General features: G+C 48.1%; 4 protein-coding genes across 6 annotated transcripts; 3 read left to right on the top strand and 1 right to left on the bottom strand.

Annotated features, from left to right (window-relative positions):
* Nucleotides 1-247: 247 nt before the first annotated feature.
* On the top strand, nucleotides 248-28,466 carry LOC139237890 (surfeit locus protein 4-like). Of its 2 annotated transcripts, none has more exons than XM_070867163.1 (6): nucleotides 248-437; nucleotides 4,665-4,851; nucleotides 17,713-17,789; nucleotides 22,888-22,931; nucleotides 23,631-23,817; nucleotides 26,556-28,466. In XM_070867163.1, the coding sequence occupies exons 1-6, from the start codon at nucleotides 387-389 to the stop codon at nucleotides 26,820-26,822; spliced, it is 813 nt and encodes a 270-aa protein (XP_070723264.1). In that variant the 5' UTR covers nucleotides 248-386; the 3' UTR covers nucleotides 26,823-28,466. The 2 variants fall into 2 exon arrangements, with proteins under 2 accessions (XP_070723264.1, XP_070723265.1); XM_070867164.1 differs by lacking the exon at nucleotides 248-437 and adding an exon at nucleotides 641-696.
* Nucleotides 28,467-34,537: 6,071 nt separating this feature from the next.
* Nucleotides 34,538-80,723, top strand: dnmt1 (DNA (cytosine-5-)-methyltransferase 1). The gene is made up of 34 exons (XM_070867161.1): nucleotides 34,538-34,766; nucleotides 41,926-41,965; nucleotides 42,483-42,590; nucleotides 43,229-43,481; nucleotides 44,029-44,104; nucleotides 45,596-45,671; nucleotides 47,140-47,180; nucleotides 48,471-48,531; nucleotides 48,955-49,038; nucleotides 50,300-50,412; nucleotides 50,765-50,883; nucleotides 51,708-51,800; nucleotides 52,885-53,036; nucleotides 53,216-53,403; nucleotides 53,987-54,164; nucleotides 55,225-55,322; nucleotides 55,925-56,078; nucleotides 56,497-56,612; nucleotides 57,559-57,760; nucleotides 59,793-59,932; nucleotides 61,358-61,534; nucleotides 62,535-62,759; nucleotides 64,055-64,247; nucleotides 66,226-66,316; nucleotides 66,833-66,964; nucleotides 67,830-68,112; nucleotides 69,575-69,716; nucleotides 71,086-71,252; nucleotides 75,026-75,203; nucleotides 75,927-76,122; nucleotides 77,533-77,696; nucleotides 78,328-78,444; nucleotides 79,078-79,168; nucleotides 80,349-80,723. Exons 1-34 carry the CDS (start codon nucleotides 34,663-34,665, stop codon nucleotides 80,384-80,386), a joined length of 4,590 nt encoding a protein of 1,529 aa, XP_070723262.1. The 5' UTR covers nucleotides 34,538-34,662; the 3' UTR covers nucleotides 80,387-80,723.
* A 2,026-nt stretch (nucleotides 80,724-82,749) lies between these two features.
* eif3g (eukaryotic translation initiation factor 3, subunit G) lies at nucleotides 82,750-102,665 on the bottom strand. Of its 2 annotated transcripts, XM_070866987.1 has the most exons (11): nucleotides 102,560-102,665; nucleotides 102,431-102,477; nucleotides 98,861-98,914; nucleotides 91,567-91,655; nucleotides 89,064-89,123; nucleotides 86,309-86,413; nucleotides 84,822-85,008; nucleotides 83,728-83,835; nucleotides 83,276-83,412; nucleotides 83,082-83,188; nucleotides 82,750-82,852 (listed from the first exon to the last, which is right to left on the bottom strand). In XM_070866987.1, the coding sequence occupies exons 1-11, from the start codon at nucleotides 102,568-102,570 to the stop codon at nucleotides 82,837-82,839; spliced, it is 921 nt and encodes a 306-aa protein (XP_070723088.1). In that variant the 5' UTR covers nucleotides 102,571-102,665; the 3' UTR covers nucleotides 82,750-82,836. The 2 variants fall into 2 exon arrangements, with proteins under 2 accessions (XP_070723088.1, XP_070723089.1); XM_070866988.1 differs by lacking the exon at nucleotides 98,861-98,914.
* Nucleotides 102,569-103,633, top strand: LOC139238009 (proline-rich protein 2-like). The gene is made up of 2 exons (XM_070867407.1): nucleotides 102,569-102,573; nucleotides 102,682-103,633. The coding sequence occupies exons 1-2, from the start codon at nucleotides 102,569-102,571 to the stop codon at nucleotides 103,631-103,633; spliced, it is 957 nt and encodes a 318-aa protein (XP_070723508.1).
* Nucleotides 103,634-121,896: the final 18,263 nt, after the last annotated feature.

Here is a 121,896-nt window from a genome sequence, read left to right as displayed (position 1 = left end):
TCTCTCCAGCCCTGCCTGGCTCTGTACCCAGCTGCAGTTCCCGCTGACGTGTTGCTCTCCCACTGGCCCCGAGGGCTGCAGCGCGCTAGCGCTACCCTGGCCCTGGCCCACCCTGTCGCGTCCGCTTGCCCCACATCTGCCGCCCTTTTGCGTCCGCTTTCCCTCTCTCATTAGTAAGTTCTCGCCCTTTCGCGTCCGCTCCGCCCCCCTCTCCTCCTCCTCCCACCTGCGCGTTCCCGCTCTGGGCCGGCCGGCGCGCGCGCTCGCCGCTAACTTAGACGTGGCAAGTCGGGCTCGCGCCTGGCTCCCGCGGCCACGCGCTCCTCCCCCCCCCCGCCCGCCCCGCCACACACACATAAGAGACACACACACACACAGAGAGAGACATGGCTGCTCGCAACGACGCGATGGGCATCGCCGAGGACCTCGCCGACCAGGTACCCGCTCTCCCTTCCGTCCCTCACACCCTCCACACCCAGTCACCCGGGCTGCGGCCTAGTCAGGGGGAGGGGGAAGGGACAGGAGCCTCGGCCCTCGCGTCCACCCTCCCCCTCCCCCCCCCACTCGCTGAGGCAAGGCCGGTGCTGAGAGGCAGCCTCACTTTGTTTCTGGGGCTTGCACCAATAAATCCTGGGCACCATTGTAACTCGGGACGAGGCTCCGTGCGCTTGCCTGTCTGGCATTCAAAGCATTTCAGTAAGTTTTGAAAGAGGCGCCTGGCGATAACGCGCTGTGGTGAAATTTTCTGGCTGCTCTTACTTCTACTTCTCAACAAATGAGGGCTGAAGGTTGTGTGGAGAAGCTGGGGGGGGGGGGGCTGTTCACCTTCCGAGCAGCGAAAGTTGGAAGTGAGACTTTCATTTCTGTAGCGCCTTTCGCAACCACCAGACGTCGCACAGCGCTTCACAGCCAGTGAAGTACTATTTGGAGCGTGGTCACTGTTGTAACGCGGGAAGCGCAGCAGCCAATTTGCGCACAGCAAGCTCCCACACACAGCAATGTGATAATGGCCAGTTTTTAATTGAGGGATGAATATTGGCCCAGGACACCTGGAAACATAGAAAATAGGTGCAGGAGCAGGCCACTCGGCCCTTCGAGCCTGCACCGCCATCCAATGGAGTTCATGGCTGATCATTCCCCCTCCTGCTTTTTCTCCATACCCCTTGATCCCTTAAAGGCCACATCTAACTCCCTCTTGAATATATGAACTGGCCTCAACAACTCTCTGCGGCAGGGAATTCCACAGGTTAACAACTCTCTGAGTGAAGAAGTTTCTCCTCATCTCGGTCCTTAATGGCCTACCCCTTATCCTAAGACTATGTCCCCTGGTTCTGGACTTCCCCAACATCGGGAACATTCTTCCTGCATCTAACCTGTCCTGTCCCGTCAGGATCTTGTATGTTTCTATGAGATCCCCTCTCATCCTTCGAAACTCCACTGTATAAAGGCCCAGTTGATCCAGTCTCTCCTCATATGTCAGTCCCGCCATCCCTGGAATCAGTCTGGTGAACCTTGGCTGCACTCCCTCAATAGCAAGAACGTCCTTCCTCAGATTAGGAGACCAAAACTGAACACAATATTCCAGGTGTGGCCTCACCAAGGCCCTGTACAACTGCAGCAAGACCTCCCTGCTCCTATACTCAAATCCCCTGCTCTTCCATTAAAGGCTGTGGGATCTTGTGCGTCCACCCGAGAGAGCAAACAATCCAAAATACATCAATTATGACAGCGCAGCACTCCCTCAGCACAGCACTGGAGTGTCAGCCTGGATTTTTTGAGATGGAGTCTGTGCAGTGAGACTTGAACCCACAACCTTCTGACTCAGGTGATGGTGCTTCCCACTGAGCCACTGGCTGACACGTAATTTGATGGAGGTGTTTAAAACCATGAAGGGTTTAGATAAAGTAAATCAAGAGAAACTGATTCCAATGGCTGAAGGGTCGATAACCAGAGGGTACAGATTTAAGGTGATTGGCAAAAGAACCAGATACGACATGAGGAAAAATCGTTTGTCCGCAGCAAGCGATTAGGATTTGGAATGCACTGCCTGAAAGGGCGGTGGATACAGATTCAGTATTGGCTTTCAAAAGGAAATTGAATAAATACTTGGAGAAAATAATTGCAGGAATATGGGGAAAGAGTAGGGTGAGTGGGACTAACTGGGTTGCTCTTCAAAAAGCCGTGCAGACTCGATGGGCTGAATGGCCTCCTGTGTTGTATTATTCTGATTCTACTGTGCAACCATTGGAAATACCTGTTGTGGAATATTAAAAACAACAGCTGTCCAATGCAGACCAGAATGAAATTCAGGAATAAAAGTCTTAATTTGTACAGTACACAATACTATACACAAACCAATTATTGCAGGAATATTTTAAAATAATGACTGGCATTGACCAGAAACTTGCAGCTTGCTTGTTAAAGATATTTTTTTTAAAAACCAAAATGCTTTGTAAGCTGACAAACTCATTTAGTGTGCATGATTATTTCAGCAATCCTTTTGCTATAAACAGTTGTGTTTTGCCTCAATAGCAAGTGACTCAATGGTTTGTGATACAATGACGTGCTTTGAAACAGATTGCATGCAATGTGGCAGTGGTTGGCAAACTTTTTTCTGTATTTGTCTGTAAAGCCACATTTGCCAAGTACAGATTAGTTTGCAATATGTTGTTATGGGTAACCTAGTTTATGGAGCATTCCTGAGACTGGGTGAATGCGATGTATGGAATGCGATGCTGAGCTGTATAAGTTGGTATGAAGATCTCGGGTAGCAACACTGAAGTTGACCTGTGCTCACAAGTTAGGGTGAGAAAAAGTTAATCTGCAGGACCACTGCTGTAAGCTGCGTATATTTACGATGATGTTGCAGGGACTGGAGAATTTTAGCAGTGAGGAAAGATTGGATAGGCTGGAGTTGTTTTCTTTGGAACAGAGGAGGCTGAGGGGAGACTTAATTGAGGTATTTAAAATTGAGAGGCCTAGATAGAGTGGATAGGAAGGACATATTTCCCTTTGAGGTCAATACCCAGGGGGCATAGATTTATAAAGTAATTTGTAGAAGGTTTAGAGGGGAGTTGAGAGAAACTTTTTTCACCCAGAGGGCGGTGGGGGTCTGGTACTCACTGCCTGAAAGGGTGATAGAGGCAGAAACCCTCACCTCCATTTAAAAACTACTCTGATCTGCACTTGAAGTGCCGTAACCTACAGGGCTATGGACCCAGAGCTGGAAAGTGGGATTAGGATAGCTCTTTTGTGACTGTCGAAGACATGATGAGCGGAATGGCCTCCTTCTGTGCTGTAAATTGCTGATTCTATATGGATTTAAGTGAGAATAGGATTGAGTCCTGATGTCCACTGGCTACATTTCCCAGAATGGAATAACCTACCAACACTTGCTGTCCAAGCTAGGTCATGAATTGAGACCCTGGGAAAGATTGCAAGCGACCGCATGCAGCTACTTTCAAAATGGAGGGGTGCAGAAAATTGGGCAACGGATTGCTTTATGCTGATGGGTGAATTTACAGTTGAATTGCTTACCTCAAGTTGCATTGCATGCTTTATGATGATAGGAACATTGTACCGCGTACTGGACAATATTCTGTTGCTAAAGTCGGTGTTTAACTGGCCTGTAAATAGCCAAGTTCCAAGGTTGATGAGGGAAGCTTTTCAATTGGCAGGTGTTTGTAAATTCCCATCCTGAAATGACTTTGTGTTTATACACCAGGTCATCAAGTGAGTGATGGGAGAGACTTGTTTTTTTTTCAGAGGAAGATTCTCTACCACAAAGTCAATCCATAATCTATCTTAAAAGAGAAGTCGGTAAATATTTGGAAAAGAAAAATTAAATGAGCTGGGTAATGTAACCAAATGGGTAGCTACTTCATGGGGCCAGTGCTGATGTAATAGACCGAATGGTAAACTATGAAAATTGGTTAAAACATTCATTTTATGGGATTCATTTATAGTCACACTGCTGCTTTTTGCATACAGACCTGCTCAGATTCCCAACTGATTAGTTGGTTTAGTAAGTGTACTTCTAGTTTAAATGCTGTGACCCTTGACAAAAGTTTTTTGGGGGGATTTTGATTAATATGTAAAAAAAATATTTAGTGCAACCTCCCAAATCTGTGCTCCAATTCGGCATCCAAATATTTACAGGACAAAGCTCTGTATGGGACATAACCTTATTGTTCAGCTGCAGTTCTTTTGTATTTGATCTTTTCTTGGTGAATAAAACCACAAAACATTGATTTTCTATATGTTTAGGACAGAGGTGACCACAGTGCAGCCTGAAGGGCATTTCTATGCCTTAAACTCTTGACAGTTTGGTTCCTAAAGCTCAAACAACTCCATTCTAATTTTGGTCATCGCTTTTTATTTTTGAATTGGTGGGTCACTTGGTTCGGAAAGGCTGTTTGTGTATCTGTTGACTCGCTTCACCTGAGACTCTTTCTTGTGCATTGTACACTCTGTCTTTTGATGCAGATTTCCAACATTCTCTCTCATTCTAGAGATAAATTGACTAACCAGCCATTTGGTGCAGCAGAAATGAAATTGTCCCGGACACGTGGGAAGCAGTCAGTCGTAGCTAAATTGATAGATGCTCTGTCTTGTCCTAAGCCTATTTTGTTTTTAGAATGATAGCGTCTCTGTTTGTTTTCCAGTTTCTGCGGGTGACCAAACGTTTCCTGCCTCACGTTGCGCACTTGTGCCTGATCAGCACGTTCCTGGAAGATGGGATTCGCATGTGGTTCCAGTGGAACGAGCAGCGTGATTACATCAACATGACCTGGCACTGTGGCACCTTCTTGGCCACCATCTTTGTCCTACTTAATATGATCGGGCAGCTAGGTGAGTCCTTGGATGTTACAACGCGTGCAGCTCCTTGGTGCAATTTGTTTTTTTATCAGGCGGTGGAAGTAAGAGGGCAAATTTGTCCATAACCTGACGCTGAAATATTCAGGCCCTTGAACATTCCACAAAGTTTGGTTTGGCATTGCAATACTTGGTAGTACTGCGTTTGAGGAATGGGAGTAGCTCGTTTGCCCCCCCCTTGAGCCTGCTCTGCCTTTATATTCGATCATGGCTGATCTGTAACTCAACTCCGTTTACCTCCTTTGTTCAACATTCCTTGCCTATCAAAAATCTATCAGTCTAAGTATTGAACATTTTCAATGACCCAGCTATTTGAAGGAGCAAGTTCAGATTTCCACTACCCTTTGTGGAAAAAGTACCTCCTGATTTAACTCTTAAATGGCCTGGCTCTAATATGAAGATTGTGCGTCCTTGTTCTGGATTCCCCCACCAGAGGAAATTGATTGTCTGTATCTGCCCAATCGAGTCCCTTTATCATGTTAAACACCTCAATTAGATCACCCCTCAATCTTCTAAACTCAAGGGAATACAAGCAAGCCTAGTTTATGCAGCCTGTCCTCATAATTTAACCCTTTTAACCCTAGTATTCTGGTGAATCTGTGATACGCCCACTCCCGAGGCCAACATAGCCTCGGGTGCAGTTCCCAGAACTGAATGCGGTGCTTCAGATGTGGTTGGCCAATTACAACTGAAGCACAAGACCCTCCTCTTTGTATTCCAACCTCCTTGAGATAAAGGCCAACATTTCATTTGTCTTTCTGGTTACCTTTTGTACCTGTGCACTAGCTTTTAGTGATTTGCACACCTGGATGCAATCCCATTGGCCCTCCACAGTTCCTAGTCTCTGAGAAACATAGAAATTTACAGCGCAGAAGGAGGCCCTTTCGGCCCATTGTGTCCGCGCCGGCCGACAAAGAGCCGCACGGCCCTCGGTCAGCAGCCCTAAAGATTACATATAAACCTATGAACAATAACAGAAAGGCAAAGAGCACCCAGCCCAACCAGTCCACCCCACACCACTGCGACATCCCGTATACTGAAACATTCTACACTCCACCCCAACTGGAGCCATGTGATCTCCTGGGAGAGGCAAAAACCAGATAAAACCCCAGGCCAATTTAGGGAGAGAAAAATCTGGGAAAATTCCTCTCCAACCCATCCAGGCGATCGGAATTAGTCCATTAAGAAGATATTCAGATATGTTTTCTTGGATCCAAAGTGGATGACCATTTTTTTAGTGATGGTTTTGGTGAGCCGTACAAATGTTCTTCCCCCACCCAGTGACAATTGTTTATAAAAAGGACTTCAGTAGCGCTTCTGTTTTCATTCCAGGCTCTGGTGAACTTTACAGGGACACTTTCTCCAGTCTCAATTCTTCTGTTGTGGTGGGGAGGTGTGGACAGAAAGTGTAACTAGCTTCATATGGATTTTTTAACTCCACTTTTAACCCGTGCTCTCCTGAAGGTGCTGACCCATGCTGGGATACAGATCCACAGGCACTTGCCGAAATGACTGTTCTTCGTGTATAAGGCTAGACATTGTCGGCAAGCAATAAAACCATTGTGAGCGTCACCGATAAGTGCAGCCCACTTGTTGCCCATCTTCAACACACTGTTATCCAATGGCTTTGCTAGAAACTATCAGAAGTAGGAGCCATAGCGTGGGATCAGCTAATTTAATACAGATCGGGGACTGAACCACGGATCGTTCTCATCTGCATGACTCAGCACAGTACAACAAGCAGTGAATTTACCTAAGAAATTACCTTCATTTGTTTAGGAAATGTTGCACTCCTGGTGTTTTTAGTTAAAGTCTGACGGTGGGGCCAAGACCGGCCTGTTTAGTCAGTGTGTGGTGTGCTGTGGGGAGAAAAAGATCGTGTAATAGGAGAGCAGAGAACGAAGCATTTACGTGAGCAGCACCGTAAGTTACTAATTTGGTCCTAACCGGAAATGTTTGGCCAAATGGTGAGAGGCGAGCACCGAACAGAAAAACTGAGGGAAACAAATTAGAAGAGGGCTATTCCAGGCAGGCGGCAAGATTAAGTCATTTTGGGGGAGAATTGCAGAAGGCAAAATGACTGAAAGAACGATGATGAGGGAATAAGAGCATAAGAATTAGGAGCAGGAGTCCGCCATTCGGCCCCTCGAGCCTGCTCCGCCATTCAATAAGATCATGTCTGATCTTCTACCTCAACTCCACTTTCCTGCACTGTCCCCATATCCCTTGATTCCCCTAGAGTCCAAAAATCTATCGATCTCGGTCTTGAATTCCAAAGATTCACCACCCCGAGTGAAGAAATTCCTCCTCATCTCAGTCCTAAATGGCCGACCCCTTATCCTGAGACTGTGACCCCCCCTGGTTCTAGACTCCCCAGCCCGGGGGAAACATCCTCCCTGCATCTACCCTGTCAATCCCCCTCAGAATCTTGAATGTTTCAATGAGATCACCTCTCATTCATCTAAACTCCAGAGAGTATCGGCCCATTGTACGCAATCTCTCATCATAAGACAGCTCTCTCATCCCAGGGATCAATCTAGTGAACCCTCGTTGCACCGCCTCCAAGGCAAGTTTTAATTCCAAGCATTGCTGGGCAAGGGTGATGTGCGTGCAGGACATGAGTGACAATATTTGTGAATTGAGAGTTTGTGTCGCAAAGAGGGAAGTTGTCGAGGGTAATGTTGAAGTCAAGTCTTAAGATAACAAAAGCACAGAAATCTTGCTGTGGTGCAGGATGTGACAAGGAAGGAGGTTGTTAATGTAAAGGTAGGCAGTCTTTATGTTGCACAGGATGTGGGTTTTGAAGCTCGGCTCATTTGAGGAAGAAAGGATGTGTGGGCTTTTGGAGAAGAGAGGGCCACAGAGATGTGAAGAAATTGCAGTTTGTGGAGGATATTGGAGCAGTCAATGCTCAAGGTGGTACAAGTTTGGAGAAAATTTCGGCAACCGTGATGGATGATGAGGTAGGGATTCAGCCGTGCAGTGTTCTGAAGATCAAATATGACAATCTTGGTAGCAGACCGGATGCAGGGTACAAAGTTCAGCGTATGATTGAACAGGGTGCTGAGGGTCCAGAGCTGTCGATTTAACCCAAAGGGTGACTGGAGGGGCTCACTGAGTGAGTCAGGGGCAGTAAGGTACTGTTGCAAGCAAAAGGATGGATTTGGTTTTATCAACATTGAGTTGAAGGAAATTCCAACTCCTCCAGGAACTTGATTTACAGCACTGATACAGGCCATTCGGCCCAACGGTTATAGTCAATGTATTCACCGAGGCATATGAAAGCATGGGCCTGACGCTTGACATCCTCCACCAACCTGTCTTCGCCGTACAGCACTTCCCCCCAGTCATTAAGATTCACGGCGCAGCCCTCGACAATGTGGACCACTTCCCATACCTCGGGAGCCTTTTATCAACAAAGGCAGACATTGATGCAGAGATTCAACATCCTCCAGTGCAGCCTTTAGCGGCCTGAGGAAAAGAGTGTTTGAAGACCAGGCCCTCAAATCTATCACCAAGCTCATGGTCTACAGGGCTGTAGTAATACCCGCCCTCCTGTATGGATCAGAGGCATGTACAATGTACAGAAGACGCATCAAATCGCTGGAGATATATCACCAACGATGTCTCCGCAAGATCCTGCAAATCCCCTTGGAGGACAGGTGCACCAACATCAGTGTCCTCGTCCAGGTCAACATCCCCAGCATTGAAGCACTAACCACACTCGATCAGCTTTGCTGGGAAGGCCACATAGTTCACATGCCAGACACGAGGCTCCCTAAGCAATTGCTCTATGCGGAGCTCCTTCATGGCAAACGAGCCAAAGGTGGGCAGCGGAAACGTTACAAGGACACCCTCAAAGCCTCCCTGGTAAAGTGCGACATCACCTGACACCTGGGAGACCCTGGTCGAAGACCGTCCTAGGTGGAGAAAGTGCATCCGGGAGGGCGTTGAGCTCTTCGAATCTCAACGGCGCGAGCGTGAAGAGATCCGGTGCAGGCAGCGGAAAGAGCGCGCGGTAAATCTGTCCCCCGCCCCCCTTCCCCCGACGAATGTTTGTCCCACCTGTGGCGGGGTCTGTGGCTCTCACATTGGACTGTTCAGCCACCAAAGGACTCACTTTCAGAGTGGAAGTAAGTGTTCCTCGATTCCGAGGGACTGCCTATGATGATGATGGTCTATGCTAATCAACACAAGCCGCGTCCCACCCTACTTCATATCATCGTATCAATATACCACCCTTGACCCTCTCTCCATTGGTACCGCCCTTGCCCATTTCCCTGGCGTCCGCCCTTACCCATTTCCCAGGTTACCATTGCCCCCAGTTGGTGAATAACATTTTTTAACTTTATACTCGGAAATCTTTTACCCCGAATTCATTAAAAATGTTTATATCCATGCGCCTTTCTTGAAGATTTTAAAATGGTTTGCCCTTTGGAAATTAGGGTCTCATTAAGTTCACAGCCAGATTGTGGGAATTTTGGCCTGGCGACTGCTTATTTAAAAGAAAAAGTTTTTAAAAATTCTGTGCCGAGGCTCCTAACTTGCACCAAGTCCCGCTCACCTATCACCCGTGTCCTAACTCGCACCAAGTCCCACTCGCCTATCACCCCCTGTGCTCGCTGCCCCGTGTCCTAACTCGCACCAAGTCCCGCTCACCCATCACCCCCTGTGCTCGCTGCCCCGTGTCCTAACTCACACCGAGTCCCGTTCACCCATCACCCCCTGTGCTCGCTGCCCCGTGTCCTAACTCGCACCAAGTCCCGCTCACCCATCACCCCCTGTGCTCGCTGCCCCGTGTCCTAACTCACACCGAGTCCCGTTCACCCATCACCCCCTGTGCTCGCTGACCTACATTGGTTCCCGGTCAAGCAATGCCTCGATTTAAAAATTCTCATCCTTAATTTCAAATCCCTCCATGGTCGTCGCTCCTCCCTATCTCTGTAATCTCCTCCAGCCCCACAACCTCCTGAGAATCTGCGCTCTTCTAATTCTGGCCGCTTGCACATTCCCGATTTTAATCGCTAACCATTGGTGGTGGCCAGAGCTCCAGCTGCTTGGGCCCCCAAGCTCTGGAATTCCCTCCTTAAACATCTGTCTCTCTCTTTTAATACCCTCCTTAAAATCTACCTCTTTGACGAAGCTTTTAGTCAACTGGCCCTAATTTCTCCTTGTCATATTTTGTTTTAGGATACTCCGGTGAAGCGCTTTGGGACGTTTTACTACATTAAAGGCGTTATATAATTGCAAGTTGTTAAATGGAATACTGGCTGCAGTTGAGCAGAGTGGCACTGAGGTGTGTAGATGCAGAGCTGTGGCACTTTTTTAATGTAGCATAAGCCAAATTCAGTAGTGACCTAAAAACAACATCCTTCATGACAGCTGTGTGTTTACTTTTATACTTTGGTTCTTGTGCTAATTATTTCTGTGGTTTTGAAAGACTCTTGCACCTCAAAAACTTGTTTATATCAGGACCTTGAAACACAGCCTCTGGTGTGAACAGTTGCAATTCATAACATTGTCTCTGCGTCCCAGTTTTCAGTCCTCACTTTATCATTGTTGTCATCATTGTCTTTTGTTCTGGACTCATTTTGCTACTGAAGGTGAGTTATTGGCACTGGTGAAAATGTATTGATGGCAGTAGTTGTGTTTGGCTATTCATTTTTCTTATTGGTGTATCCTTAATAACTAGTACATACTAGCTGTGACTCGCACCAAAGATTGTGGGTTCAAGTCCCACTCCAGAGACTTAAAGCACACAATCCAGGCTGACATTCCAGTGCAGTACTGAGGGAGCACCACACTGTCGGAGGGGCAGTACTGAGGGAGCACCACACTGTCGGAGGGGCAGTACTGAGGGAGCGTCGCACTGTCGGAGGGGCAGTACTGAGGGAGCACCACACTGTCGGAGGGGCAGTACTGAGGGAGCGCCGCACTGTCGGAGGGGCAGTACTGAGGGAGCGTCGCACTGTCGGAGGGGCAGTACTGAGGGAGCGTCGTACTGTCGGAGGGGCAGCACTGTCGGAGGGGCAGCACTGTGGGAACGCCGCACTGTTGGAGGGGCAGTACTGAGGGAGCCTCCACTGCACTGTTGGAGGGCCAGTACTGAGGGAGCGCTGCACTGTAGGAGGTCCCATCTTTCAGATGAGACGTGAAACCGAGGCCCCGTCTGCTCTCTCAGGTTGACATAAAAGATCCCATGGCACTATTCAAAGAGGAGCAGGGGAGTTATCCCCGGTGTCCTGGTCAATATTTATCCCTCAATCAACATCACTAAAGCAGATTATCTGGTCATTATCACACTGCTGTGTGTGGGAGCTTGCTGTGCGCAAATTGTCTGCCGCGTTTCCCACATTACAACAGTGACTACACTCCAAAAGTACTTCATTGGCTGTAAAGCGCTTTGGGACGTCCTGAGGTCGTGAAAGACGCTGTAGAAATGCAAGTCTTGCTTTTACACCCTATATTGAGCAAACAGAAACTGGTTTAGGGACTCAAACATGGTGATGTGTTTCCATTTTTGAATTTCCAGCCAGTTTAGCTCCAGCCAAAACAGTTCATGCTGTGTGTGACATGATAGACAGGCGTCTCTCCCCCCTGGCCTGCGAGAAAACAGGATCGACAGGTGGGGGTATTCTTAAGAAAGCTAGCCGCGGCAGCGAACGGCACGAGCTGACCCAGGAGTGCGACCACTTCGAGGAGGGCGACTGGACTGATGTCACTGGAGCCCAGGCAGCCCATTGGAGCAGCATCCGAGCCCAGCCGGGGGGGGCGGGGCTGGGCTGGGCTGAGGGCCGGGCCCATTGGAGCAGGGTCCGATCCCAGCGAAGGGCGGAGGTCGAGCCCTGCAACGGGCGGCATTTATCCCGGCGGAGGTCGATCCCAGCGACGGGCGGGGTGTTCGATCCCAGCGACGGGCGGGGTGTTTGATCCCAGCGATGGGCGGGGTGTTTGATCCCAGCGACGGGCGGGGTGTTTGATCCCAGCGACGGGCGGGGTGTTCGATCCCAGCAAAGGTCAGCGGAGGTCGAGCCCAGCAAAGGTCAGCGGAGGTCGAGCCCAGCGGGGGGGCGGTGCAGCATTTAAGATCGGTGTGGTCGTGGCCCAGGAGCGCGCAGCATTAAACAGCAGCGGGTTTGCGGCCCAGGGGAGGCACTACAGAGCTTGGTCTCCGGTCAATCCTCGCCACTGGATCAAGGCCTAGCTCTGTCAAGCCCCTATGGTGCAACGGTCACCCCATGTTAAAAATATCCATGCACCAGCATCTTGCTTTCTAAGATGTAGTTCGTTGTAACATCTGTGTTTTTGGTGCGAATAGTGTCATCCTCGTCTCGTGGGATTGCCTATACTACTCGACGGGTAGTACTGACGGAGCCCTCTGTATTGAAGGGCATTGTAAAGTGTATGCTGTATGTATGGGAGTGGATCAGTAGGTGCGTCAGCTTGGCCACGGGAGTAGAAATGTATCAATGGAGGAGAGTTTGAAAAGGGCACTGCTCAGTCCCAGGACGCTGTAAACACAGCAGCTGTGCTTTGCCTCCTGCTCTCCTGTTTGCTTCAGTCTCACACTATAATAATCGTCTGCTAGTACCTGGCAACCAGCTCCCCTGTGCTGTGACTGCTCTCCCAGTGAACAATCTGCCACTTGCTGGGAGCAGTGAGGCTCCAGCCATGCTTCAGGCCTGCAGAGTTGGGCAGAAGGACTGAGGGACCTTTGGAATTCCAATTAAACTACAAGGATGGATGTAAGTGGGAAATCAGTGACAGCCAAACGCGTGACCATGCAGGAGCAGAAAATTCCTCGGAGTGATCTGTATAAAATATGATCCGGAGTTTAAATTCTATGTCTTATAGAGAAGGAAAAGCAGAAAAACCCTCTCCAGTGTCAGGTTCATGTGAAAGCGCAGAGGCCTGAGCTGCAGCAACAGGAATTGTCAGAAGCAGGGCTTGCAATCAGTGACATCGACCAACTACGTGAAATCAAAAACACACAGAGTCTGCAATGTGTGATTTGTATTTGCACATGAAAGAAAGACTTGCATTTAAATGACGCCTTTTCCTGACCACCGGACGTCCCAAAGTGCTTTACAGCCAATGAAGTACTTTTTGGAGTGTAGTCACTGTTGTAATGTAGGAAACATGGCAGCCAATTTGCGCACAGCAAGCTCCCACAAACAGCAATGTGTGGGAGCAGGAGTTCCAGGCCCAGATACAGGGCTCGAGAGTCGGGAGGAGCGGGAGCGGGAGTTCCAGGGCCCGAGAGTCGGGAGGAGCCAGCTGGTGCAGGGACAAAAAGTTTTTAAAAAATCAAAATCAAAGTATGACATCACAGCCAAGCGGGTAAGTAATTGGCTGGTGAATTGGTGAGTATTTTTTTTTCCTTTCGGTAGGAAACCTTTGGCATTGTTGTATGTAGCATCTTCCAGTAAATATGTGATCTTTAATATCTAAGGACAGCCAGTTAATTGAATCGGCTGTTTGTTGATTAGAATTTAGTTCTACTCTATAGTTGCGAGTGTAACGAGGGATGGCAGGGCAACTCAGTCACGTGGATTGCACATCCTGTGGCATGTGGGAAGTCCCGGGTGCAGGAGGTGTCTCCAGCTGCACCAACTTGAGCTCCGTGTTTTGGAGCTTGAGCGGCGGCTGGAGTCACCTACGGTGCATCCACGAGACTGAGAGCTACGTGGATAGCACGTTTCTAGAGGTGGTCACCCCACAGCTTCAGAGTGTGCAGGCAGAGAGGGAGTGGGTGGCTCCCAGACAGAAGAGGAGGACGAGGCAGGTAGTGCAGGGATCCCCCGAGTCCATCTCGCTCTCCAACCGGTATTCTGTTCTAAGTGCCGGTGGGGGCGATGGTGGCTCTGGGGAGTGCAGCCAGAGCCAAGTCCACAGCACCACGGGTGGCTCAGCTGCACGGGGGGTGGGGGGAGGAAGGAGAATGGAAGAGCTATAGTGGTAGGAGATTCAATAGTCAGGGGAGCAGACAGGCGTTTCTGCGGCCGCAGACGTGACTCCAGGATGGTATGTTGCCGCCCTGGTGCCAGAGTCAAGGAAGTCACTGAACAGCTGCAGGGCATTCTGGGGGGAGAGGGGGAACAGCCAGAGGTTGTGGTCCACATCGGGACCAATAACGTAGGTAGGAAGAGGGATGAGGTCCTGCAGGCAGAGTTTAGGGAGCTAGGAGAGAGATTAAAAAGCAGGACCTCAAAGATAATAATCTCCGGATTACTCCCAGTGCCACGAGCTAGTGAGTACAGAAATAGGAGGATAGAGCAGATGAATACGTGGCTGGAGAGATGGTGCAGGCGGGAGGGCTTTAGTTTCCTGAGGCATTGGGACCGTTTCTGGGGGAGGTGGGACCTGTACAAGCCGGACGGGTTGCACCTTAACAGAGCCGGGACCAATATTCTCGCAGGAGGGTTTGCTAGTGCTGTTGGGGAGGGTTTAAACTAGCTTGGCAGGGGGATGGGAACCTGAAACTAGATTCAGTAGGGAGGGGAGTAAAGCTGGAATTAGAAAGCAAAATAAAGTGAGTTTGAAGGAGAGCGGAAACAAGCAGTAAAAAGATTAAAAAAACAAAGTTAAAGGCACTTTGTCTAAATGTACGTAGCATTTGTAACAAGATAGATGAGTTGACGGCACAAATTGAGACAAGTGGGTATGATCTGATAGCCATTAGAGACGTGGTTGCAAGGTGACCAGAACTGGGAATTAAATATTATGGGGTACTTGACAATCCAGAAGGACAGACAGAAAGGAAAAGGAGGTGGGGTAGTTCTATTGATAAAGGATGGAATCACTGCAATAGTAAGAAACGATATTGGCTCAAATGATCAGGGTGTTGAAACATTTTGGGTGGAGATAAGGAACAATAAGGGGAAAAAGTCACTAGTGGGCGTAGTCTATAGGCCCCCTAACAGTAGCAACTCTGTTGGTCAGAGCATAAAGCAGGAAATAGTGGGGGCTTGTAAAAAGGGAACAGCAATAATCATGGGTGATTTTAACCTCCATATTGATTGGACAAATCAAATTGGTCAGAGTAGCCTTGAGGAGGAGTTCATAGAGTGCGTAAGGGATGGGTTCCTTGAGCAGTACGTAACGCAACCAACCAGGGGGCAGGCTATCTTAGATCTGGTCCTGTGTAATGAGACAGGATTAATAAACAATCTCCTAGTAAAGGATTCACTCGGAATGAGTGATCATAGCATGATTAAATTTCAAATTCAGATGGAGGGTGAGATAGTTGGATCTCTAACCAGCGTACTAAGCTTAAATAAAGGAGACTATGAAGATATGAGGGCAGAGTTGGGTAAAGTGGACTGGGAAAATAGATTAAGGTGTAGGATGGTTGATGAACAGTGGCGTACATTTAAGGAGATATTTCACAACACTCAAGAAAAATATATTCCAGTGAGGAGAAAAGGGTGTAAAAGAAAAGATAGCCATCTGTGGCTAACTAAAGAAATAAATGACAGTATCCAATTAAAAACAAGGGCATACAAAGTGGCCAAAACTAGTGGGAGGACAGAAGATTGGGAAACTTTTAAAAGCCAGCAAAGAACGACTACAAAAATGATTAAGAAAGGGAAGATGAAAGTAAAATAACGCAAAATATAAAAACAGATAGCAAGAGTTTCTATAGGTATATAAAAAGGAAAAGAGTGGCTAAAGTAAATGTTGGTCCCTTAGAGGACGATACCGGGGAATTAGTAATGGGGAACATGGAGATGGCAGAAACTCTGAACAAATATTTTGTATCAATCTTCACGTTGGAGGACACTAACAATATTCCAACAGTCGATAGTATGGGGGCGGGGGGAGGAACTTAACAGAATCACTAAGGAGGTGATACTCAGTAAGATAATGCGACTAAAGGCAGATAAATCCCCTGGACCTGATAGCTTGCATCCTAGGGTCTTAAGAGAAGTAGCGGCAGGGATTGTGGATGCATTGGTTGTAATTTACCAAAATTCCCTGGATTCTGGGGAGATCCCAGCAGATTGGAAAACTGCAAATGTAACGCCCCTATTTAAAAAAGGATGCAGACAAAAAGCAGGAAACTATAGACCAGTTAGCCTAACATCTGTGGTTGGGAAAATGTTGGAGTCCATTATTAAAAAAGCTGTAGCAAGACATTTGGAAAAGCATAATTCAGTCAGGCAGAGTCAGCATGGATTTATGAAGGGGAAGTCATGTTTGACAAATTTGCTGGAATTCTTTGAGGATGTAACGAACAGGGTGGATAAAGGGGAACCAGTGGATGTGGTGTATTTGGACTTCCAGAAGGCATTTGACAAGGTGCCACATAAAAGGTTACTGCACAAGATAAAAGTTCACGGGGTTGGGGGTAATATATTAGCATGGATAGAGGATTGGCGAACAGAGAGCCGAGATAAATTGTTCATTCTCTGATTGGCAACCAGTAACTAGTGGGGTGCCGCAGGGATCAGTGCTGGGACTCCAACTATTTACAATCTAGATTAACAACTTGGAAGAAGGGACTGAGTGTAACGTAGCCAAGTTTGCTGATGATACAAAGATGGGAGGAAAAGCAATGTGTGAGGAGGACACAAAAAATCTGCAAAAGGACAGAGGCAGGCTAAGTGAGTGGGCAAAAATTTGGCAGATGGAGTATAATGTTGGAAAGTGTGAGGTCATGCACTTTGGCAGAAAAAAAATCAAAGAGTAAGTTATTATTTAAATGAAGAAAGATTGCAAAGTGCCACAGTACAGCGGGACCTGGGGGTACTTGTGCATGAAACACAAAAGGATAGTATGCAGGTACAGCAAGTGATCAGGAAGGCCAATGGAATCTTGGCCTTTATTGCAAAAGGGATGGAGTATAAAAGCAGGGAAGTCTTGCTACAGCTATATAAAATATTGCTGAGGCCACACCTGGAATATTGCGTGGAAATTTGGTTTCCATATTTACGAAAGGATATACTTGCTTTGGAGGCAGTTCACAGAAGGTTCACTTGGTTGATTCCGGAGATGAGGGGGTTGACTTATGAGGAAAGGTTGAGTAAGTTGGGCCTCTACTCATTGGAATTCAGAAGAATGAGAGGTGATCTTATTAGAAACGTGTAAGATTATGAGGGGGCTTGACAAGGTGGATGCAGAGAGGATGTTTCCACTGATGGGGGAGACTAGAACTAGGGGGCACGATCTTAGAATAAGGGGCCGCCCATTTAAAACTGAGATGAGGAGAAATTTCTTCTGAGGGTTGTAAATCTGTGGAATTCGCTGCCTCAGAGAGCTGTGGAAGCTGGGTCATTGAATAAATTTAAGACAGAAATAGACAGTTTCTTAAACGATAAGGGGTTATGGGGAGTGGGCGGAGAAGTGGAGTTGAGGCCAAGATCAGATCAGCCAGGATCTTATTGAATGGCGGAGCAGGCTCGAGGGGCCATATGGCCTACTCCTGCTCCTATTTCTTAATGTTCTTATTATGACCAGATGATTTTTTTTAGTGGTGTTGATTGAGGGATAAATATTTGCCCAGGACACAGGGGAGAACTCCCCTGCTCTTCTTCGCAATAGTGCTAGGTGATAAGCTATGTCCTACTTGGGTGTGCAAAAGGTGTCGCCTTTTCAGAAATATTGAATGGAGAGATGTGGTCCTTACAGCTGTATGGCCTACAATCATAAAAATACGCTGTGGTACGCCCTCAAGAATTGCAGTCCTTGTTTTTCACTGCCAGTTTCTAGCATTATAGCTAGATGAATGCTAATTGAAAATTATCCTGAAACGGTCTTTTTTTTTAGTACAGCATGCAGTTTTTCGTTATTGTTGTCGAGTATGTACTTTTTTTACGCCGCTGTTTTTATTTACAGGTGGTTGCATTCTGGTGCTGAGTCGACGCTTTGTGCCTTATGCTTGCTGCGGGATATTTGTACTTATTGCTATGCAGGTAAGATCCGAGCACAAATACACACACACCGCAAAAAGTGTTCTTTTAATCCTTAATTCAATTTTTTTTCTTGGCATTTTCAATCTTTCCTTGTCCTTCCCTGCTGGGGAAAAAATAATAATGTTTGTGCTGGACCTAGTTCATGGTGGCATAGCTAAGTGAAGGAACATGAACTGCAGAGTGCTATAGAATACGTGTTCCACCCCTACAGACAAGAGGTGTATTGTACTGAAAGACCATAATGAATCCTCTGTTGCCACCTCCACGAGATGCTATATCATGTTCACTTTGAAATAACTAATGTCGCCCAATTTAATATCCTCTCTGCTTGTACCAAATTCCTTTTCTGTATGGCGTCTTATTTATCTGTAGTAGTGCACTACTGTTCTCTGGGGAGGGTGCAATGAAATGCCAACTAGATTAGCTCTCGTCAGTTACACCTCGCAGAGCTACACGTCAAACAATGGCTTGGGCACTCTATCAGTTACTTGCCCGCAGTTAATCATTTTTACCTCCCTGTTGGGTTTCCTTTTTCTGCTCGGCACTTTTTCCCCTCCCCTCCCCTCCCCTCCCCTCCCCTCCCCTCCCCTCCCCTCCCCCAGCCTCGGCAAAGGTGGACCAATATCTAAAAGCTGGATGAAGGCTGAAACAAAACTAATTTCCATATGTAGGCACTTGCCTTAAAGTGCATGACCACATAACAGCAAAACTGAGCTCGGCTTCATAAAGCAGGGATCTACTGAGTCCCCCTCTGATGCAAATCAGGAAAATCCAATTCCGCTGGTCAATGATTCGAGACATGAATGTCAGTGCCATGTGGGAACTCGGGGACGCTTCCGGTGTCCCTGACTACTACGTGTGTGAGAAGTGTATCCGTCTCCATCTCCTGACGGACAGCGTTGCGGAATTTGAGCTGAGGGTGGATTCACTCTGGAGCATCCACGATTCTGAGAATGACATAAGTGGCACGTGTAGTGAGTTGGTCTTACCGCATGAGAAGGATGCACAGCCAGCTAGGGAATGGAAGACCAGCAGGAAGAGTAGTACAAAGAAGGTAGTGCAGGGGTCCCATATGGTCATCCCCCTACAAAACAGATACACTGCTTTGAGTGCTGTTGAGGGAGATGACTCATCAGGGGAGAACAGCAGCAGCCAAGTTCATGGCACCGTGGCTGGCTCTGTTGTACAGGAGGGCATAAAAAAGAGTGGGAGAGCGATAGTGATTGAATCCCCTATCATAAGGGGAATAGATAGGCGTTTCTGTGGCCGCAATCGAGACTCCAGGATGGTATGTTGCCTCCCTGGTGCAAGGGTCAAGGATGTCTCCGAGCGAGTGCAGGACATTCTAAAAAGGGAGGGAGAACAGCCAGTTGTCGTGGTGCACATTGGTACCAATGACATAGGTTAAAAAAAGAGATGAGATCCTATGAGACGAATTTAAGGAGCTAGGAGCTAAATTTAAAAAGTAGGACCTCAAAAGTAGTAATCTCGGGATTGCTACCAGTGCCACGTGCTAGTCAGAGTAGGAATCGTAGGATAGCACAGATGAATACGTGGCTTGAACAGTGGTGCAGCAGAGAGGGATTCAAATTCGTGGGACATTGGAACAGGTTCTGGGGGAGGTGGGACCAGTACAAACTGGACGGACTGGACGGTCTGCACTTGGGCAGGACCGGAACCAATGTCCTAGGGGGAGTGTTTGCTAGTGCTGTTGGTGAGGAGTTAAACTAATGTGGCAGGGGGATGGGAACCAATACAGGGAGACAGAGGGAAACAAAAAGGAGACAAAAACAAATGACAGAAAAGAGATGAGTAAAAGTGGAGGGCAGAGAAACCAAAGGCAAGAAACAAAAAGGGCCACTGAATATAAAAGGGCTGCAGGAAGGGTCAAAACTAAAAATCATGGTTTTATAACTAGGATGAAAACACTCTACCTAAATGCACGCAGCATTCGAAATAAAGTAAATGAGTTGATGGCACAAATCATTACAAATGGGTATGATTTGGTGGCCATTACAGAAACATGGTTGAAAGGTGGCCAAGACTGGGAATTAAACATACAGGGGTATCTGACGATTCAGAAAGATAGGCAAGAAGGGAAAGGAGGTGGGGTAGCTCTGTTAATAAAAGATATCAGGGCAGTTGTGAGGAATGATATTGGCTCCAATGAACAAAATGTTGAATCATTGTGGGTAGAGATTAGAGATAGTAAGGGGAAAAAGTCACTGGTCGGCGTAGTTTATAGGCCCCCAAATAATAACTTCACGGTGGGGCGGGCAATAATCAAGGGAATAATGGAGGCATGTGAAAAAGGAACGGCAGTCGTCATGGGGGATTTTAACCTACATATCGATTGGTCAAATCAAATCGCACGGGGTAGCCTGGAGGAGGAATTCATAGAATGCATACGGGATTGTTTCTTAGAACAGTATGTAACAGAACCTACAAGGGAGCAAGCCATCTTAGATCTGGTCCTGTGTAATGAGACAGGAAAAATAAACGATCTCCTCGTAAAAGATCCTCTCGGAATGAGTGATCACAATATGGTTGAATTTGTAATACAGATTGAAGATGAGGAAGTTGTGTCAGAAACGAGCGTACTATGCTTAAACAAAGGGGACTACAGTGGGATGAGGGCAGAGTTGGCTAAAGTAGACTGGAAACACAGACTAAACGGTGGCACAGTGGAGGACTTTTAAGGAGCTCTTTCATAGTGCGCAACAAAAATATATTCCAGTGAAAGAGAAGGGATAACCAGCTGTAGATAACCAAGGAAATAAAGGAAAGTATCAAATCAAAGACCAATGCGTATAAGGTGGCCAAGGTTAGTGGGAAACTAGAGGATTGGGAAAATTTTAAGCAACAGCAAAGAATGACTAAAAAAGCAATAAAGAAAGGGAAGATAGATTACGAAGGTAAACTTGCGCAAAACATAAAAACAGATAGTAAAAGCTTTTACAGATATATAAAACGGAAAAGAGTGACTAAAGTAAATGTTGGTCCCTTAGAAGATGAAAAGGGGGATTTAATAATGGGAAATGTGGAAATGGCTGAGACCTTAAACAATTATTTTGCTTCCGTCTTCACAGTGGAAGACACAAAAACCATGCCAAAATTTTCAGGCCACAGGAATGTGGAAAGGGAGGACCTTGAGACAATCACTATCACTAGGAGGGTAGTGCTGGACAGGCTAATGGGACTCAAGGTAGACAAGTCCCCTGGTCCTGATGAAATGCATCCCAAGGTACTAAAAGAGATGGCGGAAGTTATAGCAGATGCATTCGTTATAATCTACCAAAATTCTCTGGACTCTGGGGAGGTACCAGCGGATTGGAAAGCAGCTAATGTAACGCCTCTGTTTAAAAAAAGGGGGCAGACAAAAGGCAGGTAACTATAGGCCGGTTAGTTTAACATCTGTAGTGGGGAAAATACTTGAAACTATCATTAAGGAAGAAATAGCGGGACATCTAGATGGGAATAGTGCAATCAAGCAGACGCAGCATGGATTCATGAAAGGGAAATCATGTTTAACTAACTTACTGGAATCCTTTGAGGATATAACGAGCATGGTGGATAGAGGTGTACCGATGGATGTGGTGTATTTAGATTTCCAAAAGGCATTCGATAAGGTGCCACACAAAAGGTTAATGCAGAAGATAAAGGTACGCAGAGTCAGAGGAAATGTATTAGCATGGATAGAGAATTGGCTGGCGAACAGAAAGCAGAGAGTCGGGATAAATGGGTCCTTTTCCGGTTGGAAATCAGTGGTTAGTGGTGTGCCACAGGGATCAGTGCTGGGACCACAACTGTTTACAATATACATAGATGACCTAGAAGAGGGGACAGAGTGTAGTGCAACAAAATTTGCAGATGACACTAAGATTAGTGGGAAAGCGGGCTGTGTAGAGGACTCAGAGAGGCTACAAGGAGATTTGGATAGATTAAGCGAATGGGCTAAGGTTTGGCAGATGGAATACAATGTCGGAAAGTGTGAGGTCATCCACCTTGGGGGAAAAAAACAGTAAAGGGGAATATTATTTGAATGGGGAGAAATTACAACATGCTGTGGTGCAGAGGGACCTGGGGGTCCTTGTGCATGAATCCCAAAAGGTTAGTTTGCAGTTGCAGCAGGTAATCAGGAAGGCGAATGGAATGTTGGCCTTCATTGCGAGAGGGATGGAGTACAAAAGCAGGGAGGTCCTGCTGCAACTGTATAAGGTATTGGTAAGGCCGCACCTGGAGTACTGCGTGCAGTTTTGGTCACCTTACTTAAGGAAGGATATACTAGCTTTGGAAGGGGTACAGAGACGATTCACTAGGCTGATTCCAGAAATGAGGGGGTTACCTTATGATGATAGATTGAGTAGACTGGGTCTTTACTCCTTGGAGTTCAGAAGGATGAGAGGTGATCTTATAGAAACATTTAAAATCATGAAAGGGATAGACAGGATAGAGGCAGAGAGGTTGTTTCCATTGGTAGGGGAGACTAGAACTAGGGGGCACAGCCTCAAAATACGGAGGAGCCAATTTAAAACCGAGTTGAGAAGGAATTTCTTCTCCCAGAGGGTTGTGAATCTGTGGAATTCTCTGCCCAAGGAAGCAGTTGAGGCTAGCTCATTGAATGTATTCAAGTCACAGATAGATAGATTTTTAACCAATAAGGGAATTAAGGGTTACGGGGAGAGGGCGGGTAAGTGGAGCTGAGTCCACGACCAGATCAGCCATGATCTTATTGAATGGCGGAGCAGGCTCGAGGGGCTAGATGGCCTACTCCTGTTCCTAATTCTTATGTTCTTATTATCATCAAAAGAGCAAAGGGCGAGGTTAGGAGAGCATTGTTTTTTTTTAATGAAGGCTTATTAAAACATGGAATGCCCTGTCAAACGGTGATGGAAGCAGATTCTATAATAAACTTTAAAAGTGAAGTGAATAAATATTTGATAAAATTTTTAAGGGTATGAGGGAAGGGCAGGAGCATGGGACTATGGTGAAGGCACAGGCTTGATGGGCCAAAGCGCTGTAACATTCTATGATTCAAGGACAAGTGTACCTATCACCCACAATAATGGCAGTTTGCTCTATATTCTTTTTTTTCCAGACTGTTGCTTACAGTATTCTCTGGGACCTCAAATTCCTTATGAGGTAAGTTCATTGGTGTTGTTGCAGTCTTGTCAGTTATTGGAAATTAACATTTAGGGGTGAAATGATATCCGATAATTCCTTGGGTTTCTAGAGCTGATAATTCAGTATGAAACTTCAATCAAGCTAATCCTCTCTTCCCCAAAACTTCAGCAAAGGAAATGTTGAACCGATTTGTACGGATGGGACGAACCAACTCCTGTTTAAATGAATGGGAGTGGGGAAGGCTGTACTTGTAAATAAACAACTTTTAAGTGTCTTAAACTTGCTGAGATAATGACCAGGTGTTCTGATCTGATTGCTATCTAGTGATTTCTTTGAAAAGCATGTGTGTTGATGTTGAGCGAGAACAGTTTTGGCATTAATGCCCGTTCTGGGTGCACAGACTGCTTGCTGTCCAGGCTCCACATGAAGATTGGCCACTTGGGTGAAGTGGCAGGGGAGGTAACTGGTACCCGGGGATCTAAACCATTGTCAATCGTTGGCCTTCAGGAGGGGGGAACGATTTTGAGGCGAGAAGCTTTGATTAGAAATCTGTATGTGTCGTCCCTACTTTTTGTACATAATGGGTAATAGTGTGCTGCGTTGAATTTGATTGCAAATTGGAGCTGTTTAACATTTGGAAGCCGTACTGTATTTTGCTCTCCAGATTTGAGCCATAATGTTTAATGAGGTGAACTCCCTTCTGACCCTCCCATTTAGGAATCTGGCACTTGGAGGTGGCTTGCTGCTGCTGCTGGCCGAGTCTCGATCAGAAGGGAAGACCATGTTTGCCGGTGTCCCGACCATGGGCACTAATTCCCCACGTCAGTACATGCAGCTGGGCGGCCGAGTCTTGCTTGTCCTGATGTTTATGACTTTGTTGCACTTCTCCTTGAATGCTCTTACGGTGAGTGATCGGGAAACATTCTCTATTTTAAATGCCAACTATTGCCGCATTCATTCGGTACGAGACCTTGCACCGCGATAAATTAGATTATGAATACCAGCTCCGTATTGTAGTCGGGGGAATTCTGCCTCATTGTTCAATGATGTAGCAATGGTGGTGAGTTAGCTTGCAGCCTTCAGAGTCCTTCATACCATTAGTCGAGTAAATTGGGCCTATACTATTGAGTAGGTCGGATCTATGCTTTCTGGAGTTTAGAAGAATGAGAGGTGTTCTCATTGAAATATAAGATTCTGAGGGGGATTGAGAGGGTAGATACTGAGAGGTTGTTTCCCCCGGGCTGGAGAGACTAGAATCAGGGGGCACAGTCTCAGAATAAGGGGTCGGCCATTCAGGACTGAGATGAGGAGGAATTTCTTCGCTAAGGGTGGTAAATCTTTGGAAATCTCTGCCCCAAAAGGCTCTGACTCGTTGAGTATATTCAAGGCTGAGATAGATAGATTTTTGGACTCTAGGGGATTTAAGGGATATGGGGGATCAGGCGGGAAAGTGGAGTTGAGGTTGAAGATCAGCCATGGAGGAGCAGGCTCGAGGGGCCGTATGGCCTAATCCTGCTCCTAATTCTTACGTGAGTCTTGCCTGTATTCAAGCTCGAGTCCCAAGTGTGAAGCGGAAGGTATTCAAACTGTGCTATCCTGTCTCTGCCTATCCCCTTTCCTGTCCCTTTCCAATCTCCACCAGCAGCCTTTAAATGTACTGTGCTGCACAGTCCTTGTTGGTGCGATTTTTAAGAGTGCAAGATCAGTTTTGATACCATAGGTACCCAGCCAGTTCAGTAAATATTGTCATCTATGAAGCATCTGCCAAATTAATAATCCCAACAGTATGATCTTTAGTGTTGAAGTTAAAGTGTATTGCAGTAATTTTAAAAGTAACAAGTTTGCAAACTTTTACCCTTGCACTAATTAAGCTCAACAAAACAAGCAAATTACTTTTGGCTTCTTGTTGATACAGAACGGTTTTGGATTGTAGTCTGTGCCGTGTAACTGACCTCATTCTTCCTCACATTGGTTTCCATCTGCCAGAGCTTTGCCCACTCTTAGTCTTTTGATGTCCCATTGTAACTTCCTGTTCCCATTTACACAACTTTGTCACCTAACCTAGTATCATCTACAAACATGAATATAAAACTTCATATATATATATATATATATTATATATATATATATATTATATGTATGTAACTTCATTCAAGTCACACATATGTGAAAATCTGAGACCCTATATATCTCTGGGGAACACCACTTAACACATTTCGCTAATCAGAGAACGTTCCCTTTATCCCATCTCTGCTACCTCCCACAATGATCAACTCTTGTTCCTCGGTTTTATCTTGTAAACACTAGAAAGTGCACAGATGTTGACATCTGTTAAGGACATGCTCCAGCTCAGCTATGAGTCTTCCACAGGAATATAGGCCATTGGAGTACAAAAGGGTGGAAGTTGTGTTAGTTATATAAAGCTCTAGTGAGACCCCATTTAGAGCACTGTTCTGGGCACTGCATCTCAGGCAGGGATATATTGGTCTTGAGGGGGAGGAACGCACATTCACCAGAATGATACCTGGGCTAAAAGGGTTAAATTATAGTGGCAGGTTGCATAGAATAGGCTTGTATTCCCTTGAGTATAGAAGATTAGGGATCTTATTGAGGTGTTTAAGATGATTAAGGGAATTGACAGGGTAGATAGAGAAACTATTTCCACTGGTGGGAGAATCCAGAACAGGGGTGGGGGGGGAATAACATTTAAAAGTAGAGCCAGGCCATTCAGGGGTGATGTCAGGGAGCACTTCTTCACACACAGGCTGCTGGGAATCTGCAACTTTCCCACTACAGGCTGCTGGAGATCTGCAACTCTCCCACTTCAGGCTGCTGGGGATCTGCAACTCTCCCACTACAGGCTGCTGGGGATCTGCAACTCTCCCACTACAGGCTGCTGGGGGGATCTGCAACTCTCCCACTACAGGCTGCTGGGGGGATCTGCAACTCTCCCACTGCAGGCTGCTGGGGGGATCTGCAACTCTCCCACTACAGGCTGCTGGGGATCTGCAACTCTCCCACTACAGGCTGTTTGGGGTCTGCAACTCTCCCACCATAGGCTGCTGGGGGGATCTGCAACTCTCCCACTACAGGCTGCTGGGGGGATCTGCAACACTCCCACTACAGGCTGCTGGGGGGATCTGCAACTCTCCCACTGCAGGCTGCTGGGGGGATCTGCAACTCTCCCACTGCAGGCTGCTGGGGGGATCTGCAACTCTCCCACTACAGGCTGCTGGGGATCTGCAACTCTCCCAATGCAGGCTGCTGGGGGGATCTGCACCTCTCCTACTACAGGCTGCGGGAAATGAAAATGTCAAAACTGAGATTGAAAGATTTTGTTAGGCAAGGGTTACGAAACCAAGGAGGTCGATAGTTGAGGTACAGATCAGCTGTGATCTCATTGAATGGTGGGACAGGGTCGAGGGGCTGAATAGCATACCCCTGTTCGTTTATTCCTAACACTTTAGTGTCAGGCATTAAAAAAAATGACCATGTAAAGATTGGAAGGTGTGCTGGTGTCCATGGACCTATACCACACCACATGTGTCGGCACTTTTGTGAGAGGCGGGGGGGGCGGAGTAGAGGATTTAAAACAGATCAAATATTCCCTAAATATGTATTGCAATTTTTTTCCCCCCCTAGATTCTTCAGGACATTGTTGGCACTACTTTGATAATCCTCGTGGCCATTGGTTTCAAGACTAAGTTGGCTGCTCTCACACTGGTCATTTGGCTCTTTGCGCTGAATCTGATTCAGAATCCATTCTGGAGTGTCCCGGTGTACAGACCCATGCACGACTTCTTAAAATATGACTTTTTCCAAACCATGTCTGTGATTGGCGGCCTTCTCTTAGTAGTAGCACTGGGGCCTGGCGGAGTGTCAATGGACGAACACAAAAAGAAGTGGTGAAGAGGTTCTTCGGAAGAGAAATATATATATATTTGTGTAATTTTTTTTTAATTATTTTTACTATCGTGTCAGTTCCCTCTGAATCTGAATTGTTTTATTTCTATCAGATTCCTTTCATGTGAAGCATAAATTAAAAACTACACACAACAGTTTTACCACTTTTCTTTCCCTCCCAGTATTTTGGTATAAGTGGTGTTAAAAGTGGTGCCAAAATTTACCAGGCGGTCAGTTCTGGTGCAATATTTTCTTTACAGCATCTTTTGTTCCAACGTCAACACTGGGAACTGATTGGCTGGAGACTGTTTCCTCCGCTTTGAGCCTTGATGCTTCGGACAATCTATTTACTGAATTTTCTGTGTGCAGGATGAATTCACAGGAAGTTCGAATATTCTGAGATACGATGGTAATGTGAATGTTGAAGGTGCCATATCTCGATTCAGATGTATAACATGTGGCTCTTAAACATTCCTTGACCATGGACCCTCATTCCAGCTCATATCATGAATAAAACAAACTGATAAATTGGACCAAATTATCTTGAATATCCTATTGATTGGCAGTGTAATGAATGGAATATTCAGGTGCTGCAAATCTTTAAAGTGTGGTACAGCTGCCTTGCTACAAACTGTAAGTGCCTTGCACAGCAATGTGTTGAATTTCAAGCTTCGCTGTTGTACATTTGGACTATACCTGTGTCCCATTTCCCAGTGAACTAAAGACCAATAGTTTGGTAACGTGTTTGTTTTTGTTAAGTTTAAAAAAAAAAATATCTGTATTCTGCAAAACAGCATCTGAACGACTGACCTATACACTGTCTGCCTCAATGAGCAGTCAACTAATCACTTGCAAGTAAACGTACTACAACTCGTAATACAGAATCTTTTAACACACTGTGTACCTAAAATGCTTAAGTTGTTGACAGTATTTTGCCTGACCTTATTAGCTCCTAACAAAGCTTGATTTTCCATGTGTTTGAGCAACGTTGACTTTTTTAATTCATCAAATTTTAGAAGCAAAATGTCACAATTTTATTTTGCCAATGGTAACAGGCCACAGGGAGGTACCCTGGACTAGTGCACAGCAATCTCCCTCTGTTCCTCTTCCTTGAGCTGATGTGGAAGCATCTATGTTATGCTTGGTGTCACCCCACGATAGCACAGGTAAAATGAGGCAGTCTGTTGGACAATTTCACCCGTGACACTGTGTGTTTTTGTGAGGCTGCGTAGCATCGCCAAGCAAGTGATTTAATTTAGTTAAAACATTTTGACAGCAAGATCTTCTCTTGCGACCTGTGGGCTTGTCACTATTGCCGTTCTCGCTAGATCTGAAGTGATCCAAGATTCGGGAGGGAAAGAGGGAAGGCTACAGGTTACACTTGTATAAAATCAAAGTTGCAACCCATGCAAAAATTCAACGGTTCTACTCTTTGAAGCCTCTTTCAACCCTGCAGTAACTTTTCCACAGACACCTCAGATATACAAATTGCCAAAACCATCTGTTACAAACATAAAACCATTTTATAAATAGATTATAATGTGTTTAGTACAAAAGTGTCTTAAAAATCTGCTGATTTATGAATATCTTGACATTGTGGTTGTATTTGCAGATCTGCTGGAAGACTCATTAAATTCATTGAAAACTGTTGTTTGTTCTGAATGTAATGACAATAGCGGAAGCCACAGTTAGAATAGTGCTTTACAAACAGATAGTGGGCTACAAAGGGAGTTAACATCCTGTCAGTGTGGAAGGTTTTTAGATAATTTCTATTAATTATCATGTCGGGATCTCCTCTGGTTTGTGGCCTAATGCCTTTGGCCAAGAAAGGGAGAGTTGTGGGTAGAACCACCAGCTCTCAGGGCTCTGTTATTGTTCAAACGCTCTGATGCATTAAAAAGTCCACAGTGTTGAGGTTCCACTCCCGCTTTACTCCTCAGCAATATGGCAACGGTTTGAAATGTAGTTAGTGCTGAGGCTAATTCTGTAACTCTTGGAATTCACGAGGCAATATCCACAAGCAGGCTACGTGCGATGTGCATACCCAACTGGAGGGGTCAAAATCGCCTTGTGTATGTGCGTGTGTGCATATATTCATGCTGTGCCACCTACTGAAGTGTCAACTCAGTCGACAGCACTCTTGGCTGTGAGTCAAGGTGGTGGATTCAAGCCTGACTGGGATTTAAGCACGTAGTCCAGGCTATCACTTCTGAGCAGTGCTGACTGTGGTGTTCTCCACATGAGATATTACACTGAGATCTGTCTGTTCAGGTGGATGTAAAAGATCCCCTGACACTATTTGAAGAGCAGCGAATTCGGTTGGTGTCCTGGCTAACCTTTCTCCCTTGCCTACCAAAAACAGTCACTCTCATTTGCTGTTCCTGGGTCTTTGCTGCACTCAAATTGGCTGCCACATTTTCCTACACAAGTGACTGCAATTAAAAAGTATTTAATTTGATAAAAAGCACTTTAGGATGTCTTGAGAATGTGGTTAGACTCTATAAACATTAGATCTTGAGATTAAATGTCATCTGTGACTCAGTGGGTAGCACTCTCACCTCTGAGTCAGAAGTTTGTGGGTTCAAGTCTCGCACCAGAGACTTGAGCACAAAAATTCAGGCTGGCACTCCAGTGTAGTTCTGAAGGAGTGCTGTATTGTCGAAGGGGAAGTACTGAGAGAGTGCTGCACTATCAGAGATATCATCGTTCGGATGAGACGTTAAACTGAGGCACCATCTGTGCTCTCGGGTGGTTGTAAAGATCCCATGGCACTATTTTGAAGAGCAGGGGAGTTCTCCCCGGTGTCCTGGCCAATATCCCTCAATCAACATCACTATTAACACATTATCTGGTCATTATCACATTACTGTTTGAGAGAGCTTGCTGCGTGTAAATTAGAATCATGGAATGGTTACAGCATGGAAGAATACCATTTGGTCATCCAGTCAGTGCCGGCTCTCTGCAAGCAGTAACTAGTGGGGTGCCGCAGGGATCAGTGCTGGGACCTCAACTATTTACAATCCATATTAATGAATTGGAAGAAGGGGAAGGGATTGAGTGTAACATAGCCAAGTTTGCTGACGATACAAAGAAAAGCAATGTGTGAGGAGGACACAAAAACTCCGCAAAAGGACATAGACAGGCTAAGTGAGTGGGCAAAAATTTGGCAGATGGAGTATAATGTTGGAAAGTGTGAGGTCATGCACTTTGGCAGAAAAAAATCAAAGAGCAAATTATTATTTAAATGGAGAAAGATTGCAAAGTGCTGCAGTACAGCAGGATCTGGGGGTACTTGTGCATGAAATGCAAAAGGATAGTATGCAGGTACAGCAAGTGATCAGGAAGGCCAATGGTGTCTTGGCCTTTATTGCAAAGGGGATGGAGTATAAAAGCAGGGAAGTCTTGCTACAGCTATATAAGGTATTGATGAGGCCACACCTGGAATACTGCGTGCAGTTTTGGTTTCCATATTTACAAAAGGATATACTTGCTTTGGAGGCAGTTCAGAGAAGGTTCACTAGGTTGATTCCGGGGATGAGTGGGTTGACTTATGAAGAAAGGTTGAGTAGGTTGGGCTTCAACTCATTGGAATTTAGAAGAATGAGAGGTGATCTTATCGAAATGTATAAGATTATGAGGGGGCTTGACAAGGTGAATGCAGGGAAGATGTTTCCACTGATAGGGGAGACTAGAACTAGAGGGCATGATCTTAGAATAAGGGGCTGCCCATTTAAAACAGATGAGAAATCTCTTCTCAGAGGGTTGTAAATCTGTGGACTTCGCTGCTTCAGAGAGCTGTGGAAGCTGGGACATTAAGAAACTATTTCTGTCTTAAATTTATTCAAACGATAAGGGGTTATGGGGAGCGGGTGAGGAAGTGGAGCTGAGTCCATGATCAGATCAGCCATGATCTTATTGAATGGCGGAGCAGGTCGAGGGGCCATGTGGTCTACTGTTCCTACTTCTTATGTTCTTATGTTAAGAGCACTTCAGCTAGAGCCACTCCCCCGCCCTTTCCCCATAGCCCTGCAATTTTTTTTCCTTCAGGTACTTATCCAAATTCCTTTTGAAAGCCATGATTGAGTCTGCCTTCACTTCAGAGTGCATTCCAAATCCTAACTGTTCGCTGCGTAAAAAAGTTGTTTCTTATGTCGCCTTTGGTTCTTTTGCCAATCACCTTAAATCTGTGTCCTCTGGTTCTCGTCCCTTCTGCCAGTGGGAACACTTTCTCTCTACTCTGTCCAGACCCCTCATGATTTTGAACACCTTTACAAAATCTTCTCTGCTCTAAGGAGAACAACCCCAGCTTCTCCAGTCTATCCATGTAACTGAAGTCCCTCATCCCTGGAATAATTCTCCTAAATCTTTTATGCACCCTCTCTAATGCTTTTATAACCTTCCTAAAATGCAGTGCCCAGAATTGGACACAATACTCCAGTTGAGGCCGAACCAGTGTTTTATAAAGGTTCATCATAATTGCCACACTTTTGTACTCTACACCTCTATTCACGATGCCTAGGATCCCGTAAGCTTTTTTAACCGCCTTCTCAACCTGCCCTGCCCCCTTCAACGATTTGTGCACATATACTCCTAGGTCTCTCTGTTCATGCACCCCCTTTAGGATTGTACCCTTTAGATTATATTGCCTCTGCTCATTCTTGGTACCAAAATGTATCACTTCACACTTGTCTGCATTAAATTCCATCTGCCACGTGTCTGCCCATTCCACCAGCTTGTGTATGTCCTCTTGAAGTCTATCACTACCCTCCTCACTGTTCACTATACTTCCAAGGTTGTGTCTTCTGCAAATTTTGTACATACTGTACACCCACATCCAAGTAATTTACATCCAGAAAAGCAGTGGTCCTAGAACTGACCCGTGGGAACTACTGGCACTTTTCCTACATTACAAGTGACGACACTTCAGAAAAAGTACTTCATTGGCTGTAAAGCACGTTGGGACTTCTGGTGGCCATGAAAGGCGCTATGGAAATGAAAGTCCATTTACTTTTGTATGCCCTCCAGCTGCAACTATTATTTCCCTTATTTACTATTGTCAAATTTGGAGAGGCAGTAATAAATGCTTTGTAGCCATCAATAAACGATGTATTATGCAGGAGGAAGGGAGGCTGCAAAATGCTGGTTACAATGCAATACAAAATTATCAGGTAAAGAAACTGAGATTCACCATATAATGACATTTATTTTCAAAAAATGTACTTTATTCATAAAATTTGTCAAGATACATTACAATCTAAACATCACATTTCATATAGCACAATCGTTTAAATGCAGTGCATGGTACTCCATTTACAGAAAGGTTACATGTGCATTTACACTAAACATTTTCTAACTCAGCCCAAGGGGTTTTATATTAGTTCGAGCCCCTCAGCGTACAATGATGGGAGGGCCTTAAACTGTGGTCATTCCCTATTGACCTTTGTGGTGGCTGCACCAAGCTTCAGCGCATTGCTCAGCACGTAGTCCTGGACCTTGGAATATGACAGTCTGCAACACTCGGTCGTGGACAACAACTTGCTCTGGAAACCAACAGGTTTCGGGCAGACTGGGGCTATACTCTCTGGCGTTTCGAAGAGAAACATAAGATTCTGAGGGGGATTGACAGGTTAGATGCTGAGAGATTATTTCCCCTGGCTGGAGAGTATTGAACTAGGGGGCGTAGTCTCAGGCTAAGGGGCCGCCTTTTTCGACTGAGATGAGGAGGAATTTCTTCACTCAGAGTGTTGTGAATCTCTGTCCCAAAGTGCTATGGATGCTCAAGTTGTTGAGTATATTCAAGGCTGAGATTGATAGATTGTTGGACTCCAGGGGAAATCAAAGGATATGTGGATAGAGCAGAAAAGTGGAGTTGAGGTTGAAGATCAGCCATGCGCTTCTTAAATTGCCGAACAGGCTCGAGGCGCCATATGGCCTACTCCTGCTCCTAATTCTTATGCTCTTAGACCAAGCTGGTCCTCCAGCAGCAGTTGATGCTTGTCTCAGTGTGCATCCTTGCGAATTGTCCGTAGAACAGAGTCCAGGGATGAGGGACTTCAGTTATGTGGACAGACTGGAGAGGTTGGGGTTGTTCTCCTTAGAGATAGAGTATAAAAGCATAGAAGTCCTGCTACAACTGTGCAGGGTATTGGTGAGGCCACACCTAGTGTACTGTGTACAGTTTTGGTCTCTGTATTTAAGGAAGCATGTTATCGGCGAGAGCATGCAGAAATCAAGCGCAGGCAGTGGAAAGAGCATGCGGCAAACCAGTCCCACCCTCCCCTTCCCTGAACGACTAATTGTCCCACCTGTGACAGGGACTCTGGTTCTCATATTGGACTGTACAGCCACCTAAGAACTCATATTAAGAGTGGAAGCAAGTCTTCCTCGATTCCGAGGGACTGCCTATGATGATAATGATTTAAGGAAGGATATACTTGCATTGGAGGCAGTTCTGAGAAGGTTCACTCGGTTGATTCTGGAGTTGACTTATGAAGATAGGTTGAACAGGTTGGGCCTATACTCATTGGAGTTCAGAAGAATGCGAGGTGATCTTATCAAAACATATAAGATAATGAATGGGGCTCGACAAGTTGGATGCAGAGAGGATATTTTCACTTATAGGGGAAGCTAAAACTAGGGGGCATGGTCTCAGAATAAGTGGCCGCCCATTTAAAATGGAGATGAGGAGGAATTTCTTCTCTCAGAGGGTTGTAAATGTGTGGAATTCTCTGCCCCAGAGAGCTGTGGAGGCTGGGACATTGAATATATTTAAGGCGCAGATAGATTTTTGAGCGATAAGAGAGTAAAGGGTTATGGGGAGCGGGCGGGGAAGTGGAGCTGAGTCCATGATCAGATCAGCCATGGTCTTATTGAATGGCGGAGCTGAGTCCAGGGGCTGAATGGCCCACTCCTGCTCCTATTTCTTATGTTGTTATAAAAGGCACCCAGTCTGGCACATGCTGCCATTTGGCGGGAGTTCCAACTTCCCGGTCTGACGGCACTGGGGGCGGGACCACAGAGCAGTAACACACGTGGGTTACTTCAATCCCTACAGAGGGGAGATTTGTTAAGATATTACCTTGGAATTAAAATTAAAATGGGACTGGCAATGCTTTATTCTCGTTGCAACAAATTTTAAAAACATTGATATGAAATAAAGTGCAATACAATGTGCAGATGACTTGAGCCCAGTTACTACAATAATGAACAGAGGTAACCCCCCCCCCTCCCTCTCTTTCTCATTCATCTTTTCTATGGTCAACAGACTGGGAAGAATCCATGTCAGGAAAGGGTGAAATTTTGAATAAAAACATTCCATTTACAATTTATTTTAAACTCTTGCGGCTATTAGCATTCACATGATTATTTATTGTTTTTAATATACGAGTAACGACGAGATGTGTAAACAGAACATGTGCTGGATGGAAAAAACAATGTAAAAAATATTAAAAATCCCCCCCCCCCTATTATTAAATTCGGCTTTCTGGTGATGAATGAACGGGAGCGAGTCCATTTACACCCATATGGAGGAGGGGGGGGGGGGGGGTGTCAACCTGAGGATTGATTAAATATCTCAACCTGTTAACATTCGAAAGAAGAAACCCGTTCTTTCTCGGTGCGATAGCGTCAATCAATAAGCGGTGAAAAATGTGGAAAAAGTCACGGTGAAGAAAGCACGGTGGTGATTTTTTTTAAAATAAAATAAGCCTGCACACCCCCCCCCCCCTTTTCCCGCTCGCTGCAAGGCGGGAGTTGGGCGAGCCTGGATCGCGCGCGAAAACCCGGCCGGCGGCGCTCGAGCTCGGGGTTTTCCGTCGCGCTCGGTCAACCCAAGCAGCCGCTCGCCATGCCGGCCCGGACCACCGCCGCCGCCGCCGCCGCCTCTCGTTCCCTGGCTCCGGCCCCGGCTCCGGCTCCAGCCCGCTCCCTACCCGAGGACATCCAGCGCCGGTGAGTTTGATTTTTTTTTTTGTTTGTTTTACCTCAGGCCGACCGAGGGGCCTGAGGCCTGCCGCCTACCTCGATTTTACCTCAGAGCGGCCGCCGGGGTTGTGTGTGTGTGTGTGGGGGCGGGCGAGGGAAGCTCACCGTCTCCCCCCCTCCTCCTCCTCCCGGCGGGGGGAGAGTTGATGATGTGAGGTGGAGGGTCTGAAGCCCGCTGCGATCGGGCGGGCTCCGGTTACCGTCCGTCCCCCGGACCCTGTGAGTGAGGGGAAGGGGGCTCCCTGTCGTCTTATTAATAATAATAATTAATATTCTAATGGAGGTTTGAGGCCCCCCGGAGAGGGGTTTGGAGCGGCCCCCCCGGGTATTGTCCGCCCCCCGGGGGTCCTGTCCCGGGCTCTGTGTGTGGTGTGGGGGAGGGGGGGTCTCTCTCTCTCTCTCTCTCCTCAATCTTGTCCTTTTTTAGAATATTATTATTATTATTAATCACACCGCGAGGCGGAGGTTTGAAGTCCGGCGCCGCTCGACAGAAGGATTTGGCGCCAAACTGGAGGTTGAAAGATAAAGCCCTGGGTTTGTGCCCGGGCCGCACAAACACCCGGCTACAAAGGAATTTAATTTAAAAAAAAAACCCACCTGCATTCCTGCAGCGCCTGCCCCCGCCCTCGCATTGTCCACAAGCGCCTTGTGAGCCCCGTCTTTCCGAGTGTGGCCACCGTGTTGTAATGTGGGGAAAGGCGGCAGACAGTCAGTGCACAGCAAGATCCCACGCACCAATCTGCTTTTAGTGATGCATCAATATTGGCCTCCGGACACTACTCCCCAGCTCTTCTTTGAAATAGTGCCGCGGGATCTTTTACGTACACCCGAGGGCAGACCTCGGTTTAACGTCTCGCCCATAAGAGGGTACTTCTGACCCTGCGGCGCTCCCTCGGCGCTGCTCCTCCCGGCAGTGCGGCGCTCTCTCGGCGCTGCCCCTCCCGGCAGCGCGGCGCTGCCCCTCCCGGCACTGCGGCGCTCCCTCGGCGCTGCCCCTCCCAGCAGTGCGGCGCTGCCCCTCCCGGCAGTGCGGCGCTCCCTCGGCGCTGCCCCTCCCGGCAGTGCGGCGCTCCCTCGGCGCTGCCCCTCCCGGCAGTGCGGCGCTCCCTCGGCGCTGCCCCTCCCGGCAGTGCGGCGCTCCCTCGGCGCTGCCCCTCCCGGCAGTGCGGCGCTCCCTCGGCGCTGCCCCTCCCGGCAGTGCGTCGCTGCCCCTCCCGGCAGTGCGGCGCTCTCTCGGCGCTGCCCCTCCCGGCAGCGCGGCGCTGCCCCTCCCGGCAACTCGGCGCTGCCCCTCCCGGCACTGCGGCGCTCCCTCGGCGCTGCCCCTCCCGGCAGTTCGGCGCTGCCCCTCCCGGCAGTGCGGCGCTCCCTCAGCGCTGCCCCTCCCGGCAGTGCGGCGCTCCCTCGGCGCTGCCCCTCCCGGCAGTGCGGCGCTCCCTCGGCGCTGCCCCTCCCGGCAGTGCGGCGCTCCCTCGGCGCTGCCCCTCCCGGCAGTGCGGCGCTCCCTCGGCGCTGCCCCTCCCGGCAGCACTGTACTGGGAGTGTTAGCCTAGATATTTGTGCTGCAGTCTCTGGAGTGGGATTTGAGCCCACAACTTTCTGACTGAGAGGCAAGTGTGCTACCCACTGAGCCAAGCTGACCGTTCTAAAGGGGGTGCATGAACAGAGAACTGGGATTATATGTGCTCAAATTGTTGGAAGGTGGCAGGGCAGCTTGAGTAAGCAGTTTTTTTAAAAAAAACATGGATTCCTGGGGTTTATAAATAGAGCCATAGTAAATAGAGGCATAGAGTACAAAGGCAATGAAGTTATGATAGAATGGTTACAACACAGAAGGAGGCCATTTACTCCGTCGAACCTGTGTTGGCTCTCTGCAAGAGCACTTCAGCTAGTCTTACGCCCCTTCCCTGTAGCCCTGCAATAATTTTTTCTTCAGCTACTGATCCAATTCCCTTTTGAAAGTCATGATTGAATCTGCCTCCACGACCCGTTCAGGAAGTGCATTCCAGATCCTAACCACTCGTTGCATAAAAAAACTTTCCCTCCTGTTGCCTTTGGTTCTTCTGCCAATCACCTTAAATCTGTGATTGGCAGAAGAACCAAAGGTGATATAAGGAAAGTTATGATGAATCTGTATAAAACACTGGTTCGTCCTCAACTGGAGTATTGTGTCCAATTCTGGGCACCGCACTTTAGGAAGGATGTGAAGGCCTTAGAGAGGGTGCCGCAAAGATTTACAAGAATGGTTCCAGGGATGAGGGACTCCAGTTACATGGATAGACTGGAGAAGCTGGGGTTGTTCTCCTTGGGGCAGAGGAGGTTGTGAGGAGATTTGATAGCGGTGTTCAAAATCTACACTTCAAAAAATAGTTCATTGGCTGTAAAGCGCTCCGGGACGTCCTGAGGTTGTGAAAGGCGCTATGGAAATGCAAGTCTTTTTATCCGTGAATGCTTGAGTTTGGACTTTAGTGAGTCTTCCAAGATGTGAACATCAGGTGAATGTTCGTGGGCCCTGTTTTAAATGAATGAAGTTGTGCCTATTTAGTGTAACTTGCTTTTATAGGTGCCTTATTCAGTGCCTCTGATGTCTCATCAGTTCACTTATAATGAATTGCTTTGAGGTCCACAAATTGTTATGTAACATCAACAGCTTGTATTTATATAGCATCGTTAAAATAGTAAAATGTCCCAAGGCACTTCAGTAGCGTTATCAAACAAAGATTTGGCACTGAGCCAGAGAAAGTGATATTAGGGCAAATGATCAAAGGCTTGGTCAAAGAGGTAGGTTTTAAGGAGATTCTTGGAGAGAGAGAGGTTTAAGGAAGGAATTCCTGAGCTAGGGTCTAGTCAGCTGAAGGCATGGCCACCAGTGGTGTGGTACAGGTATGGACAGAGGTCAGTGTTGGAGGGAGGCAGAGTGATAGAAGGGTTGGAGGAGGTTGCAGCGATAGTGTGCTGAGGCCACGGGGGGGATTTGAACGTGCGGGTGAGAATTTTAAATGGCTTTGGCGGACCGGGAGCCAACGTGGGCCAGTGAGCACAGGTTGTGATGGGTGAACAGGACATGATTTAAGTTAGGATCCAAATAGCAGAGTTTTGGTTAAGCTTCAGCTTATGAAGGGTGGAACATGGGACACCATCCAATTGTAGGCAAATGTGGCAGCCGTTTTGCAGAGAGCAAGCGCCAACAAACAATAATAAGATGAACAGTTAATTTGCTTAATGGGTAATTTTGGAAGCTGGATGATCTCCCTGCTTGTCCTCGACTAGTGCTGAGATCTTTAATGGCCGCCTCTGCCAGAGGTACAGGTAGGCAGGACTTCGGTTTAACATTCCATCTGAAGGGTGGCAACTCCACCAAAGCAGCACTCCTTCAGTATTGCACTGGTTTGGTATTGTGTGCTGAAGTATTGGGAGTTGGGTTGGAACCCACAACCTTCAGGCAATGGTTTATATTTCATTTACTTACAGTTCTATGGGGGTGTGATCGGAGTCCGTAACAGTGTTGTGTTTATACAACCATGTAGAAATTTAGGAGTCTAGCAAATCCCTTGGACGTTTGGCAGTTTAACAATTACTAAATAAGTAAAACTTGTCACTAGTTTGTTGAAAACTGTTTACCAGTTTGGTCAATGAGGAAACTCAAGGGTACAACTGAATCTTTCTTCGTGTGGCTTAGATCAGTGACCAGGTCGATAGAATAAGTTTGCAATCATGAACTTTGCATGCTTATTAGAATCAGAGGGCAGCGATTTAACATTGCAAAAAAGGTTGTTTGAAATCGTTTCTTTCAAGGGTGACTAGACTGTGAAATTCTTTGCCATAAAATGTCACTGAAGCAGTCCATAAATTCTTTTGAAAGGGAAACAGTTCCTTGAAAAGGGGGAATGTTGAAGGATATGGGCCTAAGTAGGAGAGTGGGGTTGGTCAGTGGTGCAGCTTAGGAATAAGGCTGCGGTAGGGAATAAGGTTAGGAAAAATTGCGGTAGTGTTTTTCTTTATATTAGCCACCTATTCTGATCTCTTCTATCTGCTTTGTCACCATTCCAGTAGTTTATGATCCACGGCATCTTCCATCAGCCCAGGGTGGCTCGAGAAACTTGATGGGTGATTGTCTGTTTTTTTCATTTGAATGGGGAGCTGTGTCAGACCATGTCAAAACATATGGACAAGAACGTGTATTTCAGTTGCCTTTTGATGAATCTTGCTTGCATACCCTCTCATTCTGTGTATTTGCCTTCTCTTCACTGTATTGTCTTGAGGTTCAGGCACATGGCAATAGCAATCACTGTAACAGAGATTACAGTGTACAACGCGTGTCAATACCATGGAATCAATGTGATTTACCATGAATGATCAATAACGACCTTGTGGCTTATGATCTGACTCCTGTACATTATGTAAACAAAGTATTGCTAATTAACCTCCACGTTGAGCGTTAATGCAGTTTTCCAGAAATTATCCGTAGTTATTTGATTAATGAACTGGGCAAATTGATTAATTACCTTTCAACCGGATTTTTTTTTTTTAATGATCTTTTGTGACTTGTGAACATTTGGAGGAACTGTGTAGATGCATTGTTGAGCTTGTTATGTTGTTTAGATCAGCACCAGAATAAGTACTAATGGTGTAATGTTGGACAAGTAAAACTTTAATTGTACTCGTGACCATCTCCTTTCCCCTTCCTAAACAAAAACAAGATGTGGTCAATCAATTTCTTCCCCATTCCCTTCTAATTTGTGCCCTTGACCCCAGGCTTCGGTTATACCGTACTGGGCAGTGAGGTGTTGCTACAGTTGTACAGGGCCTTGGTGAGGCCACACCTGGAGTTATTGTGTACAGTTTTGGTCTCCTAACCTGAGGAAGGACATTCTTGCTATTGAGGGAGTACAGCGAAGGTTCACCAGACTGATTCCTGGGATGGCGGGACTGACCTATCAAGAAAGACTGGATCAACTGGGCTTGTATTCACTGGAGTTCAGAAGAATGAGAGGGGACCTCATAGAAACGTTTAAAATTCTGACGGGGTTAGACAGGTTAGATACAGGAAGAATGTTCCCAATGTTGAGGAAGTCCAGAACCAGGGGACACAGTCTAAGGATAAGGGGTAAGCCATTTAGGACCGAGATGAGGAGAAACTTCTTCACCCAGAGAGTGGTGAACCTGTGGAATTCTCTACCACAGAAAGTTGTTGAGGCCAATTCACTAAATATATTCAAAAGGAGTTAGATGAAGTCCTTACTACTAGGGGGATCAAGGGGTATGGCGAGAAAGCAGGAATGGGGTACTGAAGTTGCATGTTCAGCCATGAACTCATTGAATGGCGGTGCAGGCTAGAAGGGCCGAATGGCCTACTCCTGCACCTATTTTCTATGTAAGCTCACACCCTTGGCATACACCTTCATTTTTTTTTAAAAACGTGGAGAATTCCAGTTTATATTGTGCGTAAGATTCACAGTTCTGTGAGATTATGGTGTGAACTTCCTCTCTAATGTTGTGTGAAGCAGTATCCTGTACTTAAAGCATTGTGAATGAAAGCTTTTTCAGCTGGCTCAACAAGCTGTTCTTTGAAACAATCTATGCATTAAAATGGTTCTGTATTCATGTTGGATTTCCTGGTCGTAGTGATCAGTTATGCCAAAATGGTGATGACGAGTCCAAACCAGCTCAGGCGCATCTCTACCAGAGGGCAAGATGAACAATTGGCTGATGTGAAATATTTTCTCAAGATCAAAGTTTAAAAATAAAAGTCTAAGTCCGTTAAGTTCTTTACAGTGCACCATATGCTTTGCTATTAAACGGTAAAATATAATGCAATGCTATGGCTTGTCACGTGGCCAGTCAGGATTTAAATACTGTGACGTATTCAATCTGCCGCTGCGTATTTGCTGCAAGCTCAGATTCTCCCTCCTGACAATCTCAACAGCCCACACAATTACTGTCTGAGAGCTTTGCTGTTGTGCAGAGTATTGGCTGCCCAGGAATGTGTGGGATGGACTGAATGCTATATTAGGCTTCTTATGAAACTGTTAACATTTCATTCTTGCAGTACATTGTCACTATGAGCAGCTTTTATCTTCACGCCACGTTTCACAATGTTTGCTGTTCAATCTCTGTACAGAATTACTAAATTTCAATGGATTTAATTCTGTTATAAGCTGGGCAGGTCAAGTGCCATGTGTAGGGTGGGGAGAGGTACTCCTTCTGTCTGTCACCACTACTGGCCAAAACAAGATGAACATTGAGGACTGACATAGAGCAGTCTGTGGGCAGGGAGAACTCTGGAAGGAAATAAGGAGAATACTTGGTGCACAGATATACTGATTTGTGTGCCTGTTACACCGGAGAGGAAAGGATTGTTTTGTTGGTGTGGGGGCCAGTAATATCCTGTCTATTCTTAAAAGAGCGAAAATTATAACACTGAGAAATGAAAGCTCCAGTGAATGCAATCTCTAAATGAACCCAAACACGTTTTACTGAACTGCAAGTGGTTTGAGAAGATATGTTTCTTTCAGTTAATTATAATCCTTTTCCCAATTTTATTTTTAAAAGGCAGGAATTAAATTTATTGGCTACAATACTGAGCCCTGGATTACTGTTTGGGGTGTGAATTAAGCAGAGCAGATAACTGATGTAGCTATCAAACACAGTTCTTCAGGCCCAGAAATGACATCTAGGCTGAATGTTTTTATAATGTGCCTCAACAGCCATTTCCCACTATAATTTCCTATGCCCGTGTTAATAATGAAAAGTGCCTCTGTAAACTGGTCCCATTAATCATCGGCTCGCACTCGGGAAAGGCTACAGTGTCGCCACTGGAGACGGTCTAATTACAGCGTGACAAATTTGCATGGGCAGTTTACATTAAGGATTATAAAAATATTTTTTATAAGGACCGAATGAATCACTTAAAAAATTGGGCTTGAATTGGGTTCAAGTGCCCTGCCCAATTATACCCCGCTTCGTGTGAAGACTATTCCATCTTTTTTTTAAACCTTAATGCATAATTTCATCCGTTATAAATAATGAGATTTATTAACAAGTTAGAAAAGCAACCAAGATAAATACTGAGGAATCGCTTGCCCTGGATTGAGCTTTGATCATTATTTTTGTCTTGTTTTTGCAGACTTCAAGCACTTGAGGATAAAGTTGGTCTCACAGAAAAGGTGTGTTGAAAGACGAAGCGTCTGTATTATCTTCAAATCAGCATTTTAATATAATTCCGATATATCCTGCCCCAATGCAGTAATGATCCACCTGTGGGAAATGTTGAATTATTCCTAACAGGCTGCACAAAATCTGAGGATTGGGGGGCGGGGCAAGGAAATTGGTCAGCCCCTTTTAAATTTCTTCAGTGACCATTCCATGATTCTGTAATCTTTTGTTGTCTTATGCAAAGTTTTATCTGGGGAAAGTGTGTGTGTGTGGGGGGGGGGGGGGTACTGTGATTACTCGAGAGTTATTAAATGGAATAGATAATTGTTCACAAGTGTTACTGAAACAAATCTGATTCCAGTTTCTGGTGATAGGGAAGGAGGGGGGAGCAGTGGGAATTATTTGGTTCTATTTCTCTTGCAATGTTCCGTTCCCTGTAGTGTGTAAAATTTGCTGAAGTTTTTAGATGAGTCTTAATTATATCTTTGTGCTTTTATAACTTAAAAAAAAAACACCTTTCTCTTTCAGGAATGTGTAAAAGAGAAGTTGAGTTTGCTGCATGACTTCTTACAAGCCGATGTCCAGAATGACCTCAGCGAGCTGGAAACAAAACTTCAAAAAGAAGAGCTCTCTGAGGTAAGACGATAAAGAAATCTGGTGCAGCACGCACACACTGTTGGGGAAATGTATCTCTTTTTTTTTTAAAGGGAATATCAGAGTGGGGGTGTGGAGAAATGCCTCTAAAAATGATAGTGATGGGTTTGAAATGTAACTTGCAGTTTGTGAACTTAAGATTTGTTTGCAATGGCTGGAGTCGCTGATGACAGGCTTCAGTGTGGGCTAGCAGTCAGAGTTGCGTAGTCAGATTATCGCCGCCTTGGGCCTGTGGATGAGCCCCTTCGTTTGTTGCTCTTCCAGTAATAAGCTGTGTCTCGATTTCACTCCTGGAAGCGCATAGTTGTAGATTTTAAACCACTCCCTGCCCCTTTAAGACTGCTACAGATTAATACTTACTTCCTGACCCTGAACTGCTCCAAGAGAACGCTTGTGCCTTCTGTCAGCTGGGTTTTGATTCTGAAACCCTGATCTCCAATATTGCCCCCACTTGGCAATGGGGCTGAAGTGGATCATTGTCATTCCATTAGTTCGAGTTGGAATAATGTAGGGATCTTGGGGCTGGATAATTAGTTGCAAATAATCAATCATTGTGCAGTGTGTGTCTGCCACAAGCCTGCCTGGATAGTTTTGTCACCGATACACCTGTCCTTTTTCAGGAGGGTTATCTAGCCAAAGTGAAAGCACTGCTCAGCCAGGAGCTTTCCGAAGGGAATGAAGATCCTGAGCTTGGCGTCAACTCAAACGGTTGCTCCGAAAATGGAGCCAAGGACAGCGATGAAAATGAGACCAATGGAGTAGCTGATGAGGCAAACGGCCAAGAGGAAAGCAATATGGAGACTGAAGCGGTGGTTTTCCCCACAGCAAAGAGTCGTGGGAAGCGACTGAGTAAAAGCAACGGAGATAAAAAACGTACGTTCGTTTTCTTTGCTCTATGTCCGCTCTGTACTCTGCCCCCTTGCTGGAAGGTGGTCTTGTGGTACCTGCAGCTGTGGGGTGCACAAGAATGTTGTACGGAGTTTAATGGCCAGAGTGATCTGGACAAGTTTCGATCACCTAGCTGGGTCGGAGAGGAATTTCCCAGACACACTGTGCCGAATGGCGGCCTCCTGTGCTATAAATTTCTATGATTCTATGAATGATGGTAGTTGACTTTTCGTTCCTTGTCCCAGGAACACTGAGACCGATTTATAGCGTCCCAACACAACCTCTGACTGAGATCAGCTATCTCTGTCGCTGGGACCTTCTGCTGATACGGATCAGCCTCGTGCGCCTTCACTAACCGAGGTTCTGAGCGATTCCCTCCTAATGCTTTGAAAGGGTTGAAAGACTTGGGGAAATCTTCCATAGAAGCCCAGATTCCTACATTTGAGATTTCTCCAAATCTGACCATATTTGAAATCCCATGTTGGTTTTCAAGCTTTGCTTCCAATTGGCAATATCACTTTTTCTATTCTAGGGCTGTCGGGAAGTCCGAGGTTCACCAGGAATTTGGCAAAGCAGCAAGCTACGATCGTATCCATGTTCGCTAAAGCGTGAGTATTCCAACTGCATTCAGGCAGCACAAAGAAGAAATGTCTAGTTTTGAGTGAGGTTCCTGACTGATAGGCTGCAAGGCAATAGTAACTGGATTCAGATGATGCAAAGAAAGCGGTAAATCTCGAGTGATGTATTGACTGAGTGTTACTTGCTGCAAATCTACTGACCCATTGATGTTTGTTTGGTGGAAGCTTTGCTATGGGTTGAGAGCTCTCAGTATATCGAAGTTTGATATGATATAACTGCTTATTTTCTGTTGGCGAAACAGATAAGGTTTATATAACAGTGAGAAAAGATGGTTTGTAGGTTTTGGCACAAATGTGATTCTAGTGTATAATTCGTTTTGGGATGATGCTCGCGTATTTGCCATCCTTATAAATCCAGTTATTTATAGAAGTTTAAAAATTAAATAAATAAATAGATGGGTCGTATTTCAGAGTATGTTGGTCACATAGAAAGGTAATCTGTGGCTCAGCACCCGGTGGAGTCGATAATATGTTCAGCCATTTTACGAGTTGTACAAGTGCTGGTTTGTCGCTGTAATAATAGATTTCTATCACTAGGTGCCCTCAGTGAAGTATCTAAGATGAGAAATTCCCACCTGTTGCTCACACAAGGGCCCGTGAGTACAGGGTTGCGGTGAGAATCCTAGAAAATTATGGCGCAGAAGGAGGCCATTCGGCCTGCTGAGCCTGCGATCACTTTTTTTTGAAAGAGCAGTCGTTCTTAATCCCATCTCCCCCGCTTTGTGTCTGTAACCCTGCAAGTTCCCCATCCACCTGTTCAACTCCCGTTTAAAATTATTTATGGAATCCGCTTCCACCACCTTTTCACCTAGAGTGTTCTGAATCCCGGCAATTCTCTGTGAAAACATTTTCTCCTCGTCTCCCCTCTCAATCACTGTGCTCCTCCGACTCTGGTCTCATGCGCGTCCCCCGGCCCCAATCAATGAAAGAACTTGCATTTATATAGCGTCTTTCATGACCGTAAAACTTCCCAAAGTGCTTTACACTTTTTAAGTGAGAATACTACCGTCCTGTATGCTTGTATTGAGAGTTTCAGGAGCTCAGTGTACAGAGGCCAGGAAATATTTTACCTGGAAGGGTTGGGGCTCAGAAGCATTTGGCTCTGGTTTATCTTGGAGGAACAACCTGTCTTTAACAAGAATTTAAAGCGATGCAAGAGGTTGCATTGTGTGCTGGCTGGTCGGAGTGTATAATATAAAATTACTGCACGCCATGTTGGCTGGGGAATCTGTTGCAGGCCCCCTCTTACACCAAGCGAGTAGAGTTGTGAATGATAAGTAGCTCATCTTAGTCTTGTGATTTTAAATTGCATTTTGTGCACAGTATGGTTGAGGTAGAGAACATTCATGAGTCTTGTAGGTGAAAGACTAATGCTCAAAGATGGATGCACGAACTCTAGAGGTGGGAGATATAATAAATGTTCCAAATGTGGATTTTTGATCATATTTTTATCTGTTCTAGAGCAAACAAGCGCAAGTCGGAGGACCTAAATGAACATGAAGCAACAAATGTTAAGGAAGAGGAATGTGATGAGCAGGTAATGGCATTCAGCTAACTTTGGTGAGGAGACGATGTAGGGTTTTATTTTTTATGGTGTCACTGATCCTCTTTGCCCCCCACCCAGCGCTCGGCTGCTGACTCTCAGATACTGGCAGCCCAAGTGGTGGTTCTTGAAGTGTAGCACTAAACAGTGAGTGTTGGGCTGTTTGACCAGGAGGGGAATCACACCCACTGATCCTAACCCTAACTTACCCACTCAATGCTTTCCAGCAGAGATCACCAGCTGATGCCGAGGAGTGAGAATCCTGGGGGTGTGCGTGGTTCTCTCTCCTCTTCCTCCTCCCCCACACGCGCACACTCTGCTTAAGATTAGTGAAGCCAATAGTTGCACTCCCCATTAGAGCTAAAGATCAGCTAACTCTGCACAATAGGAATTGAACCGTGGACCATCTGGCCTGTGAGACTTGATATCTCACCACACGATGCATTTAACTGTGATGGGGAACTCCTTAGCTCCTGTTTCAATCAATGGCCTTCTGAATGTCAAACCAACCTAGTTATTGTTGATACGATGCCATTAGGGGACACAGTCTTGGGATAAGGGGTAGGCCATTTAGGACTGAGATGAGGAGAAACTTCTTCGCTGAGTTGTTAACCTGTCGAATTCCCTGCTGCAGAGTTGTTGATGCCAGTTCATTGGATATATTCAAGAGGGAGTTAGATATGGCCCTTACGGTTAAAGTGATCAAGGGATATGGAGAGAAAGCAGGAATGGGGTACTGAGGTGAATGATCAGCCATGATCTTATTGAATGGTGGTGCAGGCTCGAAGGGCTGAATGGCCTACTCCTGTACCTATTTTCTATGTTTCTATTGCTATTCGTGCGTCTTTGCTGTGCACAGTGGCACTTGTTACCTTGGAATTGAAAAGGCTGCAGAGAGGGGGGGAATTTTCACAAGGAGAGGTCATTGCACTAGCTTCCTACAGAATGTACTTCTCTTTTTCTCTTTCTCTTTCCCCCCCCCCCCCCCTTTATTAGTCAGATCCCAATAGAATTGGCATACCGGGGTAGGCTAGGAAGAATATTTTAAATGGGGAGGGTACTTATTCAAAAAAATCACATTTGTGGTTGAAGGCTAAAGAAATTCATCTGCTCTTTACTGGAGTGCACTTGTCTGCTAACATTAGATGCTATTGACCAGTGGTGTAGAGAGTATTGCAACGCAATGCCTTCCTAGTCCACTGCTGTCAATCAAATCCCTTTCTGCTTCCTTTTGCAAGCGTGGAAAGGAATGGTTCAACCAAATTAGTCCTTTGGATAGGAGTTCCTGACAACAACCGGTCAGATCATTTAGGAAATGGGATTATTGTTAGGTTTAATTTTGTCCCATTATGATTAAAATTGTGGGCATTATATATTAGCGAGATATTGTGCATGTATAAAACGCTCACCTAAAAATCTTGTTGTACAAATATTACAGTTTGGGTGTTTTTTCCTACTTTAGAAACAGGATGAAAAGAGAATTAAAGTGGAATCTGAACAAAAGTAGGTTTTTGTTAATTCCTTCTTTGTAACTTTTAATTTGCATTTCCACATTCACAATAACTGCAGTCACAGTCTGATGTCATTTATAACTGGTTAGGGCCATTTAACTGCTGTGGCAGAGGCAGAAACCTGATTGGAGAGATCCAAACATGAAGGATGAGCACAGGTTTGGAGGTGACAACACATTCAAGAACTGTGGAGAGGAAAGGGAGGTTGGAGATGGGCCGCTCGTTTGCAAGATCAGAGGGTAGAGGATCGGTTGATGGTGGTTTTGAAAGGGAAGGCGGGGCCATTAACTGCTTTCTAGCATGAGGGCTAGGGAGGAAAGTTGGGTGGGCAGCAGTTTAGTGGAAATGGGGATTCTTGTGCACAAAATGAGCTCCGAGAGGGCGTGAAGGGAGATGAAGGAAAAACTAGAAAGAGACGAGCGTTCAGGGCTGAGGCAGGGGGTGCCTTGGGGAAGAAGGCAGACGTAACAGAATAACATGCAGTTCCTCTCGCTTGTTGGATGCGAGGATAGAAGACGGGTTTGAGGAGAAGTTTGGTGGGGGAAGAAGGCAGGAATGACCTTTTTCTCTCCCGTATAATCCTGGGTTAGTGTGTGGGTTTGGCAGAGGAGAATGAGAGCCAATAGCACCTGATATGATTCGGCCATATCTGGTGATGAATGGCTAACTCGGTTGTGCGCGTCATACGCTGAAGTCTTCACCCGTTGGACTTGAAGTACATGTTCAGCAAGGAAGTCAGCAACTTAGCAGGGCAGCTGAGTACCAGTGCAAATCTCGCAAGAAGATATTCATCTTAATCGTGGTATTGGTAATCTTAGCTGTGGTAGTGGGCCTCATTATCTGGGCATCATTGAAAAAATGTATTCAGAAGATTTTGCATAGAGGAGTGACCGGATGGGAGAGACAGTAAAGGGCTTTGATGTAAAGGCATCAGTGATGGGGCTGAGGAAGTGATTGATCAAATCAACAGTTGTTGAGGTGTTGTGCTGATTGGAAAGCCAAAAGCCAGGTAGTTGGGAGTTTGAAAGGACGGTGTTTTTTTTCCAGTGGTAGATACAGGAGTGGGGGGGGGTGCGGGGGGGCAGTGATGAATTTGAGATTAACTTGGTATCTTGGGTCACAAAGTAAACTTGTTTGCTTATTATTGGAATGGCAAACAACATAATGGTGGAGGTGGTTCGACTTGTTGCGATTAAAGGACAGAAACCTTGCATTAATGGCGGGCACTGATGGTGGGGGGTGTTGCCTGGTCATTGTGGTTTAACAGGTATCTGCTTTGCAGGTCATCTGGTGAGACTGTGGCCACTTCTCACTGCAAACCCAAAGTTGAACAAGCTCCTAAGGTGAGTAGGATCAGAGATGGATTTATATGGTAGATGTTTTTTGGAAGAGGCCGGCGGGAGGCCAATTTAATAATTTTGTGAAATAATGAACACTAGTTGATTCTGACATTCTTCTCGTTCATGGAGTGAGCAGTTTTCTCAATGCATTCATTTGTTGATGAGAAGCTTCTGTAACACGAGTTTAACAGATAAATGCTTACAGGAGGTTTAAAAAAAATTATGTTGTGCAAGTGCCACCTTTTGTGTGTTATTCACACAGCCGTGTTGCCAAATTCAGGTGCAGCATAGCCACTCATTTGCTGTGGAAAATCTCTCCTCGCGTATAAATGTGAACTCTGGTGCCTGCCAGGTGTTTTGGAGGATGGGTCGATTTATAATCTGGGATTTAGAAATGTATTTCATACTTTTGTTTTATTTTTGCAGATCCCGCCGCCCAAATGCACGGACTGCAAACAGTTCCTGGATGACCCAGATTTCAAGTACTTCCAGGGGGATCCTGATGATGCAGTGAGTAATTTTTCTTTTGCCACTTTTCTCCTGAAGATGGCCAAACACTGGCTGTCCGTCTGGGCCCTTCTCCAGCGCCGTTCCTCTACTCTAGGAAGCATCACAGCTTGTCTCTGTCTGACATCCATACACGCATCTTTTCCAGTAAGAGTCACGCAGCATATGGTATATTTTATCATGGGGTACAGGGGTTGCTGGCTGATGCACGTAATGCCCAGCGATCTTGGTTGTGCCTGAGGGGAAGGTGAAGCATCATTTGGAATTTTCCTACACAAAATAACAAGGCCATCTACAGCATACACCACCTGTGAACGTAAAGCTCCCCTCAGATTCTGCTAATGTTGCTGTTCAACTGGCCCATTGTGGGGTTAGGATTAGTAGAGTTCCCACTTGAGACTTTATTTGTTCCATTATATCGTCAAGAGAAATGCCTTTTACCTTTTGCAGTTCCTGTTGAAATATTTTGCCATTGATCTGTGATTGAATTGGGAGTCCCGTTTGGGGTACAACAACAATATATACATCTGAAAGTGGCACCGAGCTATTTGAAGGTTACATTGTTCCGTGTCATTAACTCTGACTCAAGTTGCTGATTGGAATGTTGGAAGAGGAGGGGAGGTCATTCAACCCCTTGAGCCTGTTCTGCTATTCAGTTAGATCATGGCTGATCTGTGTTTGAAGTGCACTGGAGCTCTGGTGCCCTGTGCTACACAAGAACATAACAAAATAGGAGCAGGAGTAGGCCATACGGCCTCTCGAGCCTGCTCCGCCATTTAATACGATCATGGCTGATCCGATCATGAACTCGGGTCCACTTCCCTGCCCGCTCTCATTATTCCCTTATCACTTAAGAAACTTTTCTATCTCTGTCTTAAATTTATTCAATGTCCTGGCTTCCACAGCTCTCTGAGGCAGCGAATTCCACAGATCCACAACCCTCAGAAGAAATTTCTCCTCGTCTCAGGTTTAAATGGGCGGCCCCTTATTCTAAGATGATGCCCTCTACAGAGTTGTGATGTGCTGGATTGCATTTAATTTTTTTTTTTCCTCTGCGCTATCTGTTAAAGGATGTCCGACACTGACAAGCTGTGATGTTTTATGCCGCAGACCATTTACGTGCATGCCCAGGAATGCGATATATTCGGGGAAATGCCAGCGAATTGGTCAGCTCCCTGCCTGCTCAGCTCGGGCAGTGGAGAGAATCCACAGATGTGATGAGGAAGAATTTAATGCCGTGCAAAAATCTTATTATTCCCAACAGTTGGAAGAGCCCGAGATGTTGACTAATGAGCGTTTGTCACTGTTTGAAGGAACAAATGATGAAGGGTTTGAGAGTTATGATGACCTGCCTCAACATAAAGTTACCTCCTTCAGGTCAGTATGGATGGTGACCATGGTAATACTTCTTTGCTGTTGTACGCCCGCAAAACGTTCAAGAAGTGATGAAATTTTGAGGGTAAATTTCACTGAGACCGAGGGGGTGGGCATGAGCTCGAATTATTTTTTTTTTTAAAGCATGGGTATTGCAGGTACTGTGAAGTAAGGCTCTCTCAAAAATCAACTAATGGGACAGTAGTACAAGGAAGATTAGTGAATTGCATGGAAAGCTTTAGGTTTATGGATTTAGTCAATTTTTTTTTAATGAGCTTGTCTGTAAAAATGAATGTTTTGAAAACTTGTGTTGCTGCAGGTTTAGTTCTTGAACTTTATTTCATTGTCTTTGCAGTATTTATGATCGGAAAGGCCATTTGTGCCCTTTTGATACTGGCCTGATCGAAAAGAATGTGGAGCTGTACTTCAGTGGTGTGGTGAAACCGATTTATGATGACAATCCCAGCCTTGACGGTCAGTGAAGTTCCTTGTCAATAACTGGTCTAAGGGAGTGACTAGGACAGCATTATATGTACAGACCTATTCCTGATACTTGAGGCCACTGACTTTTCCACATCAGGACTGCTTAGTTAATACCATTGTAATCTAATGTACAGGAGCCAGTCTGTGTTAACACCTCCATTTTGTAAACTCATTCTAAAATAAAGTATACTTAATTTAATTATTTGTTAGCTAGGAAGAACATAGATATGTCCAATGATTCCTGTACGTTTCCCTATCTGCTTATCAGGGCTATGTATTTAACGCCTTGGTGTCCACACGCTATGAGGGAAAGCTTTAAGTTCGTGCACCTCAAGGTTGTGCAGTATACTTCCTGGGAGATGTTCTTAATTCAATCTCTCAGATTTCTCCCTCCACCTGTGACCACTAGTTCTTCACTCTTGTATTGTGCAGCTCAGTGCTTGCTCCAGACACAACCCAATTTTGGAAACACAAAATCTGTGCTCGTACAGCTTGCTGTTTTCAACAGTTCAAGTGGACACGGTACAAAGGTTTCACAAGATCGCCGTTATACTTGACTGACATGCTCACGACTACACCAGTAGTGCTGTCCCTCAGCATTTCCTCTTGGTGACCCAATTGAAACTTGACGACTCAATGCATGTAATTCATTCCCTCTGTGTAAAAGTCTGCAACTGTACACTTTATTGGCAATCTTTGGACTGAGACATGTCTTGAGTACAATGAAGTACTTGCCTTTATATAATGTATACAGATGGCAGTGAGGGACAATGTATAGTGAGGTATTAACATGTTTCGTATTTCCTTTTAAACAGGTGGAGTCAAAGCTAAAAAACTAGGACCAATAAACGCCTGGTGGATAACTGGTTTTGATGGCGGTGAAAAGGCTCTGATTGGGTTCACTACAGGTAAAGAAACACCAGGGCTATCAAAGCTTCAGCTTCTATTCTAATGTGCTTTTGAGCTGTGCACAGTGGTCTAGTATTGATCAATGTTTCCTTTGTTTAAAAAAAAATCCGTGCGCGGTCTTTAACTGACTGCGTGCGACCCGTTCATGTTGTCGCACATGCGCGGTTACTTCCGTGTAAACGGCGGGGAGCAGCCTGCGCAGGACCCCCAGACCACTGCACAGCTTAGCGGGAATGTTGGTATTGATGCTACGAGGTAGGTCTGAAGGGAGCAGGATTTGCAAAGTTTGGGTGAATTCTGCCACACCAGCTTGCTTTTTTCTTTTTGCCATTTTCTCCGACCCTCCTCTGAAAGTGATTCCCTGAAGAGCGCTGGGTGCCCGAGTGGTCATTAGCTGTGTGTAAGTAGTGTTAAGTTATTCTGCTTTGGGACACCACAGCTCAGGCCCACCCGGTTCTTGCCCGTTACCTATAGGGCAAGCTTTCAGCTGTTGGAATGAAGAATGAGGATCGCTGGCTGATTTGTTTTCACCCTGCCCTAACCAAACATCAATTGTAGGAACCCTACCACTGTGCTACCCTGCCTTAGATAAGGTTGTCCGACACAAACTAACCTTGATCCTGGTCTGTGTGGCTCAACCATTCACTGGATACATTTTCTGTCCTGTTGGGGGATCTCTGGCTATTCCTCAATGTGTTGAATTTTAAGAAAATTATCGAACCACATGGTGACTGGCTTCAGTGTTTCCTAGGCTAGTGTGCAGAAATACATGCTCACGTTATGTTACTGAACCAGAGCCTTCGCTTCCACAACCAGCCCGTTGCTCAGCGCGTTCAATGAGCAGAAGGCACTGCGACTGGGTTTGCGTGCTCTGCTTTAAATCCCAAGATGGGAGCCACAAGGATGCAGAAATCTGGCATTGATAGTGGTGAGCTTTTGGACGTTAATGGCCAGGCTTCTGCAATGTGACTCAAATGTCGTGTTTCTGTACACCACCCTTTATTTTTAGAAGTAGTGGAGCAGTATCCTGGATTATTGGAAGGTACTCGGGATGACAATGGCATTTATTCCTTTCTCCCCTAGCATTTGCTGACTATATACTGATGGATCCCAGTGATGAGTATGCAGCCATCTTTGCTGTGATGCAGGAGAAAATCCACATGAGTAAGATAGTCATTGAGTTTCTGCAGAAAAACCCCGATTCCACCTATGAAGACTTGCTGAATAAGATAGAGGTAAGTGCTCTGCTATTACTGTCCTGGTTGAGATCACTTGACTCAGCACCGACCAATGGGATCTTGCTGTTCTCTGACCTAGTTTTACACCCGTGGTACGATTCTTTCTGGTTGCATTGCTTTAAAACAAATGACAAATTGTTGATTGACTTCAGTAACTGGCCTGTTTCTGTTGACAGACCACAGTGCCTCCTGCTGGCCTGAGTTTCTCTCGCTTCACTGAGGATTCCCTGCTGAGACACGCTCAGTTTGTGGTGGAGCAGGTGGAGAGTTACGATGAGGCTGGAGATGTTGACGAGCAGCCGATCATCATAACTCCCTGTATGAGGGACCTGATCAAACTGGCAGGTGTCACCCTCGGAAAAAGGTGAGCACTTGGGGATAGTGAGGTGGGAGTAAAATCTGAGTCGAGGGGAATGGAGGATATGTAGAGTTAAGATGGGTGCGTCAAACGTTTGAGCTGGGGGGCTGAATGCACGTCCGAAGCAGTGGTGATCCGCGCATTGTTGCACTGAGATGGGACGCCCCATACACGGAACTCCCCTACCCCTCCTTTCTTAACTCCCACCCCCTCCGATCTTCCTCCCATCTCCCCAAAGCTCCCAGGTCTGGAGGACTGGCAAACTTTGATTTCTGGTTGATTGCTTTGGCTCTGTGTTGTCTATGTTGACCCTGTCATTTTGGGACCACTGACCTTGATGGTAAAAACTCGGAATGTAGTCGATTCTAGCCGTCTGCACAGCTGATGTCAGAATGCTGCGGCGAAAGGGAAGCCATTCGTTCCATCGTGCCTGTGCTGGCTCTTTTGAAAGAGCAACGCTAGGCCATCCATTTGTTTATCATAGCTGTCTTGACTTGCCACGTGTGAGGAAGTGTTGGGGAATTCAGGGGTGTAAATGAGCAGTTATTTGAGCAGTACCTTTACTTTGGCTGTTGTGCTTGGTGTCCAGACGAGCAGCGAGACGACAGGCTATCCGTCACCCCACCAAGATCGATAAGGACAAGGGGCCCACCAAAGCCACCACCACTAAGCTGGTGTATCAGATTTTCGATACATTCTTCTCGGAGGAAATTGATCAGAATGACAAAGAGAATGGCACGAAGCGCAGGCGCTGCGGGGTGTGTGAGGTAAGTGCTGTGTACTCGAGTGTTCCCGTTAAGGTACGCGGCTGCGCAGCCATCTGGAGGTCCCACGCAGGCCACTCGCTGGCTTTTAATTGGAAGAAACCGCACATGCGAGAACATTTTAATGGGTCGCCCAGCCACTTGAAAGGGAGCGTGCACCCAAAAACACAATTGGAGGGAACATTGGTGCAGTCATTGTACTTAATCATTGCTTGAAACATATTGGAGGAGCTTAGAGGATAGCAACATGATACAGTATTGTACCGAAAATTCAACTCTGTTACAAGCTGAAAATGACTTTCGCTGCTTAATAGTGATGTGGAAAGTTAGCAGTTCGCTGTCTCTCAGGCACCAGTGCCACTGGTCAACCCACCAGAAAGAAGCTGGTGTGGGAGGAGCTGGTTGCAGGTTGTTGGTGAACGCCCTATCTTGGGGAAACCAGGGTCCCCATTGCCAGTTAAGTCCAGGGCGGCTATTGGCTTGGCATTCCAGTAACACCTTTGTGGTCACATGATGACCGATTTGAATTTAATGAGGTTGTGAACCAAGTTTTACGTAATGCTTTTTTGATTTTTATGCTATGGTATAGGATTATGCAGCAAATCCGAATATACACAGCTTCATGTTCACTTGACTGATGCCAGCTTTTAATTTCCAGTTTTTAAAAACTGAGTTCATGCTGGGATTTTGAACTCGTCATCTCTGGATTATTACTCCAGGCCTTGCCGCTACTAGTCCAGTGACGTAACCTGGTATACCCTAGTTAATAGTTTGCGTGATTGTGTTTGGTAATTAGGACGTACTTGTGTGGAATTTCCTCCCTGCAGATAGAATGGGTGGTACAAGGAGGGTAGCCCATGTCTGTGCGACTGACGGGGAAATCTCCCTCTCGCATTCCATTGGGTTATTATGTAATGATAATCTGTGAAGTGGTTCCTATAACAGGACGGTTTAAAGCTGCGGCTAATGACTGGGTGAGGGAGGGGGGTTAGAAGAAAATAACCGTTTACAGGTTGGCCTGCCTTGTGACCTCTTTGTTCAGCCACCTTTGTTTTTGTAACAGGTTTGCCAGCAGCCTGACTGTGGGAAATGCCGAGCTTGTAAGGACATGGTGAAGTTTGGAGGCGTTGGTCGCAACAAACAGGCATGCTTACAGAGAAGGTAAAATCAACTATCCTGCTGCATCAGAGGATGTCAAAGCATTGTAGTGTGAATGCAAGAAATATATTTTTGTACAAGAGTATTAAATGCTAATTTGGCATGAGTAAATACACTTAACAATTTACGAAATATAATTAAAATCAGGTTAAATTGGAAGAACCACATTAAGAGCTTGCAATGGTTCTCATAAAAACTCTTGGTGATGTGAAATTCTATGTTGTGATTTGTAACTTTGCTTCTGCCTGCCAAATGTACTTTGTTGCCTGTGTAGGCCAGTGATGGGAAAACTGCGTTGATGCAGGAGATGGGCAAGCTGAACGCGGAGTCCACTTGCAACGAGCAAATGTGGTCGGTTCGTTTCTGTATGTTGCGCATTGTGTGCTGGAGCTGGAGAAAGTGTGATGAGGGAATGGGGGGTGGGGGCAGAGGCAGGGAGAGGAGGGAGCAGAGCAAGTGAACCAGAGGTAAATGCATTCATTCAAGGAACTGACTGTAGAGCCATTGTAAGAATCCTTTGTTTGAAAAAATGATTGCACTATTGGCCACGTAAAGTGCGCACTGCGACTAACTGCAGGTTGCTGAGGTGGTATATTTTTCTGAAGGTGTCCAAATCTGGCTGTGAAAGAGGCTGACGATGATGAAAACGATGAAGATGATTCAGAGATAATTGGCAAAGCTTCTCCCAAAAGAATGCTGCAGGGTAGGAAGAAGAAGCAATCGAAGAGCCGCATCTGCTGGATTGGAGAGGCTGTCAAGGTACGGTGGCCATGGTAAAGCTAGTGCTTGCTGCTGACACTGGGTATCAAAATTGTTCAAAACCCCCCCCCCTCACCTCCAACAAAATTCACCATAGTAACAGAATTAATTTAGTTCAAAGCCGTCCCTTTACTTAACAGCACCTTTAATGTAGTGAAACGTCCCACGGCGTTTAATATTGTAGGCGCTAACCTTCCAGAAAACTGAAAGTTTATGAACTTGTGCAGACTTTGATGCCAATAGCTATAATGTTTTAAGAGGAACATTGCTGTTTAAATAGTTACCTTTTATGAAGCGCATTCACACACATGCTTAACACTTGCCGCTTCTTTTCCGCTATGGGGAATTGTGGACTCTCCCACTGCTGCAGCCAACATACCTTCCTGAATGCATCTTGAAATGTGTGTTTAATTTTCAGTCTGATGGAAGGAAAACCTATTACCAGAAGGTGTCTGTTGATGACGAAACTCTGGCGATCAATGACTGCGTAGCCGTCAGCCCAGATGACCCCACCAACCCCCTTTACTTAGCAAGGTTAGTATTCTTTAAGTTGTAGGATTTTATACTGAACTTCCCCGAAGGGAATTTGAGGTCATCCGATTTCCACCCATCCTCATAGTTTCTTGTTTTCTGCCTTTGTTGATATATAAATAAAAGTTATTTTATTATTACAACATAGTAAAACGTCCCACGACGTACTAAGATTATTTTTGGATTGCTACTCTAAGGTCAACGATGCTGTCTTTTGGAAATTAGGATGGGACGGCAGGGGATGCTGGTGCTACGTGTGTCAAATTTGCACATCTAGGTGTCCCTGGAAGCGTATCAATGTTGTGGAAGGTCCCTTGCAAAGGAAAGCTTGTAAATCAGTGCTTTTAAACTACTCGCAAAGCTCTGCAGCTTTGTTTTAAAACACTCTACAGTCACATTACTGATCTAAGACATGTTCTTGGGTCAGACTTTCTGATGGCGGTTAAAAATAGTAATTCAGCTTGTGCTGAAGTTGTGGATTAGACAAAGGCACCTTTTGGCTTATTTATCCTACAGACAAATTAGATAGTGCAGATAAATAGACCTGCTGGAGTACTTGCAATAAACTGTCGTCTTGACACCAGTATTGCCCTGGGATTACATAGAATGAGATTCACTACAGTTCATCGCTTGAAATCTGTTCCTTTCAAACTGTTACATTCAGGGAACTGATAAATACAATTATATTTGCATAATATTTCATTTCTAATCCACTGTCATGTATCACTTGGGTACGCACTTCACCTGCCCTCCAGCTCCACTCCAGCAACAACCAATATTATTTGTACTTGGGCAACAGAGCGGATTTTGTTCAGCAATAGTTGGGTATTGTGTATAATCCATGAAATGACCTGTTGAATAGTATCGGTGATCCTCTTCGAAGTGATGATTGTTGGGTTGTGCAACAGTATTTTTGATCAGCTGTACAATTTTATCCTTGTTTCCGCAGAATCACATCCATGTGGGAAGACAGCAATGGGAAGATGTTCCATGCTAATTGGTTTTGCCGTGGCACTGACACAGTGTTGGGCGAGACCTCTGATCCCCTTGAGCTCTTTCTGGTGGATGAGTGCGAAGACATGCAATTATCTTACGTAGACAGCAAAGTTACTGTCATCTACAAGACTGCTTCTGAGGGCTGGGCACTAGAGGTGAGAAAGCTTTTTTTTAAACTGAACTGTTATCGGTTTGTTCCTTTTCATTCAGCAAAACTGTTTAAAAGTTGTGTTGCTTATAAATCTCGTTGCTGATGTAACAAGCGCCTAAAGAAAGGGTTCTGTGATGTTTCTGAGGCTTGAATTTTCATACATGCTGTCACATAATTCCCACATGGCAAACTTCCTTCCTCGCCCCACCCCCATGTCTCGTGCTGCCAATAGTTTAATGTGGTACTTGGGTATGTTTCCAGCTTGTATTTTTGCTCCTACTGTATATATTTTAACTTTTTCCTACTTTGCTTCACCCTGTGCCTGTACCTGAGGGAAGGCGTTCAGTCTGCTGCTCCTGTAGTTAGTTGTCTGCGATGCAGGATCAGGAGCTGCTCAGTTATGGCACCCTTGCTGGGGAGTCCCATGATCTCCATTCAGCACTTTTGTACTCGACACAGCCATAATTCTGCAACAAGTGAAAAGACATGTTGTATAACGTTTTTCTTTCTTCTCCGTCCAGTACATTCCTCATGCAACTTGTTCAAATACAAATCTTGATTAGTGATGAACATTTCCTCCTCCCGGGGACGCATCCTGTCCGAACATCATCCTCTCTTGTATTCATAGAAAATAGGTGTAGGAGCAGGCCATTCAGCCCTTCGAGCCTGCACCACTATTCAATAAGATCATGGCTGATCATTCCCTCAGTACCCCTTTCCTGCTTTCTCTCCATACCCCGTAAGGGCCATATCTAACTCCCTCTTGAATATATCCAATGAACTGGCATCAACAACTCTCTGCGGCAGGGAATTCCACAGGTTAACGACTCTTGAGTGAAGAAGTTTCTCCTCATCTCAGTTGTAAATGGCTTGCCCCTTATCCTTAGTCTATGTCCCCTGGTTCTGAACTTCCCCAACATCGGGAACATGCTTCCTGTATCTAATCTGTCCAGTCCCGTCAGAATTTTATATGTTTCTATGAGATCCCCTCTCATCCTTCTAAACTCCAGTGAATACAGGCCCAGTCGATCCAGTCTCTCCTCATATGTCAGTCCTGCCGTCCCGGGAATCAGTCTGATGAACCTTTGCTGCACTCCCTCTATAACAAGAACGTCCTTCCTCAGATTAGAAGATCAAAACTGAACACAATATTCCAGGTGAGGCCTCACCAAGGCCCTGTACAACTGCAGTAAGACCTCCCTGCTCCTATACTCAAATCCCCTAGCTATTCACAGGCAGGGTACTGATGAGTGGGAATCTTGGCTTCTTATCAACACTAATACAACATTAGAAATACACTCTACTCTTAATTTGAAATTGCTGAATTTAAATGATCTGTTAATTCAAAATAAAATGGTGCAGTTTAAAAAATCGGCTTCCTATATTAGCAAAATTTCTGGATTTGTACTATATAATTTCAAATTTTTTTTGAACAAGGGAACAACCTTGATTTGACTGACTTTAATCAAAGCGATGAACCTCATCTTACTACTTGGAGCACATATCAATTTTCCCAAGCTTGCCTTTTTTGTGGAAATATGCATTGTTGTACAGTTGAGTCCGAAATTCGGAATGTTCCGGACACCGGGCCGATCTTTGGCGGGCTTGTCCGGAATCTGGAAAATGTTCCGGAATCCGGACCCTCTGCTGCCGTACTCAGCTGCCGCTCGGTAGTAACTATTGTAGGCAGTGACACGAGTATAATTACAGAAACAGTGGATTGAGTTATTTGTGCAGTACTGTTGACATCAGTTGTCTGCCTGTTGCAAGAGAGACATAATAATAATATATATATGTCCAGGATTGAACTCTCTAACACTGTCTGGAAAAGTTTAGTGATTTTACTGTTATCCACGCCCCTGCCCCTCCTTACCCCAGCCCGGGTGTTTCAGGATTCGGGACGTCAGAAAGACATTTCGAAATCCGGAAATACACAAGATCCGAAATGGCCCAGGTCCCGAGGTTTCCAGATTTCAGGCGCTCTGTCTGTATTTGTATGGAGTATGAAGTGAGCAGTGCATTTTTGTGCATCTTAGGGTGGAATGGATGATGACTTTGAGCTGAAGATGGTTGAAGATGATGGGAAGACCTACTTCTACCAGATGTGGTATGACCCAGAGTATTCGCGATTCCAATCACCTCCAAATTGTGAATCAACTGAGGAGAATAAACACAAGTGAGTAACGCCCAGAACCATTCTTTTGGGGTTGGGGGGGTTGAGGACAGCTTTCCTGTAGCCACTGAGGCCTGGACCATCGTTTATGTTAATCAGTCATTAGAAATAAAACTTCTCGAGTCCCTGCAGCATTTTTATGTTGTGTTAGAACACAGTAGAAATCATTAGGTCCAGATCATTCTCCAAAGGTGGGGTTTTGTTTAAAAAAAGAAACCAAGAAACTAAAAGAAGAAATGCCAAACGTGGAGCATGAAAGCAAGAGTTTGTGTGGTAAATTGGGCTACATCACTGGCTACACATAGACCAATGATACCATTACATGTCGAGCCAAGGATCCTTGATAATTCCTTCTGCTGTACCAGCTTTTCCACTCTATTGTATCCACTTGGTATACTGTGTCAGCTGCCGCTCAGTGGGTAGCACCCTCACCTCTGACTCAGAAGGTTGTGGGTTCAAGTCTCACTCCAGAGACTTGGGCAAAAAAGCCTAGTCTGTCACTCTCAGTGCAGTGCTAAGAGAGTGCTGCACTGTCAGAGTTGCTGTCTTCCGGGTGAGATATTAAACAGCCTCTATCTGCTCTCTCTGGATGTAAAAGATCCAATGGGAACTTTTTGGAAGAGCAGGGAGAGTTACCCCTCAATCAACATCACTAAAACAGATTATCTGGCCAATATCATATTGCTGTTTGTGGGAGCTTGCTGTGCGCAAAATGGCTGCCACATTTCCTACATTACAACAGTGACTATACTTTAAAAGTACTTCATTGGCTGTAAAGCGCTTTAGGACATCCTGAGGCCATTAAAGGCGCTATATAAATGCAAGTCTTTTCTCTTTTTTATAGCCGGTGTGTGAATGGGCAACATCATGGTCAATTGTCTCACCAGGCCTGGCCATCCTAGTGCTAAAAATGTTGAGCCCTTTGTCACATCACACTCCAGTTTTTGTCTATATGTCACTTGGACATATACAGGATTCCTGTGTCATTCAGATCAGAAGATGGGCGCAGTTCAAAAAATTGATATTTTAGAGTAGAATCTAATGTATGGGTGATGAAGGGGGCCAGTATTTGTTTATCCAGTGGCTGGAATAGTACAGCAATCCTATTAACACTGCTTCGATTTCATGTGAATGGTTTACATTTCCTGAATAATGCATCTGCATTCAGATTTTAAAAATTACATTTTCTCCCAATTCACTGCTTTAATTTTTTGAAGGGGCTGAATTTTTCTCCCATTTTAAACTTTTTTTTTAAATGGCAATCTTTACCTCAAAATAGTCCACATTAAATTGTTGGACTTAATTTAGGAGACCTGTCTGCAAAAGCCTTAACTATTTCTGCTGTGTAGAATTTTTGACCTTGCATACTGTGACACACTCTGAAGTATCAATCTTAATGCTGAGATCTTTATGCGGCTGGTTTTACAGATTCTGTGATAGCTGTACTCGATTGGCTGAAATTAGGCAACGCGAGATGCCGCGGGTCCTCGAATCGCTGGACCTAAAGGACGATTCAAAAGTTTTTTACTCCTTGGCTTCCAAGAATGGAACGCAGTATAAAGTTGGAGATGGCGTTTACCTGCTGCAAGATGCATTCTCATTCAGGTAATGCACCTCCCTGACCAAGCACCACTTCTACACTGCATGCATATTTGTGAGTGCTATCACTGTCCATTAGCGCTGGAAACGGTTATTTCACTACCCAGACAGTGTGCAGGTTGCTACCTGTTCAGTTGGGGAGCAATTCACTTCAAAAGGTGAGGTTGGTACAGTACTTCTGAACGGTTCATTTGAAAGTTTGAGAATTAACGGCCAGTTAACTATAGACTGGCGAAGAGTTGTGATGATGACTTCTAATTCTAAGTGTTTTGTGTCAAGACTAAACTTTTTATAAAACTAACAACTGATTGGGATGACTTCTAGACCCAGTTTTTGTTAACTTACTGATTGGATATCGTTAACGCACCTCAGTGAGGAAATGCTCTGCTTGGTGTAGTTCTCCGTTTCTACAGACCAGGAAAGATCAGGTTCAATCCCCATTCTGCTGACTCGAACTGGTCTTGGCTCACTAGCAGTCACTGCCTTACAGTTGGTCCCTGGACTTCGGTCTCCCACTCATACACGGAGACTACTGCTGCACAATGTGCGGATCTAGTAGGAGTAGAATCTTGCTCCAGTCCTCATCATTGAATAAGCCTGCCAGTGCTCGACACGGGTATGAAGGAACGGCTGACAGGTTATTGAAGAGTTACAACTGTACGTCAGCAAGTCTGCACTTTCAGGGGAAGTAACGGAGAAAATTGAGAAGTACTTTGGAGGTCACGAGGGCCGGTTCCTTCACTGTCCGGCTTAGTAACTTTTCTAAGTACATTTTCTCAAACATATTCGAGTTTCATAATGTTTTGAGATGTGTGGATGGTTAATTTAGAAAAGTCGTGTGTCGTTCACTAGTTTGTATTATTTGAGAGTAAGCAGGCATGGGATGGATCAAACCAGCAGAAAGGAAGAAATTATGACTGAAAATTCAGAAGCTCAAATGCTTAATTTGAATAGATCTTTTGATTCTCCTGCAATAACTTTCTAACCATGGATGTCTTGTCTTCAGTGTGAAACCGTCCAGTCCTGGCAAGCGGCCGATAAAGAAAGATGACATGGATGAAGATCTTTATCCCGAGTATTACCGGAAATCATCTGATTATATCAAGGGCAGCAACCTGGATGCACCCGACCCGTTCCGAATTGGCCGCATTCAAGAAATCTTCTGTCACAAGCGTAGCAATGGCAAACCCAATGAAGCAGATATTAAGCTGCGTATCAATAAGTTCTATAGGTGAGTACAATCCACAGCGCCAAGTTTCTCGTCTGGTAATATATTGTACGTTCCTGTTCGGTCATCAATTGTTAAATAATCAGTAGCAGTCCATGATGTGGCACTGAAGAGGTTGGTTTATAGCTCCACCCTCCAGTTAATCCTAGCTGTCTGGGCATAGAGTGTAGGCAGGCTTTTCTCCTGGCTTGCAGGGTATGGGAGAAACTTGTACGTGCTAAAATAAGATAAACTTATCTTCTAAGTGAGTTTATAAATTTGCACTGGCCTAGGAGCAGGCTATCTGCCCTTCTCTCCAGGCACAGGAGGGCAGGGATACCTACTTCAAAAAAAAAATCCACTGATAACTGAGAATAAGAACATAAGAAATAGGAGCAGGAGTAGGCCATTCGGCCCCCTCGTGCCTGTTCCACCAATTCAATAAGATCATGGCTGACCTACGTCAACTCTCTCTCTCTGCATGCCTCTCTCTCTCTCTCTCTCTCTCTGCGTGTGTCTCTCTCTCTCTCTCTCTCTCTGCGTGTCTCTCACTCTCTCGCTCTGTGTCTCACTATCTCTCTGCATGTCTCTCTCACTCTCTCTCTCTCTGCATGTCTCACTCTGTGTCTCTCTCTCTCTCCACGCCTAAAAATCTATCAATCTCTGTCTTGAATATACTCATCAACTGGGCATCCACAGCCCTCTGAAGGAGAGAATACCAAAGATTCACAGCCCTCTGAATGAAGAAATGTCTCCTCGTTTCCATCCTAAATGGCCAACCCCTTATCCTGTGACTGTGACCCCTTGTTCTAGACTCTCCAGCCAGAGGAGTCCAGAGTGTATCCAAGTGCTATATATATATACAATGAATTTCTTTTGATGTGCGAGGGCTGTTACGCAGGCAAATACAGAAGCCATTATTTATTTTATCAAGAGTCCAAAATCCAGAATGAAATGATCAACATGTTTGTCAGTTTTTGATGGTGTTGGTTAAGGAAAATATATTAGCTGGGATACCAGGAGAGCTCTTTGAATAGTGATCTGCACCATCCCTTGAACAGATAGATGGGACCTTGGATTAATGTCTAAAGATGGCACCACTATCAATTCAGCACTACCTCAGTATTGCACTAGTGTTGGTCTAGATTGAATCCAGCATTTTCTGACTTGAGATGAGTGTTACCAACAGATCCAAATCTTACAAATTAATTTGTGATTGAGTGGACTTGCCTGGTATTGGCAGGGTTCCATTTTGCGATGCTTGGATAGTTTGAGATGTGCTCCTTTATGGTGCCACTAATTGGAGATTTTTCTTCCAGGGCTGAGAACACACACAAGGGCCTTAAAGCCAGTCACCACACTGATATCAACTTGTTGTACTGGAGTGACGAAGAAGTGATCGTTGACTTCAAAGATGTTCAGGGACGCTGTACTGTGGAGTATGGGGAAGATCTCACTGAGACCATTCCGGAGTATTGCGCTGGAGGGTCGGACAGATTCTATTTCTTAGAAGTAAGACCTTTAGAAACCATGGGGTTATTTAATTTGTACCAGAATGGATTGTAAATCATTTTCAAATGGTTGTGGATAGAGTTCTCCTGCTACCTGCTCCAAGTATAACTCTGCCCTCTTTACCTGTCGACGTCCTGCCACCGAGCTGGTCCTCGCGTTGTTGAGTTGTGTGGGATTGCACTATTCATACAATGGTTGGGGGCTGGGTGACTCGAGTAAGCAGAAACTTAGTAACATGCTTATACATTGGAGGACTCGAACACAATGAGAAGGAACCAGTGTCCCAGTACTATCTTAGCCACTAGTCCTCTTTCAGATGAGACGTTAAACCGAGGCCCCGTCTGCCCCCTCGGGTGGATGTAAAAGATCCCCCAGCTCTATTCGAGGTGGAGCAGGGGAGGTCTCCCTGGTGTCCCGGCCAATGTTTATCCCTTCACCAACACTTTTGTTTAATGATCTACTCATTTATTTCATTGTTGTTTGTGGGAGCTTGTTGTGTGCAAATTGGTTGCCGTGTTTCCTACATTACAACAGTGACTACACTCAAACCTACCTCATTGGCTGTAAAGCGCTTAGGGGCATGCTGAGGACGTGAAAGGCGCTATATAAATGTCTTTCTTTCCATATCCCCAAAATCTCTCTCCAGTAGAGGTGTTTGAATACTGCAAGATGCTTTGACAACATAAGAAATAGGAGCAGGAGTAGGCCATACAGCCCCTCGAGACTGCTCTGCCATTTAATAAGATCATGGCTGATCTGATCATGGATTCAGCTCCACTTCCCTGCCTGCTCCCCTTATCCTCTTATCGTTTAAGAAACTGTCTATTTCTGTCTTAAATTTATTCAATGACCCAGCCTCCACAGCTGAGGCAGCGAATTCCACAGATTTACAACCCTCAGAGAAGAAATTTCTCCTCGTCTCTGTTTTAAATGGGCAGCCTCTTATTCTAAGACCATGCCCTCTAGTTCTAGTCTTCCCCCATCAGTGGAAACATCCTCTCTGCATCCACCTTGTCCATCCACCTTGTCAAGCCCCCTCATAATCTTACACGTTTCGATAAGATCACCTCTCATTCATCTGAATTCCAATGAGTAGAGGCCAACCTACTCAACCTTTCCTCATAAGTCATCTCCGGAATCAACCTAGTGAACCTTCTCTGAACTGCCTCCAAAGTAAGTATATCCTTTTTGTAAATATGGAAACCAAAACGGCACGCAGTATTCCAGGTGTGGCCTCCCCAATATACTGTATAGCTGTAGCAAGACTTCTCTGCTTTTATACTCCATCCCCTTTGCAATAAAGGCCTAGATACCATTGGCCTTCCTGATCACTTGCTGTACCTGCATACTATCCTTTTGTGTTTCATGCACAAGTACCCCCAGGTCCCGCTGTACTGCGGCACTTTGCAATCTTTCTCCATTTAAATAATAACTTGCTCTTTGTTTTTTTTTTCTGCCAAAGTGCATGACCTCACACTTTCCAACATTATACCCCATCTGCTAAATTTTTGTCCACTCACTTAGCCTGTCGATGTCCTTTTGCAGATTTTTTGTGTCCTCTTCACACATTGCTTTTCCTCCCATCTTTGTATCGTCAGCAAACTTGGCTACGTTACACTCAGTCCCTACCTGCCTACAAACCTACTTGCCAAGGTCAGAGAAACTGGTTATAGTGACCCTTCTATGGTCTGGTTCAGATTGCTAATTCTGCAGAGACTGGGGATCCAACCCTGGGCATGCCTGGTTTGTGTGGCTCAGTACCACATCATTTGCCCACTGAGCACTTTATCTTCTGGGCTCGACATCTTGTAAGCGAGTGTCTTCATTGATTGCAAGGTGGGGGAGTCCAGATATGCAGTGTATGCTAGACTGATATGGCTATAAGATTTTTAATAAACGTGGAATACCACATAATCATTTTCTGCCTGGGAGTTGTGTGTGTTTAAGATCTTTAAACTGTCACTTGTCTAATTCACAGGCCTACAATGCAAAGATAAAAGGCTATGAAGACCCGCCAAACCGTGCCCGCAGTTCAACAAACAAAGGCAAGGGCAAAGGCAAAGGAAAAGGTACAGTGTTTGGAAGTTGCTGGTCGTTGTGCTGTTACTAAATAGCAGTAGATGTGGTTTTACAGATTGTTGGTTTGCCAAGTGGCTCCATTGGTAATGGCAGCATGTGGCCGAGATCAGCGGGTCCCGGCCTGCTCCTCGGTCGGTGCTGTGCTGGATAATCTCATCAGGTGTTAAATTTGACATGACAATTGGGTGTACACTTGGGCAGAAAATCAGCCAACTCTCCGCTCCTGAAAGTGCGTGTGTGGATGTTGTCAACACATTGTATGTGATGCCTCATGAGGTTCAAGTAGCCCTGTAGTTGAATAGCCCAACAATACTTATGGTGTAGGCGCACAAACTAAGAATATATACTTGGTCGAAGTAACAGTATGGATGAATTTTAGTAAGATTAAGTAGATTTAAGAGAAGAGAAACTTTGCTGTGACACAGACATGACTGCGTTCAGCAATTGGAGGGGTTAGGCGAAGAGAGCGGGGTGTTTTGTAACTAATGGTTTTTGTTTCCTTGCAGGAAAAGGGAAGGGAAAATCTGCGCCCGAGCCCGAGACTGAACCTGCGGTTATCAACGACAAATTGGACAAACTGCGCAGCCTTGATGTTTTCTCGGGCTGTGGGGGGCTATCCGAAGGATTCCATCAGGCAGGTTAGTGTTGGGGGAGAGGAGAGCAACTCCACATTGGAGGGGAGGGGAAGGGTGGGGTGGGAGTGGGAGGAGAGCAACTCCATATTAACCAAACACGTCGGGCTCTGTGGTTAGATAAACTGATGGACTTGGAAAAGATACACAATTGATGCAGCGTTGTGTCAAGAATAATTAATCGACAAATAATCGGTGTGGTGTCTCTGGCAACAGTCCTTGGCTTCTTTGTTAATGGTCAATATAATCTGAATTGTTACGCATATATATACACAAATGTCCGATCTACAGTCCTGGCTATCTGGCTCATGAACCCACTGCGATCCACCTTCTGTAATCCGCTCTTTCAAGTGGGTTTTTATGCAGTTGGGTTTCATTTTGGTGGGCCTGGCGACTTGAAAAGCATCTGAGTTATGCTTCCTCGGTAGTGGATTTAGGATCGATCCGACAAGCGTGAGGCCGCCCTAATTCACAGCGCTCAGCCCAGTAGCATTTTTTTAAAACTTTGAATAGAAAGGCATAAACACACTCATGCAATTAGTTTGTAACCTGGCTTAGATGAGGGTAGGTGGGCTTTTTATCTGTCTTTAGTTAGTTACGTCGAATTCACTTAATTTAACAGAAGTAGCCCACTAAGTTGCATAACTCGGATTAGAACGTTTCAACGTATGTCAGAGTTCAGTGAAGATATTTCCCCTCTGGGACGCATGACGCTGTGGTAATCAAAGGGACAGTGTGTCGCGGTAATGAGGGATAAAGTTGGGTTGCGGGACTAAATCGGACAGCTCAGTGAGCGGGCACAGGCGAGAAGGGCCCCTGTGTGTGCTGTATCTTTCTAAGATGTGTCGTCAATAATAACACTCCTGCGCAGGTATTTCGGAGACGATGTGGGCCATTGAGATGTGGGATCCGGCAGCCCAGGCATTCCGCTTGAACAACCCCGGTGCAACCGTATTCACGGAGGATTGCAACGTCCTTCTGAAACTCGTCATGGCTGGGGAGAAGACCAATTCACTTGGGCAGAAGCTGCCGCAGAAGGGTGATGTGGAGTTGCTGTGTGGTGGGCCCCCATGCCAAGGCTTCAGTGGAATGAATCGCTTCAATTCCCGCACTTACTCCAAATTCAAGAACTCCCTCGTTGTGTCTTATCTCAGGTCAGTGGAGCAGTCGCTGGAATCGAGCTGTGTCCCACACTGGGGTAACACCTACATGGATAATCTCCATTGTCCACTGATTATCCAGTCTGACCAGTATTTACATAATATAAACATTCTCGTTTGCCACTGTGGTACATTAAATCAGTTTTCAAGTCTTGGGTCGGCTTGGGTTTTATCGACAGTTTAAAAGTTGTTGGGAAAGTGTTTGGTGGAAAAGGAAACTGAGTTTCTTTGAGGCAGATTTAGCTCAGCAGTCTGTCGATCGGGAGGCCGCTCTGATCCTCCAGTAGCTACAATGACTGAAGCACCAGTTGGGTTTGAATTGATCCCGTGTGAACATTTGAGATGCTGCCCATGTACAATTGTGTCGTTGGAGAAACTCGGTGTGTGTTTCCTCATAAGCTGACACGAAGATAGGCGGCATTGTAGATGAAAGCATAAAATTACACAGGGATATTGATGGATTAAGTGAATGGGCAAAACTGTGGCAAATGGATTTCAGTGTAAACAAATGTGAGGTCATCCACTTTGGACCTAAAAAGTATAGAACAGGGTACTTTCTAAATGGGGAAAAGCTAAAAACAGTGGCGGTCCATAGAGACTTGTGGGTTCAGATACATAATCATTAAAATGTAATGAACAGGTACAGAAAATAATCCGGCTAATGGAATGCTGGCCTTTATATCTAGAGGACTAGAATTCTAGGGGGCAGAAGTTATGCTGCAGTTACACAAAACCCTGGTTAGACCACACCTGGAGTACTGAGAGCAGTTCTGGGTAACGCAACTTGGGAAAGACATATTGGCCTTGGAGGGATTGCAGCGTAGGTTTACCAGAATGATACCTGGACTTCAAGGGTTAAGTTATAAGGAGAGATTACACAAATTAGGGTTGTATTCTCTAGAATTTATAAAGTTAAGCAGTGATCTGATCCAAGTTTTCAAGATACTAAGGGGGACAGATCGTGTAGATAGAGAAACTATTTCTGCTGGTTGAGGAGTCGAGGACTATGGAGCATTGTCTAAAAAATTTGAGCCAAGCCGTAGGAAATGAGGAAACACTTCTACACACACAGGGTGGTAGCAGTTTGCAACTCTCTTCCACAAATGGCAATTGATAATAGATCAATTTTAAATTGGAGATTGAAAGTTTTCTGTTGAGTTGTTAAAGTATAGGGAGTTTGGTCGCAGATCCGCCATCTCATTGAATGGCGGAACAGGCTCGAGGGGCTGAATGGTCTCCTGTTCCTATGTCCTATCTTGAGCCTCAGCCTTCCTACCATTGGAAGAAAGGGAGTTTGTTAAAGTCTGCTTCTTACTTTTCTGACTTTGTAACTAAAAGACTTTTGATAAAATTATCTCTTTTTTTATTTATACAGATCTGAATGATCAATTGGGATAGAGTACTTCCAGGTGTCTTGTGCACAGTTTTCAATCACTTATATTCTTGTACTTTGCAGCTATTGTGACTATTACCGACCCAGGTATTTCCTCCTGGAGAATGTGAGGAACTTTGTATCGTTCAAGCGCTCCATGGTCCTAAAGCTGACCCTGCGGTGTCTGGTGCGGATGGGCTACCAGTGCACCTTCGGCGTGTTGCAGGTGAGCCGATGCTATTCCTGGTGTGAAACAGGTGTCTGTCTGTTGCTTTCTGTGCCGATTCCTCTGGTACTCTGCCCAAGTATCATTCTGTTAGGAAAAAGGGCCACAGCTGGAGTACTGTGTACAGTTCAGGCCACCTCACCACTTACAGGAAACATGTGATTGCACTAAAGAGGGTACAGAGAAGATTTACAAGGATGTTGCCGGGACTGGAGAATTTTAGCGATAAGGAAAGATTGCATAGGCTGGGGATGTTTGGCTCAGAGGAGTCCGAGGAGAGATTTAATTGAGGTGTATAAAATTATGAGGGTCCAAGACAGGAAGGACCTATTTCCCTTAACCGAGGGGTCCAACAACTGGGGAGCATAGATTTAAAGTAATTGGTAGAAGGGATTTAAGGAGAGCTTTTTATCACCCAGAGGGTGGTGGGGGTCTGGAACTCACTGCCCTCACCGCAGAAACCCTCACTGCATTTAAAAAGTACTTGGATGTGCACGTGAAGTGCCGTAACCTACGGGGCTGCGGACCAAGAGCTGGAAAGTGTGATTAGGCTGGGTAGCTCTTGGTCGGCCAGCACGGGCACAATGGGCCGAATAAATTTCTATGATTCTATGCTAGTGAGAGCTCGGCTGTGAGGACAGTCATGGCTGTTGGCAGGGGTCACTGGACGGTGATCAATCTCTTTTACATTTCTGGCATCCTCTACATGTACCAGACTACGTAACCAAGACTTTAATGGATTTCTGTTTTCTTGAATTATTGACACATTTAAAGGTTAGTGATTAGCATGGTTTTATCAGTCTGACGTGTGTTATTGGTTCACTGTTAGGAAAGGTTCCTCTAAACTGTCTGTGAAGTGAGTTGTTGCACTTTAGTCCTACCTCTTCCGAAAACACTAGACTCTCACTGGGATTCAGTTCCTTGGGTGCCAGCAGCCCCAGCGCCCATTCTTTACGGGTGAGCTTGGATAGCATCAGCAGGATGCTCGCCTGTGGAGGGCATCACACGAGATTGGTCCACTATTGCCAGGCCCCACCTATCCAGCCCTGGCTGTAAGTGGGTAACTCCGCAGAGTCTGGGACACTGGTCTGTCTGCCTCAGGGCTACATTGGGCAGTGCCTTTCCCTGTTCAGCCTCCAGAGCCCTTTACCCATTTTGCTGCAGCTGCCTGGTGGTCTTGAGCTGAGCCACGGATTAGGCGAGGTGGGTTTATCTCCAGTCCAGTGAATACTGTGGCTGAAAAGCGACGGAGCTGAGCTCAGCCTTCCGAAGTTTGAAGTAACTGTTTAAAGTGCTGCACTTTCACCGTTTTAGTTTACAAGCTGATTCCGTCTCCCTTTCTGGATTGAACACGTTTTGTTTTTGTCAGGCGGGTCAGTACGGAGTTGCCCAGACACGCCGGCGGGCTATCGTTCTGGCTGCAGCCCCTGGCGAGAAGCTGCCACTCTTCCCGGAGCCTTTGCACGTCTTTGCGCCCAGAGCCTGCCAGCTCAGCGTGGCCGTGGATGATAAGAAGTTTGTCAGCAACATAACCAGGTAAAAAAAATATACTGCGCGGCGTCTTCGCTTTTCTGGCCGATGTTCTTCCTCTCCTGAAGGCGCGGAGCCGTGTTGGGGTTTGATTGGCAATGCCTCCCAGTCACCCTCTGCAAACTCACCCAGGTGGCCATTTTCACACACCCGTCTGGACAGTGACTGTCAATAGGCTATTGAACTGCAGTTGGCATCGCAGCCTGGTTGGAGCTTGCCCGTGCACATTTTCAGCAGGTTTAACTGGTGGGAAAATGCTATTCCCCTTACCAATTCCAGGAATGCCGATTGTAGGAGTAGGAGTAGCATCACCACCGCTTTCTCAAGGGCATTAAATGCTGGCCTCGCCAGTGACACCCACATCCCATGAATGAATTTTTTTTTAAGCTGAGAACAGTTAGTTCAACTCAGGCCAGTGAGCACTTCTGGGATATTCCTGGTTTGTGAGGCTCAACTAATCTGCTTAAATTCACTGAGGTGCGATTTATGGTCACGTTTTACTTATACGCTAATGGACAAACATAGAAAATAGGTGCAGGAGTAGGCCATTCGGCCCTTCGAGCCTGCACCGCCATTCAATGAGTTCATGGCTGAACATGCAACTTCAGTACCCCATTCCTGCTTTCTCGCCATACCCCTTGATCCCCCGAGTAGTAAGGACTACATCTAACACCTTTTTTAATATATTTAGTGAATTGGCCTCAACAACTTTCTGTGGTAGAGAATTCCACAGGTTTACCACTCTCTGGGTGAAGAAGTTTCTCCTCATCTCGGTCCTAAATGGCTTACCCCTTATCCTTAGACTGTGACCCCCTGGTTCTGGACTTCCCCAACATTGGGAACATTCTTCCTGCATCTAACCTGTCTAAACCCGTCAGAATTTTAAATGTTTCTATGAGATCCCCTCTCATTCTTCTGAACTCCAGTGAATACAAGCCCAGTTGATCCAGTCTTTCTTGATATGTCAGTCCCGCCATCCCGGGAAACAATCTGGTGAACCTTCGCTGCACTCCCTCAATAGCAAGAATGTCCTTCCTCAAGTTAGGAGACCAAAACTGTACACAATACTCCAGGTGTGGCATCACCAAGACCCTGTACAACTGTAGTAACATATCCTTGCCACTGTACTTAAATCCCCTCGCTATGAAGGCCAACATGCCATTTGCTTTCTTAACCGCCTGCTGTACCTGCATGCTAACCCATTTACTCCTGCTCTTTGCTTCCTGTCTGACAACCAGTTCTCAATCCATGTCAGCACACTACCCTCAATCCCATGTGCTTTAACTTTGCACATTAATCTCTTGTGTGGAACCTTGTCGAAAGCCTTCTGAAAGTCCAAATATACCACATCAACTGGTTCTCCCTTGTCCACTCTACTGGAAACATCCTCAAAAAATTCCAGAAGATTTGTCAAGCATGATTTCCCTTTCACAAATCCATGCTGACTTGGACCTATCATGTCACCTCTTTCCAAATGCGCTGCTATGACATCCTTAATAATTGATTCCATCATTTTACCCACTACTGAGGTCAGGCTGACCGGTCTATAATTCCCTGTTTTCTCTCCCTCCTTTTTTTTAAAAAGTGGGGTTACATTGGCTACCCTCCACTCGATAGGAACTGATCCAGAGTCTATGGAATGTTGGAAAATGATTGTCAATGCATCTGCTATTTCCAAGGCCACCTCCTTAAGTACTCTGGGATGCAGTCCATTAGGCCCTGGGGATTTATCTGCCTTCAATCCCATCAATTTCCCCAATACAATTTCCCGACTAATAAGGATTTCCCTCAGTTCCTCCTCCTTACTAGACCCTCTGGCCCCTTTTATATCCGGAAGGTGTCCTCCTTAGTGAATACCGAACCAAAGTACTTGTTCAATTGGTCTGCCATTTCTTTGTTCCCCGTTATGACTTCCCCTGATTCTGACTGCAGGGGACCTACGTTTGTCTTTACTAACCTTTTTCTCTTTACATATCTATAGAAACTTTTGCAGTCCGGCTTAATGTTCCCTGCAAGCTTCCTCTCGTACTCTATTTTCCCTGCTGTAATCAAACCCTTTGTCCTCCTCTGCTGAGTTCTAAATTTCTCCCAGTCCCCAGGTTCGCTGCTATTTCTGGCCAATTTGTATGCCACTTCCTTGGCTTTAATACTATCCCTGATTTCCCTTGATCGCCACGGTTGAGCCACCTTCCCTTTTTTATTTTTACGCCAGACAGGGATGTACAATTGTTGTAGTTCATCCATGCGGTCTCTAAATGTCTGCCATTGCCCATCCACAGTCAACCCCTTAAATATCATTCGCCAATCTATCCTAGCCAATTCACGCCTCATACCTTCAAAATTACCCTTTAAGTTCTGGACCATGGTCTCTGAATTAATTGTTTCATTTTCCATCCTAATGTAGAATTCCACCATATTATGGTCACTCTTCCCCAAGGGGCCTCGCACAACGAGATTGCTAATTAATCCCCTCTCATTACACAACACCCAGTCTAAGATGGCCTCCCTCCTAGTTGGTTCCTCGACATATTGGTCTAGAAAACCATCCCTTATGCACTCCAGGAAATCCTCCTCCACCGTATTGCTTCCAGTTTGATTAGCCCAATCTATATGCATATTAAAGTCACCCATGATAACTGCTGCACCTTTATTGCATGCACCCCTAATTTCCTGTTTGATGCCCTCCCCAACATCACTACTACTGTTTGGAGGTCTGTACACAACTCCCACTAACGTTTTTTGCCCTTTGGTGTTCTGCAGCTCTACCCATATAGATTCCACATCATCCAAGCTAATGTCCTTCCTAACTATTGCATTAATCTCCTCTTTAACCAGCAATGCTACCCCACCTCCTTTTCCTTTTGTTCTATCCTTCCTGAATGTTGAATACCCATGGATGTTGAGTTCCTACCCCTGATCATCCTGGAGCCATGTCTCTGTAGTCCCAATCACATCATATCCGTTAACATCTATTTGCACAGTTAATTCATCCACCTTATTACGGATACTCCTTGTATTAAGACACAAAGCCTTCAGGCTTGTTTTTTAAACACCCTTTGTCATTTTAGAATTATGATGTAGTGTGGCCCTTTTTGTTTCTTGCCTTTGTTTACTCGGCCTTCCACTATTGCTTTTTACCTTTCTACCATCTGTTTCTGACTCCATATTACTTTGCCCTATCTCGCTGCATAGGTTCCCATCCCCCTGCCATATTAGTTTAAACACTCCCGAACTGCATTAGCAAATGTTACCCCTAGGACATCAGTTCCAGTCCTGCCCAAGTGCAGACCGTCCCTTTTGTACAGGTGCCACTTCCCCCAGAACTGGTTCCAATGTTCCAGGAATTTGAATCCCTCCCTCTTGCACCACTGCTCAAGCCACGTATTTATTCTAACTATCCTGCTCCCTCTACTCTGACACTACCTGTTCTTTCTTTAGAACAATAGTGTGTTTATTTTACTTCAGCTTTTCTTTTTTTTTTCTCCCCCAAAAGAATCTTTTTAAAATGTAGCGCACCCTCTAATTGATTTTTATTTCTCTTCTGCAAATGTGTGGCCCCTGACAGCACTCACCATGCTGGCTAACGCCACTGGGTCTCTTGCTTATCCAGCTCCATGTTCCTTGACTGAAGCAGCTAACTCGTATTGGCGTTAGCCCCAGGATCTCCTGGTCCAGTACTGTACTGGGTCGTGCAGTTACCAACTCAGCCAGGTGGAGTTCTTTCCAACTTGTAGCTGATGTGATGGAGAATTTAAATATAACGATTACATTTTCCACAGGACGAAGTCCGCTCCGTATAGAACCATCACTGTCAGGGATACCATGTCCGATCTTCCTGAAATCCGCAATGGAGCATCCGCGCTGGAAATCTCGTACAATGGCGAACCGCAGTCCTGGTTCCAGCGGCAGATTCGGGGCACGCAGTACCAGCCCATTCTGCGGGATCATATCTGCAAGGTAGGGGTTTTCCACAACCAGCGTTCCCTTTGAGCTGCGCAGCCCACTTTTAAATAGATAAACCCGCACATGCCGGGTATTTTGAAAGGGCCACACACCAAAAGAAAAATGTTACATTGTTGGCAACTAACTCAACTTCTGCAGTGTGTAATGGAGGTTAGCATCAGCTGCAGAAGGTAGCAATCCTTGCAGGTCAAACACACAGGATTCAGAGTCTGGAGAATCACCAATCAATCCTGTTCACCCAGCCTGGCATCTCATTTCTTGGTCTTCATTGCCTTACCTGACAGATTAACCCAAACATTTAATATCAGTAAAAGAATTTATAGCCTAACATAACGAAGTACTATTCTGGCTTCAAATCGTGTTCTGTATCTGTAGTTCATAGAATCGCAGAAATTTACAGCACGGAAGGAGGCCAATTCGGCCCATTGTGTCTACCCAGCCTAATCCCACTTTCCAGCTCTTGGTCCGTAGCCCTGCAGGTTACGGCACTTCAGGTGCACATCCAAGTACTTGTTAAATGTGGTGAGGGTTTCTGCCTCTACCACCCTTTCAGGCAGTGAGTTCCAGACCCCCACCGCCCTCTGCGTGAAGACATTTTTCCTCATCGCCCCTCTAAACCTCCTACTCTCCCACCCCTTTACTGGTCCGTCCAGAAAGTTTAGGCTGCTTCTGATCTTTCCTCCATTCCTCACCCGCTTGTTTGCCCTGTCTGTGCAGGATATGAGTGCTTTAGTGGCGGGCAGAATGCGACACATCCCCCTTGCCCCGGGGTCGGACTGGCGTGATCTTCCCAACATTGAGGTGCGCCTCTCCGATGGCACCATGACCAAAAAGCTGAGGTTCACGCACCACGACAAAAAGAACGGGCATAGCAGCACCGGCGCTTTGCGTGGGGTCTGCTCGTGTGCGGAAGGTGAGAGGAGCACGTTGTTTGTGTGTGAGGCGGGGGGGTTGCCGTTGTGTGTGTGTGTGTGTCTGTTAGCACCTTAATGCACATTGGAAGGCAATATAAACTAAATGCTACAATTTTAAAGGGGGAGCAGGAACAGAGACCTGCGGGTTCACACGCACAAATCTCTGAAGGTGGCAGAACAAGTTGATAAAGCTGTTTATATAAAAAAAATACAAGATCCTTGACTTCATAAATAGAGGCATAGAGTGCACAAGCGAGGAAGTTATGATAAACCTTTAATACACTGGAGTATTAAATTCTGTGCACCCACTTTAGGATGTCAAGGCCTTGGAGAGGGTGTAGAGATTTACCATTGATGAGGGTCTTCAGTTACGTGGAGACGCGAGAGAAACTGGGATTGTTCTCGGAGCAGAGAAGGTTAAGTGATTTGATAGAGATGTTCAAAATCAGCAATTGGGTGCCGTGCCAAAGTGTTAAATATTGGCGGGGGGGGGGGGGAGGAGGGGAGGGGAGAGGAGAGAGAAGAGAGAGAGAGGGGCACTAAGGTCAGAGGTGGATTTCAAGGAGTCTTGAGAGGAGGAGGAGGATTGGAGTGGTTCAGGGAGAGGAATTTGATGTGGGAGTGGGCTGCAAAGATAGAGAGGAATGAGGTCCTAAAAGGATTTAAACACGCAGATAAGATTTGTAAATATGAGGCATCGGGAACCATGAGCCAATGTTGGTTAGGAAGGATAGGGGTGGAACTTGGTGTAGGACAGGATACGGACGGCAGTTTTAGATTAGCTGAAGTTTGAGATGATGGGAATTGGAATAGTCAGGTCTGGAGGTGATCAATACAGCAGGAGCGTTTCGACAGCAGAGGGGATGAGGTAGAGACACGGGTGGGCGATGTTATGGAGGTTACAGGGTTGGAAGCTCTGCTCCGGATCGGATCGGACATGAACAGTCTGGTCCAGCCTAAGACAGTGACTCGGGCGGATGGTGGAATTGGGATCTAAATAGTGACGATATAGGCTACAAGGGAGGTGAGACATAAAGGAGAGAGATCGCGGAGAACACAGCCGTTTCTTTTTGTTTCAAGATTGTAAAAACTTTATTCACGGGCTTTATCATGATTTTGTAATTATGCCATCCTTATCCGTATTAGATGCAAATTTCTCCAGGCTCCCTTCTGAAAAATAAGGTTGTATAAATTTCCCATTTTTAATAAACTGTCAATTGGGTCTGTTGATGAATTTAATGTTTGTTTCAAGTGATCTGCAGAAATGAAACTTTGCGGTGTGTGTTTACAACAATATGCTGTCTCCTTTCTCGCTGCCCCCCCTCATCAATGGTAAATAACAAGGATTGGCGACCACAGCACGCAGAGAATTACTCGAGCGAGTGCAAGTGTGTGTTTTTGTTTTGCAGGTAAACAATGTGAGTCGGCCGACCGACAGTTCAACACGCTCATTCCATGGTGCCTGCCCCACACCGGGAACCGGCACAATCACTGGGCCGGCCTCTACGGCAGGCTAGAGTGGGATGGGTTTTTCAGCACGACAGTCACCAATCCTGAGCCGATGGGTAAACAGGTAAATCATGGTTTCTCAATCAATCTCTGCACGTAACCATTTACACTGCGATCTCCGGCGTGTATCCTTTACGCCCCATCAGCTTCTTTAAAACAAACATTGAGCTGAAGGAGAGACAAATTGCAGAGATATGGGGGAAGAGCAGGGGAGTGGGACTAACTGGAGTGCTCTTCAAAAGAGCCTGCGCAGCCTCGATGCTCTCCTGTGCTGTACTATTCTATGACTATTCCTTGATGGCCTAGTGGTTAACGACGCCACCTTGTATTAAGAGCCAGACACACCAGATGGCCTCTGAGTTCAGTCAGTGTCTGATCTTGGCTAGTGCTGGACTCGGACTTCTGTGGGGGAGAATGTTTAGTCCTGGCTCCTTGACATGCTGACTGCGACATGGTACAGGTGTGAATGTTGCTGAAGAAGGAATGGGCACGGTGACTGTACTGTACTGTTCCAATAACCGGCCTGCCCTCGCTGCGTTAGCACTCGAGTGGCTCCTTGGGTGCAGCACTGAAGGGCTTATTGGTTGCCTGGGAAACCACCTCTCGGCGTGATGGGTGCCTTCAGGAGCGGAGGCAGGGACATGGGCCAAATAGTTTTGTTGACTGAATCCAACGTGTGGTTTTCTGTGTTCCAGGGTCGCGTGCTCCATCCTGAACAGCACCGTGTGGTGAGTGTGCGAGAGTGCGCACGCTCCCAGGGTTTCCCGGACACATACAGGCTCTTTGGAAACGTTTTAGACAAGCACAGGCAGGTGGGTGTTGCTGATTTTCTCACATCATTAAACTGGGGCGGTCTGAGAGATGCAACACAGCAGCCTCAGCCTGGCAGAACATCGCTCAAGGCAGCAATCACTGACCATAATGAGGCTGCTGCTCTCCACGTTGAGGGATTGTGCTACACTGACGCACTGCTCAATTTCTGGCACACAATCCTGCAGGGGCATTTGCATATTGTGCTCGAAGCAAGAAATGAGTAGCACTGTGACAATTTTCTGGGATCCTGGAATAAAACTAAATCTTTCTCTAGTTCTTGCCAGCAGGCTAGGTGAAGAGGAGTGATCTTTGTTGTTAATCTCGTCATTGGCAGAGGTTTGGGGGCAAGATGACTCGTTGCCTTGGTAACTGGTGGGTGGGGTATGTTGGAGAGCTCTGCCCAGGGTATGGTGATCGGGCAGCAGATATCTTTTCATTCCGTATGGCAAAGAAGGTACAGGTTTTACAAGCAAGGGAGTGGGGGAAATATGTGCCACACACGAGCCATGTTGCTTATTGCATCTCCCCTGAAGCCGCAGCTTTTTATTCATGCTGAATGACGTGGCAGAGTTGCAAGCTCTGTATCATAGGGAAGTTTCTTATTAACTGGTTGTTTTTTTTTTTAAACACAGGTTGGCAATGCAGTACCGCCTCCTCTGGCTAAAGCCATCGGCATGGAAATTAAACGGTGTGTGGTTGGGAGGAAGAAAGAGAATACCGCAGGTAACTGGCTTGAAATATGCACGGCTGAGTACATTTATTGGATAACCTGCTTTCAAAGCTTTGTGATTGCGTATCTTTAATCTGTTGAGACTTTTTTCTTGGGCACAAATCCGACTCTAGACACTTGAGCACAAAATCCAGGCTGACACCAGTGCAGTACTGAGGGAGTGCCGCACTGTCGGAGGGGCAGTACTGAGGGAGCGCCGCACTGTCGGAGGGGCAGTACTGAGGGAGCGCCGCACTGTCGGAGGGGCAGTACTGAGGGAGCGCCGCACTGTCGGAGGGGCAGTACTGAGGGAGCGCCGCACTGTCGGAGGGGCAGTACTGAGGGAGCGCCGCACTGTCGGAGGGGCAGTACTGAGGGAGCGCCGCACTGTCTGAGGGGCAGTACTGAGGGAGCGCCGCACTGTCTGAGGTGCCGTCTTTCGGATGAGGTGTTAAACCGAGGCCCCCCCCGTCTGCTCTCTGGTGGATGTAAAATATCCCATGGCACTGTTTCGAAGAAGAGTAGGGGAGTTCTCCCTGGTATCCTGGGGCCAATATTTATATCTCTGACAACATCACAAACAGATTATCTGGTCATTATCACATTGCTGTTTGTACTCTACTGTACCTTACCAAGTAATTTAACTATAGTGAGATTTTAATAGGATGCTGAATTAATTCAAATTTTAGAAATGTCAGTTTTGGGTAATATCACTATCTGAGCATTGTTATTGTAGTCATTCTGTCTGCACTATACAATTTACAATAGAACCATCTGCAGGCCTGGTCCCAGCCAGCCATGGCTGCTCTGTACCCACCCACCCACCCACCCACACACAGGCCCCAAAAGCTGCTCCCTTGTGGGGAGGCTCTGCTCGTCCCCATGGTTTGATGTGGGGAAACTGGCCCCCTGGATTCTACCAATCCACCATGACTTTTACAAGCACGTACACAATGCTGTGTTGGCCTGAGGTAAAATGTGAAAATAAAGGGGGAGCTGTGTGTTAAATACCGGGGACTCCGCTATTGAACAGCGGCTAATAAAAGCCAAGCATTTCCCTGGTAGAATGGGGAGAGAAGAAATCGAGCAGTCACCCAGAGTTGGAGAACAAGGATTTGGGGTGGGGGGTGGGGGGGGGGAAAGTAGCCATGGTTACAACCATTCAGTTCTCAACCACACCTCATTTTCCAACAGAGCCCCTCAAACCAGAGACCATGGACACTACCAACTGATTCATCTCCTTGAGCTTGATGTCCCCGCGGGAATCGTCAGCGCACTAAGCGGAGGGCAGGACAAGTAGACGGGATTCCTGTGAATATTCAGTGAAGTGACGTCCTTTTTAACTGGCTGGCATGGAGTTGCCAATGAAGATGTAACATTGTTTTTAGTTATGAACATTTTTCTCTCGATTGTGCAGTGCTGTCATGCATTGTGGATTTTAATGTGGTTTTAAAATGCACAGTATTTGAATAATTGCCCACTTTCTGCAGTGGTAATTCATGTTTAATAAACTCGTAGTTTTTATATGTTGTAATATTTCTTCCAATAAATACCTTTTATTAAGTGGAATGCTGGAGTGTCCTAACTTGTTTATATTTGGTAAGATATTACCTCCACTCTATAAATTGTTAAGCAGGGGGTCTTGGAGACTGTGTTTATCTGCAGCTTGTGCTCCAGTGTCTGAAATACAACTGCTGCAATGAGAAGAGGCTGTCTAACCTGTTCTTTGCACAGATGGAGATTACTGCCCAGCAACTCGATCTCCTGGGAGAAAATTCTGCAAAAGCTGTAAGTCCATCCAACCCACCACCTTGTGATTCATTAAGATGTAACAGCAGTACAGGATTTTTTTTTATCTGACCCAAGTTCCAATGCTGTCCTTTCCCTGTCTGCAGCACACGTACACTTCTAGCTAGGATCAGGAACACTGGCTACTTTCCCCTCCCTGAGGAACATGGAGACCAATTGTGACATATTGCCACTGCCCCATTGAGATGTGTAAATCTAACCATTTAATGAACTGATGGTGCAGTGATGTGCTCGAGCTCCAAAGCATTTAAACTTTTGTCAGTGGCTCTCTGCTTTTAACTTATTATATTACTTCTGAAGGTGCTGAGTCATGGTGGGTTCAGTTCCCCAGACCAGCACCCTTCGTGTGATGACCTAGATAGATTGTTGACTTCAAGGAAGTAAATATTTTTGCTAAATCTTAAATGCCTTCATTGTTACTTGGATATTTATTTACATATCAATTGTAATGGAAATTGCTCAATTAAAATCACTAGCAGCTCCATTGCACCTCTCCCAGCTCCCCCAACATGATTGCAGAGAAGCTTTCTATCCAGACTGTTCTCCTTCCCAAATTGCTTGGACTCCTGTGTATCCTGATTCAATTTGTGTCTCAAACCTGTTGCACCTCGATTGCTTGTGTGTGATGGCACAGGAGATCAACTAGTATCTTAGTAAATGTTATGCCTGTGCACTCTACATAACGTTACTTTTTTCCATTTACAAATTCCCATAGACAAGTGATGGAAACAGTTCGTCTCCCTGTAAATTGTACCATTAGGTGTCCATCTTTCCTGCAACTCCATTGTTTGAATCTCTCCAAGTGCCGAATCCGCCCAAGTGTAGTTCAGGTCCCCAAATTATTGGAAAGATATGATTGTACAGAGATTTTTGAGGATTAATATGAGGAAAGATTGGATAGGCTGGGGTTGTTTTCTTTGGAACAGAGGAGGCTGAGGGGAGTTGAGAACTTTATTCACCCAGAGGGCAGTGGAGGCAGAAACCCTCACCACATTTAAACAGTACTTGGTCTGTAAGTTATGGCACTTCAGGTGCACATCCAAGAGCTGAAAAGTGGGATTAGGCTGGATAGCTCTCGGCTGGCGTGGACACGATGGGCCGAATAGCCTTCACAGAAAACCCAGTGTCTGCATTTCTATGAAAGTTGCAAATGACATCCTATGTAAACTATCCCTCATCCTTCACAACCGCTCACCAACTTATTTTATTCTATAACAGAATTTTTTTTTTTTTTACAGGTTTAAATGATATTTTACCATAACATGGTTACATTTATCTGAGTTGCTGGTTAAATGTTTTACTTCATCGTCAAGAATGGATAAAAGGCCTTAACTATTCAGACGAGAGGTGTAGAATATAAAAGTCAAGATGTAGTTTTGGGCTCTGCATTATAGCAAGACTATTGGGGCAAGAAAGAGGTGGCAGGCTGTGAGGAAATACAGACCTGTTTCTGTTTTCATTCAAGCAAAGGACATTTATGATGTGATGGGATAATAATGCTGTGAGCGCTAACTTCTACCTCCCCACTTCAACCCCACCTGAGCCCTGTTGTCTCAATGCTGGGGCCTGTATCCTGACATTACTGGGTTTTGGTGTCTCCAATTTATTTGTGTTTAATTCCCATCATATTCTCCCAACAGGCACTGAGCAAAGGCACGAATGAAAAGTTTAGCAACTTTAGTACAGCAGCCTACTTCCATCTAAACCTACACATGCTGACCTGATTGCAGAGAGGAGACCAACACGAGGAGGATTCACTTGCAATCAACAGCCTTTGGATCAGACATTTTTGTCCTAACACTTTTTTTTTTATTTTTGATGACAAGTTACTAAGTAGACTTTAACTGGAAATTGGTCTCATTAGTTCAGCTCGTCAGTTGGTCGATGGTCTGAAAAAGAGAGAAAAATAATAAAGATTTGCGTCAGGCAAAGCAAACAAACAGATGAATTCTTCAAGTGCAGCCATGTCTCGCACTCGGGTACATGTTACTGGGGTCAGTAGATACGACTACTGTACTCTGCGTGAAGCACTGATGGCCACTTAACAGAACACAGACAACAACGCACCCAGCATGAAATTCCAGGGACAGAACCTGTCTAAATAAACATTTTACTTACTTTGCCCATTCCACATTCAGGATTAAATGATCGTAACCAAAGCCTGATACCCCCGCAATGGCTCTGGCAGCATCCTCGCGGCGGTGGAAACTGATAAAGGCAAAACCCTGCAAAGAGAGCACAAAGAAACTGAACATTTCCGAACACAGACACCACGCACCCCGACATTAATACTAAACGATTAACAGCCGTACCTTGGACTGGCCGGTGTTCTTGTCCTTCGCCAGGTAGATCCTGGAAATGGAACCAAAGGGCCTGAACAGTTCCTGCAGGTCAGTCTCTCGTGTGTCCTCCGAGAGGTTAGTCACACGGATTGTGGCATTGTCATCCGCTGGGGGGACAGAAACAGCCGTGTCAGCACCACACCCAGCGACGATATCCCCCGCAAGCTGCCTTTTGGTGTGCGGTCCCTTTAAATCGGCACGGACCGAACAGCCTCCTGTGCTGTAACCATTCTATGGGCTGAGAGCACACTGCCCCACCCCCCACCCCTAGGATGGGTCACGTCAGTGCGCAAACACGGCCCGAGGAAGCGCCAATACCGCGCGGTTTGTGGAGTTTAATTCTCTCAGGTCCACGGCTCCTGCACTTTCCGAGTTAAGTTTAACCGTTTGACACGAGGTGCGTTTTTCCCCAGCGCCCCTACCTCTGCGATTGGTCTGCATCGACTCTCCACGCCGATTGGCTCCGTCCCGCAGGCTGGGCGGGACGTATTTCCCGGTCTTGCTCTGAGCCGCTTGGACTGGTTCAGGATCTGGGGGCAAAGAATGAAACTTTAACATAAACACACAGACTCCATTGTAACACAGGCTCCGGCAGCAATGTCCCCTTTAAATAATGTTTTGGGTTTGTGGCCCTGTGCGCGGTTTCCCATTCAAGAGCGCCGCCCGGCCGCACAGCTTAACGGGAGCGCTGCCCGCAGACTAGGCCTTTTTTGGCCTTGCTCTCAGACCTGCCGGCATACCGATCTTCCCTCCCTGAGCCTCTGCGTTTAGTAAAATAAATCCACAACATCAGTGAATTGAAAATCCCAATGGTGCACAGACATCCTGGCTGAAGGGCCTCTGCTGCTGGCTTCTGGTCGCCTGTGGTACTGCAGCAAATACTTCTCGGTAAGTGTGTGTGTGTGTGTGACAGTCACCAGGCTGCGAAAGATGCCGAGTGGATGTTACAGCAGCAGCGGGCAAGCTCACTGCTGCTGACTACAGCGAGAAACCAGATGGAGGCTGCACGTGTACCTGGGCCGTTAACCGTTAAGCCCATTAACTCTGGAGTTTCGCTCCCCCTCCAGTGGCTGGGTTGCGAGGCGTGGCTCGGGTCCCAGGATCGATGCCGGGACCGCGGTGATCGACAGACACTGTAACCAGGCCTCGGTCCCCGTGGGGTAGAGGGCGGAGGGAACAAACCAATGGGGCCAGGGATTTCCACTGCTGATTATCCAGCGGCAGGATCTGCTTCGCAAGCAATGTTCACCCCACCGGACTAATTTTGATTAGGTCCGTGGTCCCTGCGGCAAAATTTCACTTTGGAAAGGAGGGACCGTTTGTTCGCAAGTGCTGCCTCCCATGGTCAACCGCCTCGATACTTGGCAGGCTCACAAAGGAGGGTCAGGCTGAAGGGCCAGTGAGGGAGCGACTGGGTAGTGGAGCCGGGAGAATACGACTGGGAGCGGTTACAGGAGGGAGCGTGTTTGACGCGCCCGGCGCAGATAAACTCCCCCGCCCCGAGGTCGGTGCATACCTGAGCCCTTCTCCTTCTCGGCCGTGGTCAGCCCCAGCTGCTCTGCCAGTTCCTTCTGCATGGGCCCCAGCGTGTCCTTGTACGGGCAGCGGGTTGTCCAATGATCCCCTTTACAGATCCGGCACGACACGATCTTCTGGCCTTTCAGCTTGGCCATCGGGTCATCCTCCTCCGTACAATTCAAATCCTGTAAAAGGTTTAAGGGTGGGGGGTAGACAGTTGAGCACTGAGTGAACTATACCTCAGCAAGGATCAGGGTGGACAGAGAGCTGTCTATGTGCTGCAGGGAATTTTAAAAAGTTACGCTCCACCACAACAAGCTTTTATAGGAACAGGAGGAGGTCATTCAGCCCCTCGAGACCGTTCCCTCATCCTATTAGATCATGCTGATCTGTACGTAGCTCTAATCACCCGCCTTTGAGTCACAGCTTTTACACGATATTCCTTTGCACCCGAAAAGCTGCGTCTGATTGAGATGTATTGGCTGGAAGATGTTTGAGGTGTACTGAACCCAACCATGTTGGGGAGTACAGCGTACACACACACTGCTGAAACTCCGCCCTGTGAATGGGCCATTATAACTCAGCTTCCACAAGATATTGGAGCAGGTGAGTTAGGCTGACCAAGGTGCAGAGTGGAGGGAGTGCTGCCCTTCAGATGGAGCTGTCTGTCTCCCAGTGACTGACCCTGATGCAATGGCCAACTCCCGCCTTCATTCTCCAGAGATTGTGCCCCAGGTTTGGCTCAGTTTAGATGGCATCAGTACAGAGTGTTCTTGGTACACAATGACATGCACATTACTATTGAGAGAGAGACAGAGTACATAAGCACAGCCGTTGTACTAAACAGTTATAAATTACTAGCTAGGCCTCAGCTGGAATATTGAGTCCAATTCTGGGCACCACACTTTAAGAAGGATGTGAAGGCCTTGGAGCGGGTGTGGAGGGGATTGACCAGAATGGTTCTGGGGATGAGGGACTTCAGTGATATGGAGAGACTGGAGAAGCTGGGGTTGTTCTCCTTGGAGCAGAGAAAGTTGAGAGGAGATTTGAAAGATGTTCAAAATCAGGAAAGGGTTTGAAAGAGTAGCTAGAGAGAAATGTTTCCAGTGGCAGAAAGGTGGATAACCAGAGGACACAGATTTAAGATTATTCGCAAAAAAAGAGGCGAGTAGCATGTTTTTACGCAGCGAGTTGTGATCTGGAACGCGCTGCCTGAAAGGGCGATGGAAGCGGATTCAAGAGTCACTTTCAAACGGGGGAATTGGATAAATAGTTGAAAAGGAATAAATGTGCCGGCTGGGCTGTGGGACCAATGGGATCGCTCTTTCAAAGAACCGGCATAGGATCGATGGGCCGAATGGCCTCTCCTGTGCTGAGAGATTCCATATTGCGGATAATACAGAAATGACAAGCTGAACATCCCGAAGAGCAAGTTTGATCCGGCACTTACTGATCCCTGCGGTCACACCCTGACTCGGGACTCACCTCCTTGCTGGTAATGAAGGTCATGTACACATCGTCACTGACTGTTGTCGTGGCAACATTCGGACCGGCTGGGTCATATTCCGAGGTCCCAAACTTCTTCCAGTTCTGAAAGCGGATAAAAGCCAGTGAGCGAGTGTGGAATTCTCACCGACTCCTCCTCCACAATATCCCTCACCAATCCTGAATGCCTCCACGCTGGTTTATGGCCAATCTTCACCCGTCAGCCTCAACAGTGAGTGGCGGCAGGCTATTCTACTCTGGAGAGCATCACAACTAAACATAATTTCCTCCCTCGACGCCCACACACACACTTTGCAGCAACGGGCAGTGGAGAGCGATCGGGGGTACATCGCCTGACCCAGTCACCCCTCCCCACCGCAGGAACCCCGCCGGTGCCTTTACCACACCCCCACCCGAGGCAGGAACAAAATACAGGACCAGAAAATCTTCCGCAATCTATCCAGCCAGTCTCAAAATCTAATCCCACTCCCTCAGATAGCCACCCTGTATTTCCCCACACCCTCGGAGCAATCTGTTCCACATATTCACCACCCCCTGGGCAAAGTAGTTCAATCTAAACCGCCCTGTGCACCTTCTCCTCATCTCCAGCCCGTGTCCCCCTAACAGCGACTACACTTCAAAAGTACTGCTTTGGCTGTAAAGCGCTTTGGGCATCCTGAGGTCGTGAGAGACGCTATAGAGTTTTTTTTTTAATTCATTCTTGGGATGTGGGCATTGCTGGCATTTATTGCCCATGAGAAGGTGGTGGTGAGCCACCTTACAACTGAGTGTTTTGGACCATTTCAGGGGCAGTGAAGAGTTAACCACATTGCTGTGGGCCTGGACTCACATATCGGCCAGACCGGGTAAGGGCAACAGATTTCCTTCCCTGAAGGACACCAGGTGGGTTTTTACAACAATCTGGTAGATATTTGGGGGGGTCACCATTACTGCAAATCTTTCTTTGGGAAATCTCGAACGCATCAGGATTGGATTTATCTCTTCCTTTAATATCTCCCCGAGCCAGCGCTTCTCCACCAGAAACAACCGGCAATCTCACAGCTCAAGCTTCTCACCAGCATGGCTGCTCTTCTCAGCAGGGACTCCCAATGGCTGGACACCCTTAGTGAGCAAAACACCCAGAATCGTGCGCATGTACCTGTCGAGATACCCCAACATCCTCCTGGCTTCCTTTGCTGCTGTCGAGCAGTGTTGTTCGATTCCCTCCAACTATCCCTCCAGATCTCTCCCCTGCTGACGTTTACATTCTCTTCCTTGGTCGCGTTCCTCCACATTAAACGGCATTTTGCCACTCATCAGCCCACCATCCCAATTAACCCTTTACAGAAGAAACAGGAGCAGGAGTGGGCCATACGGCCCCTCGAGCCTGCTCCGCCATTCAATACGATCATGGCTGATCCGATCATGGACTCAGCTCCACTTCCCTGCCCGCTCCCCATAATCCCTTAACGCTCAAAAATCTGTCTATCTCTGTCTTAAATTTATTCAATGACCCAGCCTCCACAGCTCTCTGAGGCAGAGAATTCCACAGATTTACAACCCTCAGAGAAGAAATTCCTCCTCATCTCAGTTTTAAATGGGCGGCCCCTTATGCCCTCTAGTTCTAGTCTCCCCCATCAGTGGAAACATCCTCTCTGCATCCACCTTGTCAAACCCCCTCATAATCTTATACATTTCGATAAGATCTTCTGAATTCCAATGAGTAGAGACCCAACCTCCTCAACCTTTCCTCATAAGTCAATCCCCTCAACCTAGTGAACCTTCTCTGAACTGCCTCTAAAGCAAGTATATCTTTTCGTAAATATGGAAACCAAAACTATTCCAGGTGTGGCCTCACCAATACCTTATATAGCTGTAGCAAGACTTCCCTGCTTTTATACGCCATCCCCTTTGCAATAAAGGCCAACATACCATTGGCCTTCCTGATCACTTGCTGTACCTGCATACTATCCTTTTGTGTTTCATGCACAAGGACCCCCAGGTCCCGCTGTACTGCAGCACTTTGTAATCTTTCTCCATTTAAATAATACCTTGCTCTTTGATTTTTTCTGCTGAAGTGCATGACCTCACACTTTCCAACATTATACTCCATCTGCCAAATTTTTGCCCACTCACTTAGCCTGTCTCTGTCCTTTCGCAGGTTTTTTGTGTCCTCCTCACACATTGCTTTTCCTCCCATCTTTGTATTGTTGGCAAACTTGGCTACGTTACACTCAGTCCCTTCTTCCAAGTCGTTAATATAGATTGTAAATAGTTGGGGTCCCAGCACTGATCCCTGCGGCACCCCACTAGCTACTGGTTGCCAACCAGAGAATGAACCATTTATCCCGACTCTCTGTTCTCTGTTAGTTAGCCAATCCTCTATCCATGCTAATATATTACCCCCAACCCTGTGAACTTTTATCTTGTGCAGTAACCTTTTATGTGGCACCTTGTCAAATGCCTTCTGGAAATCCAAATACACCACATCCACTGGTTCCCCTTTATCCACCCTGTTCGTTACACCCTCAAAGAATTCCAGCAAATGTGTCAAATATGACTCTCCCTTCATAAATCTTGGTTTATCTGTTTGCCTGTTCCTGTTATTTGAAACCCCACCGCACCCATTGTGTTGACTCGCGCACACACACACACACAGTTCCCCATTAAATGTCCCAGAATAGAAGCTTTAAAAAAGTCACTGAGGAGTATGTGCTGCAGAGCACGTTTGCTCATACAGAATACAGAAACTCACTTTTCTCCTGGCCACGGCTTTTGAAGCTTTCCTATTTTCAATTCTGTATGTACGGACAATCTGCAAAAAAAAGTTTAACTTTTTAAACTATTTCGATATTTCACCGCACATGAACTCATCCCTGGCAGTCAGCTGGTATCAGTCACCACTGCAAACGTTTACATGATGCACGATCATCACCCGATCTAGAAGAGAAGGCTGAGGGGTGACCTAATAAGGGTTTGATAGGGTAGACGTAGAGACTGTGTTTGCACTTGTGGGGGAGACCAGAACTAGGGGCCATCACTATCAGACAGTCATTAATAAAACCCAATGGGGAATTCAGGAGAAACTTCTTCACCCAGAGAGTGGTGAGAATGTGGAACTCGCTGCCACAGGGAGTTGAATCGTATCGATATATTTAAGGGGAAGCTATATAAACACACAGGGGTGAAAGGAATAGAAAATGTTGATGGGGTGAGAGGAAGAGGGTGGGAGGAGGTTAGAGTGGAGCATAATCACCGGCACAGACCCGTTGAGCCAAATGCTGTACATTCGATGTAACACCGCACAATCTCCCAGCTCCACCCAGACCCGCTGCTTCCCAGGGACACGGGTGGAGCCCGTCACTGAAACACATTGTGATCAGCAGCGAGGTCACGGTGAAAACTCTCGAGGCAGTCAGGCACAGCATCACATGGACATCAGGGCCTTTAATTTTTCATCTCATAACACTCCTGTGAAGCATCTTGGGACGTTTCACTACATTAAAGGCGCTATATAAATACAAGTTGTTGGTGGTAATTGGCTGCGAAATACAAACAGCCCTTTGCATCCACTTCCCAAACGGTCAGCGAACTCAGGGACGCAGAAACAAAACAGCAAGCGATGTTGCCTGGCCTGGAGAATTTTAGCTATGAGGAAACATTGGATAGGCTGGGGTTGTTTTTCATGGAACAGAGGCGGCTGAGGGGAGACCTGATTGAGGTGTATAAAATTACGAGGGGCCTAGATAAAGTGGATAGGAAGGACCTGTTTCCCTTAGCAGAGGGGTCAATAGCCAGGGGGCATAGATTTAAAATAATTGCTAGGAGGTTTAGAGGGGATTTGAGGGCGGTGGGGGTCTGGAACTCGCTGCCTGAAAGGGTGGTAGAGGCAGAAACCTTCACCACATTTAAAAGGTATTTGGATGTGCACTTGAAGTGCCGTAACCTGCAGGGCTACGGACCCAGAGCTGGAAAGTGGGATTAGGCTGGGTAGCTCTTGGTCGGCCGGCACGGACACGATGGGCTGAATGGCCTCCTTCCGTGCTGTAAATCTCTGTGATTCTATGAACAATGTTACCAAATAACGAAGAAATAGAAAGGAAAAAAATGGCCAGAGGTAGAAAGGACTTGATATATTCCCCCGGGGAGCGAGTGTCTGCACCAAGATTGTGATGTTCAGCACCGAGCCTGGCCTGTGACTTTAAGATCACTACAGTAACTCCAGGTCACTGTGTCCACAACAGTTATTAGGTACTCCGGCCAATCAGAGGGCAGTTGTAAGTGCTTGCCTGTTTCGGGCTCCGGGTTGGTGACGGACCTCCTGTCATTGTTACAGACTGTAGAATGTCCGCAGGGTGCAACAGACAGACATGTTACGGGCCGACATTCCGCGGCACTGCGCACCGTGAGTGGGACGAAGAGGTTACGCTACCGATGAGCAGCTTCACAAGCCCAATATTATGCTGCCGCTGAAGTGAGGCTGTGTCCCTTTAAATCCCCAAATCCAACCGCTGCTTGGTGCACAGGGCTGGGTCTGACTATCCTTTGCTCGGGGAACCAATCCCGGATTTGTGGCCGTTGGTGGCACCGCCGGCATTTACCGCCCAGCCCCGGGGACGGTGGAGGTGAGCCACCTGCTGGAACCACTGGCCACTTCACAGGGCACATTGGTGTGGGACTGGAGTCACCTATAGGCCCAGACAGGGTGCCGGCTCGAGGGGCCGAACCGCCTTGTGCAAGGACGGGAGCTTTCCTTCCCGAGAGTGAAGGGGTGGGTTTGTGCAGTAATCCGACAGCTCGGTGCTCAGTGCCACTGACTGCCTCGCCACCTCTGGGTTACTAGCCCAGTAACAAGACCACTCCACAACTGGCCGGCTTCAAGGTGCAGGTCAGAACCTCACGGCATGAAAGGCCTGCCATTTCTCACTTTGGATTTGTTGCCAAGCACAGTGTGTGGGGTGTGGCAGACCACGAGCGCTCTCGGCTAGTTTATAAACGTTGACAGAACAGGATCAGTTCTGGTGTTTCAGCAGAATGAGTGTTCCGAGTTTCTCAATCGCAGTGAGCCAACTAGTCAGCCCTGGAGCTGGGAGTTACCCTGAACCTGGCCACAGTCTGTTGTCTAAAGCTGCTTACTGAAGCCCGGTCTGCTTACTCTATCTTTAAGAATTTAATTGGGGCAGTACAACGGAGGCGTGTTCATTGTGGCTAGAAAAATACCAACTAATACTGGCTCCCGAGCACACAGCAAAACTCACCTTCAACTTCTTCCCATCCTCGTCGATTTTGTACTCGATGATAGTTTTAATGTTCCCTTTGATCAATTCTTTGGGGGAAGGCAGGGGACCTAGAGATCGTCAAAGGCTAAAGTTAATGGAGGCAGATTGTTGCAGCACTGTAGAGTTTGTGAAACGGAGCACACACTAACTATAGCCCCCCGCCCCCCCCATCTACCCCTCCTATACCCCACCTCCCCATCCATCCCTCCCCTCCCCCCCTCTCCATCCATCCCTCCTCCCCCCTCCCCCTGCAGTGTCAAATGAATCCATTTTAATAAAAATTAAGAAACTTCAAAAACAATCTTGGGCTAGACTTTCCACTAGGTGGCTGATGGGCCTTGTTCCAGTGATGTGGGACGTATTGTCCACGCTGATCATCGGCACAAGGCCCATTTTATTTTTGCGATTTTTCACTCGGCCTTAGGCCAGCGATGTGGAATGGGCGATCTGATTTTTCGCCGATGTTACGATCGGCCAAAAAAAGCGGAAGTCAAATGGAAGTCATATAAAAAAAAAGCTTCCCTAGCAACGCTATTGTGCAGATGTGTGGGGGGTTTTTTGGGGGTTGTTTTTTTTTTGCTGCGTTTGGAGAGTTCATGGGTCATCGCACATGCTCAGAAGCACAGGGAGGGTCAGAGAGAGCGGAAGAAAGAGAAGGAGAGAGGACTTGGTAGTTTGTTGTGAGGAGAATTCGATTAAAGCATTATATTTGACAAATTTGATTGATCTAATAGCTAGTACAGGAGCTATTATCTAGCATCATCTCTTATCTGAAAAAACATTTTGTAGCAATGTCGATGCAATTGCAAGTGCAAAAAGAAAGGGAGATGGAGAGGAGAAGGGCCAAAGCATTTAGTGAGGAGGCCCTTGTTAATGTGGTCACAACGAGGTGGGAGGACTTGACACTGGGTGGGCATGGGAACCCTAGGAGAATGTGGCTGGAGATTGCCGATGTCGATGAGGTGCGGACTGCTGACCAGTGCCGCAAGAGATGGAACAGTCTGCTGGCAGCAGCCAGAGTAAGTGCATTATATATTCTATATTTAAAACATATTTAAAAGTCATATTTAAAACCACACGTGTATTATTTAGTTGATGTTTATAAATTGTAAATAAATTCCTCATTTATTTATAATATAAAATAATTAAATCAAAAATACTTTTATTCTCCCTAACACTAAGGTGAATCTTACAGTATTAAAAATTATTCATATGCACTACAATGTTATGTAGTAATTGAACATTTAAATCCGTCGTTCTTAACTGTTTATTGTCAAGTCCATTAGCCGTGCAATGTTCAATTATCATTTACAGAAGATAACTATCAACCGCGCGAAGCAAAGGAGGACGGGTGGCAGCTCCGCGACGGTACACGTTCCTATTCAATACGAGGAGCTTGCGGTGGCCTCGGTGGGGCCTGAAAGCCGCTCGGTCACGACCTGTGGTGTGGTCGAGCCCACCCTTCAGTCTCGTGAGTAATGGGAAATGTGCAATGTGTCAAACATTACTAAATACATACGAAAAATATTGTAGTTACGCATGTAATGTTATGCAATTATAATTCAATAATTTCGATGTAGTCTTGATCCATGAATGAGGCCATGTTAACGCTGGGGTTTTGAAAAGCATTGCAATGCTTTGGGTTATTGAAATATTGATACTGAAATTTTGATATGTATTGATAGGAGTTATTTTAGAAATTTCATTCGTCTTTCTAAGGTCAAGTGTCCGTTGAGCAGTGTGAATTACCGGAGACATCCTCAAATATCGACTCCTCCAACAGCTCGGAGAAGAGACGGAGGAGGAGGAGGAAGTTATCACACACTCCGTCAATTTGAGGCGGAGCAAGAGGAGGGGTAGGAGGAGCAGGAGGAGGATGAGATTGTTTTTGTGTGTGAGCGGGGACAACCTGCGGCCATTTCGATTGAGATGGAAGAGGCACCGGGACCAAGTGGTGTACAGGTGGTGACGCCAAGGCACGTAATATTGCAAACGCCGATCCCACGGAGGTCCGGTCAGCGTGGTGAGCAATCGCCTACCACAGAGGGTCAGACAGAGAGATTAATATCCCTGTGCAGGGTGAGGTCGCGACCTTATCCAGCGTTTTGCGGGATTCTCTGCCAACTGGAGCCAGTTCTCCGCGAACTGGAACCAGTTTCCAGCATCCTGGAGTGAGTTCTGCACAAACTTCTCCAACTGGTCTTCCGAGCAAGCACAGACTGCGAGGGTAGATGTTGGAGGCCATTCGGCAGCAGACAGCCGCAACCAATGCCCTACGGCATGCGTTGCTGGCTGGACACGGCGCTGCACCCCAAGGTGTCGTGTCTGCTCGCAGCGAGACCCCGAGCACGCAAGCGAGTACGGAGGGCACAGTTCCTCCCGACTCGCAAGTGGAGCTTCAGGCTTCCGCTCCCGCTCCCTCACCTCCACCAGGGCAGGAAGTCTTGCCGTCCCACTCCGCACGACGTCTCGGTAGACCAAAACGGGCGGGTGGGGTATGAATACGGGGTGGGACTGGACCTGGAGGGAAACATGGCCGCAGGTAGCGAGAGGGGAGTTTCTTCCACTTGTTCTTGTTTTGTAAGTTGTTATTTGTTCATTGTTAATTGTTCAGATTTTGTGTATTTGAGGGAAGGGTGCAGGGGGGGGTGGGGTTTGGAGGGATAGTTTCTATCAAATCTTTTTCTCATATTTGTTAATAAAAAAATTTTTATCTTTGCTTCAATAAATTGCGTGTATCTTCTCTCAGTTACATTAGTTATCAACTATACAGTTGCTAATCCATATTTGTTTATTCTTTTAATATAAGTACTTTAGTAACAACTTCACTATGTAAAAGCTATTTAATAAATTCAATATTTACCAAAAATAATGTAATACCTATTTATATTCCCTGTCCCAATATTCTGAGTACAACTAACTCTCTAAATAACTCACAACTAATGCTCCACCCTTCCTCTGAAGTCAAAATGGTGTCCGTATTGCCCATTTTCCTTCTCTTAGGCCCAGAAAAAGCAACTATTTCTCAGCACTCTTTTGGGCCTTGCATCAGCCCAGCGAAGTGCATGCTCGGTGCTGATACTTGGGACGGGCCTGGTGTGGGCTATAATTTCGGCGATCTTCTCGCCGATCAAAGTGGAAACCTGGGCACCTGTTTTTCAGGCGATATTTTGGGCCTAGTTTCCACTTTTTGCTCAAAATGGGCGAGAGGTCAGTTTTGGGCCATATATGGGCCATAGATGGGCGATGTGAAGTGGAAAGTCTAGGCCCTTGATTTCAGTTTTGCCTTTCCCAGTGCGAGCCCCAATCTTTGCTTTGCTCTCGAAAGGAGCTTACCCGCTTCCTGGTTCGCTGTCTGTGAGAGTGCTGCCTTGTGATTGGCTGCTTGTTGGCGTCACAGTGGCTCACGCAAGGGGATTCCCCATTCATTTCCGCTGATTTCAATTACACACCGGAAAATTCGAAATCCTCAAAAGGAACGCCTTTGCTTCATCACTGACAACAAATTCCGGGCCCATATCTCCGTGTCTTTCTCCATCAATCCCAAACTAATCCCACTGCCCCGCTCCCTCCCCATAGCCCTGTACTAATCCCACTGCCCCGCTCCCTCCCCATAGCCCTGTACTAATCCCACTGCCCCGCTCCCTCCCCATAGCCCTGTACTAATCCCACTGCCCCGCTCCCTCCCCATAGCCCTGTACTAATCCCACTGCCCCGCTCCCTCCCCATAGCCCATCAATCCCAAACTAATCCCACTGCCCCGCTCCCTCCCCATAGCCCTGTACCAATCCCACTGCCCCGCTCCCTCCCCATAGCCCTGTACCAATCCCACTGCCCCGCTCCCTCCCCATAGCCCTGTACTAATCCCACTGCCCCGCTCCCTCCCCATAGCCCATCAATCCCAAACTAATCCCACTGCCCCGCTCCCTCCCCATAGCCCTGTACTAATCCCACTGCCCCGCTCCCTCCCCATAGCCCATCAATCCCAAACTAATCCCACTGCCCCGCTCCCTCCTCATAGCCCATCAATCCCAAACTAATCCCACTGCCCCGCTCCCTCCCCATAGCCCATCAATCCCAAACTAATCCCACTGCCCCGCTCCCTCCTCATAGCCCATCAATCCCAAACTAATCCCACTGCCCCGCTCCCTCCCCATAGCCCATCAATCCCAAACTAATCCCACTGCCCCGCTCCCTCCCCATAGCCCATCAATCCCAAACTAATCCCACTGCCCCGCTCCCTCCCCATAGCCCTGTACTAATCCCACTGCCCCGCTCCCTCCCCATAGCCCTGTACTAATCCCACTGCCCCGCTCCCTCCCCATAGCCCATCAATCCCAAACTAATCCCACTGCCCCGCTCCCTCCTCATAGCCCTGTACCAATCCCACTGCCCCGCTCCCTCCCCATAGCCCTGTACTAATCCCACTGCCCCGCTCCCTCCCCATAGCCCATCAATCCCAAACTAATCCCACTGCCCCGCTCCCTCCCCATAGCCCTGTACTAATCCCACTGCCCCGCTCCCTCCCCATAGCCCATCAATCCCAAACTAATCCCACTGCCCCGCTCCCTCCTCATAGCCCATCAATCCCAAACTAATCCCACTGCCCCGCTCCCTCCCCATAGCCCATCAATCCCAAACTAATCCCACTGCCCCGCTCCCTCCCCATAGCCCTGTACTAATCCCACTGCCCCACTCCCTCCTCATAGCCCATCAATCCCAAACTAATCCCACTGCCCCGCTCCCTCCTCATAGCCCATCAATCCCAAACTAATCCCACTGCCCCGCTCCCTCCCCATAGCCCATCAATCCCAAACTAATCCCACTGCCCCGCTCCCTCCCCATAGCCCTGTACTAATCCCACTGCCCCGCTCCCTCCCCATAGCCCATCAATCCCAAACTAATCCCACTGCCCCGCTCCCTCCTCATAGCCCTGCATCAATCCCACTGCCCCGCTCCCTCCCCATAGCCCATCAATCCCAAACTAATCCCACTGCCCCGCTCCCTCCCCATAGCCCTGTACTAATCCCACTGCCCCGCTCCCTCCCCATAGCCCTGTACTAATCCCACTGCCCCGCTCCCTCCCCATAGCCCTGTACTAATCCCACTGCCCTACTCTCTCCCCATAGCCCATCAATCCCAAACTAATCCCACTGCCCCACTCCCTCCTCATAGCCCTGTACTAATCCCACTGCCCCACTCTCTCCCCATAGCCCATCAATCCCAAACTAATCCCACTGCCCCGCTCCCTCCCCATAGCCCTGTACTAATCCCACTGCCCTGCTCCCTCCCCATAGCCCTGCATCAATCCCAAACTAATCCCACTGCCCCGCTCCCTCCCCATAGCCCTGTACTAATCCCACTGCCCCGCTCCCTCCCCATAGCCCATCAATCCCAAACTAATCCCACTGCCCCGCTCCCTCCCCATAGCCCTGCATCAATCCCAAACTAATCCCACTGCCCGCTCCCTCCCCATAGCCCTGTACTAATCCCACTGCCCCGCTCTCTCCCCATAGCCCTGCATCAATCCCAAACTAATCCCACTGCCCCGCTCTCTCCGCATAGCCCTGCATCAATCCCAAACTAATCCCACTGCCCCGCTCTCTCCCCATAGCCCTGCATCAATCCCAAACTAACCCTATTGCCCCGTTCCCTCCCCATAGCCCTGGGTGGTGAATCTTTGGAATGCAGTCGTTGAGTATATTCAAGGCGGAGATCGATAGATTTTTGGATATTAAGGGAATCAAGGGATATGGGGATCAGGCAGGAAAGTGGAGTTGAGGTCGAAGATCAGCCGTGATCTCATTGAATGGCGAAGCAGGCTCAAGGGGCCATAAGGCCTACTCCTGCTCCTAATTCTTATATTCTTAAATAGCTTCAGTAAAACAGCAAATATTAATCCACAGCCATTACAACCACCTCAGTTTTTAAAAAACAGATAATCTAGTCATTTATCTCACTGCTATTTGTTATGAATTGGGAGCCATGTTTTCCTACGATCATTTATTGGCTGTGAAACTGGTGGAGATGTTGAGAGGTTGCGAAAGGCACTATAGAAATGCAAGCTCTTCATTTTCTGTCATCTTTCGGGGTGAGGTGATGAACTCCTGTCCATGTCACCCGACACGGACAGACTTGTATTTATATAGCGCCTTTCACAACCTCAGGACATCACAAAGCGCTTTACAGCCAATGAAGTACTTTTGAAGTGTAGTCACTGTTGTAATGTGGGAAACACGGCAGCCAATTTGCGCACAGCAAACTCCCACAAACAGCCATGTGATAATGACCAGATAATCTGGTTTTTTTTTGTTGATTGAGGGATAAATATTGGCCCCAGGACATCGGGGAGAACTCCCCTGCTCTTCTTCAAAATAGTGCCGTGGGATCTTTTACATCCACCTGAGAGAGCAGGGCTTTAGTTTAAAATCTCGGCACCTCCAACAGCGTAGCACTCCCTCAGTACTGCCCCTCCGACAGTGGGGCGCTCCCTCAACACTGCCCCTCCGACAGTGCGGCACTCCCTCAGTACTGCCCCTCCGACAGTGCGGCGCTCCCTCAGCACTGCCCCTCCGACAGTGTGGCGCTCCCTCAGTACTGCCCCTCCGACAGTGTGGCGCTCCCTCAGTACTGCCCCTCCGACAGTGCGATACTCCCTCAGTACTGCCCCTCCGACAGTGCGGCGCTCCCTCAGTACTGCCCCTCCGACAGTGCAGCGCTCCCTCAGTACTGCCCCTCCAACAGTGTGGCGCTCCCTCAGTACTGCCCCTCCGACAGTGCGGTGCTCCCTCAGTACTGCCCCTCCGACAGTGCGGCACTCCCTCAGTACTGCCCCTCCGACAGTGCGGCACTCCCTCAGTACTGCCCCTCCGACAGTGCGGCACTCCCTCAGTACTGTGCCGGGAGGGTCAGCTTGGATTATGTGCTTAAATCTCTGGATTGGGACATAAACCCACAACCATCTGACTCAGGAGAGAGAGTGCTGCCCACTGAGCCATGGCTGACCCGCTCAGGTGGATGTAAAAGATCCCATGGGAGGGGGTTTTAGGGGATTGGGGTAATTCTCAGCAACCACCCAACACTCCCCGAATCATGGAGCAGCTCAATCTGCTAAGTGGACAGCAACTAATGGCCACAAAACCCGGGGAGTCAAAGACTGGCCAGCTGAAACGACCTTTACGAAAGGCTTTGGGCAACTGGGGAGATTGTGTGTGGAGCACCGATTCTACAGTTTAACTATTTTAACTAACTACTGTCTACCAGTGCTGCCTACCTTTCTGCCTCGATCCATCCTCATCTCCTTCAAATGCATTTTCAGTACTTTTATCTGGAATGGCAAAGTGGTTAAAAATTCCACTAAACATCTACAGGAAGGAGGGTAAACCGAGCAGGGGCTGGGCTCCAGGGATCACACGACTATGTCCAGTGTGAGACTGCTTCCAGCTCAGCGACTGCACTGAAGCGAGGGGAATCGTTACCGGCTGCAGCAAGCCCACCCACACGCTGCTGAATTAAAACGGGGCTTGACGGAGTGGCACAGTCTGACACCGCAGGTTCCCGGCCCGCTGGCTCAATCCCCTGCCCCGTGTGTCGGCCGATTCCCATTACACGGCTGTGTGGAGCTGGCCCCCTCCCATCATCCAAAGCACATGGTCAGGGTCCTGAGCGGTCAGAGGAAGAATGACCAGAGGCCTGGCCAAAGGAAAGGAGGGATGAGTAAGGAATCCGGTGCCATTGGCTTGTGCAGCCAGCAGCATCCAACAAACCAATTCTGACATCAATCCCCCAGGGACAGGGGTCACAGGACTCACGTCCTCTCCCGATCTGGCCTACACCTGACTCTCAAAGCTCTCTCGAGGTGCCCAGCACAGCCACTCAGTGATTAAAACAATCACTATTTCTCCACCAGCAAGGGGCAATGATCAGAGTCGAGGCTGCGTCGCCCCCAGCCCCAGGGGAACAATCCCAGGGCCGGGGTGGGTGACTTATTGTCTCGGGTATATGACGTTCCACGGGTTCAGTGAAGCCACTGATTCGCCCACAAGGGTCTGTCACTGCCCGAGGTCGATGCTGCAATGGGAATTGTTTGAGTGTCTCGCTGAACCCCTCGACAATCTATCCCACAATATATACAGGGTTACAGATTAACCAACACGGCCACTGAAACAATGGCCAAAACGGCAGAGATTTCTTCCAGTTCTATGCAAATTGCTGTGTGCGTTATATTTCAAATTAGTTTGACAAGTGACCTTGCAGCAACCACCATAGCCAACAGATGGTTAATAAATGCAGGACACATCCTCTGATTCTTCTGACGATCCCTGCCACAAACTCTGCCCCTGGCCACTGCCTCCATCTCTCTCCCTGGCAACAGTCTGGGGCCCAACCACAACCTTGGTCTCATATCTGACCCCGAGCTGAGCGTCGGACCATAGATCCACCCTATCACCAAGATCCCCTATTTTCCCCTCCATAACATCACACCACTCTGCCCCTGCCTCAGCTCACCTGCTGCTGAAACCCTTATCCATGCCTTTGTTACCTCTAGACTGGGCTATTCCAATGCTCTCCTGGCCACAGCCCCCATCTTCCACCCTACATAAACTTGGTGATCCAAAACTCGGCAGCCCGTGTCCTAACTCGCACCGAGTCCCGCTCACCCATCACCCCCTGTGCTCACTGCCCCGTGTCCTAACTCGCATTGTGTCCTGCTCCCCATCACCCCCTGTGCTCGCTGCTCCGTGTCCTAACTCGCACCGTGTCCCGCTCACCCATCACCCCCTGTGCTCGCTGCCCCGTGTCCTAACTCTCACCAAGTCCCACTCACCCATCACCCCCTGTGCTCGCTGCCCCATGTCCTAACTCTCACCAAGTCCCACTCACCCATCACCCCCTGTGCTCGCTGCCCCATGTCCTAACTCACACCGAGTCCCACTCACCCATCACCCACTGCCCCATGTCCTAACTCTCACCAAGTCCCACTCACCCATCACCCCCTGTGCTCGCTGACCTACACTGGTTCCCAGTCCGGCAACGCCTCGATTTCAAAATTCTCATCCTCGTCTTCAAATCACCCCATGACCTCGCCACGCAACCTCATCTCCCTCCCCAAACTTCAAATTCCTCCCTCCCTACATACCATTGGGACATGGTTGTTCTACATTAAAGGCACTTTAAACCCTGAGTTATTGATTGCTTTTCTCGATTTTAAAATTCTCATTCTTGTGTTCAAACCACGGCCTCGACCCCCCCCATCTCTGTAATCTCCTACAGCCCTCCGAGATCTCTGCACTCCTCCAATTCCAGCCTCTTGCACATCCCACCATCGGCGGCAGTGCCTCCAGCTGCCAAGACCTGAGGCTCTGCAATTCCCTCCCTTAACCTCTCCATTGGTTTTCTCCTTAAAACCTCCCTCTCTGGAGCTTTTCATCTGTCCCGATATCTCATGTTGTTCAATAACGCTCCCGTCACGCGTCTGGGGATGTTTTACTGCGTTAAGGGAGCTATATAAATGCAAGTTGTTGTTGCGATTTTAAAATACTACACGGCTTCAGTCGATCAATGGTTCGATGGTAACTCCCACAGGTTTCGATGGAGAGTGTAAATTCATTAACTTGTACTGAGCCACAGGAAGGGATCAGCTCTCAGTCCGGGGCAGGCGAACATCAGCCCTGGGCGAGAGAGAGAGAGAATGGGAAACGCAAAGCAAGCCATCACCCCATCCCACCTGTCCATCTCCTCCGCCCCCTCACTCCCTCCCTCCGCTTCCGCCCTCACACACTCCCTCCCTCCTCTTCTGCCCTCACACACTCCCTCTCTCCTCTTCTGCCCTCACACACTCCCTCTCTCCTCTTCTGCCCTCACACTCCCTCACTCCTCCTCCCTCACACACTCCTCCTCCTCCTCCCTCACTCCTCCTCTTCCCTCGCACACTCCCTCCCTCCTCCCTCGCACACTCCCTCCCTCCTCCTCACACACTCCCTCACTCCTCCTCCCTCACACACTCCCTCACTCCTCCTCCTCCCTCACTCCTCCTCCTCCTCCCTCACTCCTCCTCCTCCCTCACACACTCCCTCACTCCTCCTCCTCTCACACACTCCCTCACTCCTCCTCCCTCACCACTCCTCCTCCCTCACCACTCCTCCTCCCTCGCACCTCCTCCTCCCTCGCACCTCCTCCTCCCTCGCACACTCCCTCCCTCCTCCCTCGCACTCCCTCCCTCCTCCTCACACACTCCCTCCCTCACTCCTCCTCCCTCACACACACACTCCCTCACTCCTCCTCCTCCCTCACACACTCCCTCACTCCTCCTCCCTCACACCTCCTCCTCCCTCACACCTCCTCCTCCCTCACCACTCCTCCTCCTCTCACACACTCCCTCACTCCTCCTCCTCTCACACACTCCCTCACCCCTCCTCCTCCCTCACACCTCCTCCTCCCTCACACCTCCTCCTCCCTCACACACTCCCTCCCTCCTCCTCACACACTCCCTCACTCCTCCTCCCTCACCCACTCCCTCACTCCTCCTCCCTCACTCCTCCTCCTCCTCCCTCACACACTCCCTCCCTCCTCCTCACACACTCCCTCACTCCTCCTCCCTCCCTCACTCCTCCTCCTCCTCCTCCCTCACACACTCCCTCACTCCTCCTCCCTCACACACCCTCTCTCTCCTCCTCCTCCTCCTCCTCCTCCTCCCTCCCCCAATCCCAGTGAGGGTTCGGTGCGACGCTGCCACAGTTGAGTAGCCCACGAGGTTGGGGAACATGAGGCGGGCGGGAGTGAGCCCAGCCCCGGATCCCACGTGTGCCCGGGGAGCCGGCGCCGCCTGCGGCCTGGTGCTTACCCTCGTCTCCCTCCTCCTCCACCTGGTCGGCCCAGCTGGGCTTGGAGCTGCGGGAGAGAAAGGGAGAGTTAGAGCGGGCGCGATCCCCCGGCCCCCGGTCACCCCCCGGCCCCACACACCGGCACTCACTCAAAATCCATGGCGCACGTCAGCCGAGCGCAGCCGCACTGAGAGACCGGGGCTCGGCGGCGAGAAGGAGGGAGGGAGGCCGCAACAGCGCCACCCGCAGGCCGGAGGTCCGAATCCAACAGCGCCACCCGCAGGCCGGAGGACCAACAGCACCATCCGCAGGCCGCAGGACCAACAGCGCCACCCGCAGGCCGGAGGACCGAGTCTAACAGCGCCACCCGCAGGCCGGAGAACCGAGTCCAACAGCGCCACCCGCAGGCCGGAGAACCGAGTCCAACAGCGCCACCCGCAGGCCGGAGGACCGAGTCCAAAGCGCCACCCGCAGGCCGGAGGACCAACAGCGCCACCCGCAGGCCGGAGGACCAACAGCGCCACCCGCAGGCCGGAGGACCAACAGCGCCACCCGCAGGCCGGAGGACCAACAGCGCCACCCGCAGGCCAGAGGACCAACAGCGCCACCCGCAGGCCGGAGGACCGAGTCTAACAGCGCCACCCGCAGGCCGGAGGACCGAGTCCAACAGCGCCACCCGCAGGCCGGAGGACCGAGTCCAACAGCGCCACCCGCAGGCCGGAGGACCGAGTCCAAAGCGCCACCCGCAGGCCGGAGGACCAACAGCGCCACCCGCAGGCCGGAGGACCGAGTCCAACAGCGCCACCCGCAGGCCGGAGGACCAACAGCGCCACTCGCAGGCCGGAGGACCGAGTCCAACAGCGCCACCCGCAGGCCGGAGGACCAACAGCGCCGCCCGCAGGCCGGAGGACCGAGTCCAACAGCGCCACCCGCAGGCCGAAGGACCAACAGCGCCACCCGCAGGCCGGAGGACCAACAGCGCCACCCGCAGGCCGGAGGACCGAGTCCAACAGCGCCACCCGCAGGCCGAAGGACCAACAGCGCCACCCGCAGGCCGGAGGACCAACAGCGCCACCCGCAGGCCGGAGAACCGAGTCCAACAGCGCCACCCGCAGGCCGGAGGACCAACAGCGCCACCCGCAGGCCGGAGGAGGCCTCACCAGGCACAGACTCAGTTGGAAGTCACTCTCCGAACAAATTTCTTGGGTGAAACTTTTGATTAGGACTGAAATCTGGAAGCACTTTTTCCACACAAAGTATCCTGAAAATCTGCAACTCTCCCCAATCCCAAAAACTCATCAGGAACTTTACATACATTCCTTCTTATGGACACAAACATTTCTCATTGCAGGGGTTTTCGTTTCTTTTTAGGGGCCACTGCCCTTTGTGTTTGGCAAATCTTCCCCCTGCACACCCTGGGATTGACAGATTGTGAGGGTACATAGAAACATAGAAAATAGGTGCAGGAGTAGGCCATTCGGCCTTCGAGCCTGCACCACCATTCAATGAGTTCATGGCTGAACGTGCAACTTCAGTACCCCATTCCTGCTTTCTCGCCATAACCCTTGATCCCCCGAGTAGTAAGGACTTCATCTAACTCCTTTTTGAATATATTTAGTGAATTGGCCTCAACAACTTTCTGTGGTCGAGAATTCCACAGGTTCACCACTCTCTGGGTGAAGAAGTTTCTCCTCATCTCGGTCCTAAATGGCTTATCCCTTATCCTTAGACTGTGACCCCTGGTTCTGGACTTCCCCAACATTGGGAACATTCTTCCTGCATCTAACCTGTCTAACCCCGTCAGAATTTTAAACGTTTCTATGAGGTCCCCTCTCACTCTTCTGAACTCCAGTGAATACAAGCCCAGTTGATCCAGTCTTTCTTGATAGGTCAGTCCCACCATCCCGGGAATCAGTCTGGTGAACCTTCGCTGCACTCCCTCAATAGCAAGAACGTCCTTCCTCAAGTTAGGAGACCAAAGCTGTACACAATACTCCAGGTGTGGCCTCACCAAGGCCCTGTACAATTGTAGCAACACCTCCCTGCCCCGTACTCAAATCCCCTCGCTATGAAGGCCAACATGCCATTTGCTTTCTTAACCGCCTGCTGTACCTGCATGCCAACCTTCAATGACTGATGTACCATGACACCCAGGTCTCGCTGCACCTTCCCCCTTCCTAATCTGTCACCATTCAGATAATAGTCTGTCTCTCTGTTTTTATGGAGGGCCATGGGTCAGTGGTGGGCAGATGGAGCACAACAGGCTCGATGGGCTGAATGGCCTCCTCCTGTTCCTGTTGTACAAGTCGCAGGTTCCGGCAACAAAAGTCCCTTCGTAGAACTTGCCGAAACAGAGAGACCATTAAAAATAGCAACTTGAATTTATCTGGCACTTTTAACATCGTAAAAGATCCCAGGGAGTGCAGGGAGAAGGTTTGCCAAACACGTTCTCACAAAGGGCAGTGGTCCCTAAAAAGACACAAAAACCCTTGCAATAAGAAATGTTTGTGTCCATAAGGAGGAATGTATGTAAAGTGATTGGGACATACACTGTATTATCAGACACAGCAGCAGTTAATCAGTTTATTAAAATGCAAAAATAGGGAGCAAAGTATTACACTTAAAAATTTGAGACCGTGCATTCTTTAAAAAAAACACAGAATCCCCAGCCCCTCTGAGTGAGCAGACAGCATTCTCTATTTACTCATTGCTGAGTATTCCCGCTGTAATGTCATCGCTTCATGGGTTCTTTGCTGAAGAATTCACAGCAACACATTGCTATTAAGAACTAATTGGTTTATTAGCAAAGGTTTAACGATCACACTACACATTACCAGTTCATCCACCTGGCTCACAACCACCTGCCCCATCGTGGATCCTCCCAAACCCAACTGGCCGGGGTTTTATTGAGTCTTGTGAACATCACGTGACTGGCTAAGCCACTCCCACCTCAACAGCTGTGAGCATCCTCAGGGGTGCATACATTGGGTAGCCAAGGTTTCAAACCTCTCTGATTTCCGATTCACGGCGAGCAACACCACGGGAGATCCACCAGCGATGAGGGTGGCTGAAATTAAAATAGGAAATGCTGGAGATACTCCGCAGGTTTTTCCAGCGTCTGTGAAGAGAATCCTGAGAGGTTAAGCTGTCTTGTCACAGAAGCTGATGACCCACTGTGTATTTCCAGCATTTATTTCCCATTCGTCGAGTGGCTGGCACCGTTGATCCCACTATAGCCCACACCGTGCTGAGCTGCTGTTGTCACTTCGGTCAGATTGTGAGTTTGCGTGTGGTACTGAGTGCTGCGGATTCCAAGGTGCCAATTTGCAGATGAGACTTTAAACCGAGATCCCATCTGCCTGTTTGATTACTTGTCGAAGATCCCATGACACAGCCGTGGCTCACTGGTAGCACTCTTGCCCCTGAGTCAAATCCCACTCCCGAGACTTGAGCCCAAATTCCAGGCTGACACACCCAGTGCAGCACTGAGGGAGTGCCGCACTGTCGGAGGGGCAGTACTGAGGGAGTACCGCACTGTCGGAGGGGCGGTACTGAGGGAGCGCTGCACTGTCGGAGGGGCAGTACTGAGGGAGCCCCGCACTGTCGGAGGAGCAGTACTGAGGGAGCGCCGCACTGTCGGAGGGGCAGCGCTGAGGGAGTGCCGCACTGTCGGAGGGGCAGTACTGAGGGAGCGCTGCACTGTCAGAGGGGCAGTACTGAGGGAGCGCTGCACTGTCGGAGGGGCAGTACTGAGGGAGTGCCGCACTGTCGGAGGGGCAGTACTGAGGGAGCGCCTTACTGTCGGAGGGGCAGTACTGAGGGAATGCCACACTGTCGGAGGGGCAGTACTGAGGGAGTGCCGCACTGTCGGAGGGGCAGTACTGAGGGAGTGCTGCACTGTCAGAGGGGCAGTACTGAGGGAGCACCGCACTGTCGGAGGGGCAGTACTGAGGGAGTGCCACACTGTCGGAGGGGCAGTACTGAGGGAGCGCCTTACTGTCGGAGGGGCAGTACTGAGGGAATGCCACACTGTCGGAGGGGCAGTACTGAGGGAGTGCTGCACTGTCGGAGGGGCAGTACTGAGGGAGTGCTGCACTGTCGGAGGGGCAGTACTGAGGGAGCACCGCACTGTCGGAGGGGCAGTACTGAGGGAGTGCCGTACTGTCAGAGGGGCAGTACTGAGGGAGTGCTGCACTGTCAGAGGGGCAGTACTGAGGGAGCACCACACTGTCGGAGGGGCAGTACTGAGGGAGTGCCGCACAGTGGGAGGGGCAGTACTGAGGGAATGCCGCACTGTCGGAGGGGCAGTACTGAGGGAGTGCTGCACTGTCAGAGGGGCAGTACTGAGGGAGTGCTGCACTTCGAAGGTGCCTTCTTTTGGATGAGACGTTAAACCAAGGCCCCGTCTGCTCTCTCGGGTGGACGTAAAACAGATTGTGAAAGGTGCTATATAAATGTAAGTCTTTGTTCTTCAATCAAACAGGTTGTTGACAGTCTCCGGGTGGTAGTGGCTGCCTGGGAGGGCAGGGCCCCACTCTAATACTTCACCATCAGGAGAGAAAGAGCTGCCTGTCAAACCTCACTGCATCCCCCCCGCACTTCCTGCAACAACCTGTGTGTTTCTCACTGAGACGCAGTGAGCCACAATGTCTCCTTTCTGACCAAAAAAAAATTATTGTTCTGTCCTACAGCGGAAACTACTTTCAAATGAGTTAAATGTTGTGTATAAATAGGATTGCCTCAATGTGACATGTGCATCATTACTTATTTGTCCGTTGCCTTTCACAATTCCTGTTTAGAGCAAGTATTCAACTAAACTGCACAACTGACCTACTCCAGATGTTACTGCGGCATAGATTACAAGGGCAACAGGTTACTTCCTAATCTATTACTGGATCAGTTTCACAATATCCGACCACATTCATTGAAGCTTGCAGCGGGTAACTGAGCCGATTACAGCAGGCAAACCTCAGAAACACCATCTGCCTTGGGTTAGATGTTTTCAGCCATGGCATTGGTGAAGAGTCTGCAATTGGTCCTGACTGTCGGAGGGGCAGTACTGAGGGAGCGCCGCACGGTCGGAGGGGCAGTACTGAGGGAGCGCCGCACTGTCGGAGGGGCAGTACTGAGGGAGCGCTGCACTGTCGGAGGGGCAGTACTGAGGGAGTGCTGCACTGTCGGAGGGGCGGTACTGAGGGAGCGCTGCACTGTCGGAGGGGCAGTGCTGAGGGAGCACCGCACTGTCGGAGGGGCAGTGCTGAGGGAGTGCCGCACTGTCGGAGGGGCAGTGCTGAGGGAGTGCCGCACTGTCGGAGGGGCAGTACTGAGGGAGTGTCGCACTGTCGGAGGGGCGGTATTGAGGGAGTGCCACACTGTCGGGGGGGCAGTACTGAAGGAGCGCTGCTGTCTTTCAGATGAGACATTAAACCGAGGCCCCGTCTACTCTCTCAGTGGACGTAAAAGATCCCACGGCACTATTTGAAGAAGAGCTGGGGGAGTTCTGCCCAGTGTCCTGGGGAAAACATTTATCCTTCAAACAACATCACTGAAACAAATTATTTAGTCATTATCTCACTGCTGTTTGTGGGATCTTGCTGTGCGCACATTACCTGCCATTTTTACCACATTACAACAGTGACTACATTTTGGGACGTCCGGAGCTGCTTCCCAGTGTATGTGTATGATGGTGGGAAGGATTACACGGAATGCAGGTTAAGATGCTGCTGTGGTCGGCCCGGGGCAGTGGGCATCATGCGAGGCCTTTACGCACTAGGCCCTGATGGAGCCTCACTTCCATTGCTCACGGTATTAAGTCAACACCCTGTGTGTCGGGGAGCTGGAGCAGTAACAGTCTCTGAAACCTTTTGTGGTCCACCTGCCCCTGAGACCACTGATCGTCACTTCCAGGAAGGTCAACCTGGCACGAACTTCAAAACAAATGATTCGTTGTGTGGTCTGTGGCCAACCATCTGTGCTCTTCCGGGGCAGGTACAGCACGGGATTTGATACAGAGTAAAGCTCCCTCTACACTGTCCCAACAAACACTCCCAGGGCAGGTACAGGGGGTTAGATACAGAGTAAAGCTCCCTCTACACTGTCCCAACAAACACTCCCAGGGCAGGTACAGGGGGTTAGATACAGAGTAAAGCTCCCTCTACACTGTCCCATCAAACACTCCCAGGGCAGGTACAGCATGGGGTTAGATACAGAGTAAAGCTCCCTCTACACTGTCCCATCAAACACTCCCAGGGCAGATACAGCACGGGGTTAGATACAGAGTAAAGCTCCCTCCATCTACACTGTCCCATCAAACACACCCAGGGCAAGTACAGCACGGGGTTAGATACAGAATAAAGCTCCCTCTACACTGTCACATCAAACACTCACAGGGCAGGAACAGCACGGGGTTAGATACAGAGTAAAGCTCACTCTATCTACCCTGTCCCATCAAACACTCCCAGGGCAGGTACGGCATGCGGTTAGATAGAGAGTAAAGCTCCTAATACACTGTCCCATGAAACATTCCCAGGGCAAGTACAGCACGGGGTTAGATACAGAATAAAGCTTCCTCTACACTGTCCCAATCAAACACTCCCAAGACAGATACAGCATGGGGCTAGATACAGAGTAAAGCTCCCTTAACACTGTCCCATCAAACACTCCCAGGGCAGGTACAGCACGAGGTTAGATACAGAGTAAAGCTCCCTCTACACTGTCCCATCAAACACTCCCAGGGCAGGTACAGGGGGTTAGATACAGAGTAAAGCTCCCTCTACACTGTCCCATCAAACACTCCCAGGGCAGGTACATCACGGTGTTAGATACAGAGGAAAGCTCCCTCTACACTGTCCCATCAAACACTCCCAAAGCAGGTACAGGGGGTTAGATACAGAGTAAAGCTCCCTCTACATTGTCCCACCAAACACTCACAGGGCAGGCACAGCACGGGGTTAGATATAGAGTAAAGCTCCCTCTACACTGTCCCATCAAACACTCACAGGGCAGGTACATCACAGTGTTAGATACACAGGAAAGCTCCCTCGACACTGTCCCATCAAACACTCTCAGGGCAGCTACAGGGGGTTAGATACAGAGTAAAGCTCCCTCTACACTGTCCCATCAAACACACCCAGGGCTTTTGCAGCATGGGTTCAATACAGAGGAAAGCTCCCTCCACACTGTCCCATCAAACACTCCCAGGGCAGGAACAGCACAGCGTTAGATACAGAGTAAAGCTCCCTCTACACTGTCCCATCACACACTCCCAGGGCAGGTACAGCACTGGTTAGATACAGAGTAAAGCTCCCTCTACACTGTCCCATCATACACTCCCAGAGCAGGTACAGCACGGGGTTAGATACAGAGTAAAGCTCCCTCTACACTGTCCCATCACACACTCCCAGGGCAGGTACAGCACGGGTTAGATACAGAGTAAAGCTCCCTCTACACTGTCCCATCAAACACTCCCAGGGCACGTACAGCATGGGTTAGATACAGTGTAAAGATTCCTCTACACTATTCCATCAAACACACCCAGAGCAGGAACAGCACAGGGTTAGATACAGAGTAAAGCTCCCTCTACACTGTCCCATCACACACTCCCAGGGCAGGTACAGCACGGGTTAGATACAGAGTAAAGCTCTCTCTACACTGTCCCATCATACACTCCCAGAGCAGGTACAGCACGGGGTTAGATACAGAGTAAAGCTCCCGCTACACTGTCACATCAAACATTCCCTGGGCAGGTACAGCACAGGTTAGATACAGAGTAAAGCTCCCTCTACACTATCCCATCACACACTCCCAGGGCAGGTACAGCACGGGTTAGATACAGAGTAAAGCTCTCTCTACACTGTCCCATCATACACTCCCAGAGCAGGTACAGCACAGGGTTAGATACAGAGTAAAGCTCCCTCTACACTGTCCCATCAAACACTCCCAGGGCAGATACAGCACAGGGTAAGATACAGAGTAAAGCTCCCTCTACACTGTCCGATCAAACACTCCCAGGGCGGATACAGCACGGGTTCAATACAGAGTAAAGCTCCCTCTACACTGTCCCATCAAACACTCCCAGGGCAGGTACAGGGGGTTAGATACAGAGTAAAGCTCCCTCTACACTGTCCCATCATACACTCTCAGAGCAGGTACAGCACGGGGTTAGATACAGAGTAAAGCTCCCTCTACACTGTCCCATCACACACTCCCAGGGCAGGTACAGCACGGGTTAGATACAGAGTAAAGCTCCCTCTACACTGTCCCATCAAACACTCCCAGGGCACGTACAGCATGGGTTAGATACAGTGTAAAGATTCCTCTACACTATTCCATCAAACACACCCAGAGCAGGAACAGCACAGGGTTAGATACAGAGTAAAGCTCCCTCTACACTGTCCCATCACACACTCCCAGGGCAGGTACAGCACGGGTTAGATACAGAGTAAAGCTCTCTCTACACTGTCCCATCATACACTCCCAGAGCAGGTACAGCACGGGGTTAGATACAGAGTAAAGCTCCCGCTACACTGTCACATCAAACATTCCCTGGGCAGGTACAGCACAGGTTAGATACAGAGTAAAGCTCCCTCTACACTATCCCATCACACACTCCCAGGGCAGGTACAGCACGGGTTAGATACAGAGTAAAGCTCTCTCTACACTGTCCCATCATACACTCCCAGAGCAGGTACAGCACAGGGTTAGATACAGAGTAAAGCTCCCTCTACACTGTCCCATCAAACACTCCCAGGGCAGATACAGCACAGGGTAAGATACAGAGTAAAGCTCCCTCTACACTGTCCGATCAAACACTCCCAGGGCGGATACAGCACGGGTTCAATACAGAGTAAAGCTCCCTCTACACTGTCCCATCAAACACTCCCAGGGCAGGTACAGGGGGTTAGATACAGAGTAAAGCTCCCTCTACACTGTCCCATCAAACACTCCCAGGGCAGGTACATCACGGTGTTAGATACAGAGGAAAGCTCCCTCTACACTGTCCCATCAAACACTCCCAGGGCAGGTACAGGGGGTTAGATACAGAGTAAAGCTCCCTCTACACTGTCCCATCAAACACTCCCAGGGCAGGTACAGGGGGTTAGATACAGAGTAAAGCTCCCTCTACATTGTCCCACCAAACACTCACAGGGCAGGCACAGCACGGGGTTAGATATAGAGTAAAGCTCCCTTTACACTGTCCCATTAAACACTCACAGGGCAGGTACATCACAGTGTTAGATACACAGGAAAGCTCCCTCGACACTGTCCCATCAAATACTCTCAGGGCAGCTACAGGGGGTTAGATACAGAGTAAAGCTCCCTCTACACTGTCCCATCAAACACACCCAGGGCTTTTGCAGCACGGGTTCAATACAGAGGAAAGCTCCCTCCACACTGTCCCATCAAACACTCCCAGGGCAGGAACAGCACAGCGTTAGATACAGAGTAAAGCTCCCTCTACACTGTCCCATCACACACTCCCAGGGCAGGTACAGCACTGGTTAGATACAGAGTAAAGCTCCCTCTACACTGTCCCATCATACACTCCCAGAGCAGGTACAGCACGGGTTAGATACAGAGTAAAGCTCCCTCTACACTGTCCCATCACACACTCCCAGGGCAGGTACAGCACGGGTTAGATACAGAGTAAAGCTCCCTCTACACTGTCCCATCAAACACTCCCAGGGCACGTACAGCATGGGTTAGATACAGTGTAAAGATTCCTCTACACTATTCCATCAAACACACCCAGAGCAGGAACAGCACAGGGTTAGATACAGAGTAAAGCTCCCTCTACACTGTCCCATCACACACTCCCAGGGCAGGTACAGCACGGGTTAGATACAGAGTAAAGCTCTCTCTACACTGTCCCATCATACACTCCCAGAGCAGGTACAGCACGGGGTTAGATACAGAGTAAAGCTCCCGCTACACTGTCACATCAAACATTCCCTGGGCAGGTACAGCACAGGTTAGATACAGAGTAAAGCTCCCTCTACACTATCCCATCACACACTCCCAGGGCAGGTACAGCACGGGTTAGATACAGAGTAAAGCTCTCTCTACACTGTCCCATCATACACTCCCAGAGCAGGTACAGCACAGGGTTAGATACAGAGTAAAGCTCCCTCTACACTGTCCCATCAAACACTCCCAGGGCAGATACAGCACAGGGTAAGATACAGAGTAAAGCTCCCTCTACACTGTCCGATCACACACTCCCAGGGCAGGTACATCAATTTCTGGGAGGTGAGGGAGAGGAATTGTTGGCCCACTGCACTCAGTGCTTTCCCGTGTCGGAGGCTTTTATTGAGAGCCGTATTGGGGGCTGGTCTTTGCTGGTTTTGTGAGTCACAACAGGTGCACCATTTCTCTCACTGACATGTCCCAGGCCCTTATTCTGCTTGAGCCTTCCAGCTGATTCCTGCCTTCCAGATGTTGCTGAGATTGCATCGGAGACAATGCGACCAATCGGTTCTGTCTGTTCCCGTCCCCGAGTTAACTGGTCTGCTGAACAAGGCAGGAAATCAGGGCCTGTTTTCTTTGATGAAACCAAGTGTGTCAGTGCTGGGAACGGGTGCAATGTGTGAGAGGAAGGGAAAGTAGAGACCAGCGAACAGTTTGCGATGTACGGGACGTGGGAGGACAGACAGCCCGAGGGGAGAGAGGAATCCCACAGACCTGGGTCCCAGGATCACAGGAAACAATAGTGTGGATAATTCTCAGCTTGGTCGACAAGTCCCTCCATGGCCTCGCCCCTCCCAATCTTTGTAACACTCTCCAGCCCCTACACCCCTCTCTATCTCTGTAACCTCCTCCAGCCCCCACACCCCTCCCCATCTCTGTAACCTCCTCCAGCCCCTACACCCCTCCCCATCTCTGTAACCTCCTCCAGCCCCTACACCCCTCCATATCTCTGTAACCTCCTCCAGCCCTTACACCTCTTCCTATCTCTGTAACCTCCTCCAGCCCCTACACCCCTCCCTATCTCTGTAACCTCCTCCAGCCCCCACACCCCTCCCTATCTCTGTAACCTCCTCCAGCCCTTACACCCCTCCCTATCTCTGTAACCTCCTCCAGCCCCTACACCCCTCCCCATCTCTGTAACCTCCTCCAGCCCCTACACCCCTTCCTATCTCTGTAACCTCCTCCAGCCCTTACACCCCTCCCTATCTCTGTAACCCCTCCAGCATCTACACCCCTCCTTGTCTCTATAACCTCCTCCAGCCCTTACACCCCTCCCTATCTCTGTAAACCCTCCAGCATCTACACCCCTCCCTGTCTCTATAACCCCCTCCAGGCCCCTACACCCCTCTCTGTCATGTATTCAACTGTCATTGTAACCATGTATAAACTGACCTAAGTTTTACACCGTGAGAACATTGACCACTATGTGGTGAATTTGGGGGAGACACTCTTAACCTGGACTTTCAGGTATAAAAGGGGAAGCTCCACCCACCTTCATCACTTCACTGCTGACTAATAAAGGTTACTGGTCACAGAGTGACCTTCTCTCAAGTATGGGCCTCATGTGCATTTATACTGTATAGTAAGGACATATCATTGGCGACGAGGATGGGATTTAAACCACGTGAGCATGGCCACTAGCAGCACAGAAGAGAGGTAGTGTGTTGGTGATGATTGGGATGACTTTATTGAGAGACTACAGCAAAGTTTTGTCACTAAGGAATGGTTGGGACAGGAGTCGGCCGACAAACGCAGGGCTCATCTCCTGACGGTTTGTGGATCCAGGACGTACTCCCTGATGAAGGACCTTCTAGCGCCAGAGAAGCCGGCGGACAAGACGTTTGAAGAGCTCAGTAAGTTGATCGGGGAACACTTTAAACCGGCGAGCAGCATGCACCTGGCGAGACACCGGTTTTACACGCACCGGCGGCGAGAAGGGCAAAGCGTTCCAAACTTCGTGGCAGATCTCCGGTGACTGGCGAGCCTATGTAAGTTCCCAGATACATGCAGAGCGGAGATACTGCGAGACTTTTTTATTGAGGGCATCAGGCACACTGGGGTTTTCAGGAAACTGATTGAGACCAAAGACTTGACCCTAGAAAAGGCGGCTTTGATGGGCCAGACATTTATCTCAGGGGAGGAAGAGAAAATCTTGGTTTAAATGCAGCAAATGGACAGGGAGTCAACATTGTTAACGCGGCACACAGTTCTCCAGGCAGACAGGGGCAATCGGACAGGCCCGAGCATGTAGTCAAACCCAAAGGGGGAATTCAACAGAAACAATGGCTAGCTGAATGGCGATTCATGACATCGCAAGGGACAATGTGGCCAGTGATGGGGCCATCAACACCTGTCAATGGTGCGCTTAAGGACAGTTACAGGGACAGTCAGAGACGATTGACTGGTAATGGACCTTTTGTTTCCAACAACGGCTCATGTTGGAGGTGTGGAGGCAAACACACAGCCAGAGCTTGCAGGTATCAGCAATATACCTGCAGAAATTGCAACATCATCGGTCACTTGGCGCGTATGTGCAGGAAGCCTGCAGCCAGGTTGATGTTCGAGGAGGACGGGCCCGATGTAAGCCCTACGAGGCCAAATGAACGCTGGGGGAAATCGCTGGAAGCTGAAGTTCAGCGAGTTCATGTGGAGCACATATACAGTTCATACACCAGGACGCCACTGATAATGATGAAAGTGCTCCTCAATGGCATCCCAGTATCAATGGAGCTAGACACGGGGGCCAGCCAGTCCCTGATGAGTATCAAACAGTTCAACAAGTTGTGGGCGTCCAAGGCCAGGAGGCCAAAATTATTGCCGATTGACGCACAGCTACGGACATATACAAAGGAGATCATTCCGGTGCTAGGCAGTGCCACGGTAGTCGTGACCCACAAAGATTCGGAGAACAGGTTGCCACTCTGGATTGTCCCGGGGCACGGTCCCACACTACTGGGGAGGAGATGGCTTGCTGTCATGAACTGGAAATGGGGCGATGTCAATAAATTTCTTCTGTAGAACGAGTATCATGCTCACAGGTCCTGGACAAATTTGACTCATTATTTCAACCTGGCTTTGGCACTTTCATGGGGGCCAAGGTAGTGATTCACATAAACCCGGACGCCAGGCCAGTACACCACAAGGCCAGAGCGGTGCTGTACATGATGCGGGAAAAGATAGAATGCGAATTGGACCGCCTGCTGAGGGAAGGCATCATCTCGCCAGTCGAATTCAGTGACTGGGCGAGCCCGATCGTGCCGGTGCTCAAGGCGGATGGGTCGGTCAGGATATGTGGTGATTACAAGGCCACCATCAATCGGGTGTCACTCCAAGACCAGTACCCGCTACCGAGAGCGGAGGACCTCTTTGCGACGCTATCCGGTGGCAAACTTTTTTCAAAGTTGGACCTGACCTCAGCTTACATGACCCAGGAGCTGGCGAGTGAGTCGAAGAAGCTGACCACCATCACGACACACAAGGGATTGTTTGAGTACAACAGATGTCCGTTCGGGATTCGCTCGGCCGCCGTGATCTTTCAACGAAATATGGAAAGCCTCCTCAAGTCGATTCCAAGGACGGTGGTTTTTCAAGACGACATCCTCATTACGGGTTACGATACTGAAGAACACCTCCACAACCTGGAGGAGGTGCTACGCAGACTGGACCGGGTAGGTCTGCGACTGAAAAAGGTGAAATGCGACTTCCTAGCTCCAGAGGTAGAATTCCTGGAAATGAGGATAGCAGTAGACGGGATCTGACCTACTGCGTCCAAAACGGAAGCGATCCAGAGAGCACCCAGACCCCGTAACACGACGGAGCTGCGTTCGTTCCTGGGGCTCCTGAACTATTTTGGTAACTTTCTTCCCAAATTGAGCACGCTGTTAGAGCCGCTACACGTGCTCCTACGCAAAGGTCGTGATTGGGTCTGGGGGGACAACCAGGAAAGGGCTTTTGATAGAGCACGCAATTTGTTATGCTCCAACAATTTGTTAACGCTATATGACCCATGTAAGAAATTTGTGTTAACGTGCGATGCGTCGTCCTATGGTGTCGGGTGTGTGTTGCAGCATGTTAATGCCAATGGTCAGTTACAGCCGGTAGCTTATGCCTCCAGAAGTCTGTCCCAGTCAGAAAGGGGCTACAGGATGGTAGAAAAGGAAGCACTAGCATGTGTATATGCAGTAAAAAAAAATCACCAGTACCTGTTTGGCAGGAAATTTGAGCTGGAAACAGATCACAAACCCCTAACGTCCCTTTTGGCCGACAATAAGGCCATAAATGCGAATGCATCGGCCCGCATACAGAGGTGGGCACTTACGTTAGCCGCCTATGACTACACAATTCGGCACAGACCGGGCACTGAAAACTGCGCCAATGCACTCTGCAGGCTCCCACTAGCCAGCACCTAGAGGGCAACCGAGCATGCTGCTGAGATGGTCATGGCTGTTGAAGCTTTCGAAAGCGAAGGCTCACCCGTGACAGCCCGTCAGATCAACGTCTGGACAAATAGAGACCCGCTACTGTCTTTATTTAAGAAATGTGTCCTGAATGGGGACTGGGCAGCCACGTACAGGGCATGCCCTGAGGAATTTAAATTTTCACAGGCGCAAGGATGAACTCTCGATTCAGGCCGATTGCCTACTGTGGGGAAACTGAGTAGTCATGCCCCAGATGGGCAGAGAGATGTTCATCAGAGAACTCCACAATGAGCACCCAGGCATTGTCATGATGAAGGCAAATGCCAAGTCACACGTTTGGTGGCCAGGGATAGATGCAGATCTGGAACTTTGTGTTCGCAGGTGCAACACATGTGCCCAGCTGGGCAATGCTCCCAGGGAAGCCCCCCTTAGCCCCTGGTCCTGGCCCGCCAAGCCATGGTCATGCATCCATGTGGACTACGCAGGTCCTTTCATGGGAAAAATGTTTTTGGTTGTAGTAGACGCCTACTCCAAATGGATCGAGTGTGACATTCTGAATTCAAGCACATCCTCTGCCATGGTAGAAAGTCTACGGGCATTGTTCGCCACCCATGGTCTACTGGACATCTTGGTCAGCGACAATGGCCCGTGCTTTACAAGCATTGAATTCCAGGACTTCATTGCAGGAAATATATCAACCATGTCAGAACGGCACCGTTCAAGCCGGCCTCAAACGGCCAGGTGGAATGAGCAGTGCAGATAGTCAAACAGGGGATGCTCAGAATCCAAGGGGGTTCCCTACAAAGCCGCTTATCACGCCTCCTGTTGACCAATAGATCCCGACCACACTCGCTCACAGGGGTTCCACCCGCAGAGCTACTAATGAAAAGGACGCTCAAAACCAAGTTATCCCTTATACACCCGACCATGAAAGAAATTGTTGAGAGCAGGCGCCAGTCACAATGTGACTACCACAACGGGAATGCGAGGGCACGATGTATTGATGTCAATGACCCTGTCTTTGTCCTCAACTACGCTGCAAGACCCAAATGGCTCGCAGGCACTGTGATTGCCAAAGAGGGGAATAGGATTCTGGTAGTGAAACTTACCAATGGACAAATATGCCGCAAACATGTGGATCAAACAAAAAGGAGGTTCAGCAACCCCATAGAAGAAGCAGAGGAAGAACACGATGTAGAGTTCACTCCTCCACAGGTGACCGAACACCGGAACCAAGTGGAGGAGAGCCCAGTCACTGTGGGCAGTCCAGACAGGCCTGAGGCACCACAAACAGCAGACACTCAGGCCAGCGCCCAACAACCGGAGCCCCAACTCAGGCGCTCTACAAGGGAGCGTAAACCACCAGAGAGACTTAACCTGTGATCCCAATAAGACTTTGGGTGGGAGGTGATGTCATGTATTCAACTGTCATTGTAACCCATGTATAAACTGACCTAAGTTGTACACCATGAGAATATTGACCATTAGGTGGTGAACTTGTGGGAGACACTCCTAACCTGGACTTTCAGGTATAAAAGGGGAAGCTCCACCCACCTTCTTCACTTCAGTGCTGGCTAATAAAGGCTACTGGTCACAGAGTGGCCTTCTCTCAAGTACGGGCCTCGTGTGCATTTATACTGTATAGTAAGGACATATCACTCCCTATCTCTGTAAACTCCAGCCCTTACACCCCTCCCTATCTCTGTAACCCCCTCCAGCCCCACAATCCCTCCCTATCTCTGTAACCTCCTCCAGACCCTACACCCTCCCTATCTCTGTAACCTCCTCCAGACCCTACACCCTCCCTATCTCTGTAACTCCCTCCAGCCCCCTACACCCCTCCCTATCTCTGTAACCCCCTCCAGGCCCCTACACCCCTCCCTATCTCTGTAACCCCCTCCAGGCCCCTACACCCCTCCCTATCTCTGTAACCCCCTCCAGGCCCCTACACCCCTCCCTATCTCTGTAACCTCCTCCAGCCCCTACACCCCCCATCTCTGTAACCACCTCCAGCCCCACAACCCCTCTTTATCTCTGTAACCCCCTCCAGTCCCTACACCTCTCCCTAGCTCTGTAACCTCCTCCAGCCTCTACACCTCTCCCTATCTCTGTAACCTCCTCCAGCCCCTACTACACTCCCTATCTCTGTAACCTCCCCCAGCCCCATAACCCCCTGCACTCCTCTAATTCTGCCCTCTTGAGCATCCCTGATTATAATCGCTCAACCATTGGTGGCCGTGCCTTCTGTTGCCTGGGCCCCAAGCTCTGGAACTCCCTCCATAAACCTCTCCGCCTCTCTCTCCTCCTTTAAGACGCTCCTTAAAACCGACCTCTTTGACCAAGTTTTTGGTCACCTGTCCCTAATATCTCCTTATATGGTGTCAAATTTTTATCTCATAACACTCCTGTGAAGCCTCAGGTCGTTTCATTACGTTCTAGGCGCTATATAAATCCAGGTAGTTGTTGTTGGAGAGGGGGAGGGGTGGAACACATTAACATTTCATTACCAGGTGGCTTTGTGAATAAGATGTTTTATTTGAAATTTAGAAAACTACAAGCAACAATTTATAGCCGTAAACATGAGGGATCTATGTGACAGTTGGTGAACTCGCTGCACTCCGGAGGGGCAGTATACCTGAGGATCTCCGCCTCTGATCCCCATCCAGCGCGCAGCCCACAACACCGCCCTCACCGTGGGAGGGGTAACGGTGAGCCTTTGAGCAGAGGTCCTGGCCTGTGACTGCCCCCAGATAGAGATGGGCGGGGGGGGCGAAGGTTGATGCCAGCCTGCCGCGCTTCTCCCAGCGAGGGTCTGGCCCCCATCACTGGACCCCAGTAACAGGCAGACGACACCCCATGCCACCCCTCCCTCTGCCGCTCACGCACAAGGTGGCGTGACCCAGTCCCAGTCCCCTGCCTCGGGGGGGGGCGAGGGGGCAGCTCTGTGCTGACCCTCGCTCTCACCTTCCCAGCCCCCTGTGCCCGGTCTGGCATTGCCCGAATGGGATGATCAAACATTCACCGCGCGAGAGGCGGCAAACCCGTGTCCCCCAGGGAGAGGGGGCGGCACTCGGTGAGATCACCGGTCGCAATTTACCCCTGGGACACGTGCCTTAATAATCTGTACACCAGAGTCTAGAACCCCGCCACCCCCCCACACTGCGCCCCGCCCACCCCCCCCCCCCACAGTGTCCGTCTGCCACCCACACACGCTGCCTCCCCCACAAACACACTCTGCACCCCCCCGACATAGCCCCCCCCCCACACGCTGCCCCTCCCACACACACACACGCTGCCCCCCCCACACACACGCTGCCCCCCCCCACAAACACACTCTGCACCCCTCCACAAACACACTCTGCACCCCCCTCCCACACACACACACACACACACACACACTGCCCCCCTACACACTGCCCCCCCCCACACACACACTGCCCCCCCCCACACTCACACTGCCCCCCCACACTCACACTGCCCCCCCTACATACTGCCCCCCCCCCACACACACTGCCCCCCCACACTCACACTGCCCCCCCACACACACACTGACCCCCCACACACACACACTGCCCCCCCACACTCACACTGCCCCCCCACACTCACACTGCCCCCCCCACACTCACACTGCCCCCCCACACTCACACTGCCCCCCCCACATTCACACTGCCCCCCCACACACACACACTGCCCCACACACACACTGCCCCCCCACACTCACACTGCCCCCCCCACACTCACACTGCCCCCCCACACACACACACACTGCCCCACACACACACTGCCCTCCCCACACACACACACTGCCCTCCCCACACACACACAGCCCCCCCCACACACACTGACCGCCCACACACACTGCACCCCCCCACACTCACACTGCACCCCCCCACACTCACACTGCCGCCCCCCCCCACACTCACACTGCCCCCCCCACACACACTGCCCCCCCACACTCACACTGCGCCCCCCACACACACACTGCCGCCCCCCCCCACACTCACACTGCCCCCCATACACACTGCCCCCCCACACACACTGCCCCCCCACACACGCACTGCCCCCCCCACTCACACTGCCTCCCCCACACACACTGCCCCCCCACACACGCACTGCCCCCCCCCACTCACACTGCCTCCCCCACACACACACTGCCCCCCCACACACATTGCTCCCCCACACACACACACACTGCCCCCCCACACACACACACTGCCACCCCCACACACACACTGACCCCCCACACACACACACTGCCCCCCCCACACACACACTGCCCCCCACATACACACACTGCCCCCCCACACACATACACTGCCCCCCCCACACACACTGACCCCTCCACACATACACACTGCCCCTCCACACACACACTGCCCCCCCCCACACACACACTGCCCCCCCCCCCACACACACACTGCCCCCCCCACACACACTGCCCCCCCCACACATACACTGCCCCCCCCCACACACATTGCCCTCCCCCACACACACACTCACACTGCCCCCCCCACACACACACACACTGCCCCCCACACACACTCACACTGACCCCGCCCCCCCCACACACACACTCACACTGCCCCCGCCCCCCCGACACACACACTCACACTGCCCCCCCCACACACACACTCACACTGCCCCCCCCCCACACACACACTCACACTGCCCCCCCCACACACACACTCACACTGCCCCCCCCCACACACACACTCACACTGCCCCCCCCACACACACACTCACACTGCCCCCCCCCACACACACACTGCCCCCCCACACACACTGCCCCCCCCACACACACTGCCCCCCCACACACTCGCTGCCCCCCCCACACACACTGCCCCCCCCACACACACACTGCCCCCCCCACACACACTGCCCCCCCCACACACACACTCACACTGCCCCCCCCCACACACACACACACACTGCCCCCCCCACACACACACTGCCCCCCCCACACACACTGCCCCCCCCACACACACTCACACTGCCCCCCCCACACACACACACACACTGCCCCCCCCCCACACACACACACACACTGCCCCCCACACACACACACTCACACTGCCCCCGCGCCCCCCCCACATACACTCACA

Source organism: Pristiophorus japonicus, chromosome 24, assembly GCF_044704955.1.
Source record: "Pristiophorus japonicus isolate sPriJap1 chromosome 24, sPriJap1.hap1, whole genome shotgun sequence".
NCBI lineage: Eukaryota > Metazoa > Chordata > Chondrichthyes > Pristiophoridae > Pristiophorus > Pristiophorus japonicus.
The sequence above is the reverse complement of the archived record's forward strand: the minus strand, read 5'-3'. Positions and strand labels throughout refer to the sequence as shown.

Coding starts and splice junctions, on each gene's coding strand:
- dnmt1 (XM_070867161.1), top strand. CDS start 34,663: ATGCCGGCCCGGACCACCGCCGCCGCCGCCGCCGCCTCTCGTTCCCTG. Junction 66,965..67,829: donor CGAAGGATTCCATCAGGCAG/GTTAGTGTTGGG, acceptor ACTCCTGCGCAG/GTATTTCGGAGACGATGTGG. Junction 79,169..80,348: donor GAAGAAAGAGAATACCGCAG/GTAACTGGCTTG, acceptor ATTTTCCAACAG/AGCCCCTCAAACCAGAGACC.
- LOC139237890 (XM_070867163.1), top strand. CDS start 387: ATGGCTGCTCGCAACGACGCGATGGGCATCGCCGAGGACCTCGCCGAC. Junction 438..4,664: donor CCGAGGACCTCGCCGACCAG/GTACCCGCTCTC, acceptor TTTGTTTTCCAG/TTTCTGCGGGTGACCAAACG. Junction 22,932..23,630: donor GACCTCAAATTCCTTATGAG/GTAAGTTCATTG, acceptor CCTCCCATTTAG/GAATCTGGCACTTGGAGGTG.
- eif3g (XM_070866987.1), bottom strand. Junction 91,656..98,860: donor GGATGGATCGAGGCAGAAAG/GTAGGCAGCACT, acceptor GACGATCTCTAG/GTCCCCTGCCTTCCCCCAAA. Junction 86,414..89,063: donor AAGCCGTGGCCAGGAGAAAA/GTGAGTTTCTGT, acceptor ATCCGCTTTCAG/AACTGGAAGAAGTTTGGGAC.